Source organism: Dendropsophus ebraccatus, chromosome 9 (genome assembly GCF_027789765.1).
Source record: "Dendropsophus ebraccatus isolate aDenEbr1 chromosome 9, aDenEbr1.pat, whole genome shotgun sequence".
NCBI classification, from domain to species: domain Eukaryota; kingdom Metazoa; phylum Chordata; class Amphibia; order Anura; family Hylidae; genus Dendropsophus; species Dendropsophus ebraccatus.
The window spans coordinates 43,951,028-44,090,068 of NC_091462.1; the positions used below are offsets into that span (position 1 = coordinate 43,951,028).

The 139,041-nt window shown below is 42.7% G+C and overlaps 1 protein-coding gene and 1 long non-coding RNA gene across 2 annotated transcripts; one reads left to right on the forward strand and one right to left on the reverse strand.

The window, feature by feature from the left end:
• Positions 1 to 14,649: 14,649 nt before the first annotated feature.
• LOC138802065 (uncharacterized) lies at positions 14,650 to 64,957 on the reverse strand. The gene is made up of 3 exons (XR_011364674.1): positions 64,755 to 64,957; positions 60,539 to 60,722; positions 14,650 to 14,852 (listed from the first exon to the last, which is right to left on the reverse strand). It is a non-coding gene; the product is annotated as an uncharacterized lncRNA (long non-coding RNA).
• Positions 64,958 to 78,689: 13,732 nt separating this feature from the next.
• Positions 78,690 to 93,515, forward strand: ACKR3 (atypical chemokine receptor 3). Its single transcript, XM_069985202.1, has 2 exons — positions 78,690 to 78,747; positions 91,576 to 93,515. Exon 2 carries the CDS (start codon positions 91,598 to 91,600, stop codon positions 92,723 to 92,725), a length of 1,128 nt encoding a protein of 375 aa, XP_069841303.1. The 5' UTR covers positions 78,690 to 78,747; positions 91,576 to 91,597; the 3' UTR covers positions 92,726 to 93,515.
• Positions 93,516 to 139,041: the final 45,526 nt, after the last annotated feature.

Here is a 139,041-nt window from a genome sequence, read left to right on the forward strand (position 1 = left end):
ACTGATGCTGATGTCTGAGTGCTGATGTCTGGTCCTCTAATTATGGGCAAGGCCAGTACATGTCATTTACTGCCCATTGGGTCAACATCCTCCCAGGAGACCATCGGGAAGTTGGCCCATTCTTGCCACTGTCACCTCCACAGTGCTTTAGGGGGCCAGCAGCGGGAAGCACAAGTTCTGCCTCCACCACCACTGCAGTCCAACCTGACTCAGTGTCTTACCACCGATGTCAGGCCCGCCGCTCTCAGGCTGTCCTCCATTTGGTGAGCCTGGGTCAACGAAGCCACAGTAAGCAGGAGCTCCTCTGGACCATCAGGGAGGAGATAGCTGAATGGCTGACCCCACGTCGACTAACGGTGGGAAGTGTCGTAGCGGACAATGGGAGGAACATTGTCTCTGCAGTTCAGAGGGCTGACTCATACACCTTGTATGGCACATGTGATCAACCTCATAGTGCAGAGGTTTTTACGATCATTTCATGCACTACAAGACCTTATGAGGATGTCACGTAGAGTGTGCAAACATTTCAGCCACTCCGACACTGCAAGGATCACCCTGCTCAGAATCCAGAGACAGCGCGGTATGCCCCAACATCGGCTAATCTGCAACGTGCCAACCCGCTGAAATTCTGCCCTCCATATGCTCGACCGCCTGTACGAGCAAAGGTCAGCCGTAACAGACTACCTCATGGGGCAATCAGGCAGCTTCAAGCCACACTGCGACTTCCAAGTAACACACTGCCAGTTAATGCAGGAAGTCTGCCAATTGTTGATCCCTTTTGAGGACGCAACTCTCTTTGTGAGCAGGCAGGACTATGGGATCAACGACATCATCCCACTCCTCCATATTCTGGAAAGTGCGCTGACCAACATCATCAGCGAGGATTCCCAGGCCAAAACTCCAAGGCTGAACATCGCCTTGAGCCCAGAGCTGGATGAAGTGCAGATGGAGGTTGAGGATGAGGAAGATGTCTACGCCCAGCCATTCCACACTGCCACCTGGCTTCTCTGCCTCTCCATCACAGGAGAAGATGGAGGATGAGGTGGTAGAGGAAGAGCAGGAAGACCCCAGCAGACCCTGGAACTATACCAAGGACAGTGGAGAGGAGAGGCGCTCATTGTCCTTGGTGCAGATGGCAAGGTGTCTGCGGGAGTGTCTGCGGAATGATAGCTGGATTGTGGACATCCAACCGAGAGGGACCAATACTGGCTGGCCACCCTGTTGGACCCTCGCTTCCGCCGCAAAATGGCAGAATTCTTCCCGCCATCACGGAGGGTGGATAGACTGGAGTACTACAGGGACATGCTCACCAGTCAGTTGGTCTCAACCTACCTGGGAGACCAGCCAGGTTCCCAGACAACATCCTCTGGGGGGGAACCAGCGTGCTCCACTCCCACCACCACTAGTGGAGGTGTCAGAAGTTGCTACAGCCTGCAAGCCCTCATGAGCGATTTCATGCAGCCAGCTGGTGAAGAAAGGACACAACACCTGACTCATTGCGTGGACCAGCATGAGCTCAGCCAGCAGGTCACTGCCTACCTTGATTCTACCCTGCCCAAAGTGTCACCGACCCTGTGTAGTACTGGGCAGAAAAACTGAAGATTTGGCCTCTACTGGCAGAGTTTGCCTTGGCTCTGCTGTCCTGCCTAGCCAGTAGTGTGGCGTCAGAGATGGTATTTTGTGCGGCGGGTAACATCGTAACATCGCAAAGAACGAGGCTCTCTTGCCACAGTGTGAAGATGCTTACTTTTGTGAAGATGAATCGTGCCTGGATTACATCGGATTATATGACCCCCCTGCCTAATGTGAATGACTAAGTCATCAGTCACCCGTCTTGCATGGCAATCCGTGTGTCCAAGAAATTGACCTTAATATCCTAAATATGTGCCCAACGTAAAAATCTGTAATTTAACTTATTAAGTAATGTTCCCCCCTTAGGCCCCCAAAATTTTTAAAAAAAATCACCTTAAAAATTCCCTACTTAATTCGGATACATTTGAAAAAACAGATCCCCATTTCCAAATTTGATGCCCATGGTGTGTTGGCCATTTAACATCTCCACACCAGATTAATGCCTCACACCAGTGCACCGTCCAACCCATACCCCAAGAACAGTAGCAACCCTAAAATAATCCCCACGACTATGCTTCAAAAAGTGTGGATTTCACCTTTTGTGAACTATAGCCATGGGGTTCTATCCCTGGCACCCGTGCCAAGGAACACTACTCACCGTTTTGTGAGCGGGTACTAACTGTTCTTGAGGTATTTTGTGGATATCATGAGAGTAGTGAAATCTTGCACCGCAAATCCCGATGGGGTTCTTCTGTGTGCAAATGATTTCAAGCCTCTCATGCAGTCACGCGTGGAATAAGGCTGTCTATGGGGTATATATCACGGAGGCTACTGTCCTTCAACTGTGATATAAAAAACCACCACAGTTAGTTACAGCAACAAACAGTTGCTGAAAGGCAGCTTAACTTGCCTTATTTACCCGTGCCTTTATAATGGGAGGCTTTTTTGTGTATCCCTGCTGGCTAAAACCCACAGCGCATCGTTGGCTGATTTTATGCCACCTTCAGTACTATGGGGCTGGGCGCAAATACCCAGTTCAGCGCAGAACTGCGTATGTCCGGCCGGCACCCTAGTACTGAATGCCATTTGGTGAACGGTATAAAAATGCCCTGTGGATTTTACTTAGCAGACCCGCAGCCACATGTGAAGGTACCCATAGGGTGAGGTTTTTTGGGAGTGACAAAAGCGAGGGTGGGAGGTCACTCCCATACCCCATCAGGGGTTTTTCCCCTACCCACTTTAAAAGATAAGACCAGGCAATCAATAACTTTCTGTACCCTTACTTGACCCAGAAACTTATAAATTGACCTTTAAGCCAGCTGGTGACAGCACTTAAAAAACACAAAAACATACATCCATTGGATTGGATGCTACACTCGGTTAGGACAAACTGGTGTTAAGAAAAAATATATATATATATATATATATGTGTATCGCCAACAGCCATAGGCCCAGATTCAACAGGTTTGACACCAGAGTAGTTGCGTCTATTTGTAAAGCAAGTGCCAGTGAGGTGTCAATTTCATGAAAATTGGACACGTATTTTTGGATAATGGAACTGGGGTAAAGCCTTCTTAAATCTGTGCCTTTTTTAAATGTTCTTTCTTCACCTCATGAATTCTGTGGGTGAGGTTCTCTGTCTATTTTACCGTATCCTGCTAGACTAGCTGTAATGTTAGAGGTTTTTTTAAAAAACTTTGACTGTCCTGTGCTGAACTCTACATCAACATGTTATGTTTAAAGAATGATTTTTACAAACGTGCATATCCTTAGCTTCAAACTTCAGTTGTCTGTACTAGGTCCTTCTGGGTCCAAAAGAATACTACTCCTACTAATGCCCCCAACGTCAATTGTCTATTTGGAAACATACTGGGTGGAATCAAGAGCTGCGGAAGCTGCCTTCTCAACTTGTCTGTTTTTAACAATACTGGCCTGAGAGCCATCAACTGCTGCCTTCTCCTGCTCCTCAACTGGTCTGTTTTTAATAATACTGACATGGAATCAATCAACTGCTGCCTCCTCCTTCTCCTCAAGTAGCCTCTCCTCAATAATACTGGCCTGGAATCGATCAACTGCTGCCTCCTCCTGCTCCTCAAGTAGTCTGTTTTTAATTATAATGGCCTGGAATCTATCAACTGCTGCCTCCTCCTCCTCAAGTAGCCTCTCCTCCATAATACTGGCCTGGAATCGATCAACTGCTGCCTCCTCCTCCTCAAGTAGCCTCTCCTCGATAATACTGGCCTGAAATCGATCAACTGCTGCCTCCTGCTCAAGTAGACTCTCCTCGATAATACTGGCCTGGAATCAATCAACTGCTGCCTCCTCCTCAAGTAGCCTCTCCTCGATAATACTGGCCTGGAATCAATCAACTGCTGCCTCCTCCTGCTCATCAAGTAGCCTCTCCTCAATAATACTGGCCTGGAATCGATCAACTGCTGCCTCCTCATGCTCCTCAAGTAGTCTGTTTTTAATTATACTGGCCTGGAATCTATCAACTGCTGCCTCCTCCTCCTCCTCAAGTAGCCTCTCCTCCATAATACTGGCCTGGAATCAATCAACTGCTGCCTCCTCCTCAAGTAGCCTCTCCTCGATAATACTGGCCTGGAATCGATCAACTACTGCCTCCTCCTGCTCCTCAAGTAGTCTGTTTTTAATAATACTGGCCTAGAATCAATCAACTGCTCTGCTGGCAGAGAAACTGGAGATTTGGCCTCAACTGGCAGAGTTTTCCTTGGCTCTGCTGTCCTGCCCATCTAGTAGTGTGGCGTCAGAGAGGGTAATCAGTGCGGCGGGTAACATCGTAACACCGCAAAGAACGAAGCTCTCTTGCCACAGTGTTGAGATGCTGACTTTTGTGAAGATGAATCGTGCCTGAATTAATAATACTGGCCTGGAATCAATGAACTGCTGCCTCCTCCTCCTCCCCGTCAAATAGCCTCTCCTCGATAATACTGGCCTGGAATCAATCAACTGCTGCCTCCTCCTGCTCATCAAGTAGCCTCTCCTCAATAATACTGGCCTGGAATCGATCAACTGCTGCCTCCTCCTCCTCAAGTAGCCTCTCCTCGATAATACTGGCCTGGAATCAATCAACTGCTGCCTCCTCCTTCTCATCAAGTAGCCTCTCCTCAATAATACTGGCCTGGAATCGATCAACTGCTTCCTCCTCCTGCTCCTTAAGTAGTCTGTTTTTAATAATACTGGCCCAGAATCAATCAACTGCTCTGCTGGCAGAGAAACTGGAGATTTGGCCTCAACTGGCAGAGTTTTCCTTGGCTCTGCTGTCCTGCCCAGCTAGTAGTGTGGTGTCAGAGAGGGTAATCAGTGCGGCGGGTAACATTGTAACACCGCAAAGAACGAAGCTCTCATGCCACAGTGTTGAGATGCTGACTTTTGTGAAGATGAATTAATAATACTGGCCTGGAATCAATCAACTGCTGCCTCCTCCTCCTCCTCCCCCTCAAGTAGCCTCTCCTCAATAATACTGGCCTGGAATCGATCAACTGCTGCCTCCTGCTCCTGAAGTAGTCTGTTTTTAATAATACTGGCCTGAAATCAATCAACTGCTGCCTCCTCCTCCTCAAGTAGCCTCTCATCAATAATACTGGCCTGGAATCGATCAACTGCTGCCTCCTCCTTCTCCTCAACTTGTCTGTTTTTAATAATACTGGCCTGGAATCGATAAACTGCTGCCTCCCCCCACTCCTCAAGTAGCCTCTCTTTAATAATACTGGCCTGGAATCGATTAACTTTTGCCTCCTCCTGCTCCTGAAGTAGTGTGTTTTTAATAATACTGGCCTGGAATCGATCAACTGCTGCCTCCTCCTCCTCAAGTAGCCTCTTCTCGATAATACTGTCCTGGAATCGATCAACTGCGGTCTCCTCCTCCTTCTCAAGTAGGCTCTCCTCAATAATACTGGCCTGGAATCGATCAACTCCTGCCTCCTCCTCCTTCTCAAGTAGTCTGTTTTTAATTATACTGGCCTGGAATCAATCAACTGCTTCCTCCTCCTCCTCCTCCTCAAGTAGCCTCTCCTCAATAATACTGGCCTGGAATAGATCAACTGCTAGCTCCTCCTCCTCCTCCTCAAGTAGCCTCTCCTCAATAATACTGGCCTGGAATCGATCAACTCCTGCCTCCTCCTGCTCCTGAAGAAGTGTGTTTTTAATAATACTGGCCTGAAATCGATCAACTGCTGCCTCCTCCTCCTCAAGTAGCCTCTCCTCGATAATACTGGCCTGGAATCGATCAACTGCTGCCTCCTCCTCCTCAAGTAGCCTCTCCTCGATAATACTGGCCTGGAATCGATCAACTGCTGCCTCCTCCTCCTCAAGTAGCCTCTCCTCGATAATACTGGCCTGGAATCGATCAACTGCTGCCTCCTCCTCCTCCTCAAGTAGCCTCTCCTCGATAATACTGGCCTGGAATCGATCAAATGCTTCCTCCTCCTGCTCTTCAAGTAGTCTGTTTTTAATTATACTGGCCTGGAATCAATCAACTGCTGCCTCCTCCTCCTCCTCCTCAAGTAGCCTCTCCTCAATAATACTGGCCTGGAATCGATCAACTGCGGCCTCCTCCTCCTCAAGTAGCCTCTCCTCAATAATACTGGCCTGGAATCGATCAACTCCTGCCTCCTCCTCCTCAAGTAGTCTGTTTTTAATAATACTGGCCTGGAATCAATCAACTGCTGCCTCCTCCTCCTCCTCAAGTAACCTCTCCTCAATAATACTGGCCTGGAATCGATCAACTGCTGCCTCCTTCTCCTCCTCAAGTAGTCTGTTTTTAATTATACTGTCCTGGAATCAATCAACTGCTGCCTCCTCCTCCTCCTCAAGTAGCCTCTCCTCAATAATACTGGCCTGGAATCGATCAACTCCTGCCTCCTCCTGCTCCTGAAGTAGTGTGTTTTTAATAATACTGGCCTGGAATCGATCAACTGCTGCCTCCTCCTCCTCAAGTAGCCTCTCCTCGATAATACTGGCCTGGAATCGATCAACTGCTGCCTCCTCCTCCTCAAGTAGCCTCTCCTCGATAATACTGGCCTGGAATCGATCAACTGCTGCCTCCTCCTCCTCAAGTAGCCTCTCCTCGATAATACTGGCTTGGAATCGATCAACTGCTGCCTCCTCCTCCTCCTCAAGTAGCCTCTCCTCGATAATACTGGCCTGGAATCGATCAAATGCTTCCTCCTCCTGCTCTTCAAGTAGTCTGTTTTTAATTATACTGGCCTGGAATCAATCAACTGCTGCCTCCTCCTCCTCCTCCTCCTCAAGTAGCCTCTCCTCAATAATACTGGCCTGGAATCGATCAACTGCGGCCTCCTCCTCCTCAAGTAGCCTCTCCTCAATAATACTGGCCTGGAATCGATCAACTCCTGCCTCCTCCTCCTCAAGTAGTCTGTTTTTAATAATACTGGCCTGGAATCAATCAACTGCTGCCTCCTCCTCCTCCTCCTCCTCAAGTAACCTCTCCTCAATAATACTGGCCTGGAATCGATCAACTGCTGCCTCCTTCTCCTCCTCAAGTAGTCTGTTTTTAATTATACTGTCCTGGAATCAATCAACTGCTGCCTCCTCCTCCTCCTCAAGTAGCCTCTCTTCAATAATACTGGCCTGGAATCAATAAACTGCTGCCTCCTCCTCCTCAAGTAGCCTCTCCTCAATAATACTGGACTGGAATCAATCAACTGCTGCCTCCTCCTGCTGCTCAACTTGTCTCTTCTCAACAATACTGGCCTGGGTGCAATCAAGTGCTGCCGCATCCTCCTTGTAAACTTTTTTTTTTTTTTTTCAATATTTTTTGTCACTATTTTGGCACTTTTATTCACTATATTTTATTATTATCATTCCTATTAATATTATAATTTTTTTTTCTCATTATTTTTGCACTTTTTTTTTATCCTGCTTTTTTCATTATAATATCAACTGCAACTAAACGAAACTATACCCTATCACACTCCCACTATTGTAGCTGCAATTAGAGCAAGGTTCGTTTTCGGTTCGGTTCGGAACTACTATTTAGTAGAAGAGATAAATTCACCTGGCAATGACTAGTGATGATCGAACAGTAAAATGTTCGGGTTCGAGTCGAACCTCAAACAGTAGTGAAGTTTGGTTCAAAGTTCGACTCGAACTCGAACCCCATTAAAGTCAATGGGAGATGTTCGGGTTAATTTTGACACCTATATGTAGTAGGAGAAACTGTAATTTCTGTAATCATACAGAATTGTAAACTGGAAACATGGAACAACTTATAGCCTGAAGTTTGGCTTTAACAATGAAAGAGATGGGCGAATAGTGAAATATTCGATAATTCGAATTGAATAGCTCCTGATATTCGTACGAATATCGAATCCCATTATAGTCTATGGGAGAAAAATACTTGGGACCTAAAAATTAATATTCGAGCACTAGGAGGTGGCCAAGTGCACAATGAAACCTCAAGAAATAATGCCAACACCTCTGGAATGCATATGGGACACCAGGGGAAGCATGCCTGGGTGCATGAACCTAAAGTAGAAGTATACATTTTGGTCTAGCGGTACTTGCGTATGTATTAGGTGATGCGTAATATTAGCGTATATATTTTGTGCGGTACTTGCATACGTATTAGGTGGTGCGTATATTTTACACGCTCGTGCGTATGTATGACGCAATACTTACGACGAATGCCAGGCCCCTGCGTATTGGCAGAGCTGCAAAGAAACATGGTTTAGAGATCCTCCCCATTCGGGTTTGCTGAAGCCAAATACCTTGTCCAAGTCATGGACAGAATGGATTACGATCTAACAAAGGGATCAGTGCAGAATCCACACTGACCTTTGTGCTACAGATGGACCTCCTTCTACAATATATATGCTAATTTGTTCTGTCTTATTTTTTTAGCTCCAACCGTCATGGAGTCTCCGGGGGAATTTTCACCTGGGCCGTTCCAAGATCAGCCATTATCGGTGTCCGGTATGAACAAACCCCTAATCCTACAAACATATATATATGTCCAAGCATTAGGGATCATTGACACATTAATTGCATACTGTCATGCAGCTTAAAGGGGTGCTCCGGGCAAGGGTTATTTTTAGGGTATGGCTGGGCAAGGGGGGGGAATAGTGGCCGCCTCTCACTTACCTCCCCAGTTCCATCGCTGGGTCCCGGATTGCGCCGCCCCGTTCTCCCGTCCGGCCGCCGCTTCTTGGTCTGAGCTGCGGCTTGAGACGTGATGTCTAACGGCAGTTTAGACATTCAGCGGTCGGAGCGGAGTCCCGCCTCGGCCACTGAATAGCTGAGCTTTCTTGAGACGTCACGTCTCAGGCCGCAGCTCAGACCAGGAAGCGGCGGACGGACAGGAGAATTGGGTGATTTTATCCGAAACCCGGCAATGGAATCAGGGAGGGAATTCCAGCGGTTGACTTTTTTTCTTAACCAGTAGGAAGAGGGAGATTGTGATTACGCTGTATAGAGCTCTAGTGAGACCACATCTGAAAATATTCCTTTATGGAAAGAGTACTAGATGCTTTGAGGAAACTTTCAGCAGATGTAGTTGGTAAATGTACAATAGCCTGCCTGGTGTATACATATATCTATCCTAAGATAATAAAAAGGGAAATACTAATAGGGCAGACTAGATGGACCCAGTGGTCTTTTACTGCTGACAATCTTTTATGTTTGTATACTATATAAAGCGCACACGAAGAGCAAGTTAAATCACATCCGCGTGTTATTATCGGGTTAATCAAGGCAGTGAAAGAGTTGAAAATTATAGTTTATCATACTAATTATATAACTTTTTTGTACATCAACAGAAATACCCACAGACTTTGAATTAGAGGCAGCATGCCGACGCATGTCCACCCGCTTTATGCAGCTAGTCACCTGCTGAGAGGCCTGCAATTGGATCTTGCAGAAATGCAGGCAATGCTGGCAAGGGGACGGCAAAGGCAGAGTTGTTTTTTTATTTTTTATTTTTTTTTATTGTTAATAAAAATGTTATTTGTGTATGCAGTGTTTCTCTTTATTTTTTGCAATACTTTTTATCATCCACCTTGCTGCATCTTTTTCTCACATACCCCAAATCACCCAAGCACATGTTAATAATTATTTTATCCTACAGTACCAGTTAGGGGGCTGTAGGTGTGGAGGAGTACTGTCTAATAATGCACAGTTTACAGTTGAGCTTATAGGAATAGAGCTGTAATCACAAAACAAATGCACGTACACAAATGAGATGTATGTTTAATTACTGTATAACAGAACGCAGCACAGTGAAGTTTATATAAGATGTTCATGTGATTTTAGCAGCCAATGAGACCCCTACACCTGAGCAATGATGTTTCTGACACTTCTTTGTGCTCTGCACTGATTAGCTGGCAAATAGGCGCTCCAACGCTAACTCGAATGAGCAGTAAAATTTTCGGTTCAGTTCAAGTTCAAGAAAATCGAAATGTTCGACTCGAACCTAACTTTTCTCAAACTGTTTGATCAACACTAGTAATGACCAGACGTAGGCCTGCATTAGAATATGCGACTTTTCAAAAAGTTGCAAATGATAAATTGGGCTCAAATCCCAGATGATGCGACTTTTTGGGTGACTACTTAAAACAGGCAGATTAAAAAAAGTTTTATCTATATTCACCCATTGAATACTGATTTCTAAATAGAACTTAGACCAAAAATGGGCAAAAAAAATTAAATTTTTCACCTAAAAATAGGCGAAAAGCCTTTGATAAATTTCCCCCAATGTTTTCTGGGATTGCCTGTTTCTGTACAGAATCCTCTCCCTGATCCATAGATATTCCTGATACTTCATTGTTTGTACTTGCAGTCCATTTGCCTTGAGCATCAACATTTTGATCAAAGGGCCATGATCAATATGTGCTTTTCTCAAATTTTCCTTAGTATTCTTCCGTCTCTTTTTTTTTTATAGGGCTAAGGGCCGGTTTCTGACCATACTACACCTTTGCCAGTGCTCACCATATTTACCCACTGGTTGTTTCCATACTTCCTGCGTTGTTGGTACAGAAAGCTTGCCTATCATGATTTCCCTTCATTTTAGGTTGGAAAATTGGAAAAATATTTTAAAGTTATCAGATATTTTTTGTCATTCTACACACATTCCTATGGAGGATTTGTGCAACCATCGTATGGACAATTGAGAAAGGCTTGCACCGAAATGTCCGTTCTTCTAGAGTGCTGTCCAAAATCCGTATTTTCCATCTGAGCTACACAGACAGGATGGGGGTAGCAAGGGGCACTCCTTCATCACTTTCGCCCTGGGGGTATAAAGTGTTAGCGTAAAGACCCCCCCCACACACACACACGTAAACACCTTAACTAGAAGGTTTTAAAGGGGTTTTCCAATTTATTATTACTTGTGGGAATAAGTATGAGATTGTGTGTGTGGTTGGGGGTCTGACTACAGGGTCCCCTAGACATCTCTAGATGTTTTCAATTTGAAGTGAGCCGCGGGTCAAAGCGTTACCTACTGCTCCATTCATTGTCTATGCTGGAGATAGCCGAGTGCTGTCCTCTTTAATCTCCAGCAGCAAAATGGAGAATGAAGTATATAACAAGTGAAAGATATTACTGTTTTCTACCGAGCTCTGCTCTGCTTGTGATTGGCCCTATATTCTGCATTACCGGGGCTCCAAGGTCTGTGTCTGAGGTATGACACTGCATTACCATTGCTAGATCTGGATCAAAGTTTTTAGGGTTTCTGTGCCTGCAATAGTTGTATTCACTGTTGGGATAGCCGTTTTCCAGGTTTCTGTCTATTCCCAGACTATATCTTTGTTAGATAGCCTTCTTCGTGGCTCACACATGTATGACAGATGGTTGCAAAATTGTGAAAGCTAATTTACCATCCCCAGGAATCACTGTAGTCCATGTACATCTGTAGGAGTAGACATGTTTTCTATTGCCCTCACCTTTATCTACTTTCACACTATTTGAAGTCAGAACATGTCCGATGTGTGGATAATCTGTCATTTTCACCAGTTAAATTTTTTTTCAATTTCAGTTAGATTTTTTTTTTTTTTTTTACATCTGTTCAGGAATTGTTTCACCTTCTGATCTTATCGCAGATTCCAGATCTTTACCTTCAACTACTATTAGTATATCATCTTACAAAGCTTGCATCAATCTCTGCTGGAACAACTCTGGGGCGAGGTGTAATCCCATGGGTAATCAATGCCAATAAACGTGATTTTTCATCCAGCTGTAAATGTCAGAGGAAATTTTACATCACCTATAAAGAGTATTTTAGCTTTGATTTCTTTTAAGAGATTTATGACCTTTAACAGTGAATTTGAATAGTTGCACAAATGATACAGCGATTGTTTGTACACCCCAATCTCACTGACGGTTGCTCAGCTGCGGATGTAAACGGACATATATATCAGACTGTGTAAGTGGGCCCTCACCCTCATATAAATGGGAAAAATGTGTTTGTTATGGCCTTAAAACCCGACTGGACTTTGTTTGGGATTTTAAATATTCCGGAAAAATTCAAGAAGCATAATATTATGAAATTGGACCTTGTTAAGACCATAGCCTAGAGGACGTTTACTCCCAGCAAGGAAATATGATCACCCTTATATAGCATGGGGAATTCCACTCTAATTTTCATTGTTACATTGCTTCCATTAATTAAATAAGCACTGTCACTGATAAGAACAACAAAACTACATGTCTAAGAGACATAGTAAAAATTTTAATTGGTCGGGGTTGGATGTTAAGGGACCATCTTGTGTTGTGTACTCAGCTTAATGCTCCCTGTTTGTTCTGAACACCCAGACCCTGACTGATCCTAACATTTGAAATATGTTCAAGACATATCAATTTTTTTTGAAGTACATGCTATTTCCCCCTCTGTGTCCGATACTTGCTGGTGTTGCTCTGCTGCACCTGGGAGTATGTTTTACAACTAGTGGAACTGTGTAGGAGTTCAAAATTTTGTTGGCACAAATGTTCATGTTATACTATTCTCTGATGAATGACACCATCCTGATTAGAGAACAGATCAGTCGCCTCTGATCCCAGGCTCCATATCCTCAGTCAAAAAGGGATTGTTACCACACTTTTTGACAGCCAGACCTATGGTGCCTCCTTGCCATTGGTAATTTTCCACTCCTCCTTTTCTTAATAAATAGGTGGCCTAAGTGTCATCGAACATGGTCGGCGTGGATGTTATTCAGCGACAGCCCAGAAATCACCGACTGGCTCACCTCTCCATGATGCTATTTGTAATCTCTCCTTACTTCTTTATTGGACCCCAGATATTTCCCTTATCGCACCCCCCCACCCCTTATTATTTTTATTTTATTTATTATTATTTCCATTTTTTCTTACTCTCTTCCCTTTCTTCCCTCTTCCTCTTACTTCACTTTTCTTCCCTATCTTTTAACACACCCTTTTCTCTATTGCACTACTACTTGTTGAGGCATTGTCCCCATCACTGTTTTTGTATCCATGTTTTTGTATCCACTGTTTTTTACCATGTTGATTTATAGTATGTTGTTATGGCTCTGTGCGGCCATCACTGTGTTGTCCTTCTTTATTCTTAATTTAAAAAAAAAAAAAAAACTTTTTTGAAGTGACAGATACAAGTTAAAAATAGTTTGCACAGGGATTTATTTGGCTGAACCAGAATGAAATCCCAACAGACTCCCTTACTACTAACAACTAAGTTTTACTTTGGAACTCTACAGCATTTCAGAGAAAAACTTAGTTTAAAAAGGACAGATGAAATGTTTTCATTGGTCGAGGTCTCAGCATTCAGACTCCCAATTGATCAGGGGATTGAACCAGGAAAAGTCTGCCTTTAGAGCGTTCTCTACTGGCTCTGTACCAAATAACCTTGATGGACTCATAGGGGGAGATTTATCAAAGGGTGTAAAATTTAGACTGGTGCAAACTGACCACAGCAACCAATCACAGCTCAGCTTTCCTTTCAGCACTGCCTAAAGCTGAGCTGTGATTGGTTGCTGTGGTCAGTTTGCACCAGTCTAAATTTTACACCCTTTGATAAATCTCCCCCAGAATGTCAGTCTATGGGGCTTTCCAGGTCTTATAGACAAAGAGCAGGGAGAGGAGTGTGAAGCAGTATGGGTCTCTCCCTATTCATTCCAGTGATTATTTTAAAATTTACCACAGCACCATGTCAAAAATGTTATATGTCTGGAATACATTTTTAACTATCCCCAATGTTACATTTTGGAGGAGAGAAGGATCAGGCATGCCGGATGTCAACTGCCCAATCCCCCTAGAGTTTCTATGATTCTCTGTACAGTCCTAGACTTATACAATCATAAATATTGGCATCTGGCAGATTTGTTATACAGAGGTCCTGTGCCCAGCTGTTGCCATGTTCTTTAAGACAATCCTTCTTCCAAATGCTTATACACACAAAGGTTGGTGCCAGATATTGTATTGTGGAGATGTTAGCTGCCATTTAACATGTAGCTTCCTGGTGAGCAAGTTTCAGTATCACAGTTGTACCAATATATAAGTAGTGAGACACTTGGTAGCTATACAGAACGTACAACATATTGCCACACTTTCCCTTACTTAATCAGATGCCCATTTAATGGAGTGGTAAACATTGGCAAGACTTATTTTTGGATGAAGGCAAAAAACAAAAACAAAATGGTCCCCTGCAAAATTGTATGTATTTTCGCGCCATACTATCTGAGGGAATGGGAATCCATTTAAAACAAATTATTTTCTTTACTCTGTCAAGTAGTGAATTACAGGATGCAGGTTATTGGACTCTGTAAGTACTGTACATTAGATGTGTCTGCTTGGAAAGTGCTTTATAAATTGTAAAGTTCTAAAATGCCTGCTGTGTATTACTGGAGCACTGCTAAGTCTATAGGGAGCAATGCTGATTATTATTTGGTATTAATGCTACTTTCTAAAATATTCTATAAAGTGTTCCCAAGACTCATCAGTCTACATAAGGAATGTGATACAATACAATACAATACAATACATACATAATAACTTAATGGAATAATACCATAGCAAATTAGAATTATTAGGATATTAAATGGCAATGTCTGCTCTAAAACTCTAACATCCCCTGTCCGCAAAGCGGGTCATGTTACACCTAAAAAATCCCTTGAAGAATACAGTATGTGTGCAAGGAATGACAATCTAAATGATTAGCGTACAGGCTGGATCAACAAGAATTTAATAAAATCCATAGCAATGGTCGTAACTTCTTCTCTCATCTGTAGTACAGAAACTCTGGTGAAACCAGAGTTGGAATGTAGAGATGGGTCAACCTGGAAAAGAAAACAAGATCAGATTGTATCAAGACAAGAATGTAATAAAATCCAAAGCAATGGGAAAGAAGAAAGTAATAAAGTCCAGAGCATTGGATGGTATCATCTGCAAGACAAGAGGAATGCTTTGGGGGATGTATTAATATTGCAGCATCATCTGTGTGGTGCTCCAGTATCTCTCCATGCATCGTATGCCAGATCAATGTGCCCTGCTGATAAATTTGACATAAGCTAAAAGAATACCCGGTTAAATAATAATCATACATATGTAATACTTGTTCATGAACACTATTCGTGCACACAGCCCTTTGTTCACCTTTAGATCTTTGGAACTTCAACAATCCCTGATGGCTTTTCCCTTCTCGCCAACCTTGATCTCCTCATTTGGGTATAGATAAAGATCTATCAATAAGAACTGATGGGCAGGCAGTAACCACCAGAGACTGCCCCAATGACTTGTTGTTCAAGCAGCATGGAAGTGGTGACAGGTTCCGCTTAAAGGGCTTTTCTCATCTTAGACATTAAGAGTATATCCACAGGAATGTTTATTAGACATGGTCCAATCTTTGGGACCCACACCTCAAGAACAGTGGTTTCCTTTCTGCTCCGTCCAGTTGAAGAGTAAATGACAGATGGACATATGTAGTGTCCCAGCACAGGTGTGACACTAAGTTTCTTATGCAACTGGGCAAAGTAAGTCACTCAGGCTCTCACAAAGGGGATGAAGGAGAAGTGTATTATTCGTTTTTCCCCACTAGGTGTCACTGTTGTATTTCTTGTATTATATTGAGCACAGCTGAAGGAAGCCATGAGTTAATTGGTTTTGTGTTACATGTGTTTTCCTCCAGTCACAGGTGCAGGTCTGTTTCCCTCTTCTTTCTACCTATCACCTCTTTTTTCTCTTGCATTCAACACAGCCCCACCAATCCCTCACTAGCTATGGTAACCATATAAAAAGGAGCTAGTTCCTGGTGGGAGGGTTCGTCTTCTTTAGTCAGTGGAATTGGAGAGACACAGAGAAAAAGAGAGAGAGAGAGAGAGAGAGAGAGAGAGAGAACAGTTCCTACTGCAGTGAAGCCAAGGCCTAGCTCAGGCCAGGACCCTTTTTAGGGATCCAGAGACTTATTTCTTTTGTGCAACTAACTATCACTAGCATGCAGTGCTAGAACCTCAGGAAGGAGGACGTCCTCTGAGGACAACCTTGTCCAGGGATACCTTCTGCAACACACAAGGCAGTCAACTGAAATTAGCTACTGACCCCACTAGGACAAAGCAGCAGTTGAGCCTACATATCCTACTGCAATACACAGCTATTCTGGAAAGTCTTAATCTTGGAAAGTCTGCTCAACACAGCACAGGGACCTGGTAACTCGTACTACCGTAGCAGGACGAGTATCTCAACACTATAAGACATAAGATGATCAGATTAAACGTACCTATATGTGAACACAAGTATCTTCTTCTTCAGTCACTTCTATTTTTTACTATGCTACAGCAGAGTACACTGCTACATTGGACAGGGCCCTCAAGATGTTCCTCTGCTATACTTTGCTGTCACAACTTCTCTTACTACCTCCTGTTTGCATTACCAAAAATGTATTATTTTGTATTGCACTGAAGTTTATACAAGTAAACCAATTTATCCTGGTTAAGTCACTGGACTCTGGTCAACTATTTCTTGCACCTGCACCTATACACCTGTCTACACTTGGGTTATCCAAGCCTCAAGCGCAGTGCCTATTTGGCCAGGGGTGGATTCCAACACCATTCCTGGCTACTGTGATAAGTGCCCAAGTGCCCTACACCCACAGAGATGCCACAACACCACCCAAGCAACCCCGGCATACTGCACATAGATTTGCTCAGCTCAATCCATTTGGTTCTATAGGGTGTACTAATATTGTTGAGAAAGAGAACCTAGCTTTTTCCATGATTCTCATAGAAATACATCATGAGATATGTGCACATGCCAGAGGTAAGCTTTTCACCTATTACACATTTATAGCATATCCTGTGGATGTCATAAATGTGAAAAACGGGGATACCCCTTTAAGAAAGTTGGCAGATCAGTGTTTGCAACAGCTGTATCATTCTCTTAAAATGTGGAATGTAGAAATGGGTGAAGTTGGAGAAGAAAACAAGATCCCATGCCAAATTGTACACAGTTTGTAAACCAATCTTACCACTTTAGCTTTCATACTCCCTGGAATCATTTAAACATGTCATCACTTTATAAGATGTTCATAATAGCTTGTAATAAAAGATATTTAATAGCTTGTAAAATGCGACATTGGAAATGTGGTGATTAAGAAAATTGATGAGCATTAAGGAAAAGTGTGCTGCTTGTACAAAGGTAACATGGTAACCAAATCCGGAATGTAAATGGGAATTTTATGTGCACTACAGCCAAATTACTAGAGTCTTACAGTAGTAACAACAGCAGTTTATGATTATGCTGAAAGCTAGTTCACTCCTAGCTGCAGTAAAACAGAGGTAGATTCTGTAACCGGGCCCCCCAAATATTGTGTGTTTATCATCACTGGTCTCTTCATATGGGGCTTAAAGATAACTTGGCTGAACTATTATTTGGCCAGAGGTATAGCTAAGGTCTCATAGAGCAGTGCTTCTCAATTCCAGTCCTCAGGCCTCACTTACAGGTCATGTTTTGAGGATTTCCTTAGTATTTCACAGGTGATATAATTATACTCAGTGCATCAGGCATCATCACACCTGTTCTTTGTATGGGAAATCCTCAAAACATGACCTGTTGGTGAGGCCTGAGGACTGGAATTAAGAAGCACTGGTGCAAGAGGTCAACTTGCCCCCACACAGTGCTCCCCAAAAGACCTCCTACTTTTTAATATGTACTATGTCCCCTTCCACACAGTGCTCGCCAAAAGGCCCCTTCCTCCTTAGTCTGCTCTATGCCTCTTTCCACACAGTGGTCCCCAAAAGTCACCTTCTCCTTTAATATGCACTATGACCCCTTCAGCACAGTGCTTTCCAAAAGCCCCCCTCCTCTTTTCACAGTGCCTCCATCCTCAGCAGCCCCACCTTCACACTCCCTATCTGCCCCACCCTCCTCCATAACTTTACCAGGATGCCCCCTCTTCTGTCAACATTTTAAAAATGATACCTGGCTGGTGGCCAGTGAGCAGGCTATCGGTGGCAGCAAAGCATACTAGCCTATAGAGGAGAGGAAGAGGGATAGGAAGCATTTCCACCTGTACTTGTCTTCCTCCTCATTAGTAATTTGTGGTCATGAGGCATGGGGCAGGGCAGTTGAATTCCTGGCAGGGTAAAGAGAGAGAGAGAGAGGTAAGCAGTACATACACGGCATGGGCAGAGCCCAGACCCCCCAATCAACTTCGGTAATTGCCTTCCAGCAGCAGTCTATGTGACCCATGGATGCAAAAAGATACACTTCCCAAGATGACCGCTGTGTTCACTATAGCTATGCCAGTGTATTTGGCCAACAGTTACCTCTTCCATCCTTCCCATACAAATGATCATATGTTTATTATGGGGAGGGGAAGAGTAAGCCACAGCCAGACCACTTTGAGATCAGACTATCCCTGCAAGAACAAAAGTGTTGGGCAGTAAAAATCCATCACTTTTCTTCACCGACATCTTCTGTCGGTGGAGAATCAGGGGGCCATATATACCTTATACTGCAGGTCAATCCCACTGTCCACTGCCAGTTTTGCCATCTTTATTACACAGTGTATGGGCACCTTTAGGCTTCCTCTAGCTCCAGAATCTGGGTATGACTGCAGCTTAATATTATATATGTTACAAACATAACAATGTTAGGATTATTACAGACAGTGCACTAGTAAAGTGACAGCTACTTCTAGCTTGCGGCCAAGTATGTGACCTGCTATGTTCTGTGAGAGATGCCACTAAAGGGGTGTTATCTGGGTGCACCAGTATCCTGTGATCAGCTACTTCTGGAGATTTGGTTTTGGCATTGAGAAGAAAGAAAGCCTGGTTTGAGCAACCTAGGGTACCTGGTGTGTCCAAACCCAGGGGGGAGCTTAGATAGATTTCCTGGTGCTTGTGAGCCAGTAGATTGCAGCAGTGGCCTTATTACACTAAATGCCTTAAAGGCCCTATTACACTAAATTGGCGTTACTTGGCCGATCACTGACCGTTCAGGCTGATAATAGTTAGATGTAATAGTGAATGTTGTAAAGCCACGATAATGTCAGCTGATCGTGGTCTTTCAATATGCTGAAAGATCACGATTATCTTAGGGCCCTATTTCACCGGAAGATTATGGTGTAGATTATCATTAAATCGTTCAAATCTAAACGATAATCGTTGATTGCTTTATAAGGCCTGGACCTATTTTTATTGTTGCTTGTTCGCAAAACGTTCGCAAATCGTTTGCATTGAATAGGACGTCGTTCGGTCGTTCGTAGTAGATACAAACGAAATATGGCAGAAAAACCGATCGCAAATACGATCATAAGTAACGATTATTGTTCCATGGAAATGAGTGAATGTTTTTAGGTCTTTCGCAATAGCGGTCGTTTGAGATCGTTAATCATTAACGATTATGCGAAAGATAATCGTCCGGTGGAATAGGGCCCTTAGGAAAGGTCTGCTGCGCATTGCTCCATGTAATAGGAGAAGTCGCTACAGACTGCCGCTGACTTTAATGGCCAGCCCAAATCATCTAAGGATTATTTGGGCGTCCCCTCCCGCTGCTCCATGCTTGCTGTCTATGCGTGTAATAGTGCAGTGAGCAGAGAACGAGGAGGAAGCAAACGCTCAGCTGACAGGTTGGCACTCGCTTCCCCAGGAAAATCGTGTAATACGGTATAATACGGCCTTAAGACTTTTTAGTAGGTCAAAATATGGAAATTCAAAGCAATTTCTTTGAAGACTACCTGTCAAGAAAAAATTCATTTTGACAGGTGATCAGACATCATCAATATCGAAAATGGGTAATAATTTCTAGTTCTATTTATTTGCATTAAATATTTGTTTAGATAATCATTGTTCAATGGTTCAGTTCCTTACTGCAGCAATTTCTATTCTAAAAAAACCTGAATACACGTAATTACAATTACAACGTAATTTACAATTATGTTCTCACATACTGCAGATTCTCCATGACAAAACAAGACTGATACATGGGATTTTGTAGAAGTCCCACTCAAGCCTTTATATGTATTGTTTGGTGTTTACTGTGCCTTGCCCTTTGCCTTGTGTTGTATGGAGTTTGTATGGTTTACACTACAATGAGGCAAACAGATGACCACAGCAAGATTCTCCAAGGAAGCAAGTCTAGAAAGCTTTCCATGAATATTCCTTTAAATGTAGCCCATATGAAGAATCCATAAAAAGAGCAGCTCTGTTCAAAGTCTAGATCCACAGTCAAAGTCAAGTTCATGACTAAGGTCATAGGAAACTGACCCTGTAGCTGCTTGTAGATTCCCAGTCCCATTCATGCATATGAAAGGGGATTGTGTTTGTTTTTATGTACGTTTTTAGAGCCGGCTTTGTCGTCTTATTATTATCTATAAATAACACAAATTGACTGTGAGAAAAAAAACGAAAAGGAACAAATCTTGTGTCAGGTGCCGGAGACAGGATGTTTTTTAGGGGAATTTTTTCCTGTTTCTGGTAAACAGAAGGGAAGCTTTTGTGTGGCAGATGTAGGAAAGAGGCGGGGGATGTTCTGCTTTTATTGTTTGAACACCTGCTCTGCTTCTGACTCAAGAAAGGCACAATCCCATTGATAGGATTCAGACCTGAACGAGGCGGGATCCAAGTTACTGGATGAAAAAAAAAAAAGTAACACTCCAAATTTTAATCATTCTGCAATAGAATAAGAGAAAAGGACAATGCGTCCCTCTCTGAGACCTCTTCCTGCAGGGTTCCTGTGCGTATAACATCTACGCACAATATTGTACTCACACCCCCGGGCAAGGAATCCGGCTTTATTTATGAGAGTCATAAAAAATTGATGTTATTAAAAAACAGGAATCTTGGCACATAAGGAATATGAGGCGCACATGGTATAGATGCTCAATGTTTCCTTAGATACACAATATAAACATTAACTATACAACATCATATAATAATATTATAAAGGAAGGAAGGCTATCGTATAGTTTAGCACCCAATCTTATGCACTTCTCATACCTTTTTTAATCTTCATCTGTCTTGGGAATTTTAAGTAGTATTGATGCAAAAAAAAAAAAGATATTAAACACCATTTTAGTTTATGACCAAAAGGGATCAGACATAAAGATTTAATTTCCGAAACTCTGAAATTACGCACTTGTAAACCTGGCTTTATGACGGATTTCACCTCGATAGTGTGGCCAGGAATGTCTGTTTATTAAAATTCAGATTGAAGAATCAGCCCCAGGTTCCTGAATTAAGGCTGGTGCCAATATCAGGCACTCACTGTGTAGGATGAAGGATGCAGGTCTCATGCTAATACATACCGCGGACATTTTCTGCATTCCAGATTGCACTAATTTCTCTAGATTCTGTTATGGCCACATGAAGATGATGAATCTGAAATTAAGTAGAAGAAACCTGTAGGCGCCTTGTGGATTAGAGTTGTAGCCTGGAAATTAGTTTTATGTATGTAAGTGTTGTAGACTATTAGAGATAGTAAAAGATATGTCTGTGATTGAGCACCATTATATAGCTTATATATATAGATGTAGTCTACTTAAAAGTTAAATATATTACATGACTTACTTACTGCACTAATCCTGTGTTACAGCCGGCACTGTAGTCGAGAACTAGGTTTACCGTCTTTGTTCTTCAGTGGAAACCATCAACATGCTTGTTATGAAATACATCTCTAACAACCTTAGGCTAGATTCACACACACCGGATCCGCAGCGGATTTCACTCTGTGAATTCGCAGCGAAATCCACTGCTGATCTCTTGCCTGTCATTTTCAATGAGAATACATCAATCCCGCTGCAAGTATGTAAGTGACAGGCCCCTTAACTCTCCGCCAGCCGGAGCATACTGTACCTGCTCTGTGCCCCGGCGGGGCAGCGCACTGATTGCCTGAGCGGCGGGGCAGCGCACTGATTGCCTGAGCGGGACGTCCAAACGCCGGGAGCCCCCAAGGAAAGCTGGAGCGCGGAGCAGGTAAAGCATGCGCCAGCCGGCAAGGGGTTAAGGGGGCTGTTAATTACATACTCGCAATGGGATGTCAATCCCGCTGCGAGTATGTAACCTCATAGAAAATGACAGGCAAGGGAGCGGCGGCGGATTTCGCTGTGAATTTTCAGTGGATCCGCTGTCGATCCAGTGTGTGTGTGTTTCTACCCTTAAATAATGTAAGGATAGTTAGTTTTATGCTAGATAGATGGAATAATGAAAACTGACCTAACTAAGAATCCTGTAAGATTTCAGCTCTGGAGTCTGTAGAATTGTGAGTGCAGCTCTAGTTAATAATTGAAACTTGGGATCAGTACAAGTTAAATAATGCAATATATTCACAAACATAATTAAATTGCTATATCCATCAATAATGTAAATTAATTCATTTATTTAAAAAAACCCACTACGGTACTTAACCAAGAAACACAGGTTTGGCCACTAGGTGTCTCACTTCCCTGCAATCTTATATCCACTGCCTCTTGTTAGCCTCAATTTGTCTGTAGATGGAAAACAGGAAGTGGGGCGGGAGGTTCAACTAGTGTTAAATGTTGGGGAAAGGTAGAAAGCCTGGCCTGTGTGCCTGCAATCTATAAGCTGATCTAGAATAACACACTGTGAATGAAAGGTAAATCAAGGCTTTCCTCTTAGCCATAAAGAGCTGAACCTTGTATAAATACTAGTGTTAGTAAAACTGCATGTACACAGTGCTGCTTCCTTAGCATAACCTCCCTCCCATGTCGCTTAGGGTTATGTTCACACTGCGTATGAGACCGGCCGTTCCGTGACCCCGTCCGGGTCACAGAATGGCCGGTCTCTGGCCGTATCATCTCGGATGATCCTTTCGTCCGCAGAGCTCTGATGCAGGCGCATCAGAGCGCGCCCGCATCAGAGCTTCCCATAGAGCATAGTGAAGCGAGCGGCCCGAGCCGCTCGCTTTACTGTGTGAACTGACAGGTCTTTCTGCGGCCGGAATTCACTGAATTCCGGCCGCAGAAAACTGACATATCAGTTGTTTGCGGCGGCGTATGGGATCCCGGCCGGAGCGTGTACGATGTGTGTACGCTCCGGCCGGGATCCCATAGAATAACAGGCATTGTTCCACCGCGGTAAAAGTACGGCCGTTGTTGCCATTGGCAACAACGGCCGTACTTTTACGTAGTGTGAACATAGCCTTAGTGTGCAGATCATCATCATCATCATTGGTTCAGTGATTAGCATAGCCCCTTCCTTGCTATGCTGCTTCCGTTATTTTCTTTTCTGCTTTCAACACTTTACAAACCTGCTGCATCAGTAACTCTTTCTCCCCCTCCCGAATGACATCTATAATAGTAAAATGTGTAAACTATTTCCCAGTATAATGCAGCCTGTTCAGTCCAGTGCACCTTCATCAGCACTATTTCATAACATAGCAAAAAAGTGTAAGTGCTGTTCTGTGATTGGCCTGACAAGTAAGGGAAAGAAATTGCCTATGTTAGTACTGCTGAAATACAGTCCAGTTCTGGTCCTACCTCCTGAAACAGACACAATGAGAAATAGCTGTCACCCTAGAGCTCTGAAGGGGTAATGGAACAAAACTGTGCAGACTTTTAAAAACGTTTGAAAACACAATAATGTTTTGTAAATATTTTAAGTAAAAAAGGCTCTGTTCATAACTAGTGATGAGCGAATAGTGAGATATTCGAATATTCGATATTCGTACGAATATCCAGCGAATATTCAAATATTCGATCAAATATTCGATCCCATTAACCCCTTAAGGACAGAGCCAATTTCGATTTTTGAAACCCACATGAGCCCTTATTTTTTGCATCACTAATTGTACTTTGCAATGACAGGCTGAATTTTTGCATAAAGTACACTGCGAAACCAGAAAAAAATTCAAAGTGTGGTGAAATTGAAAAAAAAAAAAACGCATTTTGTTTATTTGGGGGAAATGTGTTTTTACGCCATTCGCCCTGGGGTAAAATTGACTTGTTATGCACGTTCCTCAAGTCGTTACGATTAAAACGATACGTAACATGTATAACTTATATTGTATCGGATGGCTTGTAAAAAATTCAAACCATTGTCAACAAATATACGTCACTTAAAACCGCTCCATTCCCAGGCTTATAGCGCTTTTATCCTTTGGTCTATGGGGCTGTGTCAGGTGTCATTCTTTGCGCCATGATGTGTTCTTTCTATCGGTACCTTTATTGCGCATATACGACTTTTTGATCGCTTTTTATTACAATTTTTCTGGATTTGATGCGACCAAAAATGCGCAATTTAGCACTTTGGGATTTTTTTGCGCTTACGCCGTTCACCGTACAAGATCAGGAATGTGATTAATTAATAGTTTGGGCGATTACGCGCGCGGCGATACCAAATATGTTTGTTTATTTATTTATTTGTTTACTTTTATTTATAACCTGGGAAAAGGGGGGTGATTCAGACTTTTATTAGGGGAGGGGGCTTTTTATTGACAACAACACTATATTTTTTTTTTTTACACATATACTAGAAGCCCCCCTAGGGGACTTCTAGTATATACACTTTGATAGATATGCTGCAGAGATCCATGAGATCGGCACTCGTTTGCTTTCAGCTGCTGCAGCTGGAAGTAAACGAGTGCCGAGCTGGGGACGGCGCCATCTTGGAGCGGTCCCCGGCCGGCTTCAGTAACGGAGATCGCTCCTCCGGGATAACATCCCGGAGGAGCGATCTCCGCCACTAGACACCAGGGAGACGCTGGATCCGGTAATCGGATGCAGCTGTCATGTTTGACAGCTGCATCTGATTACTGTATTAGCGGGCACGGCGATCGGACCGTGCCCGCTAATACCTACGGTCCCGGGCTACAAGCGGCACCCGGGACCGCCACGGTTCAGAGCGGGGTCGCCGTGCGGCCCCGCTCTGAACGCCCTTACCGGCAATAGGGCGTACCTATACGCCCTTTGTCGTTAAGGGGTTAAAGTCTATGGGAACAAGTACTCGATTAGTGAAAACATCTATTTGGCCATGTGGAGGGGGAAACCAGAAGCTGGGGGATTTGAACGCTTATCGAATATTTATTGAATATTCGCGGGATATTCGTAAGCATATCGAATGTTCGAATATCTCACTATTCGATCGAATATCTATTCGATCGAACAGTATTAGCTCATCACTATTCATAACATGTTTGAGTCTTCCTTTGGTCATATAGGTCAGGAGGATTTCCTGATGTATACCTCTGACGAGGGTTCCTATATTTTACCACCTACATTTCTTGCCACTAACAATAGTTATATTCACATCTGCATTGGAAGCTCCATTATACGCCTCAGGTGCAGATTGTTTTTTTTTTATGCTACGTGATACTAAGTTTGTTTTTGTTTAAAAACTCAGGATTCCTCTGAAAAGTTCTATGTGACTAATAGTCCAATGCGTCACCTGATTCCTGCTTGTGCAATAGTCAGAAGCTCAAGAAAGAAAAAAAGGAAACACAAACAAAAATAGTCATGCTAAAGCATTGACTGTTACCAGCACCTCTTCTGTATGTCTGATGATGTCATCGGAAGGGACGTGCCAAACTCATTTGTTACAGTAACTCTAGGACAATGTGGTTCACATCAGGAATGAAGTGTAATTCTCCAGAAGTAACAGCAAATTTATTTCTGTCTGTCATACAAAATAAGCAACAATCTGTCTGTCCTCATGGTGTTTGTTTGTAATGCTTCACTAGGAATTTTCCATACAAACAGACATAATACCTTACAGCATGCTAAGAGGCTGCTGCTGATCTTCTAATGGTTTCCCCATGGTGAAATTAAATACATGTTTCTTCACAGTTGTTAGTAATAGTTTTGCTTTTGAAGTGTCCCCATCTAAATGTTCCATGTCCTGGTTTTATTACAAGGGTTATACGGGCAGATCTGAGGGCAACAGGCCAGGACTAGAGCCCTGACCCAGCTGTCTCAAAAACCTTTGAAGGGGGTGAGTAGGTGAATATAGAAGTCTATACAGTATATACCAACGCCCGCCCCTGCCCACACGTACGCACACACATGAAATTAATGAACACTCCACCATAACATGCATAATAGCCAGTGTACAATTCAGATTGCCAGTAACACCTAGATTTAAAGGGGAGATTTAAATTTATAATCTATCCACAAGATAGGTTATATCTAGCTTAAGATAGGAAGTCATTGAACCCACTGATCACTAAAACAGAAGTCAAATGCTCTCCTAGTAAAAGTTATGTCAGTGAATATGGTAGACCATTGTTCCATTCGCTGTCTATGGGACCTCTGAACATAGTTCAACAAAGTTTAATTTTTTTCAGAAGTCACATAGAGAGTGGAGGTGTGGCTGGGCATGCATGCTGCTGCTCTATATACTCTGTGTCCAAATACAGTACTGTGCAGAAGTTTTAGGCAGGTGTGGGGGAAATGCTACAAAGTAAGACCACCCCCATCATGAATGGTTTGAGTTGCCTGAATTTACAGAAAATCTAAGGTTAGCTCTCTAGGCTGTTCGGAACAACCTTGCTGCAAAGCACCTGCATACACTGTGTACCTAGGAAAACTGATGTGGAAGAGTAGCACCTTCAAATACTGATTGAATTTAAATTTCTTTTCTGTTCATTCACTTTGAATTTCATTTTATTTTTTTTAATATAAAAAATAAACTATTAACACTTTAATTGAAAGCACTCTTTCTCCGTGCAGCGTTTCTTTTACATCTGTCTAAAATTTTTGCACAGCACTGTATGTAAAGGTAAACAATACAGTAGAGCGAACTCTTGTTATTTGATTACTGGTGGCTGAAGAAGTGGGATGCAGTCCTAGGGAGTCATGGAAACATGGATACAGATTATGGCCTATGTCTTTATCCATGTTTTCCCGGCAGCATCGAACTTCTTCAGTCATCGGTAATCAAAGTGTTCACCCCAGCATATTCTAGAATCACTCATCTCTAGTAAGGAACCATTCATGTCACTGCCTGCAAAGTTTCTGAATTCTGCCCTCAGGAGCCAAATACTAAATAATAGAGATGAGCGAGTAGTGAAATATTTTACTTTCGAGAATTCGAATCCTATAGGCACCGAGATTCTACTATTCGAACGAATATTTATTCCCATTATGGTCTACGGGAAAAAAATTCTCGGCACTTGGAAATCCAAATTCAACCACTTGGAGGTCACCAAGTCCCCCATGAAACCTCCCTAAATGATGCTAACACCTCCGGAATGACACTGGGACATTAGGGGGAACATGCCTGGGTGCACCCAACACCCCAAAATCGTAGTACAGTATAATGCCACTCTCCACAGTTGCCAAGGGAAAGTATTTGCGAACGCTTTACGAATGTTTATGGCAATTGTGACACAGTCAGGGGTTTGTTGCGGGATGGGAGGTATTTTCCCCTCAGGTTGTCTTGCTCTGAGTAATGCAGAAAACCATGTTCAAGGACTGGACTGGAGTTAAGAGGCCATTCCAGGTTTTTAGGTGTCGCCCAGCATACAAAGCTCAGCTGGGAGTCAGGACAGGAGAGTTTTGGTGTGTGCTCAAGTCTGGAGTACACATATGTGACCACATGGACTATTTACAATGCAGACGCTGCTGTGAGCTCTGAACCAACACTTTGAACTTTGTGTGGAACTTCCACTACTGCCTTAAAGGTCAAGCTGGGACTGTACACTTACAGTGAGTCCAAGACGTATTTGATCCCTTGCTGATTTTCTTTGTTTGCCCACTAATAAAGTATCATGTATGTAACGCTGCACAAGAAATAGATTTGAACTGTGAACTGCCTGTTTTCCTCTGTCTGCGACCACTACCTTGCGATACTTGAGCGACTCCCCCACACAATGTTCACACATTTCGTTCGTATTTCTTGTGCAGCGTTACATACATGATCCCAATGTGTGTCCGCAGAGTGTCATGTTGTTCGCACGTATCACGCGTCATGCTGTACGAACGTTACTTGAACAGTATGTATGACGTGCCTTTTTCTGGGCTACTGGAACAATATGTATCACGTGCCTTTTACTGGACTACTGGAACAGTGTATATCAGGTGCCCTTAGTGGGCTACTGGAACAGTATGTACAACGTGCCCTTAGTGGTGTTAAACAGGGACACTATTAGTCACTTGTACACACAGGGTACTGGAATGAATACACCTGCTGCTGGTGATGCTTTCTTGCACTGAGAAGTGCTTTTGATTTAGAGATGACTTTTTTGCTTGATCTTAGCCCTGAAAAGGACTTTTCGGTTGTGTAGTAATCCTGCCTAACCAAAACGCTACTTTAACCTATCTCTGCCTGCTCCAAGATTTTTCCCTGGCTAGGTTGAAAGCACAACTGCTGTCGAGAGGCGGGAGCCAAGTATTTAAGATTCGAGGTCATGTGGTTTAGCTATCCAATGAGGGTAGATGCCGTTTTCGCGCTGCGTGCGTACTCCCAAGGTCCCTCACGGCCTCCCTGCATGGTCATTGGATAAAAAAAAGCGCCAACTGCAATAGGAGAGCTTTCGAATGTTTCCCACGTATTCACCTCACTACTCGATTTAATTCGAATCTTTTGAATACCGCAATATTCGATCGAATACCATCTCGATCGAATCGTATTCGCTCATCTCTACTAAATAATATACTGTACATATATACTTTGTCAGCATCCTGCCCCCATTTCAATTGATTTTATCCATTAAACATTTTTACCAGTGTTCTGTCCATTTTTACCAGTCTCCTGCCCCATTGATGGGCTGAGCAGGCCATTACTCGTGTCATTATGGGACGTTGCAGCAAGGAGAGCTGCAGGACAATGACTGCCGTCAACAGGACCCAGGGGCGCTGCTACGGGGACACGAGGATAGGAAAGTTTACATTGTTATTTTCCCACACACCCTTTCTGTCTGCATTTTTTTTTTGTTTCATGGAACTTCTCCTTTAAGAGCTCTAGGTAGGTTTACCTATAGTCCTACATGGAATTATGTCACAATAAAGCGTGCCAAGCAAAGCAACAAACTTGGCTCTGCTACCTCTGTATCCATCTGTATGTCAAACGTTGTAAATAAATCTTAATAGATGTCGGTTGCACAGATGATGCAGGGTTATTCTATACTTAGGGTGCGGCTATTTTAAAGTTGTAAAAAAAAAATCTACTAAACAACTGAAGACGTATGCCATATGTTGTTAATATAGGGTTAGACAGCAAATAGTTTAGTAAGTAGATTAGAGGAGACGTATATTGCCGTCTATTCTTCATCTTCATTCTCCAGCATCTATGATTAAGGTGCAGATGATCACCTTGGGATTGTTCCTAAATACATATTTATCTCTTTAGCCATGACCACGACATAATTTCTTTAAAGGATTATCCTCCCGCTACCTCTCTCTGTACCATGTTATCTTTTTTCCCTCTCGCGCACTCTCATTGTATTTCTCTCTTTTTGTTCTGGCAATCCTTCCTCAGATAGCAAACGTGACTTGCCTGTGATTTTAAGCAAGGTAAGTGAGGGTCAGTAAACACTCCAGTATTAAGGCACATGGTATGTTTTAACCAGACATTAAATGTTGGCTTCGAGGAGTTGAAGGAGTATTAACCCTTTAGGTTACAAACCCACTTGGCGGGTCTGCAGCGAGTCTCCATGCTGCGTTTTTGCAGCGAGACTCGCTGCAGATCCCGGCCCTATACTTTTAATGGCAGACAAACACGATCGCACGCCCCCCCCCAATCGACCCCCCCCCCTGCAGCACAGATCGCTCGCCCCCCCCCGCAGCACCGTTCGCTCGCACGCCCCCCTGCAGCCCCAGCCGCCCGATCGCCCCCCCCCCTGCAGGTGGGCGATCGGTGCTGCCAGGGGGCGATCGAGCGGCCGGGGCTGCGGGGGGGGCGTGCGATCGGTGCTGCGGGGGGGGGGGGGGGGGGCGTGTGATCGGTGCTGCGGGGGGGCGTGCGATCGGTGCTGCGGGGGGGGGGGGGGGGGCGATCGGTGCTGCGGGGGGGGGGGGGGGGCGCTCGGGCGGCCGGGGCTGCGGGGGGGCGTGCGGGCGGCTGGCTGGAGCATATACTTCACCTGGTCCCCGCTCCGGCTTGCTGAAGACATCGGGAACCGCCGGAGCCGGGATCAGGTGAAGTATCAGCTCCGGCGGCCGGGGGGGTTAATGGGGTGGGCTGCAAACAAACTCGCAGCAGGGATGTACATCCCTGCTGCGTGTTTGTCTGCCATTAAAAGTATAGGGCCGGGATCTGCAGCGAGTCTCGCTGCAAAAACGCAGCATGGAGACTCGCTGCAGACCCGCCAAGTGTGTTTGTAACCTTAATGTTTTTTCATGCCATAGATCACAACCATTTTTTTTTTTTTTTTTTGCTCTTGCCTGTTGACTTTTTAACATGTCAGCTGTAAATCGAGAGAGAAATTCTGAGTTTGAGGAGCGGCCTACAGATTGCAGACATGTTGCTTAAAATAAAAAAAAATTATTTTGTTTTTGTTACCTTTAGAAAGTTCACCCCTCTACATTCTTTGTGGCCAGCCCCTCCACTTTAAACTTTCCTGACCTTTTTAAATGGTACGCAGTCCCACCAGAAAGACCCTAAGAGTCTGGGATAGAATAACATGAAAGATAAAAATCAGCCTAAGCCAGGTTAAGAATTCCATGATATAATTTGTGAAATCCAATGGATTGTTGGTGTAAGATTGTAAGATGATTCTTTAATGCAGGAAACAATGAGAAAGTTTTAGGGAAAATCCATTGTAAACATGAATATAGCAGACCATGTGTGTGCCCCCTGACTTGAGGAGACCCATTGCAAACAACACATTTGTGTGGTGAAGATCTGTAATATAGTGCTCACACAAATCTAGTAGATGATGTACTCTCACAAAGTACTGGAGTATCTGCTTCTAGTGGTGAATACAGAGCCAACATGGAAACATCATACAATGGTGAATGGTGGCCTCCAACTTGTGATTTTCAGTCTTTTGGTAAACTACAACACCTATCATGCCCTGAGTCATGTAATAGCATGAACTATAGTTTTGTATCCACTGACAAGCCACAGTTTGCTTCGATGACTGTTAGGAGCACTGTCGTGTTGTCACGGCCGCGCTGCGTTCCTATGCAGGTGGAACAGGCTCACCTGACGCCTGATGAAAGAATTCGTTGTCTGGAGCTGAATCTCTGCCTCTACTGCGGTGGTTCGGATCACTTTCGGCTGAGATGTCCCCAACGTCCTCAACCGTCCGGGAAACGCCAGCACCTAGGTCCGGTGGGAGAGGTCTCCCTAAGTGTGAATGCCACCTCTCCAAGGTTGTCTGTGCCAGTCTCCATCCAGACACCCTCAGGACAAACTCACCAGACTACTGCCTTTCTCGATTCTGGGTCAGCAGGCAGTTTTATTGCAACTACATTGGTCCAAAGATGGCGGCTACCCGTGACCCTACTAGCCAGACCCCTGACTATCTCCTCGGTCACGGGCGAGATTCTTACCGACCATGTGCACTACCAGACCGCACCTCTAGTCCTCCAGGTGGGCACTTCACATTAGGAAAAGATCTCCTTCTACGTCCTGCCCCATTCTTCTTCCACCATCCTCCTGGGACTCCCTTGGCTGCGATTACATGCCCCTAAGCTGGACTGGAGAACCAGGAAGATTCTTAGTTGGGGTCAGGACTGTTCCAACCAGTGTCTGAGGTACTCTATGTTGTCACCCGACCCCGCCAAGCCTCTATCCGGCCTACCGGCGGAATACCAAGACATGCCTGATGCCTTCTCTGCCACGGAGGCGGACTCTCTACCACCTCATCGGGGTACGATTGTCCCATAGACCTCCTTCCTGGAACTTCTCCTCCACAAGGTCGGGTGTACCCTCTCTCAGTACCCGAGACTGAGGCCATGTTCTCTTAAATCCGGGAGAACTTACAGAAGGGTTTCATCCGCAAATCCACATCCCCTCGCCACATAGGGATGGACTTCATCACTGATTTGCCTCCATCTGCAGGCAAGAAAGAGGGGGAGGCCAAAGGGGGGGGGTACTGTCATGGCCACGGCGGCGTCCCATGCTCCGGGCCGCCGCCGCGACCTCTCCATGCAGCTGCCGGGGTCCATGTGCAGGGACCTGGCGCTGCTACGAGTTCGGCCCCGGGGGGCTCCTTACCTCGCCCCTCTCCTGTCACCCGCTGTGCCGGCCGGTGCGCGCGTCCCCGCCCCCTGGGGCGCGCGCGCGCCGGCTGTCTCGGATTTAAAGGGCCAGTCTGCCCCTAATTGGAAGTTGCACTATCACTTCCTATAAATTCCAGCCCTGCCCTACTACAGGTGTTGGAGCCTCTGCATGCTTTCCATAGCGTTTGGCCCAGCTCCCTGTTGTTCCTGACCTTAGTCCTTGTCCCTTGTTCCTGTCCGCAGTCCTTGTCCCTAGTCCTTGCCCGCTGCCTTCCCATTGTTCCTGAGTCCTGTCCGCCACCTGCGATCACGCCTACAGACCTCTGCCTGCACATTCTCCTGCCTACTGCTCCTGCCACGCCTCGCCTGCCGTCACTAGTAACCAAGCCAGGGGTAGGGACCTTGCGACCTTGCGGCGGGCTCTGGTGAAAACCAGAGGCCCCTTAGACTCCGCTCCCTGGTGAGGTTAGTGCCATCACTAGTGACGGTCCAGTGGATCCACTACTCCAGGCGTTACACGTGTCATGTCATGGCCCACTTCTTCTAATGATAATCAATGGAGCGGGTGGGGTAGATGACACAGAAGTGCTCCTAAGGGTGCTCAGTGGCAAAGATTACTCCGACTAACAGAAGAGGAAGGTACCACACACATACCTTCCTTCTCAGCATCTCAGGTGTTATAAAGGGCTACCAGCAGGTTAGATTCATCTAACCTGCTTATAGTTCCCCTTTAAAGAAAATTCCAGCAAATCTCATAAGGTGCAGTCACCGATCCCCCACCATATAGGTGCACTTACTGATCGTTTGACACCTTTCCCACTCGTCTCCATGCTGCTCCTACCTTTGGATTAAAAATTTTATGATCCCATGGCCTGGAAACTACATCTCCCAACATGCACTGCATCTCAGAACCAACTGCCTGGTACTTGGCCACCACTGGCTCATTGTGCATTGGACAGTGTACACTGATAGGTGTGAGTCAGTGGTGAATGGAAGTTACTGAAGACATGTTACAGCTTTCCTGGTCCTCAGAAAAGAATGAGATCACATGTGTTCTGTCTCAGAAGGGAGGGGGAGGACAGAGGAGTGAAGACAGAGTGAACCAAGAAGTGAGGATTTTCAGCAGCTTCAGGGTGTGTCAGGATGAGCTGCAGACAAACGGCCCAATTAATGTAATATAAACATACATGGAGTACCCTTTTTATTTAAATTGCTATATTTTGGCTTTGTTTTGTAAAGAGACGTATTAGGGTACCCAATTAAGTGCATGCAATCTCTGTATTTGTCTGTTTCCATATGGAGACATACCTATAGTTATTTTCAGTTTAAGGCTAGGTTCACACTATGTTTTTGCAATCTGTTATTTTTTTATCCTTTTTTTGCAAAAAACGGATGAAAACTGATGAAAAAAACGGATGCAACTGTGTGCACGGATGCTTTTTTTAGCGTACACAAAAACGTGGTCGACCCCATTTTTGTGTCCGTTAAAAAGAAATGGATCCTTTTCTATATATATATATATATATATATATATATATATATATATATATATAATGGAAGTCAATGGAAAAACGGATTAAAACGGATGCACACAATTGCATCCGTTTCTTTCATCATTTTTTTCAAAAAACGGATTGCAGAAACGTAGTGTGAACCCAGCCTAATTCTGTCCAAATTCAAAATCTATACTGTATGTATTACACCTGGCCCTGTTTTGTATAGGCATATCCCTCTGACTGAATGGATTTATAGACACAATAGTCTGCTGATATGTTTGATAGAGTTGGGTCTGTTGCCAGACAGCTCTAGCGTGAGCTTTTCTTTCCAAAAACAAAAGTCATCCTCCCCCCCAAACATCATCTGTTGGTGAGGAGGTCAAAGACAAGCAACCAATCCTGCTGAAAACAGTGGCTATGGGGGCCAATAGGAAGCCCCCATAGAAATTAGCTCAACTATGACTCTCAATGAGAAGGATCCATTTGAAAATAAATGTGAATTACCATACAAAATAAACTACATGTAAGTGATACCTAACATAAACTACATTTGGGACCGTTCGTAGACGCTGTATATTTTAGAATCTCTTATCTTGGTGTGTGTACGGGAAACCCTGCAATTGTTCAAATGTTTTGTGGTTCTCATTGTGTTTTGTTGAGGGAGTCATGAACTCAGATCATATGTTAGAGATAGATTTATGATTTCCTACTTGGTGTCTTTATTGGTTGGTGATTGTAAGTCTGCCTTCCGGTGGTGGTAACTTCATCTGCGGTCACGTGATAGTTGGCAGGGAAGGTGTTAATGGAGGAAACAATGAGGTTTCTCCTCACACAAGGTGCAGGCAGCGTCCCCCATATCTTACTAAGCAGCTCCAGATGTGAGGCCCGTGGAGCTGTCTAGTGATTTATTCTCCATATCGGAGGAGACTCCCTTTCTCTCACACATTTCTTTCGTCTCTCTCTTTTAACCCCATCACATTTTGTTTTTCTCTTTTGACTCCATTTTTTTGTCAAGTCTTTCTACTTTTTTTTAGCTGATTGTTGAGTCCACAAAGTGCCCAATGTGATTTAGGGTGACCTTACCGAGCCCCAGGAATAATCATTTAAATGCCTCATGAAAACAAATGAGATGGGTCAGCAGTTAAGATTCCTGCGGCGATGATAAAGGTGGATGTCACTGAAGGGTCCAGATCACGAAGCCATCTGTTAGGCTAAAGTCATCCACGGGATGAAGATTGAGTAACAAGGGAAATGTTTAGTTTGGCCATTAGCATGGCTTTTTGGCTAACTGCAAGGCACTTAAGCCGCTTTGTACTAGATTCTTGTTGTCAGAACGTGACTCTGACCAGAACTTTTAGCAGTCATGGTTTTTCCTATCATACTTATGTCTGCGATTTTGCTATCATCTATACAAGATGTAATGTTACAACTTATAATAATAACAATGTGTTATGGTTTTCTTCAATTCTTTACCGCCTAGTGTCACATTTGCCTTTTGACCTATGGAAGAGGGGTTAGCTTGTAGAAACTGTTCACATAATATATTCTGTTTAATGGGGTACTCTGGGCCGGGGGGTATTTTGGTGGATCGCCGGGGCGGGGGGTGGAAATTGAAGCCGGAGGTCACTTACTTTCCCTGTTCAAGTGCCGGTGCCCGGATAGCGCCACTCGGTACTCCCATCTTGCGGTCGCTTCCTGGTCAGACCTGCCATCATCTCTGACCAGAGAGCGACCGCAAGATGGGAGTACCGAGTGGCCTGATCCAGGCATCGGCACTGGAACGGGGAAGGTAAGTGACCCCGGATTCCATTTCCACCCCCTCCCTGGCGATCCACCAAAATACCCCCCGGCCCGAGGTACCCCTTTAACGTACCCAAAAAACATGTCCATAGTCTTCATGTTTTATGCATATACTGTATATATATATATATATATATATATATATAATGTTACTTAGCAGAAGATGGCTCAAGAGTTCTGCTCTTCAGTGCTCACTTACTGTAGATTGGGATATATGCTCATTCCCACCACGTCTTGGATGATTTACTTCTGAAACATGCATTCACTGGTAGTCAGCACCAGGGGGCAGAGTGCTTCATCTTCTGCTCCCAGGACAACCCCTTTAGAGCAAGAGGGCTACTTGCATACTTGCATACGAGTGAGTCTCAGTGGGCCCCCAACCAACAACAACAATGCTCCCCAGCTCATAATGCTGCTGCCACTGCTTGTATATTCTCTCTGTGAGCGCTCAGATGACTTGGGAAACACTGGACTTCCTGTTTTCTTACTCTGAGAAAAAAAGAGTCTGAAAACAGGAACTGCCATGTTCTCCATGATAACAAAAAAAATAATGAATGTATGTTAGGATTGGGACAGGGAGACACAAGGACAGGTGAGCCCTGAAGCTGGCACCCACCCCGCTGTCCCTACCTTCTTGCCTCAGATGCTCTAAAATAGCAAACGGACAACTGGACGGCAGTCCCAAGGCTGGCTGAGTGAAACACAGAACTATACAAGACAGACAAAACACAATAAGGAGAAGTCAGAAGTCCAAGTCAAATACCAAACGGGCAGCACAGTACAAAATCGTGTCCAAAGGGGTAGTCAAAGGGTTAATAGCAGAAGTCAGGTAACCAGGAATCAAATACAGACTAAAGGCTAGGTCAAGTAACTCTAGGGTGAACCAGGTACTATCGCAGGCGAGGAATGAGAGCTCAGGGCTGATACTTATGGAGCCTGGAGTCCCAGCCCCAGACTTGATTGGGGCTGAGGCTCCAGGTCCTGCCCAGATACAGACATCTAACTGGTGAGTCAGCTGTCAGTCAATAATTAGTGAACACACACAACACCTAAGCTGATCAGCCAGGGGAGTGAAACCCTGGCCTCTGCTACAACACAGAACAGCAGAGCAGAGTTAGTGAAAAACATATGGCTGCTATGGACGCCGAGCCGAACGCCCGGCCCGAGTCCTAACAATGTAAATTGCAAACTTGCTTTATATCACATGTACTTTTGGTTTAAATTTTGAAAGTTATGATGACAGGTACACTTTAAAGACAATAATCATCCCTTTCTGCAACTCTGATAAATTGCCTATTTAAACCATGACAGCGACAAAGGGATATGCATTCTGACAGCCTATTGCACACTTGATTTCCTTCATGAGCTATGTGCTGCTGATGTTGAAAGTAGAAAGTGATCATAATGTGATCAATATAATTAATATAGATATCAATTTATGCCTTGTTTTTCTGATCCTTCCATAGAAACTCCAAGATGGCCATATCCGTAGGATAGCTGGAAGCTGAACTGTCCGGACAACTGGTACCTTGTCTGATCTTCCCAAACAAGTGCACACTCGGCTAAGCATGCATGTACCCTAAATGGGGAGAAGACCACTGGCAGACACCTCTGGTGGTAGATTATAGCCCTTTTCCTGCAAGTTGAAATCCAACATGCCCTTTCCCTCTCATTCCTAACATCTGCCTTCCAGGGAGGGTGGGGAGGCCACACATTGCAATCTGTTTTTATTTTTTTTATTTTTTTATTTATTGTCAGTTGAAACTACATGTCTATGAGAGTTTAGTCTGGCATGCTGCTGAATAATCTGATGAATGATTGATCAGCTGATACTAATCTTATATGTATGACCATCCCTTGGGTTTACTGATTTTTAATGAATTATAATGTTCCTTTAAAGTTAGAATTACTACCGCATTAATTTAGCAATAGTTGCCTTGTATAATTGTGGACTTTAAAGTAGTGTACTTTATCAAGAAGGCATTTGAAGGCTGTTAAAATTATGTTCTTTAGTTTAAAGAATGTAAAGTGAATTAAAAATAATTTCAAAAATCCCTAAAGAGAGATAAAAAGTCCTTTGCTGACTCACCAGGTTCCCACAAATACTATACAATTAAAATGAATAAACAGCTGGATATCTGCAATCCAGTGCTGTAACGGAGCTTCTGCCATGAATTATCGGGTTGTTATAGTGAAAGTTCACCTTTACATTATCACAAATCCCTTAAAGCATTACTGCAGATGTGTCAATCAAAAATAAAAAGTTTATACATACCTGTCCTTGCTCCCTGGTGTTTTTGCCCGCTTCCTGGTGTCTTCCTGGTTTCTACCCGCAGCCGCCATGGGATCTGCAGAGCCGGTCTCTAAAGTGACAGGCAGCTCAGAGAATGACTGGCCACAATGCTGTCCCGTGTCTGCCAGTGATTGGCTGAGCAGCTTGTCACTTCATAGTCCAGCTCTGCAGTTCCCGCAGTGGCTATGGGCAGCGGGCAGCAGGCAGAAGCCAGGAAGATACCTGGGAGCATGGAGAAGCACCAGGGAGTGTGGACAGGTATTTATAGACTTTATTATTTTCTTTACACATTCATCAGACATCATCAGATTTTTTAGGCAGGACCACAAGACACAATCAGATGATGATCATTGTCATTGGCTGATTGTTGTCTTTATTACATGCAGTGATAATCTGCCCTATCTTCCTGATTTGGCTCAGTGTAGGGAATAAGACCCTAATAGGAACAAACTTGTCAGGTTTAATTTACAGACAGGGAGAGATATACACTGCCACAAAACCCTCTGGATGGCAATGGGCCTCAGAGTGAGATGAGGGTTGTCTGATCACCAACTTTTTTCTCTGAGGACATGTAAAGTTACTGAAATTACAATAATGCTTTAAGAAAAACTGCTCAATAAATGGAGCTTCATATTCACCTAACTTAATTTATGGCTGGGTTAACATTTCTGCCAGGGCTCCTCTACTGGAGAATCCATTCACCACCACAAAGCAGTGAAGTGCCAAGGAGGTGTGGCCTAGGCATTTCATAGCTGTGAACTTCCTTGGCCACTTTGGCACTTTACCACAACATAAAACAGTGTTTTTATCACATTGTGCAGTAGTCATGGACACCTAAATTAAATGTCCAGGTGACAGGTTCACTTTATAAGTTTTCACATTTACATTATCTTTTTTTAAGGCTGTAAAATATAATTGACTGTAGTAATTTCCTGTGTTTAACTTTTATTTGCTGATAGGGATTCCTGGGAAGATAGAGATTTCTGGGAAAGAACAGACATAATCTAGAGTACTCCTTCCTTATGTGATGTTTGGTTTTCCATCCAACTACCATCTATAGAGGCAATTGGTCTAATGTTCTGAAGTTGATGGTGTCAACCGAAGTTCAGATCGCTTACACCTATGTAGGGTGCTGAGGAGTAGGCAGAGCAACTTTGCAACGATGGATGATTGTGAAGAACACCCAAGATTATCCCTCAGGCCAATGAAGAGAAGAAACAAGATTGTTAAATGACTTCTATCCAACCTGTATAAACATAGTCGAGAGATAAAATCTGAGCTTCCTGTATCTGGCATTCCTCAACATGTCTCCCCAAATCTACCCCTGACCTTGAACTAAGTAGCTTAATCACCTCTCTGCAAGAGAAGACACACAACGAGAGCTGCGTATCACACCCAATATCCAGGTGCACAAACTGATGTCTAATGCTAAGTATATAGATACTGATCCTTCACCCAGAATGCCAAGAGATTTTTTTCTTCAGTATTAAATATCACTACATTCTTTCCAATATGCATATTATAGATAGATGTGATTATTAATAGACACGTGTTCAAATTTATTGAAGGTTGATAGGAGCCTGATAAGAAAGCTTGGGGAGAGAAAATCATTTTTCTCTAGTATTATTACAAAATTTCTTAGTCACATACTGTATGCCATTCCTGCAATTTAAGACTGGGTACACACTACGTATATTTCAGTCAGTATTGTGGTCCTCATATTGCAACCAAAACCAGGAGTGGATTAAAAACACAGAAAGGCTCTGTTCACACAATGTTGAAATTGAGTGGATGGCCGTCATTTAATGGCAAATATTTGCTGTTATTTTAAAACAACGGCTGTTATATTGAAATAATGGCAGTTATTTACCGTTATATGGCGGCCATCCACTCAATTTCACCATTGTGTGAACAGATCCTTTCTGAGTTTTTAATCCACTCCTGGTTTTGGCTGCAATATGAGGACCACAATACTGACTGAAATATACGTAGTGTGAACCCAGCCTAAAGTGATCTCCGTCACTTTTACATGGGCTGATTATGAATTGCAGGAGCATTTCTAGCAACACTCCTGGCCGAGGGCCTTTAGACTGAGAAATATATCTGTAGCTGTAATAAATAGGTTTGTTACTGTGTCACTGCAGTAGCAGGAGGATTTGAATAGGTTCCCGGGAGTTACCGATGCTGGCCTGCAGCTTCACGCTCTGTAGCAGCCGTGATCCACAGAGTCTGTGGTCTTAGAGGGGACTAGCAATTGTTTGTTTGATACACAGAGGAGATTGAGACAGAGAATCATTTTCATTGCTGGTGTTTACTGTCAAGAGCATTCTAAATGGTTATCTCACATCACTGTTTTCACAGCTGTCAATACATCAGCCACCCCATAGGATCAGGTGAAAGGATGAAACTTTATGTCTGTATATATCAGTGGCTAGATCAGACAATATATCAGGCTATATTAGGTTTATTAGCCTCATCATTCCAGGGTTCAGAGAAAAGTGTCAAGGTTGAATGATGATCAAGTACACATAACAGCAGTGTATTGTGTTTTAAAGATATTCTCCACCAAAGATCTGATCTGATGAAGAGGCACCCCTCGAACTCTGCAATAAACACTATTTTATACAGTACTATGATTCCCATCTTGGTATTGAAGTGAGCTTCTGACCTGCCGATCAGGGCATGCATTTCCATTCTTCCGAAGCTCTTCCGAGCAGCCGAGCGTCTCTGACTAGACGTGCGGCTGCTGGGGAGAGTTTCGGGCATCCCCGGTGCAGTCCGTATACGTCACACTGGCTGCGCCGGCAACGGGGGCGGAGGATAAGACGCGCGGAGGCCGGGATCGGGCCCGGGTGAGTTTACTGTTTGTTTTTTTCATTATTTTAGCTGCTGCAGGGTTGCGGTCAGGCAGCGGTTAACATTTTCTGGCGTATACGGCCAATCCCTGACAATCTGATTAACAGTCAGGGGTCGTCTTATACACCCAGTTGCCTTATACGTCGGTCAATACGGTATGTATTTATTGCAATTTATTAATAAAAATCTATTTTCTTGGATATTATGCCCATAATTTTTAGTGTATCAGAGAGCAGAACAGGTAGGACCTATTCGGCTCTCCAGATAACCCCAGATAAGAAAGCTGTTGACAGAGTCTGGCACTGACTGCAGGCATATTGAGCACATACTCTATACAGCTGGATGAAGAAGAAACAGTACTTGGTAGCCCACTTGACTGCTGCCCATTTGTTGCTGCTCGCTGTCTTGATTAGGCAGGTGTTAGCCACATCTGATTGGAGGACCTGTCACTAAACATCAGAGTCATGTGACTGATAGATCTTTTACCCTAGTACACCAAGTAAGAAAACAATACCCAGTTTTTAATTGGGAATATTTTTGTCCTGTTCTCTGATGTCTAATCGTGGGTGTGTCCTATAGTCAGGTCATTTTACAGTATAATAAAATATTCATTTTTCCCATTTACCATAGATTGCAAATCATTGAAAAAATAGGATCAAGATGATGCATCTATGGAGATCAAATAGAACATGACAATGCTCAGACTCATTCTACATGGTGTAAAGTCTTCCATAGAGTGAATGTTTCGAAGACATAGAAAAAGAAGGGCATCGGCAGCAGTGACTATCCCCTTATTTATATGGATATTTAGGCAGTTGGTGTTTCAGCTCCCAATTAGAGCATTTACAATAATAAATACTCCATGGAATGCCTTTGGTAAAATATGGGGCTGGATTAGTTTGGATTAGTTAGGATTCTATATACCATCTCCCCGATTGTAGCTTGCCACAAGGTGATGCTGGGGGCAGACAGCGTGGGATGAAATGCTCACATTCTTTCATAGCTCCCTTGGCATTTTGCAAACTCCCAGTGACAACAGTACAAAGAAACAACGTGCAAACACAATAGCAAATGTGCACAAACACAGTCGGCTCTGCACAACTCTACACAACAGAAGCAGTTTCTGGAATTCTGTTTAACATTCCAGCACATATGCTGGGGAATGCACAGCAATGAGCTTTCATCTTATTTTCGATGCATGAAGACATAATTTATTTCTTCACCCTTGTTTTACATTGAATTATTGAGATGTATTAAGAATTATTAAGGCTTGACTCCAGTCACCTCTCACCACCATGACCTTTCCCATCTGCTGCCCAACGATGCATACATGTGTTATATGTGCAGACTTTTAGGAAAGAAAAGGCTAAATGCACACTGGAAAGATGCGGCATGATGAGATGTTATGGTACATGAAAGTTTAAAGAAAAAGTTCTGGCATAATAACATTTCGGGGTGGATGGAAAAGTTCTAAAAAGATTCTGCCATGATTGGAACTCAGGGTGGTTGACTAATTGACCTTGCTGATAGCATTATTACTGCTTCACTTGGCCTTTAAGTCACCTTCATGTTCATTTGTAGGGAGAGATCCATACAGCTATATGCAAGTGATATGATAAAATGGAATCCTCTACCCCTAACTTCAACTCAACAATGATCTAATTGAAATGGGAAAAAAAAAAAAAATATATATATATATATATATATATATATATATATATAATTGGTGTGATGGGGATCCTTCACTGCCCTGACTTTGTTTTGACAAGAGTTGAGAAGTCCTGTACACATTAGATGGACGGCTGAATTAGCAACCTACATGTCCTTTTACACAGAGCAATGTTTGAGAGCATATTGAAAAATCACGATGAATGATTTCACGTTGTTTTAAGATCGCTTAAGCCCATCTCACACATAGGGCGAATCTGTACTTAGACTAATCGATCTTAGACGAATTTTCAGCGAACGACCAAAGATGATTTGAGAACATGTTGAAAGATCATGATCAACGATTTTGCGTTGTGTTTACATGAGCCGATTATCGCTCAAATGCGATCGTTATTGCGAAAATTTGAACGATAATCGTTTCGTGTAAACACACCATAATGCAACTTGATTAAAGCAATGTATTAATTAAAAAAAGAGAGGACCAGAGTACTCCTTAATTTTACTTATTATGCTTATTGCCAATTTTATTTCTCTTCCCATTTTTAACATACGGTATTATATGTCATAACGTGCGTAATTGTACGAGCTATTAAAATAAAACAATAAAAGCGGTAAAAAAAGGCCAGGATTGTTGATTTTTTATTACATTTTATTTATAAAATTAATAAAAAGAGATCAATACGTTGGGTCTACACATATGTGATGTAAATGTAAAACAAATTAAACAAACATTTAGAAACAGCTTAATATGTCAACTTCCTGGGTCAGAGTACAGGGCTGTAGACCACACTATGCATGCCCCTCCCCCACTCCCCCTCCCACCCAGGAAAAAGAAGCCCTCACATGGCCCTGTTAATGGAAAAATAAAAGAGTTAGAGCTCTTAGAAGGCGAGGATGAAAAAACGAGAATGCAAAAATGAAATTTGCAGTGGTTTAAGGTCATTTTAGGCTCTGTCCTTAAGAGGTTAAAGTTAAGAGTTTTGACTTCATAGTTCTCATTTAAGGGGTTTTCCAGGTACAATATACAGTTACTGATTGGCGATAACTGGGAGCTTAGCTGCAGTTACAGATTTGTCAGGTATCACTACTACTTTCTTAGTAAAACTTATGTTTTACAGCAGGTACATAAATTGTATCTACAATTTTGGTTTCCTTATCAACAGAAAACATAACAAACATCTTATGCTTACCTCTCTGCGCTCCCCTGGTGTCCTGCTGCAGTGTCATTGATTTTCCCCGCTGACTGCAGCCCCAGGAGTGACAGCCCGCGCAGCCAATCATTGGCTGAGACAGGACATTGTTGCCAAAGCTAAAGTTTCCTGTGTACCCCATTGACATATTTTATGGGTCAACTTTTCTCGTTGTAACTTTTCTTGTCTACATCTGACTTGCCTGGTTGGGCCACAGTAACAGGCTATGTTCACACAACGTCAAAAATATTGAAAAGGCGGCCAATTTCCATATTTAAAAAAACGTCAGTTTTTGCCACGATTTAACTGACTGCAATAGCAATGCATTGAAGTCAATGGGAAGACAGACGTCTAATGCACACAGTGTATTGAATTATGGACATTCTTGCCACGGGTGTCAAAAAAATAAACATGATCATTATTTTCGGACGTCTTTTGCAAACAGCGGACGTTTTTTATTAGTTGTTCACACAGTTTTTCTTTTGTCACCGTTCTTTCTCTGTTTTTACTATTAAATTCAATGGACTTTTCAATTAAGCCGCACACAAAGGCCAATTAGTAACCCCAAAGTAGAATAATGTACCAACAGCTGTCATTGCATTCAGGGGAGGCCAGACAGCTAAATGACATCAGTTATTTTAGACTCAAAATAACGGACGTAATTTTAAACGGAGCTGAAAAAACGTGTGAACATAGCCAAAGTGTGAATCAGGCTTTGGTGACACAATTTTTCTACTTTGGTCACTGACACAGACGCTAGAACTTCCTTTTTAATGAAACTACTTGGCTGGTTCGCTATAGGCCTATCACATTTACTTATGATGATTAGATGGTTCTATCAATATACCCCTTAAGTAACCAGCCATATGTCTTTTTAGGGCAGTCAATAAGGGGCTTTTGCCAATGTTATATCCTGGAATCCAGCAGTCTGGGGCAAGTCTCCTGTCGGTATCATGGGAGCTCAGCTGTCACTGCTAAACTAACTGACTGGTGAAGCCTCTGATCCTGGGAATTTAACTCATTACATTCTACAGTAAAATCATGACCATGGCTTATGACAAGTAATCGCGGCTCTGACTCCCCATCAGCAGCCTGGCAACAGGATCAAAAGTTTTTGGTGAGTTTCCATAGCAGTCAGGGGCCTAAAGGCTTCCAGGCTTGCCATGTATGTGCCGGTACACCGCCGACCCAGAGTCTTGGCTGTATACATTGACCATCAGCATAGTAAATATTGCAACAGGAACATTTGCCATTTTGTAGAGTAGACAGTTTTCTCTCTTTGCACACTATTTGGAGAAGTGAGGTCAAAGTTCACCTAAACTTTTAACAAACTTTTGATATGTACTAGTGATGTCAGGAGTTTGGATTAGTGGTGGTCCAGGTGCTGAGACTCATGGACTTTCATCACTTGCCAAGGGGCACAGTCCTCATGCAAATGCTTTTACCCCCTCTAATCCAAGTTTCTGACACCTGGATCCTAAATTCTGACAAATTTGTTAAAAATTTTGGTACGCTTTAACGAAACAACATCATATTCACAGATAACATACATGTCTGTCACTGTTTCATGCTGCTCTCAAAAAGAACAGTGTGGTGACAGTCCCTTTAAGTTTACATACAGTGTAGGACAGACTTTTCCCATATCATTTCCCCAGTCTTGTGTATATATGCTATGCAAATATTGTAAAACAATGAACAAGAACAGCAGATGCAACATTTCTGGAAAGCGTTAATAGCTACTGGCAAGTTAACCCAGGGTAAGTATAGGCAGGCTGTAGTTCCACTGGTCCTATGGGATAGGTATACAAGTAAGAGAGGTCAAATCATATTCATGTGTAGACTGCAAGCCTCAGCCCAGCGAGGGGCTGCAATGTCTGTAGGATGAGCTGATGGCCCAGCTACAGGCTGCAAAAACTCTACAATAGTCTTTTATGAGGAGCTCTAAATCCTAATGGGCAACACATCAGCCTTGAGCTATGGATTTAACCCACTGACCCGAGGCGAGGCCGAGTGAGTATTTAACAAGTGAAGAACAGGAGACAATCTCGGGACCTGAAGTTGGTTTTCAAGGGTAAATTCTCTCATAAAAATAATGAACAATGAACCAGGAATAAGAAAGAGAAGTTTATAGCATTTATAGGAACAGATTTCTAAAGAAATTTCCTGATAATAGACTCCAGAGACATTTTGGATTTGTAGAAATTCCGGCGTTCTTCGCGAGACAAATAATGCATTGTGACATCACATAAACAAGCCCGTGCTGCATTCTTTAGGAATGACTGAAATAAGATAATTATTCCCAATTAACCCGTGTGCATTTTTTAACACAAAATTGCTGGAAAAATACAAACATAAATTGTGTGCGTGTGTTTTTTTTTTTTTTTTTTAAATCCCAGAAGTCTTCAAATTTGCCCCAAGTTCATTCATCAGCTTTTCAGAGGGTCTTTTGTTATTATTTTTCAGGCTGAAAAATGTCTCTGACTGTGTAAGTGGCCTGGGAAATCAAATAAATACGGCCACTCTTCTATGTCATTATAAGGAATAGTTCTGTTAGTTCCCCCAAAATAAATAATTATGATGAGTACATTTATTTTAATTAGATTAGATCTTTTTCATTATAATAACTATGGAGGAAAAATAAGTAAAATGTGAGTGTATCTCTTATACCAGTACAATGTATGATGTAGCTATGTGCAGAGGTTCAGTAGGCTCAGCTATTCCTTGGAACGCATACTAGCATCATATCTAGTCACTGAGAGATATTGTTGTCAAAGATCTTAGAGGACTGTGGAGGGAGGTGGTGGAGGCTGAGCTAAGACTATCATCTATCATCTTAGGCTGCGTTCACACTACGTATATTTCAGTCAGTATTGCAACCAAAACCAGGAGTGGATTAAAAACACAGAAAGGATCTGTTCACACAATGGTGAAATTGAGTGGATGGCCGCCATATAACAGAAAATACGTGCCATTATTTCAATATAACAGCCGTTGTTTTAAAATAACAGCAAATATTTGCCATTAAATGGCGGCCATCCACTCAATTTCAACATTGTGTGAACAGATCCTGTCTGTGTTTTTATTCCACTCCTGGTTTTAGTTGCAATGCTGACTGAAATATACTGACTGAAATATACATATACTGACTGAAATATACGTAGTGTGAACGCAGCCTAAGGCTATGTTCACACTATGTATCTGTGCGGCTGTAGTTTTTACGCAGCTGGAAATATGCTGCTGAAACTACGGCCGTGGGAAAAAATAGACATGCGGCTGAAAACATACGGTCATTTACTTGGAAATCTGGTTCAACTAAAAATAACAAATAAAATCTTTAGAAAGTGATGCAAACACCTCTGGATGCATCTGGGAAAGCAGGGAACACAGTTTACAGGAATCGCTATTACGGGGTTTGCGATCCTCTGCACTAATGCCGATGTCTCTCATGGTTAATATATTTAATTAATAAAACACATTTTTCGTTGTAATAAAGTCCCTTTCGTTCTTCAATAATTAAATTTAAACGAATCCATCATTTTGCAATTAAATATACTGTTAAAATAAATATATATATCAATAAATGTATATTTATATATATATTTATTTTTTAACAGTATATTTAATTGCACAATGATGGATTCGTTTAAATTTAATTATTGAACAACGAAACAGATTTTATTGCAACGAAAATGTGTTTTATTAATTAAATATTAATTAGTACAGGAAGCTCCATAAGCCATTAATTCATATTCCCGGTAAACAGAGCATTCTGTACTAATCATCACTTTACTTTAATAAAAACATCTAATGTTTCTTCTAATTATGTTATCACAATAGCATTATTAGAAGAAACATTTTGAATTATTGGCTGATCAGCTGAGCGCACATATAAAGAGCCGGTCCGCAGCACAGTGACTTCATTGTGCTGCGGACCAGCGAAGAGGCAACATCGGGACATCAGATGGTGAGTATAAAGATCTCCCCACCCCAGGGCCGGACTGGGACTTAAAACCAGCCCTGGCAATCAGACCCCAGCAGCCCACATACCATATCATGGATAGCGGTGTAAAATACACGCTGTAGCAAATTCTGCTTCATTTAGCCGTGTCCCCACTACTCCCTTAAGCATGTGAACCCCACCATCAGCACCTAAAAATAATGATATAACATAATCTGCTGTGGATTTGATGCGGCATATTTATGCATTCATTTCAATTGATTAAATCAGAAGCATCAAATCCGCATTGGATTAGGTATGAACGTGCCCTTAAAGGGAACCTGTGAGGTCTATACCAGGTACACAGCTGTAGACCCCAGCGTACAGGTCAGGGACTGGACCTTTAGTCCAGTGTAAACCTCTATAATCATTCTTTTCATTACCAGCTGAAGTGTCACAGAGGTGGAGCCACAGCAGCACCTTCTGCCCCACCCCTGCCTGCTCTGACTGATGGACATATAGGGTGGTGCTGCTGCTTCTGCTGTTGTGAAACTTTAGTTGGTAATGAAAAGGACAATTATAAAAGTTTACACTGGACTAAAGGTCCTGTCAGTGATATCTCCCTCACACCTGTCTGCTGAGATCTACAGCCCTAGATATGGTATGGACCTCACAGATTCCCTTTAAAGGAGAAAAACATGGCCACCTTCTTCCAGAAACAGCGCCACACTCTTCTTCAGTTTGTGTGAGGTATTGCAGCTCAGTTCCATTGAAGTAATTTGGAGCCAAGTTGTAATACCACACACAGTCTGAAGACAGGGGTGGTGCTGTTTTTGGACAAAAGTTACTATATTTTTTTAAATCCCTTTTATCCTGACTATGTCTCCATATAATGGCGGTATAAGTAGTAAGGTTTTAATTATTAAAATGTGTCTGGTTATGATCTCGTGTGTAATCTAAGATACATAATAAGCTACTAGATAGCTATTTCCTACTGGGTATCTATCTATCTATCTATCTATCTATCTATCTATCTATCTATCTATCTATCTATCTATCTATCTATCTATCTATCTATCTACAGTATCTATATATCTCCTATCTATCTATCTATCTATCTATCTATCTATCTATCTATCTATCTATCTATCTATCTATCTATCTATCTATCTATCTACAGTATCTATCTATCTATCTATCTATCTATCTATCTATCTATCTATCTATCTATCTCCTATCTATCTACAGTATCTATCTATGTATCTCCTATCTATCTATCTCCTATCTATCTATCTATCTATCTATCTATCTATCTATCTATCTATCTATCTATCTATCTATCTATCTCCTAGCATCTATCTATCTCCTATCTATCTATCTATCTATCTATCTATCTATCTATCTATCTATCTATCTATCTGTCTCCTATCTATCTATCTATCTATCTATCTATCTATCTATCTGTCTCCTATCTATCTATCTATCTATCTATCTATCTATCTATCTATCTATCTGTCTCCTATCTATCTATCTGTCTCCTATCTATCTAGAATTTTCTGTGCATGATAATACAGTCATAGTTAATAACACCAGTAAGCAAATATTATCACCATACTGTACACGTTACTGCCATACTGTCACTAAGCACACCCACCAATATTGCCAATACTACCAGTATATAAGTAACAAATAATATCACCCCACCTTGAGCACGGCCATTATCACCACATAATGACTAATACCGCTACACTGTGACTGAATACAATCCACTATATACAACACTAATATTACCAATAATACAAGTAATACCATCACACCATGCCCACTACCCTCAGCATACGGTGACTGGATAATACCACTATACTGGCACCAAATAACAGCCACTATATAAAGACCAATATTCTCCCAGAACAGTGACCATAGAACACAGGTGTCACACTCCGTCCCTCCAGCTGTTACAAAACTACAAATCCCATCATGCCTAGACAGCTAAAGCATGATTAGAATTGTAGTTTTGCAACACCTGGAGGGACGGTTTGACGCCCCTGATACAGAGGTAGATCCCAGCTGTATAAAGGTTCTGCAGACCTTATAAGTGATTATAGTGCAGTTACATCCTGTCACTCACAGTAGGCGTCTTCTCTGCATAAAGAGCTGTCCACTTTTCCTTTTCTTCTCCATCTGGCTCTGGCCATCATGAAGGCTTCTCTGGCCAGGACTCCTCTCCACGGGATCTGCTAGACAGACATTTTAGGCTTCATGCTCCAGCAACATCCTCATCTATACATCCCCCCAAATAGAATAGCCCCCCTGCTGTACATCCCCCCCATATAACCCCCCCCCCCTGTACATTCCCCCATATAGAAATGTCCCCCCTGCATCCCCCTCCCATATAGAACAGCCCCCTGCATCCCCCCATATAGAATAGCCCCCCTGCATCCCCCCATATAGAATAGCCCCCCTGCATCCCCCTCCCATATAGAATAGCCTCCCTGCAACCCCCCATATAGAATAGCCCCCTGCATCCCCCTCCCATATAGAATAGCCCCCTTGCATCCCCCTCCCATATAGAATAGCCCCCTGCATCCCCCTCCCATATAGAAAAGCCCCCTGCATCCCCCTCCAATATAGAATAGCCCCCTGCATCCCCCTCCCATATAGAATAGCCCCCTGCATCCCCCTCCCATATAGAATAGCCCCCTGCATCCCCCTCCCATATAGAATAGCCCCCTGCATCCCCCTCCCATATAGAACAGACCCCTGCATCCCCCTCCTATATAGAATAGCCCCCCTGCATCCCCCTCCCATATAGAATAGCCCCCCCTGCATCCCCCTCCCATATAGAAAAGCCCCCCTGCATCCCCCTCCAATATAAAATAGCCCCATGCATCCCCCTCCCATATAGAATAGCCCCCTGCATCCCCCCATATAGAATAGCCCCCCTGCATCCCCCTCCCATATAGAAAAGCCCCCCTGCATCGCCCTCATATAGAAAAGCCCCCCTGCACCCCCCCCCATATAGAATAGCCCCCCTGCATCCCCCTCCCATATAGAATAGCCCCCTGCATCCTCCTCCTATATAGAATAGCCCCCCTGCATCCCCCCATATAGAATAGCCCCCCTGCATCCCCCTCCCATATAGAAAAGCCCCCCTGCATCGCCCTCATATAGAAAAGCCCCCCTGCACCCCCCCATATAGAATAGCCCCCCTGCATCCCCCTCCCATATAGAATAGCCCCCTGCATCCCCTTCCCATATAGAATAGCCCCCTGCATCCCCCTCCAATATAGAATAGCCCCCTGCATCCCCCACCCATATAGAAAAGCCCCCCTGCATCCCCCCATATAGAATAGCCCTCCTGCATCCCCCTCCTATATAGAATAGCCCCCCTGCATCCCCCTCCCATATAGAAAAGCCCTCCTGCATCCCCCCATATAGAATAGCCCCCCTGCATCCCCCTCCCATATAGAATAGCCCCCCCTGCAACCCCCCATATAGAATAGCCCCCTGCATCACCCTCCCATATAGAAAAGCCCCCGTGCATCCCCCTCCCATATAGAAAAGCCCCCCTGCATCCCCCTCCCATATAGAAAAGCCCCCCTGCATCCCCCTCCCATATAGAATAGCCCCCTGCATCCCCCTCCCATATAGAATAGCCCCCTGCATCCCCCTCCCATATAGAATAGCCCCCTGCATCCCCCTCCCATATAGAATAGCCCCCTGCATCCCCCTCCAATATAGAATAGCCCCCTGCATCCCCCTCCCATATAGAATAGCCCCCTGCATCCCCCTCCAATATAGAATAGCCCCCCCTGCACCCCCCATATAGAACAGCCCCCCTGCATCCCCCTCCCACATAGAACAGCCCCCCTGCACCCCCCCCATATAGAATAGCCCCCCTGCACCCCCCCCCCTATAGAATAGCCCTCCCTATGTGGCCACATGTGAAGGGGTTAAAAAAAAACAAAAAAAAACCTCACCTCACCTCGCTCCCAGCAGCTTCCTCCTCCGGATCTTCGATGCACAGCATCTTCATCCTGCTGCAGCAGGGTGGTGGCGGCGGCCCCTCTCCTCTCTCTCCTCCAGGTCCTCAGCGGCGCGTCAGGGAAGTGACGTCACCGCTGGGGACCTGGTGTAGGTGCCTGCAGACGTGCCTGCGTGCGGCACGTCTGCGGCCATCGGCACTTGGGGGGGGATCAGGCGGGGCAGAGACACGCCACCGCAGCCCCCTCTCGACACCACAGCCCGCTCACCTCGGCCCGGCTGTCCCGCTCTTGACGTGCTTCTCCAATCAACGAGGGGCCACTGGATTGGAGGAGCACGTCAGGAGCGGGCAGGAAGAAGCGGGTGGCAGGACCGGGCCGCAGCAGTGATTTTTTTTTTTTCCCTATTATGCAGCCCGGGCGGCCCACGGACTGGTGATCTGGCCAGCCCAGCGGGCATTTGCCCGCCTTGCCAGATTACCAGTCCGGGCCTACCCCACCCCCTCCCCAGCACTGCACCCATCCTAGTAAGGAAGAGGGGTCACTTAACCCCTTCCTTGCTGGGATGGGTGCAGTCTGACATCAGTCTGGCCCCCAAGGGGTTAAGGGGGATGCAATACATCCTCCCTTAACCCCTTGGGGGCCAGACTGTAAGCAGCGATCTGTAAAGATGCTGCATACTGTAAGGTGCACAACACCGCTCACAATAATGGGTGTTGTGCTCCTGTTTGTGTGTTTTTTGTGTGTTTCTCCCTTTTTGTTTTTCAGATATCGGTATCCTGTGGATTACGTCGGATTCCATGGACTACGACGATGACCAGCGGTTGTTTGGTTTTTTTTTAATAAAATGGTCAATGAGGGGTGTGGGGGTGTTTTTATTTGAATAAAAAAATTTTTTTCACTTGTGTGTTGTCTTTATTTCTTTACTTTATAGACTTAGTAGTGGAAGCCGTCTAATAGACGGAATCCATTACTAAGTCGGGGCCTAGTGTTAGACGGTATAAAATGGCTAACACTAACCCCCCATTATTACCCCAGTACCCAATGCCACCAGGGGTACTGGGAAGAGCCGATTGCCAGTGGTCCTGGAGCGTCAAAATTGGCGCTCCTGGACCGAAGCGTCAGCAGGCTGGTAAGATTTAGGCTGGGGAGGGCCTAAACCAATGGCTCTTCCCACCCTGGTGTTACCAGGCTGCTGTCGCATGGTTTTTAACCTGGCTGGTTATAAAAATAGGGGGGACCCTATGCGTTTTTTTTTTTTAAATAAATAAATAATTTAAAAAAACGCATAGGGTCCCCCCCTATTTTCATAACCAGCCGGGTTAAAAACCAAGCAACAGCAGCCTGGTAACACCAGGGTGGGAAGAGCCAATGGTTTAGGCCCTCCCCAGCCTAAATCTTACCAGCCTGCTGCCGCCCGGTCCAGGAGCGCCAATTTTGATGCTCCGGGACCACTGGCACCCGGCTCTTCCCAGTACCCCTGGTGGCATTGGGTACTGGGGTAATAATGGGGGGGTTAGTGTTAGCCATTTTATACCGGCTAACACTAGGCAGCGACTTAGTAATGGATTCCGTCTATTAGACGGCTTCCACTACTAAGTCTATAAAGTAAAGAAATAAAGACAAGACATTTTTATTCAATAAAAACACCCCCACACCCCTCATTGACCATTTTATTAAAAAAAAAAACACCAAACAACCGCTGGTCATCAACGTAGTCCATGGAATCCGACATAATCCACAGGATACCGATATCTGAAAAACAAAAAGGGAGAAACACACAAAAAACACACAAACCGGAGCACAACACCCATCATTGTGAGCGGTGTTGTGCACCTTACAGTATGCAGCATCTTTACAGATCGCTGCTTACAGTCTGGCCCCCAAGGGGTTAAGGGAGGATGTATTGCATCCCCCTTAACCCCTTGGGGGCCAGACTGATGTCAGACTGCACCCATCCCAGCAAGGTAGGGGTTAAGTGACCCCCCCCTTCCTTACTGGGATGGGTGCAGTGCTGGGGAGGGGGTGGGGAGATCTTTATACTCACCATCTGATGTCCCGATGTTGCCTCTTCGCTGGTCGGCAGCACAATGAAGTGACTGTAGGGCGGATCGGCTCTTTATATGTGCGCTCAGCCGATCAGCCAACCAGCTGAGCGCACATATAATTCAAAATGTTTCTTCTAATAATGCTATTGTAATAACATAATTAGAAGAAACATTTGATGTTTTAATTAAAGTAAAGTGTTGATTAGTACAGAATGCTCTATTGCCGGCAATATGAATTAACGGCTTAATAGAGCTTCCTGTACTAGTTAATATTTAATTAATAAAACACATTTTTGTTGTAATAAAATCAGTTTTGTTGTTCAATAATTTAATTCTAACAAATCCATCATTGTGCAATTAAATATACTGTCAAAAAATATATATATAGAAATATACATTTATTGATATATATATTTATTTTAACAGTATATTTAATTGCACAATGATGGATTCGTTAGAATTAAATTATTGAACAACGAAAGGCACTTTATTACAAAGAAAATGTGTTTTATTAATTTAATATATTAACTATTAGAGGCATCGGCATTCGGCATTATTGCCGGCTATTTTTGAAGTACTCCGTACGAACCGCCTGTCAATCCACGGCCGTGAATTTGCACAGTTCCAGCCGCAAACAATGGTCTTGTTAATTTTTTACGGGTCCGTTTACGATCGGGCCGTAGGCTCATACATAGTGTGCACTGTGCAGCCGTATATCGTATACTTTCCAGCGTACGCATGAACCGGAAAAATACGGCCGATGATTTACAGCCCGCAATACAGCCGCACAGATACATAGTGTGAACATAGCCTGATACTGTATCTGTACAGTTCTGCCACACTGGTAGATGATAAAAATTCAGGAAGTGAAAAAAATGGCCCCTGTGCCAATTCCCATTGTCTTCTGCTCCTGCTGCTATCCCCCCCTAGGAGACAAATATCCCATGCCTCTGTCTCACATTGTGTGTGTTTGCTGATGATGCAGACAGGGGGCAGGGTGTGATGTCACAGGGGGCTGGATCCCCCAATCCCCTGAGTGATTCACCATCTCTAACCGTCCAGAAGCAGGTGCAGCACTAACTTTACTGATTGTGTGGGTGGCTTTTCCCTCACATGAGAGAAAGCATTGCATTCTGGGAAATGCCAAACCAGGAAGAGCAAAACCCCCCAAAACAAATGGATTTTGGTAGCTTCAAAACTGGGATAGACAGGAAAGTAATGCGTTATGCTTCTGCAGAAGTTTCATTTTTTTTAACCTCTACCTGGAGTTCCCCTTTAAGGAACCTTACAGAGAGAGTTCCAGTGTTATGCACTGCCTCCTCAATAACAGGAGGATAAATCCAATATTTATTGGTCAATAGTGGAGCCAAATACACAACAATAATACAGGATGGAACTGCAGTTCCCCATAATGCAGTAGCGTAGTACAACAGGCTAGAATAGAGAAGCAGGGCTGTGTGGTCACATGAAAGCAGTGGGGATAGGGTGTGTGCTCATCGGTGTGTATGGCTGAATGTAAGTGCAGGCACGTTATAACAGCAGTGTGTATAGCTGAGTGTGAGTGCAGACACATTATAGCAGGAATGGAGAGTATGGGAAACACAAGGGCTGACAGAGACTGCAGGGAGTATGAAGGAATGAGCAGGGCAGATGTGGGCACATACATGCAGCACTTTCTGTCCAGGGAGAGAGGGGTTACAGCTATGGAGAGATTACCTCCACACTCCTGTCTCCTGATGTAAGCCCCAGCTTGAAGTGGATCTGCTATGATTTGGAAGGTGAGGGAGACTTCCTGGTTCAGAGTACAGTGCTGTAGAGCCGACTATGCAGACCATGCCCCTCCCCCACTCGCCCTCCCACCCAGTACAGGGAGTTCTTAAACCAAAGCAATGCTCTTAAACCAAGTTACAATTTTGAAAAACCATGACCTCTAGCCAGGCGTTCTCGATCCAAGTTAGGGTCTATTTACACAGAAAGATTATCTGAGATTTCTCCTCTTTTCAAATCCATTCCTGGCTCTGACTTCAAATCTTTGGCAGGTAATCTGTCAGATAATCTTTCTGTGTAAATAAACCCTTACTCTTAAATCAAGGTACCACTTTAACTTTAAAATGCTGAATACAGTGTAGAATAGGATGGTGGGGGAATAGAAAACAGCATTGGCAGGGGAGACAGACATGTAAGTATACATTTACTGTCATGTCCCCTGCAGCCCTGGTAGCATGGCTAAGTATTTTTTCCCAGACAATTCCTTAAACTTAAACTGCATTTAGCAATTTATAACCATGTGGAGCAGGAGGCCTGAATGGTTTCGGCTTGGGGTCAGATATATGGTGTAGTCTTTTTACTAGGCCAGAAGAAGCACGCCTGCGCGAAACGGACATTGCCTGTGGAACGCCCCTGACATCAATGTCTCCTGTTGTTTGACTGTGAGTGAATTTTGCATTAATAAATGACCTGTGCAGCTACTGATGAGTGCTGTTCATCTCTTACTGTAAGACATATTTAAATAAATTGCATACTGGTGAAGAATGCAATTCAGAGAGCATTCTAAAACACATTAGTGACCAATAAAAAATAAAAAAAAGACAATTTGAAAACAGAGAATATTCTATTTTGAACCAAGAAACGATTCCATACTGGGTACTACCCTCAGACACCTCATCTTAGTATCTCCCCCCAGGTCAAGGACTTCTTAGGCTACGTGCACACGGAGCAAAATCGGCGTAAATTCTCTGCCGCGGAATGCTGCAAGCCTCCCTGTTATAATGACAGTCTATGGGAGGTTCGTGCTCCTCCTCTCCCCACGCTGAAGAATGAACATGGTCATTCTTCAGCACGGAGAGAGGAGGCGTGTAAGCCTCCCATAGACATTATGACAGGGAGGCTGGCGGCACTCTCCGCAGCAGGATTCCACCACTTTTGCTCATGTGCACGTAGCCTTACACTTTGCCCAGTGGACAATTACCCACTTCCCTAGACTACTCCACCCACCCTCCTTGTGGACCCTGCACCATCATATACTTTTAATTGGAGCTTTGAACTATATAAGGTGGTTGCGTCATCTGCACAGAAGATTCTAGTAAGCAACCTGTCTGCTGTCTTACTCACTGTACATAAACATTTACATTAGTATAAACCCTGCTACGTACACTGGTGCAAACATTTAAGTAATAAAAAATCGCAACAAAAGTCAAATTTGCAGCTGGTTCTGTGAAGTTAGAAAAGATTTAGCCACAAAGTAAATGGAAAGATCTAAGACCACGTTCTGTGAACTGGGAATTTTGTAAGACTTTAAAGGACTCGGCAAACATACAAAGATTCCCTCCACTTGTCTCCTTGTTTTACTAGTTGTCTGCCCGTACCCTCAGCTTGTTGGTTAATAAATAACACTCACCGCTAAAGTAACCATTCAGTTACTGTTATCTAGGATCAGAAAGTGCAATGTCATAAACCTGAGGCATCACTGATGGAGACAGCTACAGGCTGGAGAGTCACATACAAAATAGCTTATGACGATAGAACCTATAGGGGATCCTGGTTAATAATGAGGAAAGGGCATTCATTGCCATCTCCCACTGAGGTCCAGCCAATAAAAATCCTTTGATTTCATGGAATGGCGTCTACTGGCATTTCACAAAACCTTTCCGGTAATTTAAGAGCCAGCAGACTGTCAGCTCCTCTGTACGTATCATATCACCAGACAGACTGAAGGGGCAACTGTGCCTATTGTAGATGGAGAAGAGGACATAGGTGGCTGGGGGCTCTCACCTTTCTGTTTACATTATTTTATAGACAAGAGACCCCTATTTACCGTAAGGCTGATATTCACCATGACTGCCAATACAGATGGATAAAAGAAAGAAATAGTATTACATGTCACAGACTGTTCTATACTTACTTAAGGGGCTGAGTGGAAGTCTTTCTAGTTTCGTTTACCCTGTTCTATGCTGTAGGATACCCCATATGATACATGAACACAGATATGTTATCTGTTATTTAATGCTCTTTTAATCCAGCACAGTGTCAATGAGACGGGGCCTAGAGCATCTGTGCCCTAGGCCTGCAGTGGCTCTCTCTTCTTACCACCTTTCTTCTTATTAGCTATGCCCCTAGGCCCCGCCTCATTGACACAGCTTAGAGTTTTTCTTTCTTTTTTTTCTTTTTTATAAAAAAGGATGGCACCAGGAGATATTTTTAACCCCGGGACCAGACACAAATTTACCACGGCAATGCAGTGATACCAGCGGTTTGGGGGAGGATGGGGGGGGGGGGCTACTGAGTAACTTTAAACATATACACCTTTTATATTAAGCAAAATGCAGAAGGAAAATTTACACATTGGGAAGGTGGGGGGTAGTTAGGTCTAGGAGAATAAGTTTTAGATGCATTGATGAAATAAATCATTGGTTTAGTATATAGCTTATAACTATAGCAGCATATTGCATATTACCAATATGTTAGGATTAAGTAAAAAGTGGTTATTCAGCGAAAATATTTGCCTTTCAAATTAACTGGTTTCAGACAGTTATATCGATTTATAATTTACTTCTATTTTAATAATCTCATATACTCAATCTTCCTATACTTATCAGCTGCTATATGTCCTGCAGGAAATGGTGTTTTCTTTTCAGTCTGACACAGTGCTCGAGACAGGAACTGTCCAGAGCAGGAGAGGTTTTCTATAGGAATTTGCTGCTGCTCTCCACAGTTCCTGTCTCGGACAGAGATGTTAGCATGAGAGCAGTGTGTCGGACTGGAAAGAATACACCACTTCCTGCAGGGCATAAATAAAAGTAAATAGTAAAACCAGTTGATTTGAAAGAAAAAGATTTTCGCTGGAGTACCCCTTTAATGCAGTAAGTTTGCTTTTGGAAATTACTCTGTTTGACTATGTATAAACCTAAACAAGGATTTGGTACTACAATTTTATTAGGAAAAACAACTCTTTTGGCTCTGACTCTTAAAGCACAAGGGCCGTGACACATTGTGAATTGCTCAAAGCCCCTAATGACAGGTCAGAAGATAAATTTAGGTGTTTTTTTTCCTTCTATGTATAAAGACATTCAGAGTGGATGTTTAACCCAATGTTTCCTTCAGGAGGTCAGACTCCATGTCCTGCAGCTGCCTCGGCCGGACTCTATGTCATAGTGTCATCCTGCCATACAGAGGTCAAGAACTTTTCTTTGACTGTGTCCCGGTGCTGAAAGAAGTGCAACCTAAATACCCCCATCCTTCTTCAGTATCCTGCAGCTCTTCATGATAAAACACTACCAACACCCTAAACATTTTTTTACTGGGTCTACTGATTCAGTTGTTTACTACTTGCTAGTCTACGACATTGTGTCAAGTAGGGCTGAAATGTCTATCGTCTTTCACTTAGAAGAATCTTTGAAGACTCTTTGGGACAATGTTTTTCCGGCAGGATGTGTAAATGCTTCACTGTAGATGGAATCAATATAACAATCAGATAGAAAATCCATTGTATTACTGATCCCTTTTATACAGGGCGGTTATTGTGCAAATGCAAATTTGCATTATTAGGAATGCTCAATTCTGATATAATTGGGCCATGTAAAAGAGCCAGCGATCAGATGGCGAATAATTGTTTTTGACTCATTGGAACTTTTGAGGGACTGAAACCGTCATTATCTACCACACGTCACCCTGTGTACAGAGGGGATATATAGATGATAATGATGAGTTTGTATGGCCTCACGATTTGTAAAGGCTCTGTAAACAAGGGCCGATCTTACTGATCAGCTTTAGTTATCGCGGCAGTGGCCATAGATGATAAAAACTTGTCAGTAGATACTGCTATTATCAGCAGAATGCACCAACTATCCAATGCCATAAACATGCTAGCTGTGAAATGAATGTCCATTAGACTAAAGCCCCTATTACACAGGGCAATCTGTGGGAGCAAGCGAGTGCTGACCTGACATGCGCCGATAGCGAGCAGGTAAGTGTGGGGCGGGGGAGGGGCGCTAGCAGGAATATCCCTCAGAAGGAAAAGCAGACAACTGTTTTGGAGGAAAGATTGTCAATCACCCAAGATAAAATTGTCATGTTTGGGTGTCTTGTGTATGATCAGCTTAACAGACTGGCAGACCTTTGGCTGACATCGAAATTTGGGAGAAAATAAATATTTAGTCTAGTCCTGTTAGCTTGTTGGCACTTGCCTTTTGTTTTCTTGCATAGCCCAAATGTATATGGGAAAGTCGAGACTCCTGTTGACATTTACCATGAGATTTGCTGTACATATATGGCTGTTGTGTAAAGATCACAGTGTAAAGCTGACCACCCAAGGGCTAATCCATGCATGTTAAGGCAGTAATTGTGTGATTCTTATATACAGGACTTTGTTATTTTTTTTTTTAAAGAGTATTTTATTTGCTTTCTAAGGTATAAAAATACAAAGATTTACAATCGTGTAAAGGAATAATACATTGGTCATACATAAATAGTCACAGGATTAGAAGAACATGTTAATGAGAATGTAATCTTATTTATGTTATAGTACAGTATAAGGGTATGTGCACACTTCAGAATCCCGGTGGAACACCCGTTGCGGATTCCGCAGCTCGCCCCTCCTGCCGGTCGTGCACATCTATACTGGTCCCATAGGTTTCATTCTATGGTTTACCATATTCTGCCGTCCGCCCGAAGAATGAAGCCTCAGGGACCAGCGGAGATGTGTGCGGCCGGCAGCGTCCGCAAGCGGAGGCGAGCTGCAGAATCCGCGGCAGGTGTTTGCAGACAGCATGAAGACCTGTTAAATGTTTTGAGGCTGTGTCCATTTAGTATAACATATAACGTCCCACCATACGAAGTGTCTGGTTTTATCTAAATATTCAAAATAACTTGTTGGCAATTTATAAGTTATATAGTTAATTTTCGCCATCTTCATAAAACCTAATGGCTATTCTAAGCTGATTGTGGACCTCAATTACTGAGATAATATGATAAGCTTGCATTATAGGGAAATTCTTGGCTTATTGGAGGAACGCTTTACACTTGCACATGTCGGCACTTGGCGGCCGATCGCTGTCTTAGTGACATAATCATTCCCAAATCACCCACAAATCCTTTCACAAAATGTCTTCTGTTAAACTTAAAAGGATAATGCAAAATACCTTTTAGTGATGTAGTCCCTGGAGCGGCCTTATCAGATGGTAACCCGAATCTGGCCGTGCCTTATTGAATTATCATCATTTGTGACTTTTCAACAACTTGTTAAAGTCCAGTTACAGATCATGTTCTCCGGCCAGCTTGTGCATTGCCCCTGGGGATAAGTGGAGTTTTAACAGTTTGTACGGCCTAAGATGGGAACATAAGGGATCTTTGTCAAGGATGCAGAGACGGAAAACAAACCAGCAGTGTCAGATGAAATTAACACAGCTAAGGTGCACGACAGAGCCAGCCACAATGGCAATGTTCTTCAGGTCTGTCGTAATGGACTCGGATTTGTTTATATGTCATTGCTGCAATAACTCTGTTAAATCTAAGTTGGTGTGAGCAAGGAAAATGAGAGTACCAAGTAAACTATCGACCCAAAGTGCTTTTATTCAGCGTGTAATGCAATCCGGTGCCAAACTCTATAAAGAGGCAAGCCTATTCACCAACAATGAAGGCCGGTTTAATAAGGCCAGACATTATTTGACACACGGCTCTGTGCTAAATATAAGAAAATATTTCCCTCAATAAAATTCACACGTACATCTGTGCTCTGTGTCGTTTCGGAATGACAGTTCCTATTTTGTAAAGGAGAGAACAAATCATTCAATGGAAGGACAATGTTCACATCACCCTATGAAGAAGGCGATGCTCATATTCTAGAACGTGACAGGAATGCAATGGACGGAATTCAGAGACTCTTCTTTGCGTCAAGGAAATTACATGTTTATACTCAAGCTAGGTTGGCAAACACCAGCCTGAATAGGGCTGAGCTGCGAAAAACCAGGCGCTCAACGTAGAAAGCAGTAAAAGTGAATTTTCCAACCTCAATCCCCACCAACACATTTAACTATAAAAAAAAAAGATTCAAATGACAAAATAGTTTTCATTAGAAACAGTGAAATACCATATTGTGTGTGTGCGGACTTATATGCACTAGCTAAATGTACATAGCTATGACATTTCATGGTGCATATTAGTGTTAGATTGGGGTATCTAGAGCCAACCAATAGAATTCATACAACTTTATGCTATATGGAAGCTTTATCTGTCCCCTTATTGACTTTATGTACATGTGTAAGATTGCTCCTACCTCAGCACCAGTCACCGCCTTTGCGAAGGACTTGTTAATGACCATAAATTGAGGAGGTTGGTAGATTCAGCAGGATGCTGTGATGACATGAAAGGCCCAACATCTTAGGGCTGACCATGTCTTTTGGACCTGACTAACCACGCATCGTTACATGTAATAGCGATACCTGCCTGACAGCTGATGACTATAATAAAGTATATACATTACCTCTCAACATTTCCCAGGGTCTCACTGGCTTCTCCCCGCTTTTCGCAGCCGCCGAAGTGAGTCTGTCCCTGAAGTGACAGACTGCTCAGCCAATCATTGGCTGGTACGGGACCACCGTGGCCAGTGATTGGCTGAGTGGCCTATCACTTCAGAGACAGACTCTGAAGTTGCACCAGTGACTGCAGGGAGCAGGGAAAAGCCAGGAAGACACCGGGGAGTGTGGAGAGGTAAAGTATATACTTTATTATTTTGAACTTTTAAAGCAAGAGCTGCATGGACATCACTTACAGTGTCTGTGCAGCCGTTGCTGCACGATTATCAAACCATGTGGTAGGCTCAGTAAACGAGTGCCGATCAAGCGACCTGCGCTTGTTTACATTACTAATAGGCCCTTAATCTAACTGGAGATTTCCAGGTTCCCTGATGGTCCAGGTTAAGCTTGGTGCATATACAGTACACCTATGATGCGTTGAGATTTCAGTAATTACAATATAGAAAATACAAAATCACATTTACTATTTTTATTCATGTTGTATAGCATTTTACAATGAGAAGAAATAGGAGGTATAAGCTATGGTAAGCCATTCAACAAGTTTGTGCTCAGCTGCTAATATGGTCCAAAGAACGTTGCCTAAAGACATAAATAAATTGAGGATAGAAATAAAACATTGCCATCAGCAAACAATAAGATACAAGTAATTCCCTCTGGAAGCGCAAGCAAATTGCTGAAATATCTAGGGCACGTCTTCCTTTTGTGCCAGTGTAAGCCACCTATATAACAAATCTGATTACATACCAGCATAATAGTCTGCGTGGTCATTAAAAAAATCTGCAGAAGTAAATAGACAACCACAAAATGAAAAAGGAACTCCAACATAAATGGCATAAATAGCATACAAATGATCACATTGTTTCACTAATAGCTGGGGGGGGATCAGTACTGATTCTCATTTAAGAGATTCAGTGGTGTATGGAGAATTATTTTTCAGGCAATGATCCATGGGAAAAAAAAGTACGTGCAATAGCTCATACAAGTCTTATCCACATGGAAAGCTTACCCATTAGTAGACAGTAACTTCTGGGTTCTTGCCCTTTATCAGTACAGAGCAGAGTATGGTGTATGGATACTTCTTTTTTAAGCAGTGCTCTATGGCGAAAAAAAAAGTATGCAAATTAATTTTCTAATGGCTCAAGATGCCCAAAACACCTGTCTACAGATGAGTTACCATTTCTTTACAAGGAAACACTGGTTTAGACACCTCCCTTCGACATTTCTCTAGTGGAGAAGAGCAAACTTTGAGTAGGTTTAGGTCCAACCGAACCTGAACGCTCTGCATTTGATTACCAGTGGATACAGCAGTTGGATGCAGCTCTAAGGGCCCTATAACACGGAGCGTTAATTGGCCAAGTCAGGATGATTCGGACGATTATCGCTCTGTGTAATAAAGAAAATGATCAGCCGATAAAACGATCATCGGCTGAGCGTTTCTTTGGGTTCAGACATTTAATCATTGGGCGCCAACAGCACATCACTACATGTAATAGCAACCCATGGCCGACGGCTAATGATTGTAGGGTAAAATAATGAATATTAACTCACCTTACCGTGTTCCTGGGTGGTGGCTTAGTCAATCACCGTCTGAGACCGTCCGCTCAGCCAATAACTGGCCGTGGCCTGTATTAGCCAGTGATTGGCTGAGTGGCCGGCGGCCTGTCACTGCAAAGACCAGAGCAGAGGCAGAGCTGCACACAGCGTAGATGGCCTCTGAGGACACCTGGAAACGCAGTAAGGTGAGTTAAAGGGGTTATCCAGTGCTACAAAAACATGGCCACTTTCTTTCAGAGATAGCACGACTCCTGTCTCCAGTTCAGGTGCAGTTTGCAATTAAGCTCCATTCACTTTAATGGAATTGAGAAGCAAAACCCTGTTCAAGCTGGAGACAAGAGTGGGGCTGTCTCTGGAAGAAAGTGGACATGTTTTTGTAGCGCTGGATAACCCCTTTATTATTTATTATTTTACACTAAATGCAAGGGCTGCCCTTGCTGCCCGATAATCGGCCCGTGTAATAGCTCAGTAAACGAGTGCCAATCTAGCAGATCAGTGCTTGTTTACTGTTTATTATTAGGCCTTGTAATAGGACCCTAAGGCTACCTGGGAAATATGGAAACAGCCAAAGACCATAGGCTAAATCCATGTTTTCCAGGACTCTCTAAGGCTACGTTCACACATAGTATTTTTGTCAGTCTTTTAGTCAGTTTTTTTTTCCAAGCAAAAACAGGAGTGAATTGAAAACACAGAAGCTGTGCAAATCTCTTCATTATCATTTTGTCCTGTCAATTACACTCCTAATTTTGGTTGAAAAAAGACTGACAGAAATACATCCAACTTCTTCAGCCACCGGTAATCAAATGCGGAGATTTCAGGTTTGGACAAACCCGAATGTAAAGTTTGCTCATCTCTACTCTCCAGCATCCTGCTCTGTACTGATGAGGGGCAAGAACTCCAAAACAGCTGTCAGCACATCAGTCACTTTTCCATATGAAGAAGAATCACTTAATAGAAAATAGTATTGGGCCTAAAAATTTTTAATGAAGTAGCACAAGGTTTAAATGCAATTTACTAAGCACTTCTGCCCCATTACTGTTGTGATCAATGGGAGTTTCAGCCCCTTGACTTCCACTGAAGCGAACTAAACTTGCATATTTATGGGTAAGCTGGGAGGGCAAATCCCTTCAAAGGGGGTGCAAACTACAAAATAGCACAATTCTATTTTAAAATCCACCAATATAGGGAAATTAGCAGTAAGTTACAAGAATCTAACCTGCTATTATATTGCCATAGAGTAGTAGTCGCTGAGGAAGAAGGTTTTTCTTACCTTAACGCTATTTTCCTGCAAAACTCCATTGTATTGTTAATTGGTGCAATGGGATAGAACTACACACACTGATCTGCCACACCTGCCATCCCCTCCTCATTAAATTCATCTGGGTCTCCACAGCGATGAAAGGATGGAGTGATGTCACAGAGCCGCCTCTATATTCATGAAGGGTGTGCTGGAAGGTGGATTGGTGCACCATGGCTGTAGTACCGCTGGTGTAAAGTGAAAATAACTCAGTTGCCCCTAGCAACCAATCAGATTCCACCTTTATTTCCTCACAGACTCTTTGGAAAATCAAAGGTGGAATCTGATTGGTTGCTAGGGGCAACTGAGCCAGTTTCACTTTACACCATATTTGATAAATCTCCCTCAAGTATACGATTCCAACCAGCCTCACAAAAAACATGACATGTCTTTTGCTATTCATTAAATAGCGGACGCACAGACCTGTCAGTTCACACAATGGAGAGTGGGGCTCCGGTGCTATGGCGAGTTGAGATGCATCCCAATTCAGCACAAATGAAGTTCATCCAGCCGGTACTGCAGTACCGGCCGTGATGATCTTCACTGACACTGGCCATTCTGTGACTCAACCGGGTAACAGAACGGCCTGTGTCATACGCTGTGTGAACCCGGACTTAAGGTGCATTTAGGGGAGAGGTTGAAGACTGATTAAACATGGGGTATACCATAAATAGCTATAATGGAGGGGATCCCTTTACAAAAAATATGATTCTATTAAAATTGCATACATACATACTTTTTTTTTAGAAATTAGTTATTTTAGTATTTTTTCTAAAACAATCAGACATTATGACGAGTAAAATCCTATACCAGTTCACTAAACTAGGAAAGTGGGAAACCAGCCATTGTATTGCTTATTGCTAATTGGATTCTCAGCTGGAGCGGGAGACATTTTGTTTTGGACCATTACTGGAGATGGTGTGCATCAGGCCTACTTTATAGTTCTTTAATACCTCAAACTACATCAGCAATAGCAGTCCTCTGGGATTTACTACGCAGGATTAATTATGCCCCAAGACAGCCATCAAAGAAAAGTGCCATTGTGCATATGCTGGCAAGCGACACAATTTCCCATGGGTATTGCTCATGATGAAGTCTGTGATATGTTAGCAATGCATGGTGTTCCTACAGCAATTTCTATTCAACGATACGAAGGATAATAGACTCTGTTCTTGCATCTACAATTTGTTGTTTTCGTAAAAGTCCACATGGTATATATCTCCTCCAGAAGCAAAAAGTAAGCTACAATTTGTTGTGTTACCATCATATGTATCGCTAGTAGATCTATACCCAAACTAGTCATGTGCACAGCCATTTCTATGTCTTCTAGCTTCTTCCAAGCTATTTAGGTCAGCAGTGGCTAAAATGGTGGAGCTTAATGGGGTATTCTCATGTTGACAAGTTATGCCCTATACACGGTATCCAGCATAACTAAATGTTTACGGTGGGCCTCAGCTGTCGGACCCCCTGCAGTCTCTTAGTTATGCCCTAAATCAGAGCAGTGGGACGTGCATGAGCACTGCTGCTCTGGCAGCTCCATAGAGAATAAATGGACTCATAGGGTGCATCCACAGCTCCATCAAGCGGAGATTGTGGGGTCCCCTTACTTGAGATTGTGGAGGGACCCCTTGCAATCACTTAGTTTTGCTCATAACTTGTCAAGATGGAAATACCCCTTTAAGGACCTAATAATTAGTCTGGGAATTAAATCATCCATCTAGGCATCTGTGTCCTGCCTTTGTACCATGTGACCATGGTGATATAATGTAACTGCAATATCAGAAACCTCCACATGTAAATAATACCCAGCATACAATTTTATACTCTTGAAAGATTATTATCTACTTCTGGACAGGCAGTTGCTTAGCCATGATGCCTCCCGCTTCTGTCCTGGTGCGTGTCAGGAAGCTGCCTGTCTCTCTGTACAGAGATTGTCTTCACTTACATTAGTCCCTGTCCCCAATGGAGCTGACACTCTAAATTCCAAATTAACCTGTCACCTATTTTTAGAGAGTGGGAGGAAATCTAAAAACCAAGGAGACCAAACAAACAGAGGAAACCACACAGAGGTCCATTATCTACTGAGCGAATGGAACCGCAACACAAATGAGCAACCAGAACTCTATTCATTCTCTATGAGGCTTCCAAACATTAAAGCAAAGCTGTACCCACAATCTGCCCACCCTAAACCACTTATACCTTCAGATAGCTGCTTTTAATCCAAGATCTATCCTGGGTTCCATTCGGCAGGTGATACAGTTATTGTCCTAAAAAACAACTTTTAAACTTGCAGCCCTGTGTCAAATTGCCGTGGCCTAGAGTATCTGTGCCCTAACTTTGCACCACCCCTCCATCCCTCCTCCCCACCCTCCTTATCATTAGGAATGCTCCAGGCAGGTATTCTCCAATTCATCACCTGTGTGAGCACGGCACATGGGCTGGATCGTTAAGGCACCTGTGGAGTTTTCACTGCAGAGGAATAGGAAAAATCCTGCCAGTGGCATTCCTAATGATGAAAAGGGTGGGGAGGAGGGACGCAGGGGTGGTGCAAAGTTAGGGTACAGATACTCTAGGCCACGCCAATTTGACACAGGGCTGCAAGTTTAAAAGTTGTTTTTAGGACAATAACTGCGTCACCTGCTGAACGACCCCCAGGACAGATCTAGGATTAAAACAAAGGTACAAGTGGTTTTGGGGGGGGGGGGTCAGATTGTGGGTACTGAGTCGCTTTAAGGTTCTCTGAGATCAGCAATGTTCATAAGCTCCATAGAGTATCAATGGAGCACTGGTTACACAGGCAATCTCTGGCTGCATCTAATAAGAGCACAAGAGACCCTTGTTCTTGAGATCTAGCTATCCCTGCAGGCTGTATTACATGGCATGATATTGACCTACAGTGAGGGAGAGCTGTATTACACCAAACGATTATCGTCCGGAACAGCTGGTAATAGGTCATTCATTTGATGTAATAGGGCCTTAAGTCTGTGAATAGGGAATAACTTTGGTGATAAGATTACCCCAACACAAATGGCCAACACATGGATGAGGAGAACTCAGTCTCAGTACGTAATAAGGGAACATAACCTCAATGACACTATCTGGATTATTAGGAACAGAGGACAAACCTATAGATGTCTTTTCCGCTGTATTAAAGAGTAATTTTATCCAGAAGAGTTACTAACACCACTTCTAAAGCATCATGGCTGCCTTTAGTACATATATATGTCATGGAGAGTTCACCCATCTGGTATTTGGACCAAGAAAGTCCAGAAAACGGGCTCAGCCTAGAACGGACGTGAAGTCACTGAATATTAACATTCATACTTTCAAAAATGATGCTAGTAATGCAAGAATTTCACAGCCCATGTAGTTAGGGGAGATGGAAGGAATTCATTAATCTGAAATATGGATTTACAGGTGGTGCTGGAATGGTACAGAGACATATGAAAACCATTAGGATCAATAAGGCCAACATTAGATGCTGCAAATAAGGGCTACATATGTTACTAAATGGACCATAACTTTTTGCTAAATCCTTTCACAATGTGCTTAATATTAGGACCTGTCTATAAAAAAAAAATCATTTGTAACCCCTCAAAAGCCTGGGCACATTGGAATTTGTGGCCATAAATCCCCACTGGAAAAAAAAGTGGATTTTTTTTTTTTTTTTTTTACAAATTCACAGATTACTTTCAAAGTTTGTACTTCCCAAGAGCTAAACCGCACTTAAATTATGTGTAATCTATTCAAAGAGGTTCTTAAAGCGACTCTGTACCCAAAATCTGACCCCCCCCAAACTACTTGTACCTTCGGATAGCTGCTTTTAATCCAAGATCTGTCCTGGGGTCCGTTCGGCAGGGGATGCAGTTATTCTCCTAAAAACAACTTTTAATCCTGCAGCGCTGTGTCTAACGGCCGGGGCTTACATTTGTATATGCATTAGGCTGGCACCACCTCTCTGTCCTTCCCCCCCACCCTCCTCATCATTAGGAATGATCCAGGAACATTTACTGCTGTTTGAGCTTTGCACAGGTGTATTAACGATCCAGCCCATGTTCATTATCCACACAGGTGGGGAATAGGAAGCAATCTGCCTGGAGCATTCCTAATGATGAGGAGGGCGGGAGGAAGGACAGAGAGGGTCCCCAGGACAGATCTTGGATTAAAAGCAGCTATCTGAAGGTACAAGTGGTTTGGGGGGGTCAGATTGTGGGTACAGAGTCGCTTTAAAGGGGTTTTTCACAACAATTTTTCTTTTCACATCCACTGGTTCTAGCAAGTGGCAGAGATTTGTAATTTTCTTCTAATAAAAAAAAAAAATCGTCAGTTTTCCAGTACTTATCAGCTGCTGTATGTCCTGCAGGAAGTGGTGTATTCTTTCCAGTCTGACACAGTGCTCTCTGCTGACACCTCTGTCTCTTACAGGATCTGTCCAGAGCAGTAGCACATTCTCATAGAAAACCTCCACTGCTCTTCAGACTGGAAAGAATACCACTTCCTGCAGGACATACAGCAGCTGATAAGTACTGGAAGGCTTGAGATTTTTTTTTTTTTATAAAAGTAAAAAACAAATCTCTGGCACTTTCTGTCACCAGTTGATTTGAAAGAATTTTTGGGAGGTGAACTACCCCTTTAAGAAATATATAGGAACATTGATTACATAAATGAGCAACAGACATTCTCTGAGTAAAGGTCACATGAGGCAGAATCAGGGTCGTTCTTGGCATTTCTGGGGCCCCAAGCGAAGTTATGTCTGGGCCCCCCCCCTCTTGACACGCGGTCCAAAACAATAGACCGCTGTGTGTTGCCCCCAGTAGTATATACCCCTTGTGCGCTACCACCAGTAATATATACTCCTTGTGTGCTGCCCCCAATAGTTTATACCCCTTGTGTCCTGCCCCAGTAGTATATACCCCTTGTTTGCTTCCCCCAGTAGTATATAGACCCCTGTGTGTTCCCCCAGTTATATATAGCCCCCCGAGTGCTCCCCCAGAAGTATATAGACCTCCTGTGTGCTGCCCCAGTTGTATATAGACCCCCTGTGTGCTCCCCCACTAGTATATAGGCCCCCTGTGTGCTCCCTCAGGGGTATTTAGCCCCCCTGTGTGCTCCCCTACTTGGATATAGACCTCCTGTGTGCTCCCCCACTTGGATAGACCCCTGTGTGCTCCTCCAGTAGTATATAAACCCCCTGTGAGGTTCCCCCAGTAGTATATAGACCCCCTGTGTGCCCCACCAGTATTATATAGACCCCTTGTGTGCTGCCCCAGTAGTATACAGACCTCTGTGTGATCCCCCAGTTATATATAGACCACCTGTGTGCCTCACAAGTAGTATATAGACCCCCTGTATGTTCCTCCAGTAGTATATAGACCCCCTGTGTGCCCCACCAGTAGTATATACCCCTTGTTTGCTTCCCCCAGTAGTATATAGACCCCTGTGTGTTCCCCCAGTTATATATAGCCCCCCGTGTGCTCCCCCAGAAGTATATAGACCTCCTGTGTGCTGCCCCAGTTGTATATAGACCCCCTGTGTGCTCCCCCACTAGTATATAGGCCCCCTGTGTGCTCCCTCAGGGGTATTTAGCCCCCCTGTGTGCTCCCCTACTTGGATATAGACCTCCTGTGTGCTCCCCCACTTGGATAGACCCCTGTGTGCTCCTCCAGTAGTATATAAACCCCCTGTGAGGTTCCCCCAGTAATATATAGACCCCCTGTGTGCCCCACCAGTATTATATAGACCCCCTTGTGTGCTGCCCCAGTAGTATACAGACCCCTGTGTGATCCCCCAGTTATATATAGACCACCTGTGTGCCTCACAAGTAGTATATAGACCCCCTGTATGTTCCTCCAGTAGTATATAGACCCCCTGTGTGCCCCACCAGTAGTATATAGACCCCTGTGTGCTCCCCCAGTAGTATATAGCCCCCCTGTGTGCTCCCCCACTTGCATATAGACCTCGTGTGCTCTCCAAGTTGTATATAGACCCCATTCTGCTGACCCAAGTAGTATATAGACCCCCTGTGTGCTGCCCACAGTAGTATATAGACCCCTCTGTGAAGCCCCAGTAGTCTATAGCCCCCCTGTGTGCTCCCCCTGTTATATAGCCCCCCTGTGTGCTCCCCCCATTTATATAGACCCCCGATGTGCGCTCCCCCAGTTAAACAGATCCCTGTGTGCTCCCCCTCCCATATAGTATATAACACAATAAAACACTTATACTCACCTGGGTCTGGGCGTCTCCTCTTCTCTTCACTCTTGTGGCTGCAGGAAGGGTTTTCCCTGCGATCACAAGAGGCTGCACTCCCCTTGTCCTGGCGCCGATGCTCCAGTGATGTCACTGGAGCGCCGGCACCACAAGGACAAAGCTGCCAGTTGTGACCGCAGGGAAAACCCTTCCTGCGGCCACAAGAGTGACTGACCGGAAGGGGGCCAACGTCTCCCGCCCTGTCAGTGCTGCTGCATGTAACTATGAGCGCTCATTACGAGTGCTCATAGTTACAGTTCAGATGGCAGCAGCGAGCGGGGCAGCGGCCCTGTCCAGCGGTCTTGAGCACAAGAGCGGGGCATGGGGGCCCCCCTGGATGTTGGGGGCCCCAAGCGATCGCTTGGGGTGCTTGGTGCCAAAGACCGCCACTGGGCAGAATTACTGCAGATTACACTTGTTGATTTGTGCAGGTATGATTTGCAGTAGTAGGTTAATAGGTGTTTCCACATGGAAACTGACCTTTATGGTGGATCTTTTGTGTTATTATAATTTTTGTTTTTGCGTCATAGAGATGCAGGATCAGGGTCTGGGGGTTTAGATGCCCATCAATTGTTAGAATGAGCAGAGAGAAACATTCATCTGAGCGCTTCTTTCCCTGGCTTGCTGCTCTCCCTACCTTCCTGCAGGAGATGGATTTTATAGTAAGTCCATGGGGCTGTTCGCTTTATCTGACCCATTCTAGTGATCAATGGGTCTATGACGTGTCAACTTTTTTTTTTTAATTTATAGTAATGCTTTAAAATCCATGGCAGGCAGCTGCCTACTGTGTATGTTGCCTTAAAGATCCCAGATAACTTGGCAGTGTTATAGTATAGTTTAGTATAGTTATAGATTTATCAAACATGGTGTAAAGTAGAACTGGCCCAGTTGCCACTAGCAACCAATCAGATTCCACTTTTCTTTCTTCACTGATTGGCCCCGTACACACTGAGCAAGAACGTTGGAGCTCTCCGCTGCGGAATCCCGCCGTGCTCAGTGTGCTGTTTTGAGTGAAGGAGAGGTGGCACGCTCCTCTGCTGCCGCCGCTCTCCACTCGGAGGAATGACATGTCATTTCTTTGAGCGGAGAGGAGAAGAAGCGGATGGCCTCTCCTTCACTCACAGTGAGACACTGAGCACGGCGGGATTCCGACATTCTTGCTCAGTGTGAGCAGGGCCATCAATTGAAAAATGAAAGGAGGAAGCTGATTGGTTGCTAGGGGCAACTGGGCAAATTCTGCTTTACACCATGTTTGATAAATCTCCATCATTGATTCTGCTGATAATCTGGGGTGAAAAAAAATCTGGTGGACCTGGATCAACCCTAACCTCTAAAATTGCTGATCCTGTTCTAGTTTTCAATGGGGGTCCCAACAGTGGGGTTTAAAAAAATATAAACTTTTATCACGTGTTCTATGGATATAGAAAATAAATGATTTTTGGAAGATAAATATATAAGGAAGAGTTTTAACCAGTGTCTTGTCTCAATACTATTCACAAACACAGGGGTCAGTTTGTATAGTCCTGGTCAGCTATGCATGCTGCCTCTCCATCTGAGTTCCATAGCTATTAAAGCCAGCAGCAGCAGCCTACTCACATGACTGTCACTCCATCAGTTCTTGTGATTGACAGGTTCCCCGCATGGATCAGACATTTATCACCAATCCTGTGGATAGGTGATAAATCTTCACTATAGGAAAACACCTTAAACTCATCATGATCCGTATGTGCCAAGAATGTGGTATTGAAGTTGCTCCTTACTATGAAGCCTTATGAACATGGATGTCTTGTACAGTTTGGTGCACAAGGCCTCATCTGTCCCTCCATACGCCTTTAATTTCATACAGGGACCCGCACATGGGAAACAAATGGTGGCATACTCCATCTCTATCAGAAAACTGGCATACATCATCAGACCCCATCTGCGCCGAGCTGCTTAAAACACGAGCAAAATCAGTTCCAGGTCAATCTATAGATAAAGAACTCATTGCTTTCCCTTTGCAATATCTGGTGATTTATAGATTTGTCAAAATCAAAGAGAATGTGTTTGCTATAAAAGTGTCAAATTTGTGCGGGACAATGTTATCCAGAATATGGAGACTTTAGTTGATAGTAGAGCTGGAGCATCCATGTGCCGAGTGTCGCTCGGCTATTTTGGTCCCTATCTGTGCAGACTGGAAGTTGTCCCATAATGTGAAGTGCTGTGACTGCAGGGACCTCATTACAATGCCTTTATAAGACTGTAATTGGCTCTTGACTCCTAAAGTCTGTCCCAAAGTGGCACGCATGTCTTTAGTGGCTGACAATGGCCTGGTTTACATTAGCACACTAAATACAACCAGAGTCAGTTCAAAGAGTCAGGGAAGTTTTGTTTTGTTTTCCATTGACCAAAAAATTGAAAAGTCTTTGGGAGCAGAAATGTTTAGTCATGGTTCTGTACAATGGAAATACGAGCCCGCTTTGTGATGGTGTGAACCATTATACACCTGAGAATTCTGTCAGCGGTGACAGCAACGGCTGCATAATAGATTAGCCGCCCGACCTGAACTCTGGAAAATTTATACTCATTTGGGGTAAATATTTGAATAATAAATCCCTCAGGTGATACGGTCTATTTTCATAGGAAAGACATTTAATAAACCGCGTCAGATTGTAACAATTATTCCCTATTGTCTATGAAGATATTGGGACAGACCTGTTCATTTAGAGATATAAGGTGCCTATACACCTTCAGCAACACTCACCTGACAGTTATCTCTCCCTCGTTCGCTCTGTTTACATAAACAATCGGCTCGTCTGTAAATGGGTAGAGGGCGCCTAAGCCGCTGCCAGACTTCTTTTGTAGCAGCTTTTTTCCTGTAAAACAAAAGGGTAAGGCAGATAAAATCCAACATGTCCAGTTTTCCTCTTCCCCAAAGGCATCGTTGGGGGAGGGTCAGGTGGACACCATACACAATGGCGTGGTCAGCTGACTTTTAAAGGGAACCTGTCATGTTGAAAATGCAGTGTAATCTGCAGGTAGCATGTGATAGAGCAGGAGAAGTTGAGCAGATTGTCATATAATTTTATGGGGAAAATTCTAAAATAATGTGTCATTTATTTAAGTAAATAAATGTAAATTCTGGAATAAGTAGTCAAGTGGGTGGTCCTACTCAGTAACTGACAGATGTCTCTAAATGCACACTAACACACGGATGGTTGGGTTGTCAATCACTGAGTGGGACCACCCACATGACTACTTTAGCTAGAATGATCAGAGATTTACATGAATAAATGACAAGTTATCCTGGACCTTTCTCCACAAAATTATATCAATATCAATCCACTCAGCTCTTCCTGGTCTATAACTATAACTTGCCTGCAGATTACACTGCATTTTCAAGGTGACAGGTTCTCTTAAACTAAATGTACGGCGACCTATAGTCTAGGGCTACACTGCAACTTTTTGCAGCGCTACTAGTTGATTTTAAAAAAGTATTCCTAAGAAAAATAGTTTTTAAGTTAACTGGTGCCAGAAAGGTATACAAATTTGTAAGTTACTTCTATTAAAAAAATTAAGTTTTCTAGTACTTATCAGCTGCTGTATGCCCCAGAGGAAGTCCTGAACTTCCAGTCTTTTACAGGGCCTCCTGCTGCCACCTCTGTCCATTTCAGGAACTGTAACAAGCAGAAGAGGTTTTCTATGGGGATTTGCTGCTGCTCTGGTCAGTTCCTGTCATGGACAGAGGGGGCAGCAAAGAGCACTGTGTCAGACTAGAAAGAATACACCACTTCCTGCAGGACATACAGCAGCTGATAAGCTTGAGTTTTTTTTTTTTAAGAAGTAATTTACAAATCTGTACCATATTACCTATGCAGCTACAAACCAAAACAAAACAGTGAGTTGTATGCAATAATGTATACATTGCTGAAACCCAATGTGCAAACTTTGCAAAGAGCGTGTGCTGCTTTGCAGTAAGCCCTTAGGCCACTAAGAGGAGCCAAGAGGGCCTAGATTGTTTCTATAGGGTATCATGCACCTCCATATTCTAAGCTGAGGTTTACCAATAGCTATTTCAATTAACGATATTGATTTATCTATTTTGGCAGGCAAAAGGGCTACAATTTATCAAAGCAGAGACCTTGTGACATGACACCGCAGCAGATTAGAGAGTAAATGATAAAGGTTCTTATTCATTCAATGTAAGCAGAGATCTTAAAGGGATTATTGGGTCTTTCTTTTTATTGATTATCTATAATTAGAATATGTTATCAATATCTGATCTGTACACCTGTTGATGAGCTGTTGGTCAGATCCATGGTGCCGGCATATGCAGGAGATGGAGCTGGAAGCAGACAGCTCCATACATTGACTAGTGGCCATTCTGGGTTACTGCGACTTGGACAACTCCAGAAGTGCCTCAGATAACCCTAGAAATACCTCAAATACTCTCTGAAACGTCTAACATAAGCCCCAAAGTGCCACAGTGCTTCTGGGTTTATCTGAGGAATTTCTTGGGGTATATTAGGCATGTTGATGTGGCCTAGACATTTCTAGAAGCGTTTGAGGTACTTTTGGGGTTATTTCAGACACTCTGGGGGAGATTTATCAAACTGGTGTAAAGTATAATTGTCTTAGTTGCCCCTAGCAACCAATCGGACTCCACCTTTCTTTTTTCAAAGAATCTGTGAGGAATGAAAAGTGGAATCTGATTGGTTGCTAGGAGCAACTGAGCCAATTCTACTTTACACCTGTTCGATATCCCCCCCCCCCCCCCTGTGTTCTCTAAAACGTCTTGGATTATCTGAGACAGGTTATTTCAGACACTGTGGGGGAGATTTATCAAACTGGTGTAAAGTACAATTGTCTTAGTTACCCCTAGCAACCAATCAGATTCCACCTTTCTTTTTTCTAAGAATCTGTGAGGAATGAAAAGTGGAATCTGATTAGTTGCTAGGGGCAACTGAGCCAATTCTACTTTACACCTGTTTGATATACCCCCCCCCCCCCCCCTCCCTGTGTTCTCTAAAACTTCTTGGGTTATCTGAGGCAGTTTTTGAAGGCATTTGATCCACCTTTGGGGCACCGGGATCATCTAAGGCACCTTGGAATTTATCTAAAGCACTTGGGGGTATCTGAGGCAATTCTCTTGCCATCTGAGGCCCTTCTAGGGGAATCTAAGGTTGCCAGGTGTATGTAACTATGTAAGAGATGTTCACTGTTAGTGATGAGCAAACTTGCCCAATGTTTAGGTTCAGCCAAACCCTCACACTCAGCATTTGACTCCTGGTGGCTGAAGTTAGATGCAGCCATAGGCGGTATCCATGTTTTCCTGGCAGCCCTAGGGTTGCATCCAACATTTTCAGCCACCGGTATTTAAATGCAGATAATTCAGGTTAGATTGAACCCAAACGTTTAGCAACTAATCGCTGTTATTTTTCTCTATAAATGTTGCAGTATAGGTATCCTTCCAGACTATGATTTGCCGTGTTGCTGGTATCTGACTGTATATGTAAGTCTGGGGTAGGGAACCTTATCCCTCAAGCTGTTGCAAAACTACAACTCCCATCATGCCTGGACAGCAAAAGCTTTAGCTTTGGCTGTCAAGGCATGAAGGGAGTTGTAGTTTTGCAACAGCTGGGTAACCAAGGTTCCCTACCCGTGATGTAAGTGAATAATCTAACAATATATCATCACAAGCATGACAGAAATAACCCAAAACTTCTTACCCTTTCAAGTAAACTTTTGTACATAAGTGGATGTCCCTCCACCCCAGCACTTTATCTGACTCCCTGTATGGGGCTGCCCGCTATGTATTTCCCCTCTGTGACTTCCCTATATGCCTCCGCAGACTATCCCTCACCTCCAGTGACGTGCAATGTGTCAACCACCGACCTGAAGTTGGTTTCTTACACGTCTAGTTTCTTATTCAGAGAAAGTGGTTTCTTCATAAGGAGAACTGATTACAATAACCAATTACACTGAACTCCAATGCTCTGAACTTCTGGGGTGAATATGGGTAAAAGCAGCCAAACTGCAAATATATAGGCACTGGAGTGGGCATTAAAATGGGCACCCAATACTCTGATTTAAATGGTTAATAGACTTTGGGCCAATGTTACATATCAAAATTAGTTTAGCTCGGCCCAGAATGTTTCTGGGTGTAAACACTAGCATTAAATGGTCCGACTGACTGTTTCTGTCTACTTGAATGAATGGTGCTACCAAAAGGTTTAATGACTGATCATGCACTGCCAGCATGAAGATAGGCATGGCGCGCATTAGCCTCAGCTTAGTACAGACCGGCCCAAGGTATATCTGGACATTCAAACTGGCACTGAAGAAGGCAGATGGGCACTTTCTTTTTATTAAGTAACTGGTGTTTTTTTTTTTTTTTTTTCATGATTAAAGATGCCAATGGTGGACAGGCACATATCCAGAACTACTATGAGACAGACTGGTCTCATGAGTTGGATATGGGGCATCCCTCTTAGTGAGTTGGCACCTTTAAGATCATTAGCCCAAAGTCATTTAACCCTTTAAAACACCTGTTATCAAGTCCCACCATCAAATCCTTCAAAAGTAACCTGAAAACCCATCTCTTCAAACTAGGCTACAACCTATAATAATTCTGCATCACACTTGACTGGCTGCACTTTACGTCCTGTTTCTCTTCCCGTACCTCATAGATTGTAAGCCCTCGCGGGCAGGGTCCTCCTTCCCTATGTACTGGTCTGTCTTTTGCCTTAATGTAATGTGTTTTGATCTTGTATTGTTCCTGCTCATTACCCCTATCTATTGTATAGCACTCTGGAATTAAGGGTGCTTTATAAATAAATAATAATAATAATAATAATATTACTTATTTATGCAGGTAAAACATGCCCTTCATCCCAGTTAAATACCAGTTTCTATGCATAGCAATACTTTGGGCTAGGCTGATTGTAACTGAATAAAATGTGCAATATCTTGTGTGTTGGCAGAATCAGATTACAAAATACACTAGTTACCTATTCTAATCAGTAAAAAGAGTCCATCTGTTTAATGTGGGGCATTAAGTTGGCACTGTCAAATCATATATTGCATTGAAAACACTAGCTACTTATTAAAGTGCAATAATGTTCTGCCCAATATATATATGTATATATATATATATATATATATATTTTATATATATATATATATATATATATATATATATATATACATACACACACAGTATATATATATATATATATATATATATATATATATATATATATATATATATACATAGATATATATATAGATATATAGATATATATAGCTTATACGCGCAACTGATTTTGATGAATGACATTGCTCTGTGTGTGTTGGCATTGTGACATCGGTAACTCAATGTTAATTAAGTATTGGTCTATATCTATATATTTTTTTCCATTTTTATGCTGCTTTTTACTGTATTCACATCAGGACCCTTCAATATAATCACATAATAAAATAAGGTTTTAATATAAAAATAAAAATAATTTTTCTGTGTTAAAAAAAACTAATAAAAAAAAAACACGCATTTGTCCCAAATGAGAAACTGCACAAATAAGAAACTAACTTCAGCTCTGTGCATACATGTGGGAGAGCTCCCCCTGGTGGTGCTGTGCCTCTTTCTTATATATAAGAGCTGAAACAGACAGAGAACTCACAAACACACACAGAGAGAAGTGAGAGCTGCCTGGGTCTGTGCATCCTCAAGTCCTGGAGCAGGGTAAGCAGTGGGGACATGGGACCAATACCATGGGGGTGGAATAGTGACTCCTCCCAATGTCTTGTCACAACTTGTCATGTGGCACAAAAGGGGTTACTTGCATTTTCCCCCCAAAAATATAAGAAAGTTGTAGGATAAAGGACTCAGTGTCACCTGGACAATCAGTCTTCTAACTTATTTCTGTTATACTGCTATGACTCTGATGATGATGATGATGATGATGATGATGACGATGATTAATATGATTATTATTGTTATTCATTATAATATTTGTTCAGCAATGACACTGGGGTGTGATGGTTATCTGCCTGCAGCACATGTTGTGAGGAGTTATCTATAGTTGCACACTTGTCACTATCCTGACAGTCTGTGATGCACATACAAGTATATAGAAGTATGTGTTTCATTATATGTAGTATATATGCTCACTTTTATACATGTTTGTTGTTTGCTACTGAGTTCTTATGAGGTCTTTTGTGGATTATTTACACCTCAGTACCTTTACCTGTTCTGGTTGAATGACTATACGTTGTGCTGATGATGTGTAATGATTGTACTATAAGCTATGATGATCTCTGCTGACACATTAGTCTAGTCTACTGTATGTGTGCATGACCCATGCTTAACTTCTATCACCCTGTGGCCATTTGTTGGCCATTGTGAGCCTCACATTAGCCTGTGAAGCACTCTTAGCTTGCTACTCCCGGCTTGAACTTTGCAACTCTTTTAGTAAATTGGATAAATATAATAGGATAAAAATAATGGACACAAATCAGACTCCCCAGACTGCCCCATAACCCTCTCTGTCTGTGTACACCCTTTATAAGATAACTCTGCTCACACAACTCCCAGCCTGCTGCTTTGTTTCTCCCTGGTCTCTGCAACCCCCTTTTATACCTAGAGCACTTTTCACACTTCGTTGTGATGCAAATTGGTATTACATTAACTGTAATTATTATTGTATGCTGTTGTTTTCTACATTCTGTGATGTGCGAAATGACACAGCATATACATGTACAGATACTGGTTGTGATCATGGTTACGATACATAATCCTTTTATTCGTGTTTCTTCAGACGGTGTCACTTTCATGGTCACTTAGTGGACTTAGGAGCATGTTATGTGTGCCTAATGGAGCACGTGCTTTCTGGCTGCCCTCTCAGCTCATGGTACTTCTCAAAACTTTCCTCTATGCTGCTAAGTTTATTTTACTATGCAGATGCAGGGGCTCAATAAAAAAGTAGTTTTTTTTATTTTTATTTTTTATAAACATTGTGCACATGAAACTGCTCATACACACACTTATTTTACCTTTGCAAACTAGAAATGTCAAGACAAGTAATACAGATTTGTAGAATTAATACCCAGCCTTGGATTTACTACGCTGATTTATGACATTCCCCATCACAGACTCTTTTTAGACACATGCTCCATTGTGCTTATATACCTGGACCAATTGGTGCAATAGGGGGCGATAGGAGTCTGAGTCACAGTATACACCGCTGTGCAAGCAAATGCAAGAGGTTTAGTTTATGACTTGTTTGGATAATTTATTACCTTTTTCTATGAGGCATTGGGAACTTTGGCAATGAAAGAGTTAAAGGGACAAGGCTAAATCCATTGTCTGGTTGTTGCACAGGTAACATAAGGAGGGAGGGGGGGGGGGATGCTTCTGTCATACTGTAGAGCAAGTAATCTCCATGTCATTAAATCCCAGTCTGAAAAGTGGGCCAGCAGTGTGTTTGACTTGGAATCTAGCAAAGGCTTGTTTAGGAGAGGTGCTGACAAGACAACCTGCAAGTGATTTGGCAAGCCCCAAGATGTACATTGCTGTGGAATTACTAACACGCATCTAAGCTTATCTGTATTACGTATAGTTATGCCTAGATATAGGAGATATGGATATTATGCTGATCTGAATTCTCCATAGATTGGATGATGTCACTGTCTAGGTTGGAACTGAATAATGGTTGAATATGCAATAGTAAATTATGTGGGGTGCAGGATGAGCCCAGTACAGCCCCTGCTATTCCATAACCCAAGCATCATAGGTAGCCACAGGGTTCTCTTCCTTCATAGCACAGCAACCAACAGATGCAAATCTTGGATAAATTGAAGGAAGATTGCAGAGATTTTCTGACCAATTTATAAATATTTACAATGACTTTACAGAGAATGAGAGGAAATATAGAAAACGAGACACGAGCCTTATAAACAGTCTTTATAGGGATGCAAATAGGCCATGGACAGCTGCAAAGTGCAGTAAAGTATTTGGGGACAAGGCTTTGGTAGTATGTGTTACATGCTTGGTAGGGTGTGGGAGTAGTCCATCTGTGCTCTGTATTAGTCATAGGTGGCAGCTTTTATAGAGGGATGACTACTGTGTCATGGATGGGGTCAGATACATTGTTACTCATCTTGTTATTGTTTTGGAAAAACAGTTCATTCTAAATAAAAATATTGTGCAACATTTGGAACCCAGATTAGCTCCTGTATCTACTACTACTGTCTCCTGTTCCATAGCAGTCCTAATAAGAACCTATCCACATATTCCATCTTTTAAAGGAAAAAAAGACCTTTTATTCCAAAAATACAGCCATGAAGTTCCACGAGTAAGCTTCATAGACTGTGTAAGCCTGCGGTGAATATGGAGTCAATGAGAATCTTCAGGTCAACCTGACAAGGCCAATTTCTAACTTCAGAGAGCACAAAGAATTATGAAAAATGAGAAAGGAGTTGGAGTTTGTCTTTAAAATTCTGAAGTAAAATAACAGGAAAGAGGAATGTGAAAGGGGAGAGGCAGGAATCGAAGCTGATGAGAAAAGGAAAGAAATGAGAGGGAGTGAGAGAGAGAGACAGCAGGGGACACAACACAGAATAGCTGCTGGGTTTCTATGAGGTGGATGGAATAAAGAACTCACCAGGGTGCCTTATTACCCCAGTTTCGGGGAGGATCATTTCTAAAGGGCATTTTCTGACATTTCAGAAGAGCCGGCTCAGTGGAAGTGGGATTAAGAGAGGGATTGGAACTGTGTCAAGGAAATACAGTAACAATATCAGGGGAGTTTGCTATTCAGTCACTATTTTACCTTGTGTTTGGGCCATTTTGGATAACAGAAATTGTATCCAGCTCTGTTGATATTGGGGGATACACCTGACGTCTGTCAGTTTTTACAGATGAAGCACTTTTATTTTATGTTTCACCTGTAATGACCATAATGCATTGCAAAACCACGGTAAAACCTCATGCAGTTTTTTTTTTCAGATCTACATGTGAATATACCCGTATTACATCTAATATCTCTTTTAAGTCTACATAGTTATTCATAGATTTTGATGGTTTATTTCCGGGAAATACATGTTGCGAAACAGCAACTGCAATATAACCTTCTTAGTTTTGCATGCCTTATACACTCATCACCATTCACGACTCTTTACAGCTAAAAGATGTTCTCCACCCAAGTTATTTTTCCACAGATTTAGATGGGAATTGTGTGACAGTTCAGCTGGCAGCCTGTTCTTTTCCTCTTAGCTGCCAGGATAGTGTACATCAAACATTGAGCTTGTCTGACACTTGGTTGCTAGGAACACACTCCCATACCAACCATCATTTAGAATGGTAATATTAGGCAGCATATCCATAGTAACTGACCTGCCTCGGTTTAGTCCTTTCTGCCTATAGATCATGCTTCTATGAGGAAAGAACAGAAGAGATTAGGCAAGACGTAAACTATACATATCTTTATCTTAATTTAGATTGATAATAGTTGTGAAACAGTATTCTAAATGTAGACTTTATATCTGTGCCTCAAGCTGAAGTGTGTCCATGTAAACTGACATGAAGATGACTTTTTTGAATGTTTTTGAGGATATTTAAAGTGGATATAAGTTAGTGTATGTACTCATCTAAAAGCAACGCTACAGTTCACAATGAAAGTTCACAATAATAGAGACACTCTGTACAGAATACCTGCTTTCCTTTTTCTTCCATTATCCTCTTATTCCTGGTGTCCTTTTCCTTAATCCACCAGATCCTTAGACCATTGTCTACACGCTGTGCTCACACCTCCTTCCACTGGGACAGACCAGCACTGATGACATCAGCACCGTATTCATCTTTTAGTTTCACTTGCGGGTCCCTTGAAGTTAGTTTTCACTTGCAGACCTACATTGGAAGACATGTATCCAGAAGGAGAGAAATTCATTGTAAACATTAACGATTAGGGCTGGTTCACACTGAGCAAACACGGCGCAATTCCGAGGAGGAGCTCTCCGCCGCCGAATCCCGCCGTGCTCAGTGTCCTGCTTTGAGCGAATGGGAGAGTGTTCATTCTTCGAGCAGAGAGCGGCGGCAGCGGACGAGCGCGCACCCTCTCCATTCACTTAACAGCAGGACACTGAGCACAGCGGGATTCTGTGGAGGACAGCTCCGCCATGGAATTGCGCCATGTTTGCTCAGTGTGAACCGGCCCTTAGAAAGTAAAGGCCCTATTCGACCAACAGATCTGACGACAGATTATCTGCCAAAGATTTGAAGCCAAACCCAGGAGTGGATTTGAAAAGAGCAGAAATCCAGTCTTTCCTTTATGACCTGATCTCTGATTATAGTCTGTTCCTGGGTTTGGCTTCAAATCTTTGGCAGATAATCTGTCGTCAGATCTGTTGGTGGAATAAACTTTGTTCCCTGAACCGTCTGTGGTGATGTCATCAATGCTGAGCCATTGTAGTGTGGAGAGGAGTGGTATAATGTGCACATGATAATCTGAAAATCTGGTGACATTTCACTGATATCACAGATCACTGAAAAGGAGAAGAGAAATTAGAAGAGCAATGAACAATGTATGAATAGTAACTGTAAAAGTGAAGAACACCAGGAATACATACTATACATTCTCCATTTTGACTAGAGGGTTGCTTTTATAATACAAATTTAAAGTTCCAATGTTTCCATGAGAGAACAACTTTGGTTCAAATGTTTTTTGTTTTTTTTTGTCTTTTTGCTTTTTTTCCCCTTTAATTAAAAAAAGGAATCCTAGTGCCCTAATGCCCACTATTGTTATTCAGGTGTCTCGTTTACACATTGAAGACTGTAGCCTTGACATTACAAGTGGGATTAAATCCCCCCCTCTCAGGTTATGCACAAAGACATTAAGAACCTGCTCGCCCAAATTAGTCCTTGTTCCCTACTGTGATAAAGTCCCAGGATCCTTTGTGTTTGCAGGAAGACTATAATCTGACAATACACTTACCTTTACCTAATCTAATTTGGACAAACCTGTTTATCTGGGCCCCTTTTGAAGGTAAATTCCACAACTTGATCATTCCTACATGTTTCACTCAGATCAGATTTCTATTGTCCCCAAACCAATCATAATCCTGGTCTTATTGTCCTGACATACAGAGGGTTGAGTTACAAGAGGAGCTGGTAACTCTACCTCAAACCCTTATTGTCAGGCCTGGAATATGTGACAAGATAATTATTACTTCGGGGGACTGTGTTTACACTTAGTTTGTATGCAGATGGTTTCTTCTTAAGAATTACTATACGGAGTGTACAAATCTGACATACAAACTTAAAACCACAGATAAGATGCCCTTGCCTATCTTTTAAAATAGAACTGATATACCTATAAAATGTTGGAAAAATTAGTTTTAACGTTTAAAGGGACAATTTCAGTTTTTTCTCAACCAAGATATTACAGCTATTGCAATGAATACTTTGGTGGGACCAATTATATATAATTTATCAGAAATATATCTTTATTTTGACTGCTTGTAAGAAAATTCTTCTCCAGGCAAAAGGGAGTAGGGGAGATTTTTCTTGTACTATATTCATAGCGCTCAGTTTAAAGTAAACTTGTCGCGTCCTGAACTGCCTCTGTGTTATAAAACATAATGGGCCTGTGTTTTCAGAGATGCCTCTGTATTGACTTTCAACCAATAAAATAAACTTTTAACACAGTGCCTGCTGTATGCAAATGACCAGTTAGGAGTCATCTGGGCGTTGTCACTATCAGCCAGAGCCAGGACCTAACCACACCCCTTTGGCCTCACTGATGTCCCTGGAGTTGTAATGTGTCATCTCCAGTACATGCAGTGAAGTGAGGTGCACTGTCCTCCTTTTTATTCAGTACACAGATAAAGCCCCTATTCCATGGGCCGGCAGAGAGGAGCAAACGAGCTCTGGCAGCGCTCATTTGCTCCTCGTTCCCCGTTCGCTGCCGCTGCTATTCCACGCGGCGGAAGCAAGTGGGTGAGAGCGGGAGGGGCCACGGGGAGCTGCGGGGGGGGGCTGCCCAGGTAATCGCTAGATCGTCCAGGCAGCCCATAGAGGATAGTGGTGGTCTGCTGCTGCTGCTCCTATTCCACGGAGCGATGGCAGCAGATCGCTGCAATCACAGTCGCTTGTTTTACAACATGTTTGAAAGACGAACGACTATAAAGATCAGCTGATGTCGGCTGATCGTTGCCTTCCATTCCACGGGACGATTATCAGCCAATAATCGTTCCGTAGAATATAGGGCCTTAAGGCTAAGGACAATATACCTAACCATTCTGCTGTAGTCTTTGTATATTAGAGGTAGCAGGCATCAATTAAACCTGAATGATATAGGTAGTCATTGGTCTCTTTCTGATAATGGTAACGCCCAGATGACTCCTAAACGGTAAATTGCATATCGAATGCACCATTTTTACAGTTTGTTCTGCATCTGCAGGTACTGTATATACAGGGGCGTGTTTGGGAACATGGAAGCAGTTTCACTTTTCTTTAAATAGCCCCTGGCACTTTTGAAAACTTTTGACGTGTCACAGACATGTCAAAAATTTTGAATAGTTGGGGTTTGGGCTTTCCGATCATTACGATAAGTAGATAGAGTCAGGAGAAGTGCACAGCGGAGTACATCTTTCTCTGGCTAGCTGCAGGAGAAAGGCTTCATTATAACACTGTGTCCTAAGTGGGATGGAAAAGGAAGCAAGCTGGTGAGTGAAGCGCTTAGCCAATCACTTCTCCACACTCATTCTGAACACCCAGTCCCCAACGGATGAAAACCTTTGACATGTTTGAAACGACACTAGACACTTAGGGGGGGGGGGCTTTATCAAACATGGTGTAAAGTGAAAATGGCTCAGTTGCCTCAAGCAACCAATTAGATTCCACCTTTTATTTTCTCTGTGAGGAATGAAAAGTGGAATCTGATTGGTTGCTAGGGGCAACTGAGCCAGTTTCACTTTACACCATCGGGAAGATTTATCAAACTGGTGTAAACTAGAACTGTCTCAGTTGCCCCTAGCAACCAATCTGATTCTTCTTTTCATTTCTCACAGACTCTTTGTAAAATGAAAGATAGCGTCTAATTGGTTGCTAGGGGCAACTGAGACAATTCTACTTTACACCATCTTTGATAAATCTTCCCCCATGTTTGATAAATCTCCCCCTTAGAATACTTTATTAGTCTGATAGATTGATCATTTTGAGATTGGTTTTCTCCTTACAACCTTGATGCCACATCATAAACCATTATCTATTCCAGGATCCATCCTGCTTTTGTTAGAAAAGTTGCTGTATTTTTTTAGTCACATAACATGTTCTCTATGGTATATCATTTCTACTGTTTTCTGAGCAGTTACCCCTGAGAAGCATTGGTTCCATTGCTGATATAGCATTTTACCATGTCCATGAATATAACTTGTGTCCTGAGAATTGTTATATAATTCATCATTTATTATAGACGATATTCAGGAACTCAGACTTCCACATTCTTTTAACTGACATCCTGTTCTATAAGAATATGTTGTCATAGCTGAGAGCAGCCACGAGTACAAGGAAACATGGCTGTATGTATGTATAGAGGACAGAGAAAACAAAGCACTGAATAATCACACCAAGCTGACAGCAGCTTCATGGCCTCAGGATGCACAGATAGGAAGGCCCCCTGACAGAGAGGGCGCAGGAGAAGCTGCTAGGTTTGCCACGGTCACCTTTTGTAAAGATTTATCAGCAGGCAGCGCGGTAGGTAAGAGACTTTGAAGAGTGGTGTGAAAATCTGTCCTTTGCTTTTAACCTTTCTGAACTAGGCATTTCACCCCTCCCAATCCCATATGTTGTTTTTAGCCTGAAGAGAAGTCAATGTATATACAATTAGCTGAGAAAACATAGGAGTGTATATCTGCCGGCTATTCGTATTATCAGTACTTGCCATTGTTGAGGCGTATGTCACCTTTTAAAGTCAAATTGTTAAAAAGTTCTATTTTAAAAAAACTTTTGACAAATATTAAGAAGTTGTCACTCAGACATATAGCAGTCCATTAGGCATCATATAGTGATGCATGAAGTCTTTGTGGTTCTACTGTATGATGCTTCAATGGACATAGAATGAGTCACAAGGCCTATAGCATTTATATTATAGGTGTAATATTCAGATCCTTATGGTTCTACAGAACCAAACTTTAATCACTATAGGGTTCTGTGATACACATGCACCTTAAGGCCCTATTACAAGAAACGTTTATTGGCCGTATTCTGCTGATATCGGTCGTTCCGGGCAAGAATCGTCGTGTGTAACATGTTGAAAGACAAACAACTGAGATGGCAGCAATATGCTGGCGTCGCAACATGGAACAGAAGCGGCTGCAGCAGACCACTGCTATCTTCTATGGGTTGACCAAATGATCTAGCAATCACCCGGGCAGCCCCTCCCCCCCCCTCACAGCTCCCTGCGACCCCCGGCTCTTACCCGCACGCTGTCAACGCACGTAATAACGTTGGCAGCGAACGGGGAATGACAAGCAAATAAACACTGACAGCGCTTGTTTGCTTCTCTGCATCGCCCTGTGCAATAGGGGCTTTAGACTAAAGTCTATTGGTGGGATCAGCTGACTGTGGTGTATGAAGCCCACATGACTCTCCAACAACAGGCTAAATCAGGTGAGAAAAGGGTCTTATTGTTTTAGAAAGGAAAATCTGGCACCGGTGCTACCCTTCCCCTCTGGACCTTTAGACCCTCTCCCAATTTCCCCATACATATGAGCGTTGATGGTGGGGTTGGGAGCAAGCTACTGCAAGACAGATATGGTGGTAGTTTATCTCTCTGAGACCGAAATGGTCGAGCAGTTAAAATGCAACATGCTCAATCCTTTTCTTTTTTTCCTGACATCAGTAGCCCCCATATGGTGGGTTCAGCTAGTATATGGGGGCCATTATACCAGCTTCAGGCAGATTGGAAGTAAAGCGTCTCTGGTGTGAGCTGTAACGCCAGCTATATATGTTGTCATCCATCACTCCCCCAAATCTAGACAGACGGCTTCTACCATTCAGGTTTATCCTTGCAAGGAATAGACCATCTTTTAATGGAAACACATGGATTTGTGACTAAAACGTAGAAACATTTCTGCTTCTGAGTTTGCTCGAGGTGACTAATTAGATTTTACAATGGAAATCCCTTATTACTGGAGGCTGTTCAGGATTTTCCACTTCATTTTATATGAGGAAGCGTACAGAATGTTTATATGTAATGAAGTCCTCTAAATTCCCTTTCATGGTTAAGACATATGTAAAACATATGGGAACTAGAAGGTGCTTAGCAGAAAGATGCTCGGTTATGAAAGTTTCCCTGGTTATCAGATTTATTTTTCTTTACATTGTCTGGAATTGCCAATTGTACCCCATGAATATAAGAATGAATGTACTGAACAGGTAATAGTTAAATTACTACAAGTCCATTATTTGCGCCTTTAGGCTATGTTCCCACTCTGTATGACACCGGCCGTTGAACGAAACAGCCGGTGTCAGAAAAGATCTTTACCGGCTCTAAATTCAGATGCGAGCCATTCCGTGCGTGCCCGCATCAGAATTCCCCACTGCACACAATGGAGCGTGCGGCTAGAGCCACACACTCCATTGTGTGAACTGACAGAGTTTTCAATTTCTTGCAGCACCGCTAGGGATCCCGGCCGGAGTGTATACCGTGTGTATACACTCTGGCCAGGATTCCTGAGAAGGTACCACTGCGTAAGTTCCGTAGTAATTATTAAGAAACTTACTCAGTGGGAACATGGCCTTATAGTGTTTTTAATCATTCTAAAGTCCATGAAATCTCTTCTTATAAAACTAAAGGATGGAAGGAAGCAGGTATCTGCTATTACTGGGCTTTAATAAGATTAACCTTGAATTTTTTTCTATCTTTGCTCTTAAATTCAAAGGTTCTCCTTTCATGGTCTCAAGTCTAATAGACAATTGTTTGCATGCTAGGTAAGGAGGGGTACATTTCCATTGTATGTGTACAGAGAGATGACACAGACGTATTCCTGGCCTCTTAATCTGTCACTTTTAGGATTCCATATCCCCTTTAATGTCCTAATCCATTGGGCACACAGAGTATACAGTCAGGGGGTCAGTGGTGGAAATTAGATTAGCAGATACTGGTAGAGATAGAACGATAGCGGAAACACAATGGGTCATGCATGAAAATGTATTTTAAGAGGGAGAAAAAAATGTATATTTATGAAAACTTCAAGGGAGTTTCCATTATAATAATGCTTCATTATATGCTTAAAGGGGTTATCCACTTTTTCCTGTCAGTTTTGTTAAGTACAAAACTAATATAATAGACTAATATAATAGACGTATATCAAGTGAGTCTACAGATCTTAATGTAAAAAAGGTTAATTCGTTGTCTGATCACATGTTTTATGGGTCAATAAAATCATCATTAGTGGTCGCCCTGTAAACAACGTATGTGTGGCCGACAATGATGAATCTAAAGGGCAACATGAAGAATCCAGTGATCGTCCGTGATTAATTGAGTTGTGTGAAGGCTCAGTAAACAATCGCCCATCACAGAGATCTACGCTCGCTATAAGGGCCTATCCGACCCATCTAAAAGGGCTTTGGAATGGATAAAAAATCAGGTCAGTGTCAGAGGTAGAAAAGGTAAATGAGGTCACTGTCACAGCCTGCTGAGTGACAACCTATCACTTCCCCTGATACAGATGTTAACCCCTTCAAAGTTGTATGGAATCTCACCCTCCTGTCCTCACACTTGCCGTACGTGTCCCACATGTTTTTATTAGGAGGGGGAAGGGCAGAGGGCATGAGCTTATGCACATGTGGTTAAGGGTCATTTAGTCATCAAAGGGCACGCGTAAAAAGAAAAGCAGATCTGGGGTCATTTTAGACTGATTTCCTGTTGCTTGTTTAAGAGCAGTGTGGTTCTTTAAGACTTCTAGTCTTCAGAATCAGCAAAGGTTTTTCATGATCTGGAACTGTATCCCTAGATAGTTATTATAGCGCCATCAAATGTTTCAGCAACGCACTAAATAAAACATCAGCCGACAATTCGGAACCTCATTTGTTTATGATAGGCTAGAGCCGCTAGTCAGACATGGCGGAGGTTTATAGTGTGCACTGTTTTCTGTAAGTGTTGCGTGAAATTTTGAGGAGTGCTCACCACGGCCCGACAGCTAAAATGATCATTTTATTCAAGGCTCCACATCGCATGAGTGACAGTACTGGCGAGTGCTAAGCGCCGTCGTCGTTTTAGTAATTCTTGGCAGTAGTAGCATCTCTTTAAGCCACATCAAAACTGCAGCAGTCAAGTTGATATATAATATGTGATAGGTCAGTAGACATAATAGATCAGCACTCTTTGTTCTCATATACAATCTACCAATCCTTTATTAAAATACTTTACAACTAGAAATGAGCAAACATCGAGCATGCTCGAGACCATCCCAACCCAGACTTTCGGCATTTGATTAGCGGGGGCTGCTGAAGTTGGATAAAGCCCTAAGGCAATGTGGAAAACATGGATATAGTCATTGGCTGTATCCATTTTCTCCAGACAACCTTAGAGCTTTATCCAAGTTCAGCAGCCCCAGCTAATCAAATGCTGATCGTTTCGGGTTTGGATGGACTCGAACCCCAACCCGGTTCGCTCATCTCTATTTAACCCTCCTCATGGCAAGGTTCAAGGTGAAGAAAACTAGAAAAAAAATAACGCGTATAGGGCTATAAGCCAGAGATGCCCAGATATGGATTTTAATAATATTATATGAAGATAAAAAGTGCTGGTCTACAATGTCTACTTATCAGATCTCTAGGACAGTGCCCGATGTGTGTTTTTAAGGTCTCTTGTCCAGCAGATTTCATTTAGCAGGAACTACTGTAAATTCCCCGCAAGGAAACGTGGTGGAGAGTATCTGTTTTTCACATTGTCGTCTGCTTTGATCTCCATAGCTCTCATGCTTAACATATCTGGGGACATGTATATTTCCCAATCTGAGCATCTGGAGACCCTGCTCGCTATTATGTCAGTGACACAGAGTCAATATTTCATCATTACACCTATTCTGCATATATGCAATAAAACACCATTGTGATTCGTTTGTGATTGTGTTTTGCCTATATCTCCGTAGTCTAAACACTATCATTAGGTGGCTATTGTATGAACTGATGCAAGAAGCTATTTGGGATCTGGCTGACATTCTGTTATTGTTGCGCTGATTTCCTGCTATTTTATGTTTCTGTTCTGTCAGGCTATTGTAGGCTTTGAGTGTCTGGGACTTAATACTGTTGTCAGGGACTTGTCATGTCAGTTGTTAGAGACTTGGCTTCCAAGGATTATAGGCATTGTAGGAAAATGGGCTGGTAAGTCTGAGTTGTGTAAACTTCCACTCCAGCTGCACTTTCTAGCTGCTTGTTGCCTAGGCATGCTGATACTTGTAGTAGAGAGACATGGATTAGCTAACTCTGTAGATTTATTTAAATGAATCACTATCTTGTGCACTATAGTCAATTATAGTGTCTAACCATGTTGTTCTATCTTAACAGGTTGTTTCCATCATCCGCACCAATGAGTGCAGCCGACTTTGGTCCCACTATGGATTACATGGACAATTCCAGTGACCCCAACAGCAGCTGCACTATAGACTGCATCATCCTGGAGTCGGTGTCATGTCCGAATACACTGAACAAGAGCGCTCTGCTATACACTCTAGCTATTGTCCACATCTTTATCTTTGTTATAGGACTTTTGGCCAATTCTGTTGTCATTTGGCTCAATCTCCAGTCAAAGTCCACTGGCTACGAAACTCATTTGTACATCTTCAATTTGGCAGTGGCCGACCTCTGTGTCCTTCTGACCCTGCCTGTATGGATTGTATCATTAGTCCAGCATAACCAGTGGCCAATGGGGGAGATGACTTGCAAAGTGACCCACCTGATTTTTTCCATCAATCTCTACAGCAGCATTTTCTTTCTGGCCTGTATGAGCGTTGACCGCTATCTATCTGTGTCATTACGTGGAACCATTAGCAAAAAAAGAAGACAGATTATACGCCGGCTGGTTTGTATACTTGTCTGGCTAGTTGCCTTTGCCGTCTCTCTCCCAGATACATATTATTTAAAGACCGAGTTCTCTTCAGTTACTAATGAAACTTTCTGTCGCGCCGTCTACCCAGAAGATACGGCCAAAGAGTGGGTACTGGGAATGGAAATCCTTAACATCCTACTGGGTTTCATCGTCCCATTTGCAATCATTGCAGTGTTTTATTGCCTCCTGGCATGGACTGTATCCTCCTCCTCACCTTCTTCACTATCATCATCAACGTCATCATCTGTGGAACAAGAGAGAAGAATTAGCGGAAGACTCATTGTTTCTTATGTAGTAGTATTTATGGTTTGTTGGTTACCCTACCATATGATGCTGCTTTTGGATGTCTTTTACTTCTTACACTTGTTGCCCTTCAGCTGCTTACTAGACAATTTCCTCTACGCTGGCCTTCATATTACTCAATGCTACTCATTTCTTCACTGCTGCATCAACCCGGTCCTGTACAGCCTTATTCACCGGAACTACCGCTATGAGATCATGAAGGCTTTCATATTCCGCTACTCGTCCAAAACTGGCCTTACCAAACTTATTGATTCCTCTAAGGTTTCAGAAGCGGAATACTCAGCTGTGGAGCAAACTCCGAAGTGAGGCCTACAAGAGACCGAGCTGGCTGCCTCCATCGCTCACCCGTATAAACTGTGGTATCTGGGACCAAACTCATTCACATTCCTGCCAGCACTGGCAGATGAGAGAAGAGTCTTCAGGCCACAAGTACGGCTTAATTGATAAAGCTGGCACTTCACCAAGCTACGCGTCCATCGCCAAGAGAGCACAAGCAAACTAAGACTGTGCAGCAATAATAGCTGTGACCAGGGATTTCCCTGCTTGTCTCCAAACATCTGCCGCCGAACCGTATTCTGAATAAATGGCACTAAAGAGCACGGACATGTGGTCATATCTCACTTAATTTTCTATTAGAAAGGGCACTGCATGTGTATCACTTAATGGCCATAAAATGGTATAACCTCCTACCCCTTCCCCTCCTGCGTCTACAAGACAAAGCCTTCCCGTCGAAATAAGACTTTCAGCCAAATATTTCTGAACTGGCAACTCCCCAGCAAATGCTGTAATACTTACCCACAGGGACAACCCAGTCTATCAATACCATGTCAGCCGCTGCCTTTGTATATATGTAATATAAAACCTCTTTTGTAAAGCGCATATAAATATATATATATTTTTCTATAGCTTATTGTATTTAAATGCCATTTTAACTGGCAATCCTTTGTATTTGAAATTCAAATAGACCTTTATATATCCATATATGTATTATCTATATTTTTTGAAGTGTTATGAACATTGATCTTTGCAAATGTTACTGTGTTTTTTTATATCTTCCTTTGGTGGTTTTTGCTAATACACAAAAGTACACAAAAGCTCTTTTAACCATTAAAGCTTTGTAAAAACAGTAGTCATTGTATCTGTGTGAAATTTGGTGTGGGAAGTGTCTTCCGAGAAGTGTTAAATAGAAGTAGCCTCTGTGGGACAACTTGTTCTGCTAGCCAATGGGCAATGGTTCAAATGGAGCTTGTAGTGGAAGAGACAAATGAGATCCCTAATAGAGAATGGATGGTAAGAAGATGCCCAGAGAGGAGATAAAAGGAGTGTACTGATGAGATGTACAAGGATTGTAAACTCCAATAAATCCAAGGCTTAATAAGGGGAAACAAGACATGCCCTCCGCATTGTGCCCAGGATGAAGCATTCATCAAATTCTAAGGAATCACCTTTACTGAATAACTCAGATCCCTGCTCGCCAATTTTTTACATATTGTGGCACAGATTCATCTTTCCTTGTCATGATGCTTTGCCAAATAGAGGCTTTAAGCCTTCTGCTGTGATTTCATAATTTACTGAGCTCAAAGGCTTGGAAGACATCATGTAGTGGCATTGCTGCCAATAGGCGTGACTGTCATCGTACTGTAAGTGGTATGTGTATAGCACTGAAATGTGGGAATGCTGGGTCAGTCGGACATCAAGCAGGTTGTCCCTAAAACAGGACAGCATTGTATAGCAGAATCCATGACGTATATCTGGGTAAATGAACGTGTCACCTAGCTCCAGCCTTAAAGGAGTTTTCTGTAGTTTAAGATAATTGAAAATGGGGTGAAATAGGTGTAAAATACAAATAAAATGAAACCCTGTAATTACCTGTAAAAATCCCTTTGTGTTATATGATATACACGTGCAGGTGTGGTACTTCATATACGCTCTGCAATAAGTACACCACATTTATAAGATTCTATTTAGAATCCTAACAAAAACATGCTTTAATGTTGACTTTTTGTTGATTAATACTTTTAGTAGTTTGGTAATCCTTTTCTACTAAATTCTCTGCTTGCTAAGGCCTAAAACACACTAAAACAATCTATAATATGGACTCGGAACCTCATCTGTGTTTAGGCCTTAAACACACCTCTTCAATGTGGACCGCATGCCTTATTGCGGCTCTGACGTGTCAGTTTACTTCTAAACGTAACATGGACGAGTTTGGGGGTCCTTATTACAGATGTATGTTTAGGGTCTAAAGCTTTAATAGCTGCCAGCTGAATGAAGCTTGAACACAATTCTCTCTCCTGTCTTTCTCATACACATGAATGTTGGATAGGGCTAAACGTTTCTGTGTTCTCTATTGAGAGGGAGGGGTGAGTCACTACCAGACTGCTCTAGCACCAGCTTATCCTTCTGACCATGGGCAAAGGCAGTGAAAATCCCTGGCAGATACCATACTCTGTCATCTATCAGTAGAGATCTGGAAGGGACCCATACACCTTAGGGCCCTACTACATAGTCTGATTATCTGCCCAATCAGGCAGGTTGGGGCACAGATCGCCACATGTAGTAAACACAACAATCAGCCAAGGAGACGATCATCCCTGATTGTTATTTTTTCAGAATGATATAAAACCATCAGCCACTGACCACTGCGCATCGTGTAATAGTGATACGCGCCTGGTGGCTACATAGTAAATAATAAACATGCATACATACATCTCCACACTTCCTCTCCACCTCTCCACATTGTGCTCCTGCCTGTTGCCCATTGACCGGAGCCACCACTGAAGCTTCTACATCCGTCTCTGATGTGACAGGCTGCTCAGCTAATGGCTAGCTGCAGAGTTGTCCCATCTTGGTCAATGACTGGATGAACTGCCTGTCACTTCAGAGACAGGTGTAGAACCTTCAGCAGCAGCTACAGTGAGCCAGGAAAAGCTGGAAGAACACTGGGGAGTGTGGAGAGGTAAGTGTAAAACTTTACTATTTACTATATAAAGCATGGGCTGTACAGGCATCATTAACAATGTCTGTGTAGCCCAGGAAACACAATAGACTTCATAAGCAAGCGCCAAGCTAGTCGATCGGCACTCGCTTATCTGGCATATTGCACTGTCTAATATGGCCCTTATACTGTTGCTCAAAACCTCTGTAGTGGGTTTAGTATATAGTCTATGGCACCTTAAAGTCAGGTACTGTCATCAGGCCTACTGCCAGATCAGCGCGGAATTCCGCCCCATGGCTATGAACATGCATGGGACCATAATGCGTGTGACCTCCATTGGATCAGAATGGTGGTTGCGCATATTATGGACTTGGAGACCTGAACTTCTGCCGGCAGAGTAAAATTCCTTCATGTGGCAGCGGCCGTCATGACAGGTAGACTTTAAGGCTATAATTTTGTTATATGACCTTGTGTTACCCCTGCCGGGATTATATTTAATCATCTACAACAATTGTGGAAAGAAAAAAATACTCCAGGTATTCAGAATGACAGGGAGGAGACGAGAATGGATGACAGCCGGTCTCTGACAGCAGCGACCCATAATACATCCATACAAGTTCACGCTAAGTCCTGAGAAAACAGACCTTGCCTGTAATGTCTGGTTTCCTTGTGACCTCGGAGCACCTTGTTCATTACTGGACTTGTTGGAACAAGGCCCCTTACTCAGTCCTACATAACTACCCCCCACCTCTAATGAATTCCAGACGAGGGGAGGGAGACAGAAAGGGTGGGGGATCAAACACCTCACCCCTAAGGCAATGAGCACTGGGTCCTGCAGGGTGACATCCATAGAGATCTTGACAGGCATGTTGATTGGGCAAGTGACAAAGTCATGTACTGAGACCGACACATGGATATACAAAATAATGGAAACTAAAGCTGCACAAGCTCCCAAAGAAAAGCACCAAACAGTTCATTGTGATGTCAACAAGTGCAAAGATAATACAAAAGCATTGCAATAACTAATGACATGCAAATATAAGAGACTCAGGGGAGTTTGTATATACACATTATGTAAATGAAATACTATTGGCGGCTATGGCACACATTCACTGGAACACCATTCATCCTTATACTAAGAATAAATACCAAACAGCATAGGATAAACCTATATGGCTGTTGTAGAGTATTCCTTCCATAACATTCTTTGTGTTATATTATCATGAGGAGCAGTTCTTTGTGGCAGCATCCCAGAGGCAGGCTGAAGACTGATGTATATGGCTATATCTGCAATATCTGCTGCACATTAGCAGCATTCCTGCATCAAATGGTGCAAATGGTATTAAATCTACATCAAAATTGGAGTGAATGTCTTGTTCAGTGTATTCTGCTTTTACTATTAAGGTACTTTGCTTCGGGGGAAGTATCAGGCACCTTATGATGGCAGAGGGAACTGAATTTGGTCTTGCCATGTACACTACATGGGCCTTACATTGGTTTATTGTGAGTTGGTCAACTGCATTGTTTCCATGAACTTTACATTAGTTCCCGGATGAAGTGGCCCCAATTTCTGTACAGTGGAGACCAATTTTGCATATGTGGTGTCCCACCACAAGTGTACTTTGTCTCTCCCGTGCACCTCTAAAAAACTTTTCACTTTATGCTCAGCGATGTTGAAGGTATTTTTAGCATTTCACCACTAGATGTCAGTATTTTTTATGTCTATGTATTGCACAGCTGAGGAAGGTAATGGGTTACTGTGTTCTGTGTACCATGGGCTTTTATTAACCCATAGGAGGTGCTCTTTAGTTCTAACCAATCTCTTTCTTTCTTTCTTTTGCACACACTTATCCCCACCCCCACTCACAGGGTAGAATACTTAGTCCCTGTAGGAAGTTAGTTATTGGGTGGAGGAAGTCAGTTTTATCCAGATTTTCAGAGAGGACAGACACAAACAAAACAGTCCCTGCTGTAGCCAAGCCAGGGCCTGGCTACTGCCAGGACCCTTGTCTGGGATGAAGAGCAGTCTAGTCTAGACACCCAAGTGTTCAGACGCAGTTAAGACAACCAGTTCTTCCATTACTTCTACTATATATACTATGCAGTGCTAAACACTACAAGAGAGAAGAGTGTAGGATCATCCTAGCCCACACTAAGAACATGTCTTAAAAGTGCAGGGCAGTATCTTGAAACACAAGAGCAACTAACCTGGATAGGACAAAGCTACCAAGGAAGGTCTAAGTATCCTATCTCGCAGTGCAGGTAACTGGGACACCCCTGGGAGCTTAGCCTTACCCAGTTAACCATGACTGGGGCTTGTATCACCCAGGTCACACGACACTGTAGAGCAGAAGGTGGTCAGACACAGTCTATACATGGGTACAAGTAACTTCTCACTGTAAAGTATTCTCTACAAGCTCCTGCAGAGAACTAAGTTCAAGCACCAAAGCCTATGCAAAGATTTATCTATTCTACTGAAGAGTATTTTATTGCTAAAAGACTATACAGTAAAGCTGTTTTATTTTTTATATCATTGGGACTCATCTTTTATACGCACCAGCACCCATACACACTAACCGCACACCTTGGGTTATTTTTCCCCTTTCTGTGGGTGGCGGTACCGATAGTCCAGGTAGGTCAATTGCCACTCAGGACTACCATGACAAGAGCCCAAGGGACCCATAACAACATGGCAAGTCACCGACCATTTGGGGATTACAGCCAGCCACAACATGTACTACCACAACAGCAGGTACTACCACCATATTTGTGTGCTGGACTACCACTGGCGTCACAACATATCACGTCACGCAGTGTCAGACTGGAGTGCCTTGGGTCCACCAGGGGAAATCATTCTTGGGGCCCACCCTTCAGCCACCGCACTTATCTATGGTAACATTAATAAGGGTCCAGTTACACAGCGTGATATGGGGCAGTATGGGGCTGCAAACGATTGCTAATCAGCAGGGCAGGAATATATAGAGATATGCGGCCGACAGCAATGATTTTTACAGACGCACAAAAGATCAAATCAGCCGACTATTGGTCATTTGCTTGTCAGCTGATCTCTGGCACTGTTACATGGGGCTTCCTAGGAGCGTTTGTTACCCATAAATGGCCAATGTAATTGGGCTATAAGACAATTTTCTTTGCATGATAACACTTTATACTTAGACACAAAAGTCATACAGCTACCAATAACACCAGGATATAAAAAGCAAATATCCCCACACATATTACCGCCATACTATTACTGACCAGATCCTGTATACCAAAACTGATATTACCAATAATACCAGTATATAGGAAATATTATCACCATACATATTACCGCCATACTGGTGTTGACAAAATCCTGTATACTATGACCAATATTACCAGTATACAAGGGGGAAACATTACCGCCACACCACAACCATCACCACCATATTGTTACTGACCAAATCCAGTATACTAAATCCAATAAAACACACTACTAGATTACAAGTAACAAATAATACCACCACATACTGACTAACACCACCACTGCTACTCACTAACCCCACCACATACTGACTAACACTACCACATACTGACTTGATACCACCACATACTAACACCACAGCTGCTACTGACTAATACCACCATATACTGACTAACACCTCCACATACTGACTAATACCACTGCATACTGACTAATACCACCACATACTGACTAACACTACCACATACTGACTAATACCACACATACTAACACCACCGCTGCTACTAACTAGTAACAACAAATAATGACTAACACCACCACTGTTACTGAATAAAATCCTCTGTACATAGACCACTATCACCTCATACAGTCATATAGAGGCAGACCCAGCTCTACACAGGCTCTATACACCATATACATTACAGTGCAGTAACATCAAGTGACTCACAGGGGACGTCTTCTCTGATCAGAGTTCTTCCCTTTTCATTTTCTTCTCCATATGCCCTGGGCCATTATGAGAACTTCTCCGAGCCACGAATCCACAGAATCTGCCAGAGAAACATAATAGGCTCCTCACTCTGGCACCATCCTCATCTCTATACACTGCACTGCACATCTGTATTGGACCCTTTACTCCCTCTTTCAGTGGGTAGCCCTGACACTATGTAATTCGGTCTTCCATATAGATGGCCCCATGTGCATCTACTATAGTAGAAATCCCCCTCTGTGCAGTCTCCCTATAGTAGATGACAAACTCTATGCATCCCCTATATCAGGGGTATGGAACCTTGGCTCTCCAGCTGTTGCAAGACTACAACTCTCATCATGCCTGGACAGCCACAGCTAAAGCTGTCGTTTTGCAACGGCTGGAGAGCCAAGGTTCCCTATCACTGCCCTATAGTATATGACCCCCTCTGTGCATGCCCGATTGCATACCCCCCCTGTGTTGTCTCCCTTATAAATGGCACCCCTATGTTGTCCCCCTTATAAATGGCTCCCCTGTGTTATCCATCCCCCATATAGATAGCTCCCTTATGTTGCCCATCCCCCATATAGATAGCCCCTTATGTTACCCATCCAGTCCAAGCCTGACGTCACGTCACGATTTTGCGGATGTTACGGATGGGAAAGGCGAGTAATGGATTCGTTTACTGCCCGGCATGATGTGTCAAAATCATGCTGGCAGCAAGGAAACTCTTTGAATCTCTGTGGCCCTGCAATAACAATAAACGGGCGATGGTTCAAAAAAAGAAGAATGCCACGGCATTCTCCGCTCCAGTGCCAATCCGTTAAAGTAAGAAACCAGAAGCGATGCACCTAGTGGTACATTCACATTAAACCTGCAACCCCTTATATATATGTCACTTAAGTTACAATAATAATTGGTTCCAGGATGACTATTGTATGTTAAAAATATCTTCACATCAAAAATGTATGGAAAACTGGTAATTGGTTCTGAAGCTTCCAGAATGTCATCCCAAAATTAGAAAGAAATTAACCTTCAAAGGAAATGAAGTAGATAACTAATATGGATAAAACAAGTCCTTATATACGGTACAATAGTCAGAGTTACTGGAGACTGTAAATTACTTTCTATGTAGAAGACTGGAGCGTTTTCAGGGTCCGGTACAGATCATACAAGGTCCCAGAGAAATAAAAGGAAGTTGCCCTCACCGAGTGCCCAAAGCAGCTCAACCTGACAGAGGTAAAGAGCAGTACAGGACATGTAGTATCACACTGTACTGAGGAGAGGAGATACTAGACACACACAGCAGTACAGGACATGTAGTATCACACTATACTGGAGAGAGGAGATAGTAGACACAGGCAGCAGTACAGGACATACAGTATCACACTGTACTGTAGAGAGGAGATACTAGACACACACAGCAGTACAGGACATGTAGTATCACACTGTACTGTAGAGATGAGATACTAGACACACACAGCAGTACAGGACATGTAGTATCACACTATACTGGAGAGAGGAAATAGTAGCGAACGCAGCAGTACAGGACATATAGTATCACACTGTACTGTATAGAGGAGATGCCAGACACACACAGCAGTACAGGACATACAGGGTCCCAGGAAAAAAAAAGGAAGTCGCCCTCGCCGGGTGCCCAAAGCAGCTCAACCTGACAGACGTAAAGAGCAGTACAGGATATGTACTGTGGAGAGGAGATACTAGACACATACAGCAGTACAGGACATATAGTATCACACTGTACTGTAGAGGAGATACTAGACACACACAGCAGTACAGGACATGTAGTATCGCACTATACTGTACAGAGGAGATACTGGGCCTGTTTTGCTTTTGTGTGACACACCCGCTTGCTTCTCAGCTTCCTGGCAATGCAGGAGTTAAGCTGAGTAGCTGGGGATCTGGACTGGACTCTTGGTCAGCATAAAACAAAGCTGAGGCAGTGTTTCAGAGCTGGCTATTAGATTAATACTCTGATTCCAGCTTCCGTGTGTCTATTCCTGCAATTCCCTTCCTAACTCCCTCTGCTTGCTCGACCTGTTATCTGACTTTCCGCCTGACTTTAGACTATCCGATTTGGTTGCTGATTTTGTACTGCGTTGCCCGTTTGGTTTTGACTTGTTTACTATCCCATATTGTGTTTGTCTGTCCGTCTTGTTCTGCGCTCCACATATACAGCATAGGGAACGCCTTTGTGGTTGTCCGCGGCCGCCTAGGGCTGACTGATACAAGTAGGTAGGGGCAGTGGGTGGGTTGAGACCTAGGCCCAACTGTCTTGTTCTGTCTGTACCTCCCTGTCCTAACACACACACAGCAAAAGAGGGCATGTAGTATCACACTGTACTGTGAAGAGGAGATACTAGACACACACAGCAGTACAGGACATGTAGTATCACACTGTACTGTAGAGATGAGATACTAGACACACACAGCAGTACAGGACATGCAGTATCATGAGGCTGGGTTCACACTACGTATATTTGAGGCTGTATTTTTGAGGCTGTATAGCAACCAAAACAAGGAGTGGATTGAAAACACAGAAAGGCTCTGTTCACATAATGTTGTAATTGAGTGGATGGCCATCATTTAATGGCAAATATTTGCTGTTATTTTAAAACAACGGCTGTTGTATTGAAATAAGGGAAGTTATTAACCGTTATATGGCGGCCATCCACTCAATTTCAACATTGTGTGAACAGATCCTTTCTGTGTTTTCAATCCACTCCTGGTTTTGGTTGCTATGAGGACCTGACATGAGGACCAAATACAGCCTCAAATATACATAGTGTGAACCCAGCCTCACACTGTACTGTAGAGAGGAGATACTAGATACACACAGGAGTACAGGACATGTGGTATCACACTATATTGGAGAGAGGAGATACTAGACACACACAGGAGTACAGGACATGTAGTATCACACTGTAATGTAGAGAGGAGATACGAGACACACAGCAGTGTATATATATATTTGTATGGAATCCAAAGGGTAAATATAAGACTATAACTATAACTTAAATTGATCAATCAATGATTGTAATAAACATTACATTAATCACCCTCTGATGTCTCTACTGTAGTGTTCTATGTTATGGAAGCTTGTCTGATACAGTTTATAAGAATTAACAAATAATAAATCTCTTGAATTTTTCTTTGTGTTTTTTTATTTGGTTAATGATGATAAATGCGGCTTGGATTGGAAGAAAAACAAAGCGGCTTCCAGTGATCAATTTCTAAAATTATTTTTCCTGAGCAGAACTGTTTGGACAGAAAAAGTACATGATGCGGCTTGAAGAAATATTCAACCTGGGTTTTACTGAGATGGTAATTTTCCTTTCTGCCTTTTTAACGAACAGCAGGAATCTAATACTAATAGTTCTAAAAATACTTACATGCAATAATAAAAACAGGAACTAATATAACATGTTAAATGTTTGCATTTTATCATATGCCTGGTTCATCTTGGGTGATTTTTTTTACAGTCATGTAAACTCTAAAGTATGAAGTCTATAAAAAGTGTATTGGCTGTGGAGCTATACTCACTGTGTGCTGCCCGCCCAATGCAGTTACCATATGGCAAAGTAACATAGTTAATAAGGTGGAAAGAAGACAAGAGTCCATCAGGTTCAACCTAGGGAAATCGATCAAAGGGCAGGCGAAAACCCCTATGAGGAAAATGACAATTGGCCTTTGACAGGGAGAAAATTCCTTCCCGACTCCAATGGGAATCAGAATAATCCCTGGAACAACGTATCACTGGAAATCTAATGCCCATAACTTGTAATATTATATTTTTCACATTGTTTCCTATGGAATCGCGTCAGGAGTGTTTACACACTGTATACACTCCAGCCGAGATTCTATGCAGCTGCACAGAAAACTGACATGTCAATTTTGTGCGGCCACTATTCACTGAATAACAGCCGCACAAAATTGACTGTGCAGACGATGTAAAGTACGTCTTTGGCTGTACTTTACATTGCCATAGTTAATTGAAGTGCAGATACGCAAGAATGCACCCGTATTCCAATTCAAAAGAAGAGATGTTTATTGGGCTGGTACTGCAGTACAGATTTGGGTGAACTTCATAGACAGCAGCCATTCTGTGACACGGCCGTGCCACAGAACAGCCGCTGTCTTACAGCATCTAAATGTGGCCTAAGGCTATGTTCACACTACGTAAAAGTAGAGCCGTTGTTGCCATCGGCTGGGATGATCTTAGCAGAGACCGGATGGTCTCTTACAAAGTGTGAACATAGCCTAAAAGTGTTACAAATTCCTATTAAATTGTTTTTTTTTTTTATATGTTCACCATACAGACTTGATTTAATTTGTGCAATGTTTCCTCTTTTTTTCTAACCTTCCTTAATCTTTAACATGAGGTGCTGAAACCTGCACAGGCTTTATGTCGTTCCAGAGATTTTGCCTGGATTTTGAAGTTGCATTGTTACAATATTTTTCATGCCAGTCACTCCTACCCTTGTGTCTGTTTGTCAGTCCTCAATGTAGTTCTAGCATTCTGTTCATGTAGTCAAAGAATGATTAGCAATACGAGCTCGGAGAGAGTATTTCCAATTGTACTGTCGTGCAATAAAAATAATTTAGACTGTAGAAGTCATAGATGGTTAGGATGAGTACACAGTGCTCATCTGTAACTGCAACCTATGGGGGGGGTCTCCGGGAATAGATCCTCACAGGGAACTACACAGGGAGCATTAGTGTTAACCACCTGTTAGTCAAAGATATGTAGTAATGTGCATATAAAACTATTGCCTCAGGATGAGGTATGCAAATTGCACATTCATTAATGAACTCCTATATTAACTGTGAACAACAAACAACAGACGTAAAGGCTCGGAAAGAATTTTTAGAAAAAAAAAAAAAAAACAATATATCCAGCTGCTTCTGTATTAGCTGTATAATCTTGTGCTACAGTAAATCCCTTTCCTGTAAATACCCTCCAAATGTGCGGGCTGACTGCAATGTCACTGTTGTAGAACCTAATGGGGTAAAAGAAAAAAAGAAAGCTCTTCACTGCACAACTTCAATCATCGCCCTCTTGGCTATGCCTAATGGACCCTCATGAAGCAGCACTTGGAGTATTCATTTCCTGGCCTGGTAATGAGGGTAGTGTGTTAGCCATGGCTGCAGGAAATCAGTCATTACTGGAGGGGGAAAAGTGGCCAGCACAACTACCTGGCGAGCAGAAGTGGGTTCTCATGGCCTGGGATTAGGAACACTCTTAAACAGATTGAACTGTGACATGATAAAGTACATATAAATAATACATGAAAGGCCTAATCTGGTCCCGGGAATATGTAAGTGATGCTCCTCACATAGATTAGTATACGGTATAGGCTGGACCTTGTACTTAGGATCTTGCATCGTAAGATTAGATTGCAGAAGAGCAATGCTAAGATTGCATAAAAAGCCAATCAAATGAATTCTTCATTTGTATTCATTGCTCTTAATCCTTCCTCACGTGTCATGCCACGGTGGTTGCTATAGGGCTTTTGAGAAGAGGGCCCTCCAGATCAGGTTGACATCATGTCATTGATGGTTAAAGCCTAAGCAAAGGTCCTTCTTTATCCTGGTACTGCATCAAGGAAGAAGGGGCCAGTGTGAGGGAGGCACTACAAAAAAGAAACATTAGACCCTTCATACTCTTAAAACTGGAGGTCATGGCCTTGCAACAGGATCTTTATCTATAGGAGCCCTTTTCTATGTTTATCAAGACAGAACATTTTGCTGATTAGGAAGATGGAAAATTTTAATGGAATTTGTACTCCCATCTGAAGGTAGATTGTTAAAGGGCAGGTTAGACACATCTAACTTGCTGATAGCCCCTTATAGTGCCCAGGGTGCTGAGGAGGAAGGTATGTGTGATAACTTGCTCCTCAGTGCCGATCCCGTGTTGTTAGTTGGAAGAAGTCTCCACTCCGGTGAACTATTAGAAGCACTGCAGCGTCATCCGGCCCACCCACTCCTTTGATTATCATAAGAAGAAGCGGGCCAGATGACGGCCAGATGGCGGTCCTAACAGTGCATTGAAGCGAAGATTACTGTAACAGCACGAGACCAGCGCAGAGGAGCAAGGTAAGACATATACCTTTCTCCTCAGCGTCCCAGGCGCTAAAAGGAGCTATCAGTAGATTTGTCTATCCTGTGGATTGTTCCTTTTTAAGTTCCCCATACATTTCTGATTTTGATTAGCCAGTGATCAATGTGTGGGTGATCAATGATCCATAAATGATTCCACCAGCAATATGCCAGTCTAAACGTGGCCGATCCGAGGAAATATTTCAGCTGATATATATATATATATATATATATATATATATATATATATATATATATATATATATAATCCATTGATTTTACAATGTCTTTTAAATGTGCCCAGGATGGGTAAAAACAATAAAAACCTGTACTATCCAATGTCACCGCTGTTTCAACAGTGCCCAGTCCCAAAGCGCAGTGTCTGCTGAAAAATTAATTGGCCTCAGTGTTGATCTTGACTGAATGAGTTCTTCCTTGTGCAAAGACCAAAATCAGAAAGTGCCGTATCAGGAAGGGCTGTGCAGGTGGGCACAGCCATGGCTTTGGATCGGGGAAGGTGAGTACATGTTTTTTTTATTTTGTTTTTAACCCATACTGGCCACAATTAGTTCTAAAACCAATTACCCAAACAATTCCTTTAAATGGAAAAATTATTAGATCAGTGACATGTTATCTCACATATCATATATGGATCACACAGTCTACAAGTAATTTATCTCACTAAATTTCCAGTTTAGATTAGTTGGTTTGACCAGTAAACTAATGAAAGTTGCTCAAGTGTTTGTTTCCAGCTCATTGTATAAGCCTTTCTACAATGATAGGGGTGTTTCTTGATGAATTTGGTTGGGTTTGTTTGACTGTTTTTTTACATTACTCATCATGATACCATTGTATCTTTTATTAATGTTTGACCAAAATAGTGAAGCAGTTATATTATTCACAGGGTTATTTTTAATCGTACCCTTTCATACAATGCATTTTAATCCCAAAGCAAGTTGTCTGGGGTTTATTTCAGACCATGTGTATCATTTGTTAGGATCAGGGTTAGAATGCAGACTGTGATTATCCTACATTAATACAGAAAAAGATTAAGAGATCACTGGGGTCTCTGTCACTGACAGGCACACTCAGATGTAGTGTCTTTCTATTTTTATTGTTTCATATTTATTAGAAAGAAGACTAGGGTTACATGTCAAAATGTGACATTGCATCTAATGATTGTCTTGGGGGAGAAGTGCTTGTCAAAGCGCTTCTTCTGGCTGCATGTATGTTTGATGACCTTTACCTTTACCAGTTAAAGCCCTTGACATGTCTGTGTGACATGTCCAATGTTTTTAAAGTGAAAGGGACACTTAAAACTCCCCTTACTGGGAGAGACTTCTTTACTTGACCTATTGAGATATCCTTTCTGTTTCACTTCTATGAGGGGTTGGTAATAGAGATGAGATCAAGTAGTTATTTAATATTATACTACACTATTCGAAATGCTCGTTTTCGCCCAAGCATCCGACTGAAAACAATGTAAAAATTTGTTTCTGCTTCCCACCTTCCCTGGCACTTTTTTTAATAACTATGCAGGGGTGATGTGAGAGGCCCTAGGAGCACGCTGGCTTCGCGAGAACAGCGTCTACATTCATTGGCTGGCTTACTCATGTGACCTTCAAAGTATAAGAACTTAGCTCTTCCTGCTCGTCATCAGATGCCATCTTGACGGTAGTCAGGGAGAGCGATTCCAGCAGGGACAGTGAGAATTTAGCTGAGTCAAGGCAGGAAAGACCCCAAAAGCCCTTGTTAGGGCTACAATTATACATGTGAATAGGTCTGCTGCTACCACCACATCTGCTGCTCATTCTCACAGACAGGCAGCTGTTCACTGTAAAGAATTGGCTGCAGTTAATCTATTTGCTCCTACAGTCTAAGTGTTGCAAGTAGTGAGGGATAGATATTGGAGTAGGGACAGTGAGCATCTTAGCAGATTTTAGCCCTTCTTAGGGCTACTACACAGCACAGCATATAGCTCCTTCCATACAGTGCATAGACTAACAGAATATCAGCTAGTTAGACAGACAGACATCAAACTCAATTTTTGGAAGCGTAACTGATTTTTTGGATGAATCGCCTCAAGGGTCTCACACTCAATTTGTACAGGGTTTCCATGGGACCCACACACCTTTATGTATAATGAAGGATATATGGAAGTAAATGAATGAGTTTCAAAATTTAAACAGGACGTATCTGACCACATCAAACAAACACACACTTTGTTGTGGAGTTGGTGACCTCCAAGTGGTCAAATTTTTCTCCCATAGACTTTAATGGGGTTCGATATTCGATCGAATAGCCAAACATCATTCACAGTCTGTTCGAATTAAATTTCAAGCTTTCAAATATTTCACTACTCGCTTATCTCTAGTTAGTAACTAAAAATTAGACTGAGCTTTTTAATCCCCCTTTAGTACTAGTATGGAAGCGACAGAGACATAGTGTAGCTATTGGTGAGTACAGCAGTTGCAGTGCCAGTTTTGCCTTGTTGCATTATAAGTGGCATGTGATAGAAAGGGGCAGGGTACATATTTGGCATCAGTGTTCCAAAGCTTCAAGCTACTTTCCCTTCCCTAACAAATTCATACATGTCAGGGTAAATAAAGTACTGTGCGAGTCCGCATACACATGACCTGCCTGTCATTTCTGTGATTCCATTTTTGTTGTTCCAAGCCTTTGTTTGTTTTGTTATCCCGGTGCGGAGATCACAATGATACCTTGTTCTCTATAAATAATGGATAACAATAATACACTATCAATCACTAACAATAACACACTAACCGCATTTGCCACAATACTCCTTTGTACAAGGTCATATGTTATTATTATTCTGCAGGGAACCCTCTGCATGCTGGCCAGGCCTGTACATATCTTTTTAGAGGAGAAGTGAGAAGAAGAAGAAGTAGAAGAATTTAGGTGAGGATTATAAGGACTTTCTAATTCCTGTATAGAAACTTCTTGGAAAACGTCCAATAAACAAAGAGTCTAATTATTGTAGATGCAACATGCACTGGGAGGAAGGCAGCCAGGGGCGCTATATCTGTTTCCCAATGCACCCCAGTATAGTCAGGGAGAAAAAGAGACCATTGTTCAGTAAAACATAACATTTGAAACCTATTACTCGGGAGAAACACTTTATATTTACAACTGGAGCATAAGGAAAACGTCTTGCAGCGATGAGTCTGGATTTAAAGATTCATTTAGTAATATTGCACTTGGGTGCAAGGCTTTAGTGATAAAAGTGCAAAGCAATAAAATTGTGATTGATTTATCATAGACGAAGCAAGGAAAAAATGTAGAGCCACCTCGTCACATCTAGAAACCTGAAGCTATTTTAATGCTTCAGGAACAATGAATATCTACTAAACATTCAAAGGGAAGTCTAGTATGTAGAAATAGGAACGCCCTATTATAATGCTATAATAGTAAAAGCCGTAATTACTATGGGAGCGATCCGATAATAACCTGTCTGGGTTTGAAGCAGTTTTAAAGGCTGAGGGAGGATCCGAAACCCCTGCTGTTCTGTCAGTGCCTGGCAGACGTGAGATGTCCTAATAACAGGAGAGACCAGACATCATCAGTCTACATCTGTGTCAGGGGAGGACAAACCATACACACAACCTGTACAGCTGTCCTGCAGACAAAGGGCTGATGACCTCTGGCTGTAATTATTATTAAAGCGTACTTGTCTTTTAAACTTGTTATCATATATCAGGCAAAAAATATTGTAATATATGTACAATGATCAGAATCTTCTGCTGGTACATTAGAAGCAAGTACTGGATCTTGGGCTGAGCAGCAGGGTGCAGTGCTTCTGAGCGTGGGAAACAATCAGTGCAACCAACGTCTATGCATTCTGGAGCAGGGATCATGGGATACTAGGGCTTGGCACTCCAAAAATACATGGTTCTAATAAGACTGTGGTCAAAGATACTAGTATTACCCTGGATATTACTCAGGTACATGAATTTAAATTCACCAAGAATAATAGTCACTCTTAAAGTTGTTTTTGCTATGCAGAAACCTGGGGAAAAATTATGGCAGGGCCTGTAGGATCTATACTGTGGCCATTTGTATTGGTACATAAAAAGAAGTTTAGGCACACAAAGTTCCTACATAGAGTAAATACATAAGAACTCTATGTACCGCCATATGGTGCCTCTGTACAGCACAGTATTAGGGTAGTTTTTCGTGAAAACACTGCTGTTTTTATGGAAGGACTTAAGGTCCCTATCTACTTTAGGCCTGCAGTGAATTTGGCTGTCAATGTAAGGGCCCTATTACACGGAGCAATTATCTGCCGAATCAGGCCAATTCAAGCTGATATCGTTCTGTGTAATAAAGACTGAGGAGACGTTCATCAGCTGATTGTTGTCTTTCAAGATTTAAAAAAATCATCGGCTGCGTAGTGATCAGTCAGCTGATGACAGTGTAAAGAAAATAAAAAAGATTATACTTACCTGTCAAGGCTTTCCTGGTGTCCTGCTGCTCTTTCCCCATGTTCCCCGCTTTCTGCAGTTGAAGCTCCTGAAGCCAAAGTGACAGGTTACTCAGCCAATTGCTGGCACTGTACCATCTTGGCCAGTGATTAGCTGAGCGGCCGGCCACTCCAGAGATGGCTTCAGAAACTTCAATTGCGGTGAGTGGGGAAAAGGCAGCAGCATACCAGGGTAGCCTGTACAGGTAAGTATAACTTTATTATTTTTTATATAAAGCAAGGGCTGCAAAAATCACTAGTGATGTCCATGCATCCCTTGCCGCACGATTCTGTCATGTAATAAGCTCTGTAAGCGAGCACCTATTTAGCTGATCGGTGCTTACTAAAAATGGTCATCGGGCTGTGTGATACCACCCTAAGGTGTGTGGGGTCATCCTGAAGAACTGATAATGTTTGTGGTAATAGGGGTCGGCCGTGCTGGCAGTGGATATTTAAAAAAAAAAAACGTTGTGTGTGAAACCACCCTCAGGGTAATATCCTATTTCTTTTAATGTGGCATCCAACATCACATTGCACTCTCCAACTAACTGATATGAAATACAACAGAAAAAACCCTCTAAATGCCTTTTTTCTGAAATATGGATACAAAAAGTCACTCTAGAAGTCTGAGAGCCATTAAATGGACGTGTGCTAAGAATAGTTTTGACATGTCAGAAGTTGTGATCGGTGGGGGTCCAGCTGCTGAGACCGTTACCCATCGTTAGAATCAAGGGAAAAAAGTTCTTGTCTATGTCCCTTCTTTTCTGTCCATTTATTCTATCGATTAGGGGAGCCGGGGACTCGCAGAACTCAGACCCCCCCCCCCCCTAATCACCACTTCTGATCTGTCTCTATGACATAGCAGTTGTCAGAAGTTAGAAAATGTAGCTAACTGTAACTACAGAATAAGCACTGTAAACCCAATGATGTAATAATTCAATGTGCCAGAAAACTACTCTGAATAATGTGAAGTGAGGACAAGAAGAAAGTGTTGGTAATGGTTGGTGACGGAGGCTATTATACTCAGCTTATTTTCCTCTCTAATTCTACAAAAGATGTTTATTGCTATATAGTTTTAGTGAGCAGGTCTTTCAGCATGTTCTTCCCTTTACATTACATAGGGGCCTCTGTCTCTCATTTCTCCAATCCATGACACTTGCCTGAAGGCTAATACATCTCTCAGTTACTCAGTAACTCTTAGATAGATAGACGTCCCTGCAAGAAGCTAGAAAGGAGTTCTTTGCTGTCATAATCAGAAGCATATGTAAAGCTGCTATCTGCTCCACCACACCTAACATTTACGTCTTTGTTCCACCATTTCTTTAATGGGCGACGGCTTTACAGCTCTCATTGGAGATCAGCCTTCTCTTTAACACATAGAGGGCAAGTAATTCAAGACCAAAGTTCATGTTATGCCACTATGTTTGCTTAATGCTTCCCCAATAAAGTTTCCTGCAAGTAAAGTCATTTGTTTATTAAGCAGTGAAAGTGCGAGTACGTAATGTTAAGAATATACTGGGCAAGTGACTCGGGTCCCCTAAGAATACATTTTTTTTACTAGAAAGTTAATGGAATAATTCAGTGTCTTTGCTTAATGTATTGACTGAAAATTCTCTACTAGGATTATTGAAATTATGAAATCTTTAACTTTTTAATTAAAAGTGGCCCCTTCCCCATTCCTGGTTTCTCCATTTTAGCTAATACACGCAATGCCCATGAAAAAATAATTCTGGATCACCTATTTTTGAGTGTTGTGCTTAGGCCAGCCATTGGCTGAGCAAGGCAGTTCCTGTGGAAATGACGCATCACAGGAATCAAGAAGCAGGAGTGATGAGAAGGACCAGGAGGATCGGTGTTGCCTCTGCGATGGCTTGGGAAAGATGAGTATCACATTTTTTTTCCCACACAATCCCAACCATATATAAAATTTTTCTTCCTCCACACCTTTTAACTTTGAGGTCCCCAACTTGTAGTTAGAGAGTACTTTGTGGCTTGTGAATTCATGTATGGCAATAATAGTCCTGAGTTATACCATATAGACTTTATGTGTTGACAAATAACATTATTGCAGACTTAAACTAATCCCCAAAAAGTGTTTCTTTAGTGTCCAATTTAAATGGGTTATCCAGCTTAAGATAATTTTTAATATCTTGCTGCTGTACAAAACAAGAAAGCTTACCTGTATGCGCTCCCCTGGTGTGCTCCTGTGGTGTCACTGGTGTACCTTGCCTGTCAAAGCCTCCTCTACTTTCAAGACCAAATCGTCTTGGGAGTGACTGCCCGTTCAGCCAATCACCGACCTTGGTGCAGTCCAGTCTCAGTCAATGATTGTCTGATTGGGCTGTCTTTCCTGAGACGAGTTTGTCTCAGAAGTTGAGGCGCTAAAGTCAGCAAGGGTATACCGGCGACAACACAGGAGGACACCTGGGGAGCGCGGACAGGGAAGCATTTTCTACATAACAGCAGCAGAATATTAAAGTTGCCTAAAACCGGATAACACCTTTAACTCTGAAATTTTTATTAGCAACGTTTGTTCTTTACATTTTTCTTTCATTTTTGAGTTGAACATGGCTTCCGACCATCACTCAAGGTATGATCTGACTCCCAAGGTAGTCCCAAGGTGGGAACCTCTGTCTAGAAATTATTCAGATCATGGGAATGCTGTGATACCAGAGCCCTTTTTCTCTATTCTTATATTGTCCTTAGTCCTGACTCTGTACTTTTCATCTTTTTTTCTTTAGCGTTTTATTGTCTGCTAGCTGTTTCCAGAAAAAATAAAACCCATTATTTATTTGTAATAGGTAAAGGCTGGTTCTGTACAGGAGCTGTCGGTAGCCTCATTGGAACCAGCTGAGCGGATGTAGACAGGGCTCTTTTGCAGTTGATGAAATGTTACTGGTCTCGAGCCATCATCGAGGAATCACAGAGCCGAATTCTGAATGGGATGAAAGAGAAACACTGTAAGCTTCAGTCACCGTCTCAGGTATCATGCCGGAAAACATACAGAAGCTTCTTGTCAGAGGTGCCCTATATCTCTGGCTGTTGCTTGAACTGGAGAGGAAATTTCAGTCCTAGTCCTGTATACGATTACATCCAGGGAAATTATTTCTCCAGAGTTACAGGATATAAACAGATATATCTTCAATTCTCCCACACTATATACGTCTCACACAATATAAAAGCTTCATCCCCACCACGTTAAAATGACGTCTGTCTTGCTTTTTATGATCATGAACATTATTTGCAGCCATCGTTACCACTATATTGGCATCTTTTGGCGGTAAAATTGTGGCTGCCTTGAAAGACGGCGGTGCTTATAATGTTGTGGGAACATAACCAAACTTGCTTTTGTCAATTGTCAAATAAATAAATAATGTCGAAATTCAGACCATAGTAAATACATAGTTAGGGATATAGCTAAGGAAGCTAAATCTAAAACTATAGATCCACTGCAAAAATTCACACAAATTGTGAAAACTACTACTGAACACACTATATGTGTAACAGCTTGGACGCGCGCTGCTCCTGTCCCTGGCAACCAGTGTGGCTGGTTGTTAGGGGCGCGCTGACGGCATCCCTGATGACCGGCCCGGCTGGGTTGTTGTGGGTGTGCCCTCAGTGTCCTCAGTTGTTACTGTGGCTGGGGCTTTACCGCCCCCAGCCAAACGGCTTAGGTGTCTTTGATTAAAAGTAATTGTAATTGTCAACTATGGTTAGGAGTTGGGGGCTGGGACTCCAGCCTCCATAAGACTACTCCCCTCATCATCCTTATTGCCCGTGATAGAGCCTCATACCCTGAGTTTCCTCTTGACCTAGCATTTGTTCCTGCATTGAATTACTGGTATCTTGACTTTCTGGCTTTTGACTCTTGACTACTCTTTGGATTACGTTTTTGTGCTGCTCTGCCTGCTGGTTACTGACCCGCCCCTGACCCTGATTTATTGTGTTTTGTATTGTCTTGTCTTTGTTCCGTGTCACACCTGCATAGTCTAGGGATGGTTGTCTGGTGCTGCCTAGGGCATTCGAGGCAATAAGGCAGGGACAGCGGGGCGGGTGTCAGTGCCAGGGCATCCCGTGTCATCCTGCTCCCTAGTCATAACAATATTACTGAACTGTTCACACCCCATCCTTTTATTTATCATCATAGGTGGGGAGTTGGGAGAATGCCATACATTTTATATAGTTAGCCAAAGCCGCCACAGGTGAATGGACACCTGAAGGCTACTTTCACATGTCAGTAGTTGGAACAGTATTTTACATTAGGGAAATGTTCACACAGGGCAGATTACAGGCGAAATTTAGAAAATATAATGTGGCCCACTGAAATCAATGGAAAAATTGTCCGTCAGTCCACATTTTATGGAATAATGGCCTTAAAATAATGTACATGCCCTTTATTTGCAGCCGTATTTTTACTTCAAAATTACGTCCGTCCAAAAAGTGAGCGTACCCTAGTAGTCAAATCTAGGAAACTAGAAGTAGGTCCACAATATGGAAGAGGTGCAAATTTTTCCATTATACTTTCATTTCTGTGTAGGTTCTTGCTCAATTTTCCCCAACATATTGATAGGGTCTTTTATATGGAGGTGAAAACATAAAAAATGTTACACCGCATAGTATACTATTTCTTTTACTGTGAGATTGTTTGGTAATGTTTTCTACAGTATACCTACAATGGAGTTTTCTGTTGGAGGTATATGTGGGGAAATCCTTTTAACACCTATGTCTATGAAATGAACACTAAGGGGAGGATTTATGACTTGTACACCGGTCTTATATTAAGCCCCTCCACCTTTTTCACGACAGGATTCACTAAAAGGTGTGTTGACAAAGCTTAAAGGCCCTTTTACATGGGCGGATTATAGGCAACTTCTTAGGAACGCGTAATTAGCCGACAATCGGTCTATGTAAAAGTGCCAGCAATCAAATGTCCGTCCATTGGTGTAAACAGGGGATGTGACTCCCACCCTCTATAGAATTTGCATGGACTCTCTTGGCACATGCCTAGGCATGCTTTGCACTAGGGATGAGGGGGATTGAAATGCAAAAATGAAATAGAAATAAAGCAAATAGCTGCACTTACAGCAGAAGGATTGTGATGTAAATATAAGGAGTTGTCAGAGCGTAAATCATTGCTTACACCAAAACATCCCACCTGCCTTATGATACACGGTTACATATCCTTTAGTTATAACCAATACCTAGGAGAATAACAGGGAAGCCATCAATGTGTACACAATGCATATGGAATGCACCAATAATGGCTGAATTTACAAACCCAGAGCCTCTTCTTGCATAATACCTGCTAGTTTAAAATGTTACTGTCATATTATAAAACACCACACAGACCTATCAAATGGTTTGATTGGTCGGGATTTTGGGGTGTTTAGATCTCCATCGATCACTAGATAGAGACACCCAGACCCGACCAATCAAAATTTTTTTGATTTGTCTATGGAACAGTAAAAGTAGTGTCATATAGAAAAACCTTTTACAAGTGTGTATTGCATCAGGTCTCAGTCCTGGGATCAACTGCAATGGTCAGGTTATAACTGGGGGAAGTGAGGGGCGGCACACTCCACTTCTCGTCTGACCAGTGGTCTCACTGATTATAGGAGTCTGGTTCCATAAACTACTAGGTTTATGGGATTGGACTCATGCAAAAGTAGAGATGGTAGAGAGCTAGGAGAGAAGCACTTACCACATGCTTTTTATGGTTATATCTAAGGGCTAATATACACGTTCATAGAATTCCGTTCGTACACGGACAGTGTTCTATGGACTGGATCTTTGGAGCTCCCAGCATCATGATTAATTATGTTGTCGGGAGCTTGAATACTTTGTAAAATTTTGTGCTAGTGTTGTGATACAGCTGCGCGGCAGTGTCAGTACACGAGTAATGAATCATAATGCTGGAAGCACCAAAGGTCCAGTCCAAAGAACACTGTCCGTGTACGGATGGAATTCTACGGACATGTGAATTAGCTCTAAAGATTGGTGGAGGTCTTAACATTGAGACCAAATCACAGAAATATGCCCGCCAAAATAATTACAGACATAAACTATACCTCACCAATAAACATAATTCACAGAAAGGGTAAATAACAAACTATAAAACTTCACCTTTAATAAATACATTTAAAAAACAGTACCCACAACAACATCAATAGACCTATTGATCAATAGATCAATAGTGCCGCATAGACCCTGAGCGAGTAGGGGTAGCACTAACACTACGCACTAGGGATTGATAGGGTTATTTATTTTGCCCTTTGTGTTTTTCTCTTAGAATTTGGATTATTTCCCCTACTAACGCCTGGAGTGAGAATCGCATACAAGACATTAAAAGGGTAAGAGTTTTTGACCTTTATTATTACCCTGATATGCGTAACACTCGGTGTGTGTGTGTTTTAGGAGGATTATGAACTGGTTGAGGGCTCATTTAGTCTATATTGATGTTGTTGTGGGTACTGTTTTTTAAACGTAAACCCCTTCTGATCAAGCCTCTGTGAGATGTCAAGGTATTTTAATAATGACAGGGCCCCTTATTCTTAAACTTAAACAAACCATCTTTGTTTTTCAGCAGGAGACGATTCTAGGAACATTTCCAATAGAGATAACCCTTATCACTGGTTGCTGGTATACCACCCACACGATAATCTGCCTCAAGCTGTATAGCAGCTCTAACAGTTTCAGTAGTAGCACATAGAACACGTAGTAAGAGCAGCCAATGCAGTGTCTCCCCGAAAGTCACAACATTGCACTCATTACAGTGGTGTCCCTCGGATTCCCCCAGAAAAACAATACAGTAGTGTCCTCTTGTACCTTCAGCAGTATCGTAGCAAGACTTGGTTGCTCATACAATTGCTACAGTAAAAAAATGTCCTTTTATTACACATTCGACAATCATTGTCCGTTACACCATACAGCACAGCACCTCTCTTCCTATTTATAATGTAAGGCCTTGTGCAGACATCTATAGGGATCTATAATTTTGTTAGCATGGGTGATTAGAACCATGGCTGGGCTGGAAGTTTTGTTCATCATATATGTTTCCCTAACTGCAGATATGGAGAGCAAAATGCTATATTTTGTCTGTGATAACTGAGACCCGCAGATGACCATGTTTTATTGCTCCATTTATCTAGACTGGCGGAGGCTCATTTTACGCCCAGAGCAATTTCAGGCATTCATACAGGTCACAATATAGAGCCAGATCCAAATTGTAGACACATGTTTTAATTTTATTAGATCTCATCAATGTGAGATATAGATTCTGGCTCTTTGCTAAGATTCCACAGACGGAACAGGTTCAGGGAGCATTAGAATAAAAGTCATGGGGGAGTTGGGGGGGGGGGTATTATTATTATTATCAGATAACATTTATATTTAATTTGTATTTGAGTTACATTTGCAATTTTATTTAACCCTTTGTTTACTATTTTAGGAAGAATACTAACAATAAAATGAAACACCAAATACACCAAAATGGAAGCCCAATGGATTGCAGACAATTGGAAGCCATGGTGCCCCACCCCCACCACCACCATTAGTGTACCATTTATAATGTTGATGTCTTCTATAGACAGTCTCAGGCATTAGGGAATGAGTGCAACTGATTAGAGATGATCGAACAGTACTGAGGTTCAGGTTCGTACAAACCTGAACCATCGGCATTTGACTCCCGCTGCCTTTCCGTTCCCGTGGGGAAGGTGGAGACAGCCCAAGTACCGAGGCTGTAGCCCTGTTTTCCCAAGTACCTAGGCTGTATCCCTGTTTTCCAGGCGGTACTCAGGCTGTCTTCACCATCCCCACGGAACGGGAAGGCAGCGGGAGTCAAATGCCGATGGTTCAGGTTTGTACGAACCTGTACGAACCTGTTCGATCATCTCTACAACTGATACCTCTGTGGCCCACTAGTCCCTATAGCTAGTCCCTAAGTTCAGGTATAGCTGTGTTTACGGTACACATTCAGCTTGGAGCTTTCCTGATACATATATAAACCTATAGGCTTCTATTCACCTGATAGAGTTCAAAAGTATTTATCTATTTAACAACATGCTCCAAGAGGGGTATGTACAGGAGCCTAGTGACAATAATGTAATTGCATGCCAATTTATAGCATATATTTACACTGTCTGTCAGAAGTATCCAGCTGATGGAGAGCTAGAATGCAATGCGAACAAAGCCTAACAAGAATCCCCATTCTTTTCTTTAATAGTTTTGTTAAGGTTTAGTGGGTAAGACTTGGTTGAACACATATGTATTTCCACTAGCCGCACACATTGGGCCGCCCTAAGAATACCTGGCCAGATTTAATACCATGAAACGGGAAGCTTTCTGTCAATTTCACCTTATTTTCCAAGCAGTTCCTCTCTCAATCCCTCAATTACCATCAGGTAGTACAATATAGTGAGCCCAGACATGAGTATATAAAAGGATACAGCTGCCTCTTTTGCAAAGCATAAAATGTATAGCTTGCTACAGGAAATTGCACACTCTCTTAAACTTGCTTCTCTGGTGTGTCATAACATTAAAATGGGAAACAGGTTAGCTGACCGGAGACCCTTGGTAACATGGAGGACGAAGCAGACATATTGCCCTCGCATAAAGCACCACTCAACCGTTCCCTGAAGCAGATTGGGATGTTTTAAAAATTAACAAGGCCGCATGTAAGGGACTCGGTGATAGTCCGATGTAACAATATGTTTATCCCTAAATTGTCCCTTGAAGATTATTTCATTCTACATCCTTTTATAACTCTGCATCCAAGGGTAAAACAATAAATCAATGTTATGTCTAGAACGCCAAAGAGAGAGATCATATAAAATAACAAATGGGAATGTATAATGTGCTGCCAGATATAGCTGGTTATACAACTTTATCAGATTGGTAATACATGGTAAGACCTCCCACCAGCACTTATGGTTTATGAGACTTAATCCTCTATATTGCTGTATCTCCCCAAGATTATAATCAAATAAAAAAAAAAAGAAAAAGTTTCAGCAAATTACAAACAAAAATGCAGAATCCTACCAATACTAGTCTTTAAACATGATCAGTCTACTGTGTGTCACTCCATGCAATAGGAGCATTGGCAGACTTCAATGGGCTGCCCAAATGATCTAAGGATTGTTAGGGCAGCCCCTCCTGCTGCACCCCTCTCACTGTATGTGCAGGGACATCAGGCCTTAAGTCTGACAATTGCACGCAAAGTAGAAGGATACATAGAGTTTGGGTTAGTGTAGTTTTGCAAAAAGATGGATAAAGTTGGCTAACTCACCCGCCTTTGGCCAATTCAGCGTACTGTCCAAGATACACACTGGGCTCCCAACTCTCCAGAAGATGTAGGCTGCAGTCCCACGTTCCGTGAAATTGTCCGTGATCACGGATCTACGACCACAAACAATTTTAGGGGCCGTTGAATCCTACAATTCAGACGATCTGGGCTGTGATCCACGCTGTGATCCGTGCTGGGAAAAAATATGTCCTAACTCACACACTCGCACAGATTAGCCAATAGAAGTCTATGAGATCTGTGTTTTTCTCGGACATCACATATGTCACATTTGTGATGTCCATGAAAAACAAGGATAAAACAAGGACAAACTAGTCAAATCATTTTCTTTTTTTTACCAGTTCAACATTTTATGTGGATGCGGACGTGGAAACAGATGTACCAAGATGTAATTACGGACCAAATCCCATGGATCACTGGCCGCTCAGCCAGTCAGTCACAGATTGGCTGAGCGGATAGTTAATCAGCCAAGACAAGCCTTTTCCCCCAAGTCGTGACATCATCACAAGTTGGGGGAAAATCCCTTCCAGCGGGAGACCCGCAGCCAGTCCTATCGCCCCTGTCGGCTGCCGAATTTTAATAATGGCCGAACCATTTCTTTAGGGTGCGTTCACACGTACAGGATCCTCAGCAGATTTGATGATGCAGATTTGAATCTGCATCAGAGGCACAACAGATCCACAGCAGATCCGCAGCAGATTTGATGGCCCAGATTTGATTTGCTTTGAATCTGCAACTTCAAATTTGCGCCATAAAATCTGCTGCGGACCCTGTATGTGTAAACACACCCTAAGGGTAGCTTCACGCGCACTGTATCACAAAGGGATTTGACAGTGAGGATCCTCAGCAGATCTGCAGCAGATTTGATCTAAATAACTGAAAGAGGATGTACCACCAGGTACATCCTCTTTAACCTAAACCCACTCATCGAACGGCGCCGGCACGGGGAAGCCGTTTTTCGGACCGAGGCCCGATTCCCGTGCACAGCGCCGTTCTATGCACCGGAACCAGACGGTGCTCAAGCACTGGAGGCCGGCCGGGCCGCCCCCAGTGGTAGGGGATTCCCTCCCCTGGATGACGCGGCTTCGTTAGAATGAATGGAACCGCGTCATACAGGGAAGGGAATTCCCTCCCATTGGGGGTGGCACGGCCGGCCTCCAGTGCTTGAGCACCGTCCGGTTCCGGTGCATAGAACGGCGCCGTGCACGGGAACCGGGCCTCGATCCGAAAAACAGACCGCGGCACCGGCTTCCCCGTGCCGGCTCCGTTTGATCAGTGGCTTCAGGTTAAAGAGGATGTACCTGGTGGTACATCCTCTTGAACACAGCATGAAATCTGACCATCAAATCTGCTGCAGATCTCATATTGCAGATTTGATGCTGTGTTCACTTATTCAGTTAAATCTGCTGCCGATCTTCTCCATCAAATCTGCTGCAGATCCTGTACGTGTGAAGCTATCATTAAACACATTAGTGTATATGAATGTATTGAGTAAAATAATAATTAAAATTTCTTGCTAGCTTCATCTTGACTTCAAGAACAAAGGTCAACTGACTCCTAAAAGTGTGGAACAAAAAGAACAGAACGTTAATAACCTAGGGGGGTAAAGTATAAATATTTATAAGTGGTGAAGCTAGATATAGAACAAATTATTTACTTGTACACATGAGCCAAGTGTGTAAGAATTTATAGCTTCTTTCTGTAATAACATTTAGATATACAAACACTGGCCACAGTACACACCACACTAAGCCTTATAAAATCCCATAGCCCTCAGCATGAGAAATGTGTCCTCCATACCAACCACCCTCTCAAACCTGCTTCTGCCTGCGTCTCTTGACTACTTCATTTAAAGTGTTAAGACTTCTCTATCTGAAATGTTGGGGGTCATAAAACGTGTCATAAAGCTTAGAGCACAATGAGGTTACAGAGCAGCTTGGTAAGTGATCCATGAATATTCAGAGAAGTACTGTAGGTGCCAGACAGAACAATCAAGCAACAAGAAGACCTTATCAGAAGTCATATATATTGTAAATGGGAAGTTATTCAGGGCAACCTGTACAATGCCGGCTTTGAAAAGAAATTGTTGCCTCATAGACCCCGGGCAATAGGCTAATTTTGTTTATCTTGACGGCCAGTCGTCTGAATCATCATACATGGACAGCCTGACATTTTTATAACTACAACATCTGTTTATAGCATCTGACAGACTGGGAGGATTGTGTGGGGAACCCTATTCTTTACAGCGTGTATGTCCTAATAATTCCCTCTGAGGTCTAATTACTTTACGTAGGTTTTACTACATTTTCTTCTCTCAAAAGAACCATTGAGGGCCAACAATTAACCCCTTCTGCTTGATTAATTGGTAGATTGAACACATGGATGTATACATACTCCATTTTGGTCGTGGTCATGTTTTTTGTTGTTGAAATCTATGGAAAGTAGTTAAGTGAAATTTTAAAGTTGGAAAATTACTGCAAGGCTCTTTTTATGTCCATTTTTTTTTTTACTTTTTATGGTACTTTTTGGACTTAGTTTGCTAGGTGCAGTAATGTAGAACGTCTGAAAAAGTTTCAAAGCATGGTAAATATAGGTAAAAATTAGGCCACATGGCATAAAAAATGAAGATGTTATGATAGGGGAGGGTTTTTTGCATGAAAAACAGCCAATTTTTGAGGCTGAAAATACAGACCTATAAACTGTGCACAGTCCTAGGCCTTGTCCACATAGCCATAGGTGAGAACATAATGTACGGTTTGTGATTGTTGCCCACAATCATGGACCGTGCACTTCTAAAGGGGACTGAAGTCTATGGAGCCCTGGAGACTGGCAAAATGGTCCTACTTTTTGCCATACGGCTCCAGTCCACACTCTGATCTGTTTTCAAACAACCCCATAGAAATAAATAGGTCTTCTTTCTATCTGTAAATCAGGATTCTTATTTTCAGACAGATAAAAGTGATGTATGAATTAAGGGTCCCTTTACACATAGAGATTTATCTGACAGATTTTTGAACAGACTATAAACAGAGAGCAAGTCATAAAGGAAAGACTGAGATTTCTCCTCTTCTCAAATCCATTCCTGGTTTTGGCTTCAAAAATCTGTCAGATTCATCTCTCTGTGTAAAGGCACCCTAAGCCTTCTATTCATCCATGAGCATCAGTGACAAGGTTGTAAGGACAATCATGTGTAAGAAGAAGCCAAAGGTGGCCTTTGTTAAGCACCTGTAGTATGCGACTGGGAACTCTAGTATTGACATTGTATTGACAACTAGATATGTTGGCAAGCAGTAATCTGTCAAAAGCACTGGTACAATTATATGCTGATCCCCAGATAGAAAGGCACAGGACCTCCCAGTGTTATAGTTGTATCAATAGAATTACTGATTTATTGCTCATGTTTTCAAAATACTAAACCTCTTCCATTGTGCTGAATCAGCCAAAGTATCTCTCAGAGATTGATGACTGACAAGCAGATCCCTCATAGGCCACATGTTTATAATAATAATAATGAGCAAGTACATCGAAACCCAAACACCGGATGGCCTTTTTTTTCAATGATCATCTATTGGGAGTCACAGTCCCATTGGGTACCAGGTATCAGGACAGGATCCTGTATATTGCACTGGTTTACGGTAACCCAAGCTGTATTTATAATCACTCTCAGTTCTAGTATACGGAGAAGACCACTTGTTTTGACAAGTTTACAATTTCTTTAAATAAAAATGTGATAAATCTTCTCTTGGACTACAGCGCCAGCTCTAGACCCAGATGTGACGTGGCAGCTCTTACAGTTTTATAGCAAATTGCTCTCCAAATTGTTAATACCTGCACAGTTTTGTTCATTAAATGGGTTATCCAGCAAAAATCTTTTTCTTTCAAATCGACTGGTGTCAGAAAGTAATATAGATTTTTAATTCACTTCTATAAAAAAAATCTCAAGTCTTCCCATACTTATTAGCTGCTGTATGTCCTGCAGGAAATATTTTATTTTCAGCCTGACACAGGGCTCTCTGCTGACATCTCTGGCCGAGACAGGAACTGTCCAGAGAAGGAGGGGCTTTCTATAGGATTCCCCTTAGAAAACCTCTCCTGTTCTGGACAGTTCCTGTCTCGGCCAGAGATGTCAGCAGAGAGCACTGTGTCAGGCCCCCTTCACACGTCCAGAAAAACCACCCGGATTTCCGGACGCATAGACTTTCATTGGACACGGACACCCTTCCGGGTTTTTCCTGATGCACATCAGGAAAGCTTCCGGAGTTCCACTCACCCGGACCACCTTCCACCGCTGCCCCGAGTCTTTCCCCCGGCCTCCTGCTGCCTCTTCCTCCACTCCCTGGACCTCCCCGACACACTGTAAACGTCTCCCCCGGCCACTCGCGGCACACCCTGTACTGTCTGGAATTATATCATGGATCTGGCAATTTAATACCAGTGTAGAGTTCCCTTAAGAAGGTTCTATCACACCTTCAGTATGACTTACATACTAGTAATAAACACTATTAAGTCCCATTACACCTTGTGAATATAAGCAAAGAAGAGACTCACGATTCTGTAGTCCATCTTCATTTATTTGGCATTACTCCATCCATGTATTAATTCAAAATGTTAGATAACAGGAGTGCATGAGCCTACACCTTAGGACCCAAGATGGTGTTACTTTCCACCTGTTTTGAAGTTGATTTCTGTAATACTGCAGAAAAAGGAATAGAAAGAAGAAAAAAATCCTGTAAATGTAATCATGTATATGGCTATGTTCACACATAGCATTTCCGTCAGTCTTTTTTCAACCAAAACCAGGAGTGGGTTAAAAACACAGAAACTGTGCAAATCTTTTTATTTTAACTTTGACCTATCAGTTCCACTTTTTGTTGAAAAAAAGACTGATCAAAAAGACTGACGGAAATACAGTACTATGTGTGACCAAAGCCTTGGAGTGAACTTTAGCATCTTTATTCCAGCGCACAATTCTGCTGAATGGAACTTAGATCAGAATAGTATCTATATGTCATTAACATTATAAAGACCAGAAAAAGTCTGGAGTCATCAGCCAACCCTCCCAGACATCAGATTGTTGGTGATTCCTTCCCAAATTGGTGGGCTCCTCCAAAAATGTCTGATGTCAATAGCAATTCTGTCAGTTTTATGTGGAATTTCCTTTGATTCAAGGACCAAACAACAGGATCATCCTTCACTGTAGACTGCTAGGGGCCTAAAAAAACCACAAGATGTATATAGTTGAATAAACTCTACTGGTGATCATCTTTCTGTGTTTGCATTATCATGAAACCTTGTGATTGTTATAGTATCTATTGCTTTCTGTAGAGTCTTTTCTTGGCCAGATTTACTACTATTTCACATTGACCTATGGACCTTTATTATTATACTGCAAAGCATATGGATATGGACCCCTGTAGTCTTCATATACATAGGAAGGTTCACAATTTTTACAGCATTACTATAATAAAAAAAAATCATATGTCATAAGGCCATGTCAAAACCAGGGTCAGGGTGCTCGGATGCCCACTGATCTTTAGAACAAGTAGGGAGAAGAGCTTCTCATCCGAACCCGAATGTTTGGCATTTGATTAGCGGTGGCTGCTGAACTTGGATAAAGCCCTAAGGCTAAGTGGAAAACATGGATATAGTCATTGGCTGTATCCATGTTTTCCAGACAACCTTAGAGCTTTATCCAAGTTCAGCAGCCCCAGCTAATCAAATGCCGAACGTTCGGGTTTGGATGGACTCGAACCCGAACCCAGTTCGCTCATCTCTACTTCTCATCTCTCTTTTCTTTGCATAAGATCAACTTTGTATAGAATCTGTCTCTTGCAGCAAGATTGATAGGGAGAAAAGCACTTAGCTGAGTGCTTCTTTCTGTCAAATTGAATGATCAGTGAGGGTCTGAGCACAGGGACCCCAACTGATCGAAAATTTTGATAAATCTCTTATTACTTTTCAAATTTTTAAAAAACTAACACTTTGCACTTTTTGCTGTCAAGCTAAAAGTAGAACCTTATAAATAATTTAAAAAAAAATTAAAAACTTTGTCTCTACCAGGATCAGATTAACATTGCTTTTTGGAAGGACAGAATATTCTGAAATCTCATTTTGATCAGATCCCAGATTGGAGCGCATTCACTACCCAACACAATATAAACAGGTTTTAATTATATTCCCCGGAGAGAACTCTCAGGCCATAAATCTGACATTCCCCACCTCTGCCATGTGCATATTTGTTGATTTGTTATCATTCTCCACATTCATTTTTCATCTCCAATGAGAGAAACTTGTCAAGCAGTTTCCAACCGTCTGTACTGTTGCAGCGAAAACAACTTTCAGGCAGACATCTGCGCAGGCTCTGGATATGGATTTATTGTGTCAAATAAAAGAAATTTGATGTTATTTGGATAATTAATAAGAAGGTTAATTAATGGTGATAATTTGGGGTGGAGATGTTCCAGCAGCCCCAGGTTACACTACAGTTTTCTATCCTTATGGTAACTTTGACAAATTTAATGATGCTCCATAAATCAAACATAGGTGTAGTCAGGGTTCAATTATTCTATCCTGCACTAGACTTGTACGAGAATCCATGCCAATGACTGGAGGCATCTTCAGGATAAATTGTAACTTGTAATTTGCAACCAGACAACTATATCTGAATGAACAAGCTAGTTTTAATAAATCAGCCAGTCAGTGCATGTGTGTTTCTATGTGTCGCTTCATAACAGAGAATAAATAGAGAAAAGTAGAGTAAATGATGATTAACCAATGGTATACAGTATATATATATATATATATATATATATATATATATATATATATATATATATATATATATATATTTAGGCCCTATTCACATCACATTTCCAGGCATACTGTACAATGGGCTTTTTCTTTTTCTATCCTCATAGGCTTGGTCCTCTCTAAATGTCCTCATACCTTTCCAACTGAACATTCAGTGTCTCCCACTCCGCCACCACCTCCACACCTCGCCCCCTTACTCGCTCCATCCTGGGGCCTCTACTTTTCTCCTTCTATACTCTTGGCCTGGGGCAGCTCTTTCCCCAACTCTGGTAAACTGCTGGTACATACCCATATAATCTCCTACTCAGATCAGACTTCTCTCTGGCCTTCCATCTAACACCCTTGCTCCTCTCCCCTGAAATCCATCCAATCCATTAGTCAGACAACTCTTGTTTCTGACTAATCCACCACTCCCCTCACTCCTCTGCCTCTCCTTTCTACCATTTCCTTCACTGGTTTCCCCTTGCTCAACAAGTTCAGTTAAAATTGTTAATTATGACAGACAAGGCCATCCACAAGCAGTCCCCTCCACCAATTTTTTTTAACCTGATCTTGCAATCTCATTGCTGAGACCACCAACCTAAGGAGAACAAGCAGGGAGCAGTACTGTGCACTTTCCAGCTGTCAATCATCTCCATCTAGGCAGCCCCCAAGACTTAAACTGGAATTGCTGAGACAGAGATCACTGTGAACCAGGGAGTGAAGTGCTACTATGTACTTCTCCCAGCTCGTTCTCCTGACCGGCAGCCAATCAAAACTTCGACATGTCCCTGTCCCTATGAAAATATGTTATCTTGTTGCACAACAACTCGAAGAGTAATGATTAGAGATGAGCGAATCGGGTTCAGGTTCGAGTCTATCAGAACCCGATCGTTCGGCATGTGATTAGCTGGGGCTGCTGAACTTGGATAAAGCTCTAAGGTTGTCTGGAAAACATGGATACAGCCAATGACTATATCCATGTTTTCCACATAGCCTTAGGGCTTTATCCAAGTTCAGCAGCCACCGCTAATCAAATGCTGAAAGTTCAGGTTCGGATGGACTCGAGCATGCTCCAGGTTCGCTCATCTCTATTTATGACCCTTTAAGGATTGGTTTGAAGCAAAGCTAGCTCTAGTAAGTGGCACACCCACCCACCCACCTGTTTCTGTCCCTAGCGGGGGCCTATACTGGTTTGGATCTGGGGCTCTTGTGCCTTATTGTACATATCACACTGGGAAAAAAACAATCAAAAACTTTATGTTTTCTTGCTTGCATATGCACAGGCGTTAAATGATTAAAGATCTTTTGGATACAACATACGAGTTTGTTAACATTTGCATCTCAAATAGGTTTAACCAGCAGTGAGTTTGGCCTCGTGAATTAGCACGCTCAATACGGCCATGCAATGTAGTTGGAAACATTTCTCTAATAAAAACTACTGATCTGGAAGTTCTCTAAAGACATATAACCACAAAAAGAAACTGATGTCACGATTAAAAAAGGAATCTTCTAAAAGTACTAAAACTTGATTTAAGTATTTGTAGTCACAGAAAGCGAGACTATTAATTGTGCTTAGTCCATAGTGAAGGACATGGAATGTGTCCTCTTAAGTTGCAGGCTGCCATTGATCTGACTGGGTGGTCTTACATGCACACTGCTGATACCCCAGTGCTCAGAAGCTTTGGCGAGAGAATTCAGCATTCTATTGTGAGATGCGCCTGTAAGGAGTGAGGTGCCGATTAGGGGCCAACTGGGGCAAACAGGGACACATTCCGGGGTGCTGTATCCCATCAACTACTATTGCATGACTTTACAACTTCAGGGAATTAACCCCTTAGCTAAACACACCAATTATTTGCTGATTTGTATTTGTTAAAAAATGAAATTGATATCTATAGGTAACACTGACAGACTTCATTTTCCAGCACATGTCACTTATTCCATTAACCAAGCCATAAGCTAAATTATCTGTCACGTCCTTTAATCCATTTTTGAATCATTTGTACAATGTGACCAGGGCATTAACCTGCTGAAAGAGACCACAGCCATTAGAGAATACTGCTACCATGATGGGGTGTACTTGGTCTGTACAATGTTTAGGCAGGCAGTACATGTCAAAGTAACACCTGAATAAATATCAGGATCCATGGTTCCCAGCAGAACTTTGCCCAGAGGATCACTTTGCACCTGCTGCTTTGGGTTCTTCCTATAGTGTCATCAGTGCCATCGCTTCTCCAGAATATGTACCATATAATGTCAAATAAGATGTGAATTATCTGAACAGACCTCCTTCTTCCGCTCTCCCATGATCAGTTTTGGTGCTCACCTGCCCTCTGTATGTGCTTTTGGTGGTAGACAGAAGTATGGTCTGTAGCTATACATCCTATACACCCTGCATTCTATTATAGCCAACATTAAGTTACAGTTTGTGAAATAGGGCCAGTTGGCTACATGCATCAACGAACCTTAGACAGCCATGTTCTTATCACCAATTCACTGGTTCTGTTCTTCCTTGGTTTACTTTTGGTACTAACCCGTGCTTCCTGGAAACACTTAGGGGGGATTTACGAAGCATACGCCCAAGGCGTACGCCAGGGAGAAGGTGCAAATTCGGCCCTTCTCCCTGGCGTATGCCTACTGTGTGCCCCGCTCGCCCAATGGGCAGGCTGGTAGAGCTTGCGAGCACGAGATGAGGTGGGGAGGAGGCATGGCCTCATTTATCATGATTTAAGCCTGCTCGCAGGCGCAAATCATGACGCAAATCTACACCTGCTGGAAGCAGGTGTAGATTTGGTACTCCGGGCGCAGATCCTGTCGCGATAAAGGGGGTGGGGCTTAATATAATAGCGACATACTTGTACGCCGGTCTTCATAAATCCCCTCCAAGGTCTGCATTTTTTTGTCTTTAAGGGCGTCTACTGCTAGGTCAATATACCATAATTTATTGCAGTGCAGAATCCTTTAAATAATGTAAAAAGTCTACGTTTTATACAACACAGATTTTACCAATTAGGGCAATAAACAAAAAGGTTTCTAACATGTAGAGCTATTGGAGTCTCTCCCACTGTTTACTAGGGGCAGTATATGCAGGTACATTCACATTATTACAAAACTTCCATCACATGGAGCAGGTTTTATGTGCACCATAGACAAAATATACCTCCAGTTAGCTGGTTCCACTACAGCTCAAGTGTGAAAAACTGACAGAAAAAATAGGAAAAAGATCATTTAAATTAGATTAAAAAGAGGATCTAGCACATTTTACCTGCTTTGTGAAATTATATAGGGGAGCCCAGAATTTCCATGGCAGAAAATCACATGAATTCTTTGCAAAGTTAGAAGTTAGAAAAATCTAATTTAACCCATGAGACATGATGAGGGGCAGAAAGGCTTCATGTCCTTTGCTGTCTGGGCAGATACAGATTATGAAACATATTTGTTACTATTGATTTACTGGGTAACTATTTTTGCTCTTAAATGTATTTGTTCAGCATAAGAAACCTTGATCTAAGATACCCTGAGAAGGAACTATATGGGATCGAACATTTTATCTATAGTACCTGCTTTACCAGGGAGTTGGTTTAGGGTCTTGGTACTCTGCCGGCTGCAAGACTTGTGTTGGTGCATGACTATGTAAATTTATTACAGATCTTTGCCAGAAAGTAAATAGAAGTCAAACAGGCTTTTTAGTTCTAAGACTTTTCTCATATCTGGACCTTTTTTAGATCTGCAAAGCCATTTCCACAATTGAGACATGCTTGCTTTATCTCATAAGGCAAGATTATATCTAATTTTTGGCTGTAAATGATACTGTTGGATGTTGCAGATGTACACTTTTGGCAGCCACTTTTCCCAGGTACTAAAAAGTCTTTCCATGCTCGGATGCCCCCAGTTCTTAATGGTAGAGCAGGATTGGAATACCCACCAGTAATCCCTACCAGTCACCAAAGGTAGCTGCAGCAGACAAGAGCAGAGAACCTGAAAGATGAGCTGTTGAAGATGGCAGGAGTAGAGGTACACATATAAACCACTATCTACATATGCTGCAAATTAAATTTGTACAGTAATAAAAACAACTGAACAGACAGACAAGAGCAAGACAGCAGAAGGCCAAGAGTGACAAACTAGATGCTGACTACACCAACCAAACAGGACAGAGAGCACAGGCACAAAAGAAACATCACTGGTGATAGCGGTATATCATTCCATAAAAAATCTTAGGGAGACCAAAGCAACACCAGCAGCTAGACACAATAAAATCCAGTGAAGGAAAAAAAAAAAAAAACCTGTGTCCATGAACAACAATAAAAAACAAAAAAACAAAACAGGAGACTATGACATAATGGGAGTCCATCCTCAATGCATAATCTATAATGTGACTAAGCAGGATTAGAACAAGGCTGAGTAACACTTGCCCAGTTCTCCACAAAGGACATGTGAGGGTTATCCTGTAGGGCAGTGCTTCCCAACCTTTTCCACCTCGGGGCACACCTTGGAAAAACAAATTTCCTCAGGGCGCCCCTACTAAATGATGTTCTACAAAATAAGGAAAGTGTCATATAGTGACTCACAGGTGACGTCTTCTTTGATCTGAGGCGTCACTTTCCCTTTTCCTCTCCATCCGCCATGATTTCTTCCAGATATGTTTCATCTTTTCAGAACCTGCGAGACAAACAATTTAGGCTCCGCACATTTCTAGCAACTTCCTATCATTTCTCCCTCCTGTCGGCTCCCAAAGTAACTGCACTGTTTGGTGTAATGTGCAGTAAAGCGACTGGGAATGTGGGATGCCTCCTGTGTGTAGGATCCCCTGCTGTGCCCCCTGTATGTAGGATCCCCTGCTGTGCCCCCATGAGCTAATAATGCCCCTAGAGGTGCCCCCATATACTAATAATGCCCCTAGAGGTGGCCCGCATGAACTAATAATGCCCCCAGAGGTACCCCCATGAACTGATAATGCCCCCTGTATGTAGGATCCCCTGCTGTGATGAACTAATAATGCCCCCCAGAGGTGCCCCCATGAACTAATAACGCCCCCAGAGGTACCCCCATGAACTAATAATGCCCCCAGAGGTGGCCCCCATATACTAATAATGCCCCCAGAGGTGGCCCCCATATACTAATAATGCCCCCAGAGGTGCCCTCATGAACTAATAATGCCCCCAGAGGTGCCCCCATATACTAATAATGCCCCCTGCTGTGCCCCCATATACTAATAATGCCCACAGAGGTGCCCCCATGAACTAATAATGCCCCCAGAGGTGCCCCCATAACTAATAATGCCCCCAGAGGTGCCCCCATATACTAATAATGCCCCCAGAGGTGCCCCCCATGAACTAATAATGCCCCCAGAGGTGCCCCCATGTACTAATAATGCCCCCAGAGGTGCCCCCATATACTAATAATGCCCCCAGAGGTGCCCCCATATACTAATAATGCCCCCAGAGGTGCCCCCATGAACTAATAATGCCCCCAGAGGTGCCCCCATGTACTAATAATGCCCCCAGAGGTGCCCCCATATACTAATAATGCCCCCAGAGGTGCCCCCATATACTAATAATGCCCCCAGAGGTGCCCCCATATACTAATAATGCCCCCAGAGGTGCCCCCCATGAACTAATAATGCCCCCTGCTCTGCCCCTTAAAAAAAAAAAAAACATCCTACTCACCTAATCCGCGCTGTGGCTGCAGGAAGCAGCTCTCCTCTTCGGGCTCCTCTGCGAGCCGCAGGGACGGGACTTCCGGCAGGCGTGATGACGTCACAACATCACGCCTGCCGGAGAGGTCACGTCCCGGCCTCCCATAGGCTGCTGGCATGAAGCGCCGGCGGCCTATGGGAGTGAATATAGGAGCAGGATGCTGACACTTCCTGCTCCTATATTCTGCTTACTTTAATGTTCCGCCTGCTCACAGTGCGGGCGGAACATCAAAGCGCTCTGTGCATCCCGAGAAGCTGAGCAGTGGCTTTTTGCATCCCTGAGCTTATAACAGAATGGAAAAGGATGATAGAGGAAAGCTGCCTGTGATCAAGTGATGAATGGTTTTGTAGAGTATTCCAGGGATGGATCTGCCCCTTGCACAAGGCTCTTCTCTCCCTGACTCATGAAAAGGGCTCTTGAGTTGGTGATCAGGATCTGTTTCTGAACCCATTAACACATATAATTTATTTAAAATTTTTAAAGATTGAATAGTATTTTTTTTTTCTACAGTCTCCAATATCTAGCTGAAATAACCCTTTTATCCAGCAAACTCATACCTTGCTTTATATGGGAATTTCCAGCAGACCTGAGAGTACCCAAAATAACTGAAAAGACAGCCTTGGCTTCATGGCTAAAATAGCACATTGTAATCTTCTGAGAATCCCACAGATAACCAAGCATTACTATAAGATTTAACAGTACTCCCTGGGGAAATGGATGGGGCAGATGGATGAGAAGACAGAGCACAGCTATGAAAAGATTGTTTAAAGTGCCAGCTCCTAGGCACAAGGTAAATCTTCATCTGCTCAGTATTAGTATGAGTATTAGAATGGAGAGGAGCTAGGCAGAAAGAGAGTCAGGGAAAGAAAAATTAGGACAGATTTATGGACTTTTTTTATTGAATGGACACTGATCTATATATATATATATATATATATATATATATATATATATATTAGTAATAAAAAAAATTAAAACTTTTAATACTCATATACTTATTACAGTCAGACATTGCTAAAATGTAATTTATTTATTATATATAATAGTCTTTATGGACACATGGGATTAAATAGAAAAAAATCATATAGTTCAGCTGAAATTCCTGACGAGCTCTGGGGAGAATGTGTCCTGGGAAAATAGTGATCTATCATTACCAGGGCTATGATTTCTTGAATCAGTAAATACCAAGCTTTCGTTCCCACCTGCTTTAGGCCTAGTGAGGAAACCAGATGTATTAGAGATTCCTGTCCTAAAATGTAGCTGGGTGCCCAGTGGCAGGAATGTGACTTAAGGAGTCTAATGCTAAATATATGACAGGGTCCCCCACCTACCACCCACTATTTATAATACTCCTAATGGGACAGAGGGGTGTAGGGACAACCTCCACCTCTGCACCCCACTGGAGCTATACCCCTGCCCCATGGATTAAAAGGGTATTCTAACCATGAAATCCTTAAAGGGGTTATCCAGTGTTAGAAAAACATGGCCACTTTCTTTCAGAGACAGCACCACTCTTGTCTCCAGTGTGAGTGCAGGTTTTGCAACTCAGTTCCATTTAAGTGAATGGAGCCTAATTGCAAATTACACCTGAACTGGAAACATGAGTCCTGTTGTCTTTGGAAGAAAGTGGCTGTATTTATCTAACACTGGATAACCCCTTCAATTTTATCTAATTCACCTTTCTAAACCCCGTCCCCAGCAATATACATGTGCTGTTTTTGATGTTAAAGGGGTACTCTGGCAAAAAATATTTTTCTTTGAAATCAACTGGTTTTAGAAAGTTAGGCCCCGTTCCCACTGAGCAAAGGTAGCGGAATTCCGCAACGGAATTGTAGACAGCGGAATGCCGTTAGCCTCCCGCTCATAATGGGATTCCATGGGAGGCGCGCGCTCCTGCCCTGTCCGCGCTGAAGAATGAACATGTTTATTCTTCAGCGCGTACAGAGCAGGAGCGCGTGCCTCCCATAGACTCCCATTATGAGCGGGAGGCTAACGGCATTCCGCGGCGGACAATTCCGTCGCGGAATTCCGCTACCTCTGCTCAGTGGGAACGGGGCCTTATACAGATTTGTTATTTACTTCTATTTAAAAGTCTCTAGCCTTCCAGAACTTATCAGCTGCTGTATGTCCTGCAGGAAGTGGTGTATTCTCTCTAGAGTGGGTTCACATAGAGGAATTCTCGCGGATAAATTCCGCGGAATTCCGCCGGCTGCACACTCTCACGGACGCGCACCTTTCCACCGGCTCCATAGACACCATTCTATTGGCCAGCTGATTCCGCATTCTGCCCAAAGAACTGACATGTCAATTCTTTCTGCGGAATGCGGAATCCGCCCATGCATATGGGCGGCCATCCACTCAATTTCAACATTGTGTGAACAGATCCTTTTTGTGTTTTTAATCCACTCCTGGTTTTGGTTGCAATATGAGGACCACAATACTGACTGAAATATACGTAGTGTGAACCCAGCCTTAGGCTATGTTCACACTACGTATATGACCAGCCGTTCCGTGACTCCGGCCGGGTCACGTAATGGCCGGTCTCAGCCCGGATCATCACGGCCGGTACTTAAGTACCGGCCGGATGATCTTTCCTCCGTGGAGCTCTGATGCGGGCGCATCAGCGCGCGCCCGCATCAGAGCTTCCCATAGCACAGAGTGAAGCAAGTGGCCGGAGGCGCTCGCTTCACTGTGTGAACTGACAGGTCCCTCTGCCGGCGGAATTCATTGAAATCCGTCCGCAAATAATGGACCTGTCAGTTGTTTGCAGCGCTGTATGGGAACCGTCCGGAGCGCACACGATGTGTGTACGCTCCGGCCGCGATCCCATAGCAAATAATGCTATGTTCACACTACATAAATCTACGGCTGTAGTTCTGCGACGAGAACTACGGCCGTAGATTTACGTAGTGTGAACATAGCCTTAAGCTGTATTTACACATATATGCTGATTGCATTTGTATGAAAAGGGTAAAAATGCCTTTTAATTACTTATGGATAAATACAGAATAAGTAAGGATGTGGCTTTAGGTAACCGGTGACCACCAGCTGCCAAACTAAAAATGAAGGATAAATAGATATTTGTACTTTAAGACCTTTTTTAGCATTTAGACATAGACATCTTTATATGTAATGGAAAGTGTTCCAAATTAGATCTTAGATAAAGCTTCTATGTAAATAAAACAGATGGCCTAGATCTCTGGCACGTTTGTGATTGGACGCTATAGACGAGCGAGGGATAAACACAGAGCATCTGAAAACCACATCTGATGTGGGCACTGAGTGACCTGGGAGACAGAGGCAGCACTTATAACATGCAAGCAGACATCATCCGGGCTGCCAAAATAAACACATGGATTCTGCAGTCAATGTGCACGGGGAGGGAGTACGTATGTGCAAAGCAGTGTGTGGTATACAGTCAGGAAGTCAGGGCTTGACTTATTAAATAGTGAAATATAAAGATGCTCTTTGTATAAGGCAACGTCCACACAACGTATTTTTGAATTAATCATGGCCGTTGTTGCAATTTGCAACAACGGCCATGATTAATTCAAAAAATACTTTGTATTGACAATGAATGGAATCCCGGCCAGAGTGTAAACTCATAGTATACACTCCGGTCGGGATTGCACGCGGCCGCCACAAAAACTGACATGTCAGTTTTGTGCGGCCGCTATTCATTGAATAGCAGCCGCACAACTCTGACAGTGCACACAATGAAGGGTTTTGGTTCCGGCCGCACTTTCCATTGTGTGCTATGGTGATTTGGGATGCGGGCACACGCAGAAGCGCCAGCATCCCAATTCAATAAAAATTAAGTTTATCCCGGCCAGTGCTGCAGAACCTGCTGGGATAAACTTCACTGACACCGGCCTTAGGCCATGTTCACACAACGTATCTTTTACATAAACCACGGCTGTTTGCAACAAAGGCTGTGATTTATGCAGAAGATACGTTGTATGTGAATGAATGGAATCCCGGCCAGAGCGTATACACATGTATAAAAAGGCGAATATGCCTGTTTTGGCGCAGAAGGGGCAGATTGGCGTCAAAATATTTGCAAAGGGTATTTTTGCAAATATGTTGTTCAAATCTTCCCCATCTGCGCCACCTTCGCCCGTGGGGCGGAGAGGGGGCAGGGAGGGGGTTGCGCCGCATTTATCATTTTTCCACTGGAAAAATGACACTGAACACTACGCCAGATCGGGATTTATGTAAAGGCAATGCACCTCTACTTAAATTCCCTGAGCTCCGGAGCTGCAGGGACATTTGTAAGCCCGGCGTAAAAAACGCCGGACTTCATAAATGTCCCCCATAGTATTCGCTCCGGCCGGGATTCCAACAGGCCACCCGAAAAACTGACATGGCAGCTTTGTGCGGCCGCTATTTATTGCACTTCAGACGCATGCTCCATTGTGTGGAGCGGTGAATTGGGATGCGGGCGCACAATGATGCGACCGTATCTCAATTTAACAGAAATGAAGATCCGGTTGTTACTGCAGTCACAGAACGGCCGGTTCATACTACGTGTGAACATGGCCTAAGTATGTATATATACCTACATATGAGGGTACAATTTTTATAAGATTCTAGTGCAATCATCACAAGACAAATCTATCAATACCATAGAAGTTGAGCAATAAAAGTTGAGAGAAGATTTCTATCTTGAATTTTACAATACATATTTTGACTTTTTATAGCATCTATTGATTGAGTGTACCAAGTAAGTATGTATATCCTGTATAGTTGTATATGTACTGTGTGTTTGTATGAGGTGGATTGCTCTATACATTGGGACTGCCATGCCCTAGTAGAAATGATGGACAGAAGTGATTGCGATTTCCTTGAATAGCGATTTGCAAGAGAAGGTGATGTTCTCAGCGTATAAAGGTACTAATGATGCAGATAGGTGCTGTGCCTCTAAAACACTTCATCATTATACTGGTTGGATGGGCAAGAAAGAGGTCAATGCTTGGCCTCAGTCATGGAGTTTGTAGTGAAACTGCAGGGGGTGCCTGAGATACCTGCTGTGGCTGGGGGAAGTAAGAAGGTCTGAGCTTCTGGGGAGCCATCAGTGAGCTGGAAGCTGAGTGAGGTGACCAAATCCTCTTCATTCATGATAGGGGATCCATGCTACAAATGTGGGTCATATTATGGATCTCCAGTATTTTTTTGCAGCATGGTACCCGGCCCAAGCACACATCGATGACACATATGGATTGGATGTGTGTATGGGGACCATAGAAATTAATAGGCCCGTGCACATTTAACGCATTTGTGAAAGGGAAGTGCCAAAATTGTGCGGCCTAGCAGGGCCTGAGTTCCATCACATAGAAGCAGTTTAAGAAGTGGCTGGTGAAATATCTTGTGTAGTACTAAGCTTCGTGAAACTGGTGACAGTCAATTCTGATAGACATTATGAACTTTGTGATAACTTCAGTCCTAGGGAGGGGATGAATTGCTGTGTGACATCCTCATCCCTGTGGAAAGTTATGATGAAGCCTGCATGGACTGTGTGAGCTCTTCAGTCTTGACTGGCATATAAATGATCTAGGCCTCATGTGAGCCTTTAACTTCCATGTGGCCTATAAAATGGCCTTAGAGGGAACCAGTCCAATAAATCAGTATACACGTGGGAGACACTGGGACAAAGACAGTGCCTCCTTGTGAAGTTGTAAAGGCCATTGTTCCCTACAGGAAAAACGGTACACACTCTTTATAAGATTGTGGATATCTCCAGTTTACGATATATATGTATAAGAAAAACTCTGCTGCGCTATTCTTTGCTGTAAAACAATAATAGTGGAGATTTATCAAACATGGTGTAAAGTAAAACTGGCTCAGTGGCCCCTAGCAACCAATCAGATTCCTTGTTTCATTCCTCATAGACTCTTTGGAAAATGAAAGTGGAATCTGATTGGTTGTTAGGGGCAACTGAGCCAGTTTCACTTTACACCATGTTTGATAAATCTCCCCCATAGTCTTCACTATAGCAGAAGCAAAGGAAGAATTTTGTATACTGTAACATAATGAATAAGATTTAAATGAAACAACTGTGGAACTCATTAGGTCAATGGGATCTCTCTCATCGATTTGTGGCTCCATGACTGGAAGATGTTACAAGATCACATATACAGTTCTACAAATTATCAAAAAACTTTTATCCTACACATTTTATGATAACATTTTATCCATGTATTATTTATGCAATATACACATATTAAGATTCAGAACACATTAATTACTATTATAACTTTGACATCTAGATTGAGTTTTTGGTCTTGAAAAACATTTGTTGCTTTAAAATATGAAAAAAAAACCTTCCTATTCCTACCTATAATAAAGTCATAAAATCATGAGTGGTTGGACATCTGGCGACCTTAACATGCATGTTTAATAGAGTGATCACTTACAAGGTCATGAGGGGTGACACTGACATATTGCATTGGTACTGGACACTTATGGAACCAAAGGGAGGTTACTCATATATACCAGACATTTGCCGAACAGGTTACTGAAAGGAAAGAGACTAAATACATGTTTCACGGCTTAACCAATGAAGTAAGGCCAATCCTTTACTACAGACAGATAGAAGTAATGGCAGAGAAGCTTTGGGAGGGCATGTAATTCTTCACTCTGGAGACATTGGAGGTAACGCTCCCAAGAGGATGTAACTTGTGATGCTGGTTTAGTGGCACTTAAGATAAATCATCCTTAACATGTGTTGTCCATTTGAAACCCCCTCCGAGCATTGATACTTACTACACTTTACTAATTAATCAATTACTCAGGTTTCTCTTAAGATTGATTACCATGAGTGATCTAAGGATGGACTGTGGTACTGTTATAGAGTTCCAGATATACTGTGAAAAGCCATAAGGGTCCATTCATGCAGAAGGTCTAAACTGAGTACGTTGGGTAATTTTTGTACCAACTTGTATATTATGGACATTGTTTACTATAAGCCCCATAGAGTTAAATGGTCGGGCCCACTGTATGTCTTAGCTGGGCATTGTACCCCTTTAGCTGTTGATGGCTACTTCTTATCTTTGAGGGGCAGGGTTGGTAAAAGATGGCTAAAAGACAACCTATCAGGCCCTCAGCAACCATAATGACATAGAAGGCTGAGCACTTGCTTCTTTTTGTTCTAGGAAATGTGGGGGTCTTGGCACCTAGATCCTACCTACTTTATAAGAATTCCTAGTTAGGTTCTGTGGCATGTGCAGAGGTGATTGGGCAGGGATGGGGAGGTTGAGCTCTGATTATCATTTATTGCGAATGGACTGATGTCATTGCATCCATATTAAGTACCTGCATCACCGTTCCTTGTAATCTGTAAAAGTGATCTGTACAAAACTATTGTCAG

Bases quoted from the DNA above. Each gene is read 5' to 3' on its own strand.
- ACKR3 (XM_069985202.1), top strand. From the start codon at position 91,598: ATGAGTGCAGCCGACTTTGGTCCCACTATGGATTACATGGACAATTCC.